The sequence below is a fragment of the Callospermophilus lateralis genome, chromosome 7 (genome assembly GCF_048772815.1).
Source record: "Callospermophilus lateralis isolate mCalLat2 chromosome 7, mCalLat2.hap1, whole genome shotgun sequence".
Taxonomy (NCBI): domain Eukaryota; kingdom Metazoa; phylum Chordata; class Mammalia; order Rodentia; family Sciuridae; genus Callospermophilus; species Callospermophilus lateralis.
Window position 1 is genome coordinate 133,063,546 of NC_135311.1, and position 130,112 is coordinate 133,193,657.

Genomic DNA, 130,112 nt, shown 5'->3' on the forward strand with positions numbered 1-130,112 from the left:
CAGACTTCGCAGGGCACTTCAGAGATCAGAGGAGGTGCTTTACAAACTGTGAAGTGCTGTGCATGAGCACTCAAAAATATCTTCCAATACCCAAGGGAACAGTCGAGCAGCCCCTGTGCAGGTGGGGGTCATTTTCGAGGGGGTGGTGATAAGAAACCCCGAAGGCTACCATGGATGGCCTGGCTACTAGACTAGGGACTAGGTGTAGAGCACTAGGGACTGCGAAGCCGTCCAGATCAAGATGGAGTCGCTTTGGTTGGGCGCTGACCAGAAATTCAATACAGCCCGGAGGCTCTAAAGGAGGGGATCTGGCGCCCGATGACAGGCGCCCCTCACAAGACTGCCAAGCCACCACCTCACCCAGAGGCCACTGCACCTTACACCAAAAGCACTTCCGCAGGAGGCCTCCCCACACTGCCCGCTTAATCCCGGGCCGACACGATGTCGTCTACTGATCCTTGCCGTCAAGAATTGTTATTTCAAAATACTTTTGGACTCCTTCCCATTTTTGCCTTTAAAGCATCCTCCTGGGCTGGGGACGCAGCTCAGTGGCGGAGCCCTTGCCTGGAACATGGGAGGCCCTGGGTTTGACCCCAGCACTACAAGACAATAAACCAGAGCCCAGGACTTCCCTGCCCGTCTGTCCACCCCTGTGGATCTGAGTACCTTTGGGTACCATTGATTCCATTTGACAGGTAAGAAAACTGAGGCTCAGAGCCGGGGGCCTGTGAGTTCTCGCCCTGGTGGGCCCACAGAGCCTTGCCCCTGGTCATCTTTCTAGGTGTGCTCACACCAGCTCCTTGTGCCCCGGGGCGTTGGCCCAGTTATCAGGGTCTCCCCAGGATCTTGGGGTCTCCCTCCTTCTTGTTATTCTGGCCTCATCTCCAAGCCGCCTCCCTGGAGACCCTTCCCAGTCACCTGGCCAAGGGTCACTCCACCACCCTCTGGCCACTCCAGGACTCCTTGTCCGTTCATCTGTGGGCTGGCTCACGGTCGTGGACTATGCCATCCTTGAGGGCAGGGACGTTGGTGTCTTCCTGGTGCCATGGACTGGGTGCGAGATGCGTCACCAGGCACAGAGGAGGACTCAGCAAACATGTGTGGAGGGTGGCAGAGCCGCTGCCAACCCAGTTCCCAGACTGTGAGCACCACTGTGCGATGAGGCAGGGTGGACTTGTCGGGCTGCCCGGGGCACCAGGAGGAGACCAGCTCGGCTGCTCTTGCCACCCTGACCTGGACTTGAACTTGGGTTCGGCTCTCACTTCCTGCCCCTGAGTGCAGCTTTCCAGTCCCAGGGTCCCTCTCTGTGGTGTCAAGTGTCCTCCTCACATGGTAACTCTGACACTACTGGAACAAAAGGAGATGGGCGGAAACTGCAGCAGGAAGGACTGTGGTTAGACACTAGAGTCTGCCACTATGGGAACCCTCACAAACACCTGGGCGGGAAGAGGAAGCAGGTTATGGAATCTCCTCCCCTGAGCAGCATGAAGAACAGGATGAACAGTCATCTGCCTGGGTGGGGTGCAGAGGGATGGACAGGATGACCTTTGGAAGCCACTTGCAAGCTCTGGGCTCATGAGTGGGCTGGGGAGCTGGCCAGGAGGGAAGGGGTCAGCTGCTGGGCTTGGCATTTCAGGTGCTGCCATGGAATGGGAGGAGGAAGGGACTCTGACAGGGACGGGAGCTGGGCCTGCAGAAGGATGCAGGCACCCTCAGGAGCTTCAGAGTGCGGAGCAAGGTGGGGCTGGAATCAGGTTCTGGCCTTCAGTCCTGCCTTAGCACTTACAAGCTGTGAGGCTGCAGGCAAGTTACTTCCCTTCTCTGGGCCTCGGTTGCCTAATCTGTTAAGTGGGGGTCACCATATGGATTAAAGGAGGAGACACCTTGAAAAAGCGCTCCACAGAGGGGAGCGGTCTCACAGACCAGGCAAGTGTCACTAGGTGACGATGCCTATGTTATTGTCCCCAGCTCAACCTCTGTGTCAGGCAGTGGGTCCCTTAATCCTCATAACAACCTTGTTTTTGTCACCCCGTTCTACAAAGAAGAGGAGTCTGAGGCTCAGGGAGGTGATTCGCACAAGGTCACCAAACCTGTTGGCCCAGGACTTAAAATCCCCCTCTGATTTCCGCCCAGAACCCTGTCCCCTGCTCTGTGGTGCCCATGCTCGGCGGGGAGCTTCTCCGCAAACTCAAAGTGATGAACAGCAGAAGCAGAACTGCAGCCTCTGGGGTTTGGGTGTTTGCTTGTTTTATTTTATTTATTTATTTATTTGGTGCTGGGGATTGGACCCAGGGGTGCTGGACCACTGAGCCACATCCCCAGCCCCTGCTTTTTAGTTTGAAACAAGGTCTTGATAAGTTGTCCAGGCTGGCCTCAAACTTGCCATCCTCCTGCCTCAGCCTCCTGGTAGCTGGATTACAGGCTGCACTACTGCGCTGGTGCATCATCATCATCATCATCATCATCATCAATTTATTTTTAATGGTAATTGCCATTTGGTTCCCCCAGTGGGAGCAGCGTTTTTCTCAGGACAGCCACCAGGGGGCAGCAAAGCCCAGGGTAGGTGTGGAGGGGACCTGGGAGCCGGGCTGTGTGTTCCCTGGGTCCCAGGGTTGAGCCTTCCTGTTGCTTAGCTGCGCCTGGGGCAAAGGAACAAGGCAGTGGGCTGCGCGGGGCACAGGTCATAGGAGATAGGAGCTCATGCCGTCCCCGTCTCAGCTCTGAGGGTTCCTAAGACTGGAAGGTGCTTATTTCCAGAAACTCTGGGGACCAGCAGCTTGTGCTGTCTCAGTCCTTCATGCCAAGTTCTTGGCTGAATAGTTGGACCATAAAAACCACCAACACCTAGTGCCACATGTCACCAGTTCATCGTCTCTGAGTACCTCCTTTAATTCCTGTCACAACCATAAGAGTAGGTTCTATTCATATCATCCAAATTTTACAGAGGGGAAAAACAAGGCTCAGAGAAGGGATGTGACTTGCCTGAGGTCACACCTGACCCGTGGTTAAGGACCATGCCACAGCTCCCAGCTGGCCGAGTGCATGTCCTTCAGCTCCACAGTTCTCACGACAGCTCGGGAGGCAGGCAGGCAGGCAGGCAGGCGGGGATGGGGAGGTGTGCCAGGGAATCTCCGCCCTGCACAGAACCGGTTGTTAATGTTTACCAGCACACCACTGTACCAACAGGGGACCCTGACATTGAGCCCTCGGAGGACCCTCCCCCTTCGCCCTCCAGGCCTCAGCCCTCTGCCTGGCCCTCCAGATGCCTCTGCCCAGCTCTCTCCGCAATCGCACTGCCTGGGTGTGGGGATGATGCAATTGGTGGCCGCCAAGCCCCTGATCGCATTACCCCTCTAGGGCGTGACAAATGCTGTGACGGGCCTGCCAGGCTCCCAAGGAACGCAGGTGCTCCTGCACCCAGCCCCTGTTCTTGACCCCAGCTGGGCAGTGGACGCCTTGGTCCTGATGTCACGGGGTTCTTATGTTTCCCTAAAGATGCTCCTCACGGCAGAGCAGCACCAAAGTCCCCAAGTAAGAGTGGCACCTAATGGTGTCACACAGATGTCCATCCACGCCTGTCCCCTTCAGGATGGGGCAAAGCAAGTCTCTGCGGAAGGCGAGTGGGGACATGCCCAGCCAGGCTGTGCTGCTTGGCTGAGGTGGTCACTTAGGGCCTTACTGGCACCCTTGTCCCAGCCCCACGGCCAGCTCTGGCCCTTGGATCCAGGAGCCCTAGGTCTGGGCACACGGCAGGGGGCTCCTGAGGCACCTGGAGGGGGATCCTTGAGGACCGGCTGAGGCAGGAGCTGCGGGCAGAAAGGGGTGCCCACACCCCCTTCCCAAACCGGAGCCTCCCTCCCTGACTCCCTCTGTGTCTGCCGTTTTCCAGGAAAAGGCCCTCACAATGGCTGAGTCAGCGGGTTGAGGTGGCATCACCCAGTGGCTCCATGGGATGAGCCTGCTGCTTCCAGGGCCCGGCGGGGCTGGCCCAAGGGCCCCAGCCTGGCCAGGCTCCCGTTACCCGCCCTGCTGTGTGGCTGCCTGGCACCTGCCTGGGCCTCTCACTCTCCTCACCCGCCCCACCCTCTAGCCCAAACAGCACCTCATGCCCAGCCCAGCCTCTCTCCAGTTCCATAGGTGCCAACCTTCCTGGCCCTGGGTGTGAGTGGGGGTGGCCAGAAGACGTGAATTGGAATCCCAGGACCACACTTTTTGGCTGTGTGGCCTGGGGTGAGTCCTCTTCCTTCTCTGAGCCTCACTTTCCTTGTCTGTGAGATGCAAGTCAGCATCCCCACCAGACCATGCTGTTGAAAGTATCAGGTGCCAGGTGCAGGGGCCGCACCTGTAATCCTAGTGACTTGGGAGGCCGAGACAGGATCACAGCTTGAGGCCAGTCTGTGCAATTTAGTGAGCAATTTAGTTTTTTTGGGGGGTGTGGGTACCGGGGATTGAACTCAGGGGCACTCGACCACTGAGCCACATCCTCAGCCCTATTTTGTATTTTATTTAGAGACAGGGACTCACTGAGTTGCTTAGCCCCTCACTTTTGCTGAGGCTGGCATTGAACTTGAGATCCTCCTGCCTCAGCTTCCTGAGCTGCCGGGAAATCCTATTTTAAAAATAAAAAGGGCTGAGGATGTAGCTCTGTGGCAGAGCACCCCTGGGTCCATCCAGTACTGAAAAGAAAAAAGAAAAGATATTAAAAGCCCAGCTCAGAGCCTGGCCTAAGAAGGAATTTGGGAAACAGCTCTCACAGGATCCTGGTAGGTAGGTTCCTGCCCAGCAAACCTGTTTTCCGGGGCCCATGGGGAAGGAGGAAGCCAGCGGAGGATCTTCGGCTCAGCTGTCTACCATTAATCAGCATGCAATTATTATGCACCGCACGCAACTCTGCTTGTTCACTGGGGAAATGGAGCTCACTGAAGCCGGCCCTGGCCGCTGGCTTGGGTACCAGGTCCGGGGTCCTGGCATTCATGAAGCCTGAGGTGTGAGTGCTTGAGGTCCGGGATAATCTAGCTGTCAAAGAGGCAGGGTGGGTGAGGCCCCGCTGGGAAGGACATTGACGTGCCACCTGCAGGCTGGGAGGCCCGACCCTCTTCGGGCAGTGCCAGGTGCTGGCTCCGGGCCAAGGAGCCCATCCTAGGGGCTTAGCGTCCACACCCAGGTCTGGTCTTAGCACGTCACCCCTGCTCCAGACGGCCCTTCTCGTTTGTTTTGGGCTGAGAGGAATTAAGGAAATTGTTGCAGTCATTAGCAGCTCAGCTAGCACCGTCCAGGACTGGCAAGGGGCTGGGAGGCAGGACCGGCAGGCCTGCCCAGCAGATGCCTGGCAAAGAGGGAGGAGGGTGAGTGGGGCACCGAATCAGGGAGTGAATCGGTGAGTAAGTCAGTGGATTAGCGAATGTGTACACTGTCACCTCCGTCACCCATGGGCACACACAGGCCTGCCATCATTCCCAGCCATTTACTTGTGTGGATTCACCAAACCCCACGAAGGAGGCGATATTATTTTCTCCATCTCACAGAGAAGGGACAGGAGGCACAGAGAATTTAAGTCGTGTGTCCAAAGCCACACAGCTGGGGAGCGACTTGAGTTGGGAGGGAAACTCAGGCCAGCTGGCTCCAGAGTCTCTGGGTCCCAACTGGGATCATAGCTTCAGCTCCAGGAGGAGGAGACATGGAGGAGGGGACAGGAAGAGGGGCTCCTCTGTTGCCCTTGAGCCTGGACCCTTCAGACTGCACAGTGATCATCTGCCTGTTCTGCATATCCGCACACTCGCGGGCTCATCCACGCTTGGGGTGCTGCCTTCAGGGTTGGGGAGGGCTGGGATTAAGAAGATTCTATCCTGGCCTACCAGAGTTCACCCTTCAGGGCTGGGTCCAGGTGCTGCCTCCTCCAGGAAGCCTGCCCTGACTTTCTCTGCAGGGAGCCCCTAGCTCAGCCCTGCTCCCCGCAGCCAGATGGTGCTTCTGTCTTGGAGCACTGTGGGTGCTCAGCAAGTGCTTGATGAGCATCTCTTTCTGCTGCGCCTCCTCCTGGTTCTCTGGCCCATCCTCTCCTCGCCCCTCTGGCCTCCTGATCCCACCTATGGAATGGAAACTCCCAGGCACTGGTTCCAGCCAGGAGCCACAGTCAGCAGGGCTGGGATTCACCCCTGCCCCTGCTGAGGGAAGGAGGGAACTGGGCCCGCCCCAGCTCAGCCGCCAGAAGCAGCCTCTTCCTTCCCTGGCTAAATGTTTGTTTTCAAATTCCTGAGGCCCGAGTCACCCCTCCCCGTGTGTCCGCTGGCCCTGAGCTGCCTCCACTTCCTTCCTTCCTTGCTTGACCAGGCTGGTCTGCCTTGAGGCACCAGGCCAGGCCTCTGCTCCCCACTCCCCACCCGCTGGGGCCAGAGCCTGGGGCTGATGGGTGGGGAGCCCCAGAGATTGGTGAAACACAGGACTGGGCACCACGGGAGCCCTCCACCCCTCTGGATGCAGCATGGAAGAGCCCCCATGTTGGCTCTTCAGCGAGAAGCACAGGCTCCCAGGAGCCCCAGGCTGCTAACCAGAACTAGTTATCTTCAGGTTTGGGTTAGCTGGGTTCGGGGAGCCCTAAGGGGTGCCCACCCTGAGCAGGCCTGGTCCTCACAGGTCAGACCTGATGCAAACTCTTCTTAGCTGGGAGTCTTGAACAAGAAGGGTGGTGGGTTCAGACTTGACCTTGTGCATCAGAATCACCTGGAGAGTCTGATAAAAACACAGACTCCTGAGCCCATTTTCTGAGATGCTGATTCCGTGGATCCGAGTGAAACCTGGATTTTAGCATGCTTCCCTGGAGACTCTGATGCAAGAGGTCTGACCTGCTTCAAGACAGTACCTGGAAGCCTGACTAAGACAAGGCCAGGGGAGATGAACGGGGTTCTGAACGGCGCACACATGACTCACTGGAACTGCACGGTCCAGTTTGGTAGGCATCAACCACCTGCGGCTGATGAATTTAAATTAATTAAAATGAAATAAAATTAAAGTCAGTTCCTCATTTGCATTAGCTACAGTTCAAGGGCTTAATAGCCCCGTGTAGCTAAGGGCCACCCTATTGTGCGGAGCAGATCCAGAACGGGCCACCCATCTGTCACTCCATTCACAGAAAGTTCTCCGGACAGCACTGTTCTAGAATGTTAGCTCCACAAAGGAAGAGATATTTGCTTTGTTCCTCTCTGTGTCCACAGTATCTGGCACAGTGTCCAAAACACAGTTGGGGATCGATACGTTTTGTTTCTTTGTTTTATTGTGGTAAACTATACACAGCATAAACAAAGACAAAAGTCCAAATCAGCACACCTGGCCTACGCATTGCCGCTGTAACCCTCTGAAAGCTTCAGTTCTGAGACTTTAAGTAGATTCATGCTGAGGTGCAGCCTTCAAGCCACCTATGGGGAACTTTTTCACCTTCCCTAACTGAGACCCTGACCCGTTGAACACTCCCCGTCCCTAACTGAGACCCTGATGGTTGGTGAAAGTCAATATTTTTCAAGTAAATAAACTACTTCAGTCAGGTCTCTGTTCTTCTCTGGGCCTCAGCTTCCTCATCTGCAAAATGGGTATCATTCCAGTTTCCACCTCACCAGGGTCCGGGTATCTCCCCCACTTCATGCAGTGAGTGCCCCCAGGGAAGTCTCCTGGGGCTCCCTCCAGGGTCCCACACCTCTCTGTTCTCTGATCTCTGCAGTGACCATGATCCAAGTCCATGGAAAGAGACCCCTGCTGACCGGAATCACACAGATGTGCGTGGGGCCTGGGCTCTGAACCACAGCTGACCCCTGTGTCCAGCCAGGCGGGTTGCCCTCTCCTGGGACTCTGATTGCCCCAGATGGGAGGGAAGCAGAGGCCATGGTCCAGATGGGAGGCTGAGGCCCAGTAACACAGGGAGCCCACAGCTGAGCCAGGACTCAAAGCAGAAATCCTGATCTCACTGTTTCCAGACATCACCTGGCACACACGGGAGACACCAGGCCACGGAAGGTGAACGAATGGATGGGTCTTGCCATGAGCCCACCATGCCGAGGAGGAAATGGGCTCAGGGGGGTAAGCGAGGCTCTTGGTCGATGTTTATGGTGCAGTGTCAGGGGGCAGGGTGTGCTGGGCGGCAGCTGTGAACTTGCAGGACTTTTAATTTCTGCCCCAAAGGGACAGTCAGAACAGTTTCTTACCCTGGACAGGAAGTTGTCATGACGGAGTAGAAAGAAAGAGAAGCCACCTCCTGACATCACCGGGGAGGAAGGAATTTCTTTGGCTTTGGATTCAGACAGGCTCAGATCTGTCTCCGGACCTGAGACAAAGCCTGGATCTCACTAAGCTATTGTTCCTTCTAAGCCAGGGACCCCTCTGAGACACTGTAAGAGCTGTGGGCTCCTGTCAGTGTGAGCTGGTAAATGTTTAACAACCCCCTTATGAAAGGAAAAAGAAGAAAGAAAGGAAAAGCAAGGCAGGCTGGGGCTGTGTCGTCTGCTGCAGAGCTGATTTCAAGGAACCCGGGACACCTGGTCACAAAATCCATGCAAATGTAGCAGTCTTCTCTGCCTGAGCAGCAAAAGCCAGCCCGGGCACAGGGCTTGGTGCCAGCTGAGTCCCAGGAGAGGGCAACCCGCCTGGCTGGACCCAGGGGTCAGCTGTGGTTCAGAGCCCAGGCCCCTCGCACACCTGCGTGATTCGGGTCCGCAGGGGTCTCTTTCCATGGACTTGGATCATGGTCATTGCAGAGTTCAGAGAACAGGGAGGTGTGGGACCCTGGAGGGAGCCCCGGGAGACTTCCCTGGGGGACACTCGCTTGGTGCAGTGAGCTCAGGGCGCCTCTCCCCTCCCGCTGCCTTGCCTTCCCCATCTGGCCAGTGGGTGCTGACGGTTCCTGCCAGCAGGCAGTGGCCAGGGTGGAATGAGTCACTTCCACGCTCCAAGGCAGAGACGAAGGGACGGGGACACAGGTGGGGACCTAGGAAGGTCTTGAGGTCATACTTCCCACCCTAACTGGGGCATCTTGGGGGCCCCAAGGGGCAGAAAGGAGCATCGGCTGTTGGGGGAGCCTCATCCCTCCCCTGACCTTGGGCTCCTGGTCAGCTCATCCTCTGCTGACCAGCAGAGGTGCCATGGAGCCCTTGCCCTTCCCTCTTGGCCACGTTTGGAAGCCAAGCAGGGGTGGGTGGAGTGGCCAGGCGCTGGGACTGTCTGCCCAGGCCTGCCTTGCCCCCGCCTTGTTGATCCCCCCCACACCCCGTTTACCTGCGCTTGGCAACTGGCGCTGTGGGCCGGGAAGGGATTCCCCTCTGCCAGCAGACCCCACCGCCCTGTCCCCACCTGAGCCCTGGCGTGACCTGCATATGCACGGGGGTACAGCTTTGGCTGCAGGGTGCCAGGTTATGTGCCTCTCCTCGGCCGTGGGCCTCAGACACAGGGCACCAAGGGCCTGGTCTCAGGAGGTGGGGGTCGCCTTGAGGAGGTTCCTTCTCACTCAGGGAGGGGAACCTGCATTCCGGCCAAAGGTTCTAGAATTTCTTCCAAAGGAGGCAAGAACTCAGTGAAGGATTACAGCAGGAAGGCCCTCAGTGGCCAAGGCAAGCCTTCAGTTACAAAGACAGGGACACTAGGGCCTAGGAGGGCAAAGGTCATGTTCACAGTCACTGGAGGACCCAGAGCTGGGACTTGGACCCCGCCCCTAACATTGCGGCCAAGGAGCTGGAGGTGGGAGACGGGCAAGAACATGGCTGTGCGGGGGCCGGAGGTGACCGACCCGCCAGGGTCTGCCTTTCCCTGGGGCTGCCTCATGCCATGCCGGGTGACCATCTCAGGGAAGGGGTCACTACTCCCTGATGAAGCAGACCTCCCTGCTACACCCAGGGGACCCCCATCTGCTCAGCTTTGTCCCTAATTCCCTTGTCAGGCTGTGGTCCCCTTGGACCTGTCTCTGGTTGCAGGATGAGTGATTTGGATCGGACCAATGTTCGGTTTTGGATTTTGCCCACCCCTCCTTTTAATATTTATTCTTAAGTTTTAGGTGGACACAATGTGTTTATTTTACATATGTGGTGCTGAGGATGGAACCCGGTGCTTCCTGCAAGCTAGGCACGCTCCCCGACTGAGCCACAACCCCAGCCCCACCACCCCCCACCCCTGCACACACTTTTTAAGCTTTTTTTTTTTTTTTTGCAATGCTGGGGATCAAACCCAGGGCCCTGAATAGTGAAGCAGGTGGTGGACCACTGAGATTCGTCCTTAGCCCGGGCCGTCTCTTAAAACTTATTTTAAGGTGAAGAGCTTTAGTATCTGAGATGCCTAGTACAGAAAACAGACCCAGAGGGCAGAGGAGCACGGCCCTGGAGCTGCGCAGACCCCAGGCCCCCAGGAGCAGGCTGGTGGCAGGGGTCCAGGCCATGTCCTCAGCCTCCCACCTCTGCAGACTCCTGCCAGCCGGGAGGAGATGGGGAGAGTGACAGATAAATCAAGAAAGAGGGAGGGGAGGAAAGGGAGGCGCCAAAGAGAACATGGGAGGGTGAGATGGAGAAGGACTGGGGGGAGGACACATGTTTCCACTCAGAGTTCTTTTTTGTTTAAAATAAAACCGACCCAACCATTTCTGCTGCTGACGCTTGGCCAGAGCCCAGGCCTCAGGAGGAGCATGACCGCGACCTTCTGGCCCCCTGCCTGGAAACTCAAGTCATCGCTGAGTGGACAGCTCTTGGCCACACTTCTGACAAGGCGCCTTGTCCCTTTCTGAGGGTCCCAGCAGAGAGCCCTGAGCGGGCAGGGCCCCTGTGGCCACTCCCACATGCCTGGGGGGGGGGCTGCCCAAGCCACAGCGCTTTGGCCCTTCCAGGCTGGAGGCCAGGGGTTGGGGGCCAGGCAGGGGACTGAAGCCAGGAGGAAGCCCTAGGTGGGACAGGCTGAGGCTCGGCTTTAACTTAGGGTCTCATCAGCAGCCACCCACATCCAGACTGCCCTAGACCTGCAGCCCTAGGCCCTGTGCTGAGAGTGAGACACACTGTCCTGGGGACTTTGCAGGTGTCAGGGGAGGATGCTCTGGCAGGTGGCAGGGTGGGCCATGTCTCTGGCTTTCTCCGAGACCCTCACCTGCACACACTAGCCCTGGCCTAGGCCCCAGGCTCATAGGCAAGACCAAGTGAGTCAGAGCGACTGCCATCTGTGTGTCTGTCCGTCTGTCCCATGTACACTGGGCCTGTGCTGCCACAGGCCTCCTCTCATGGATCCTCAAACCCGCTAGGCAGGAGCCATCACCAGTCCCATGACGGATGGTGACACTGAGGCTCAAGGTTAGAACACCTGCCTGATCCCACAACAACCAGGATATGGGATGGACCCCAGGTTTGCTCACCTACTCACCTACAGCTGCTCACACCCAGGGTGGTGGGGAGCTCCCAGGGTTTGTCCCCCACCCCACCCTCGCATCCCAGGGCCCTGGAGGGAACAGAGCTCATCCCTCAGGCCCAGACTGCCATCCCTTCCTGCCATCCCTTCCGGAGCAGAGAGGGGCAGGGCAGAGAACAGCTGATCCCCGGGTTTTGTTCTTGGTACAAAGGCGCCGGATCCAGGCTTAGCGATGAATGGCCTGGGGGCCCACAGCCCCCTCCCTCGCAGGCCCCACAGGCCCAGCCCCTGCTTGCTTCCCACAGCCCTGAGCTCCCTGCTTCCTATTCAGACCCCAGCTCAGCTGCCCACAGGGGAATTCAAGGCAGGCAGATCTGAGGGGATTAAAGAGGCTGTAAGGGGCTGGGGGCAGGTTGATGTGGGGTGGGGGCAAGCACCTGGGACTCTCATTTTCCAAGGAGCAACTCTGTTGGGCACATGATGATCAAATATGCAGTACAGGTGATCCGACTTGAGCTCCCTAATCCAAAAATCCCAAATCTGAAATTTTTGAGTGCCAACATATGCTCAATTGATTTCAAATTCTGGAGCACTCTGGATTTTGAGATTAGGGATGTTCAACTGGTGAAGTCTGTGCAAATGTTCCCAAATTGGAACTATTTCTGATTCTGAGCATTTCAGACAAGGGATACTACCTACTTGTGATGGGAAATGGAAGACCAGAGAGGGCAAGGGACTACACAGCAAGTCAGAGACAGAACAAGTCCAGGTGGCCCAGCTCCACCTGCTTCAGACACCCAGTCCTATGGCCTCTTTCCCAGGGAGAAAGAGAAAAGGCACACAAAGGAAGGAGAGACACCAGAGAGAGGGTTCCTGGGGCAAGAGCCTCTCCTGGCCTGTTGAGGGGCAGGGGGCAGGGACACAGGAATGACACAAGCTCTGCCCTTGGCCAATGCCTGTCTGCTGGCAGGGGTCCCCAAGGGAACAGAACTCCTGAAAGAGGAAAGACAGAAGCCCAGGTTTCCCCACCCAGAGCCTCCAAGCCAGTGTAAGGAGAGGGGCCCCCGGTCCCCACTGACCTGAGGCTCTGGGTGCTTGTAGAGGACAGAGGGCAGCATGATGGGAGCCGGCCCTACTGGGCCTTAAGGAGGTGTGAAGCCTTCTCTGGGCCTCATCCCCCCTCCAGTGCCCCAGAGCCTGAGGGTCCCCCATTTCTTCAGGGGACCCTCACTGAACGGCTCCTCAGGTCAGCCGGGCTGGTCCAAGAGAGGCCTTGTCCAAGGTCACACAGCTTGTACAGGTCACAGAACCGCATGACTCTCTGTGGCTCTCTTCTCTCAGGTCACCAGATCCAGACTCTGGGCTGGGACTCTGAAGGCCAGGCCAGAGCAGGCAGCTGCGGAACCCTGGGCCCTGGTGAGGGGGCTCCCTCCTGCCTGATGCCAAGGTGGCAGAGCTAGGAAGGTGCCTACCTGCCCCCCCCCCAGTCCCAGGCACAGTGCCACAGCACCCCCAGGAATGCCGCTGCATTCCTGTGGCAGGGGTGTGGCTGCCCATGGCTCTGTTTGCCTGGGGCCTGGCCTGTTGCTAAGCAAAGCCTAGCTCCGGGCGCTGAGTCAGCAGGTTGGGTGCCCGTCACTCCCAGCCAGCCGACCATCACCAGGAAGGTGGTAGCAGGAACTAGAGAGGAAGCTCCATTTCCCTTGGAGGAGGAAGGAGCACCTGGGGTTTAAACCTGGGGGCAGAGCCTAGGAGTAGCAGGGAAGGCTGGCCCCGAAGTCTGGGTGGGAGGGAAGACATCCGGCCTTGAGGGGGTGGGGGTAGCGTATTCCAGGGTCAGGGTGCAGGGCTGGGGGAGAAGCAGGTGCCCTGTACCACCTGTGTGCCAGGCGCCGTGCTGGCTGCTGCAGCCCGAGCTCTTATCTCAGATAATAAAACTGACTCACTCCTTATCCTCGATTTCACAAATGGAGAAACTGAGGTGCAGTCGGTGGGTAAAGGGCAGACGGCCTGTGACCATGCTAGGACTCCTGCCTCAACCCATCAGGCCCAGGGACAGGAGCCTGGCCAATCCCCTCCTTTCTTGGGCCTCGCTTCCCACCCTGGCTGGGGTCAACCCAGGTCTCTCCAAACCCTGTGAAATCCAGAGGGGAAGTCCCAAGATCTCCTTCTTAGTGGGGTTTGCTCAAGTGGCTTCCCCTAGATGGCTTCTGCCCTCAGGTCGCCTTTGATCTCCCCGCAGAGCCTCAGCCTCAGGATCCCTTTATCTTTTATGGACAGTGCCCAGGCCTGCCACCCCAGACTGGCGTCTGGACAGTAAATAGCGGCACACCCAGGAGAAACAGTATGGGGCCGAGGGCCAGGGAACTGGGACTTTGGGGTGTGGGATGTTGGCTCCCTGAGGCGGGTTCTGCTCCCTTGGGGGCCGCCTTGGGACAGAATTGGCAGGATGTGGGTGCTGGGTGCCTGGGTGCGGCAGACGGGTGGGACAGGGGAGGGCGCGCCAGTCAAGAGGCTGGGAGTTTCGATGGCTGGTTTTGGTGGTTTTGATAAGAGAACCAAGGGGTGGGCAGAGTCCATGGGAGACAGGGTGGCCGGGGCGGGCGGGGCAGTGGGTGTCACTCCCAGGCCACTGAGCCCTTTGTGTTCGACTGTCCAGGCCAGGGCAGAGGCCCTGCTGCCCTCTCAGGACAGATGGGATTGATTTGGGGGGAGTCAGGGATGAAAACAGATGCCCTATCCTGAAATGCCCACCTGGGAGCTGGCAGGCTGGGGTGGTCCAATGTGGAAGCTGGCTTCCGCCCTGGGATGTCCCTGGTGCAGGAGTCACAGCCCTCAACCAGGGTGGCTCCAATCTGTCCAGGGCATATGCTCCATTCCTGGAAGATTCCTTTCCTCTGGGGGAGGAACTGTCACCCTTTCCTCTAGGGGAGCTCCCAGTCTGAGGGCGGAGGCTAGCATGGAGGTAAGGAGGCAGGACTGGCCCAGATCCTCACCCTCCAGGATCAGCCTGGAGTCAGGCCTTGGGACATGGTCAGCTGCCCTGGCTGGGGTGAGGGTCTCCCTTAGACTGGCCTGAGGCACATTTTCAGACTGTGACAGGAGGCTGCAAAACAGTCATTACCTGCACCCCTGCAGCCCCTGCACCCCTGCAGCCCGGGGAGTCGGGAGGGTGGATTACAGGGCTGGAGGGCAGGAGGCCCTCCCTCCTCCCCACCCTGCCCACCGCACACACCCAGACCCAGACACACACCTGTGCACACACGCCCACCAGCAGACAAGCAAACTTCTTCACCACCATGCGCCTCAGTTTCTTCATCTGTAAACAAGGATTATAATAGTATGCACGAGGGCTGGGGGTGGGGTGGCTCAGTGGCAGAGCATCTGCCCATCACGCTCATGGCTCTGGGTTCCATTCCCAGCATAGCAAAAAAAAAAAAAAAAAAGCATGCACAGTACACAGTGTCTGCATATACCAGCGCCTCCTCCACACCCTGTTCCGTTGCACTGGGACACTCAGGCATGAACACATATGTGACCTCACAACTCACCTGGGCTCGAACATGACCATGTGGCCCTCCTCAGGGCACCCCGTACTTACAGGCAGTATGCATACATAAAGTTGAAGGCCAGACCCAGAGGGAGCCCCAACTGACTCTGCCAGCCACACCCCATCTCTGGAGTGGACCCCTAGGTAAGACAGGCCTCTCTGCAGGCTCAGGGACCCTCATGCCAGCTCTCCCAGGTAAAGGCCAATCTGGCTCAGGGAGAATGAGTGTGAACCACACAGATGAAGCTTCAAATGCAGTCTGGGGCTGGGTGAAGCTTACCACGCAGGTGTGAGGTCCTGGGAAAGAAAGAAAAGAAATAAGAGAAAGAAAAAGAAAGAAAGAAAGAAAGAAAGACAACACTGAATCAGCTTCCTCGTTTGTAAAATCAGGGAAATGAAGGTAGGCGTTGTGACGCACTTCTGTAATCCCAGAGACTTGGCTAAGGCAGGAAGATCAAAAGTTTGCGGACAGCCTCAGCAACTAAGTGAGATCCTGTCTTAACACAGAAAAATAAAAAGGGCTGGGATGTACTTGGTGGGAAAGCACCGCTGGGATCAATTCCTGGTACTAAAAGAAAAAAAAAGGAAATGAATTTTTTTTTTAAATACCTTCATTTTATCTATTTAGTTTTATGTGGTGCTAAGGATCGAATGCTGAGTGATGGTCTTTATCAAGTGCGATTTGTGTTAAATGTGTGGAATGTAGTACATGCTTAATACATGCTGAGTGGATTGGCTTGAGTAGGCAAAAACCTATCTGGAATGTGGAAGGAGAGATAATTATCAGGTGCATTCAACAAACCTGTTATGTTCCAGACCCTGAGCTAGGCATTGGAGCCCAAGATTAAAAACAAAGAAAAAACAAACCAAACCAAACCCTGTTCTCTCCCTTCCCTGAAGGTGCTCACCCCACACAGGAGAGGTGTCAACAGCCAGTTTCCAGGCCTTATGAGGAGCTTGGTTGACACAGGACACAGGGGAAGGAGAGAGGGGCCACTTGCCAGGGGTGATGGTAGTCAAGTGACTTTCCCTCTTTGATTTGGTTTCCTTAAAATGAGCATGAAATATCCACCTCATTGGACTGTCCTCCACGTTCAGAGGCTCAAGCATGCTAAGCAGGAGGGATTAAGATTCTGGCATGGCTGCTCCCTGGGAGGTGGTCTCTGGGCTCTTTTCTCCCTTTCTGAGCCTGTGTGGAGAAGGGTCTCAGGGTCTGGGGCAAGGCTCTGTTTTCCATGGCAGAGTCTGCCAGGAACCTAGTCCTTGCCAGGCAAGGTGGTGCACGCCTGTAATCCCAGTGGCTTGGGAGCTGGGACAGGAGGATTGCAAATTCAGAGCCAGACTCAGCAAAAGTGAGGTGCTAAGCAACTCAGTGAGACCCTGTCTCTAAATAACATACAAAATAGGGCAGGGGATGTGGCTCAGGGGTCGAGTGCCCCTGGATTCAATCCCCAGTACCTGCCTCCCCCCACCAAAAAAAAAAAAAAAAAAAAAGAAAAGAAAAGAAAAGAATCTATCTCTGTAGATGACATCAGATCTCAGGAGCAAGGTGAGGAACCATAAAGGAGCCCTGGGATGCTTTTGTCCTGGGAGGGACACGGCCAACCATGTCCAGCTTGGATTTGGGCATTTCTAGTGTCCACAGGCTTGGGGAAGTAGCAGAGATGTACGGACTCTTAGCAGCGCCTAGTCTGATTAGAGAGGAAAACCCCCTGCCCCAGGGAGCATCGGTTATGGGTGAGGCACTAAGGCAAGTCACCTGCATGGCCTAAGTCTTCAGAACGTCGGAGCTGGGAGGCCCCTTAGAGATGTCTCTTGAGCGGCCATCAGCCTGACCCGGAAAGAACCACCGAGCATCACAGGTGAAACTGTCCCCGGATAGGAGGTGATTTTTAGCTGCAAGGCCCTCTGCCAGCCTAGTTTTCTCCCTTGTAAATAGGGACAAAAGTGACCAGTCCCCACAGGGTTGGTATGAAGACAAAATATGATGGACGTGAAGCGTGCAGCCCCTGCTCGGCCGGGAAGAAGCCAGGTCCACGATAAATTATTTTTGCCCCGAAGCGCCAGCGGGGCCGCCAGGCGCGGTGGCAGGTGCTGAAGGCTTTCTGGAGGAAGTGACTTTAAAGGGTGGGTGATGGATCCGGGGAGGTGGGACAGAGAGAGGCGGGCCTGCCGGGTGGTCGCGACCGCGGGGAGGAGCGTGCCAAGATAGGCAAGGTGCGCAGCTGGAGCGACCTGCGCCCTGCAGCGCCCGCCCGCCCGCCGTCGCCGCCCCCGGGGCTGCCCCGGTTTCCATGGTGACGGGGGCCGCCGCTCCGCAGGCCCCGACCCCTTTTACGAGGCGCCGAGGCGGTTCCCCGCCGCGGGAAGGAGGCTCGGGCCCCGCCGTAAACCGCACGCGGCGACCTTCAAAGGCGGCACCTGCAGGGTCGGAAGCCGGGGCTGCCCGGGTGCGAGACGGGGCGGGCAGCGGGGGAGGGCAGGGCGGGGGAGGGGCGCTTCCGGCCCGCCCACCCTGGGCTCGGCGCGACCTGCGGCCGGGGCAGGTGGGCCGCCCCGCGGGGGACCGGAGTTCCGATCCCTGCTCCCTCCCCCGGCCGGGTGTCCCTCCCCAGGTCTCCTCCGGCCCGCTCCATTGTCCTGCCTGCCTTTCCCTGTCCTTCCTCCGGGTCCCGCCGCTTCTCCACGTGGCCCGGGCTCCCTCCTGGGCCCATCTGGGTTCTCCAGCATTCCCCTTCCCTGGGTGTGTGCGTCTCGCTCGCTCGCTCGGCCGTTGTCGCTCTCTGCCTGTCTCTTGTCTCTCAGCGGCAGGAAGAGCAGAGGGGCGGTGGTGGGGAGAGTATGCCCTTGGGGGAGGGGACTGGTGGCTCTAGGCAGGGGCTTCCAGGGCGGCCGCCTGGGCCCCCAGCCGTCCTGGGCGTTGGCTAGGTCCCTCTTAAGGAATCAGGAAATAAGAATGGGAGCTGGACATCATCTCAAATTATGTCTGTATTTTTGAACAGGTCAATGATGAATATGGGGGAAAGTGCAAACAGGGGCATAGGAAGACAGGACAGTAAAATAGTCCACACCCATCTGCCAGCAGGAAAGCCCCCAGTTTCCCCCACACTGGCCCATACAAGGTCCTTAGAGCAGCAGGACTGTGTCCAGGTTTTCCTGCCCTCTTTCAAGGATGCAGCACAATGGATGCTGGAGGTCACAGAGAACTCTAATATGGGTTCCTGTACACACAGATACACACACCTACCCAGGCCTGCGGAGGTGACCTTAGGGGGCCTGACCAGGAAACATGTGAATGGCGGCAAGACTGGACACGTGGTTTGCAGCATGATGGATGGGCTGGTGGACAGATGGATGGATGGGCTGGTGGACAGACAAACAGAGCAGCCAGGAGGTGACTACCTGGCAGGGCAGGGCTGTCTGGGAAGTGATGGATGGGCCCAGGGGGAAGGAAGGAAGTATGGATGGATAGATGGACAGACTGACAGATGAGGGAGACAGATGAGAGGTTGGGGGATGGATGGGTGGGGGTCTGGTTGAGTGATGAGAGACCCTGCTGAGAAAGGGGACAGGGGCTTGCTGGGATGTGACAGAGATGAAGGGTCAGGGATAAGGATAGACTGCTCACCACTGGGCTGGCCCAGGCAGATCACATACAGCTGGACTTGTGCAGGGTTCCCCAGGGATGGGCTGATGGAGAGAGATGGACAGATAGAAACAGGACAGGAAGGAGGAGCAGGGTGGGGGTGGGGTGGGAGGAGAGAGTCCTAGATCTGTCCCCAAATGATCCCTGAGATCTGGTCATTAGGAAAGTGCATGTTTCAGGATTGTTGCTTGTGGACACAGGAGTGAGTGTGCATGGGCAGATGTGTGTGCACATGCATGGGTGTGTGCCCAGGCATATGAGGGAGCTTCTGTGGCTGGGTTCACAGCACTTCCCAGAGGGTTGTGTAGGCTTGGAGCGTGCAGGCCTGGTGATTGGGCCCTGGCGTGTGGGGACCTTCCCATCCATCTGGGCTGGATGTGGTCCTGGTGGGTTTCTCCAGGAAGCCTAGCAGGAAGGGGACCTGGGACAGATTTCCTGGTGTATGGGGCCTTTCTAGTGCTCTATAGGGGCAGGTTTGGGGGGGTTCTCAGAGGAAGGGCAGCTTCCTTCCGCCTTCCGCCTTCCTTTCAACCTCTACCTAGGCTTGCAGCAGAACTGTCCGGACTCAGGAAGCGGGTGGCACCTGGCAGGTACTGTGCCAGCCTGAGGCCCCCTAGTATGATGTCAGTGATAAAAATAATCACAGCTCACATTTAGGGAGGACTTGCTATGGTGTCCCACGACATGCCAAGTTTCTCATGCTTCCATGTCTCCCCAACAAGGTGGGCATTGGATTACTTTCACCCGCACTTGCTAGAGGAAAAAACAAACTCAGAACTTTTTTTTTTTTTTTGGTACCAGGATTGAACTCAGGGGCACTCAACCACTGAGCCCCATCCCCATCCCTATTTTGTATTTGATTTAGAGACAGGGTCTCACCAAATTGCTTAGTGCCTCACTTTTGCTGAGACAGGCTTTGAACTCTCGATCCTCCTGTCTCAGCCTCCTGAACCTCTGGGATTACAGTGAGCCACCATGCCCAGCCCAAACTCAGAACTTTGAAGTGCATCACCAGAGTCTCACAGCAAGTGGTGGCCCTGGGAAGCCAGAGATGTGTCCTTGGTCCTTGGCCAACCAGGGCTCAGTCTTCATCCCCACATTTGCTCAGGGGACCCCAGGTGTTAGGGAGGGGACCAGGGTAGACAGAAGATGGCAGTGAGCTCAGGAGGCCGTGATTGTGACAATGGGAGCCAGGGGAGCTGTTAAACTGGTTTTAGAACCTGGCTTTGCCACCTATTTGTGCAACCTTGAGCAGGTTACCTCACCGGGGTAAGCCTCAGTTTCCCTGTCTGTGCTACTCACAGGGGGTGTCCTGAGGATGAGATAAGATAATGTAGGGTAAGTAGGGGGCATATCACATCAGAAGGCCCCACAGCCACAATGGGAAGAGTGGAGGATTCTGGGACTTGGGAAAGGCCACTTTTGGAGCTTCCTCCACCCCCCCCACCTTCCACCCCATTGTTGGCCCCGCATTTGCAGCAGTGGGAATACCCCACTAGTTATTCTCCCCAGAGTTTATCCAGGGCCTCTAGACAGGATGTCAAGCTTTGTACTTGGAATATGGTAAACCATGCAGACTTCACACCTCTTTAAAATGGTGAGCTACTGATCAGGAAGTAAGGCAGGCAGGGAGCACAGGGTGGGGGAGGGGTCCTGTGTCCTGTTGCTGTTTTAAATAGGGTGGTCAGGAAAAGTGTCACAGATGGGCTAAACCTCTAACAGGGCTCTGAAAGAGGAGAGGGAGTCAGCCCTCCCCCTTGGGGTGGGGGTGAAGGCAGGGTAAAGGCAGAGAGACAGTCATTGCAAGAGGTGGGGGGGTCAGGATTGCTCTATTTCTGTGTTACAAATTTCCTTATTCCCAAGATTGTGGGGAAGCACCTTCCAGAGAGCTGACAGCCTTTAAGGGCTGCAGTGGGGACAGAGAAATAAATAACTGAGAAGGTGAGCGGAACAGAGGCCAGGTTTCTAGTGTTCACATTAGCTCTTTCACCTCCAGCAAATCCCTTCTCCAGAACTTGGATTGACTTCATCTCCTAAGGTTCTGAATATAGTCAGGTGGAGGTGAGGCATGAAGAATCCAATCGGCTTCAGAGCCAAGTGTATTTTTTTTCTGGGGGGGTGTGGAATTGAATACTCAGGAGCAGTTGACCACTGAGCCACATCCCCAGCCCTACTTTGTATTTTATTTAGAGTCAGGGTCTCACTTGGTTGCCTAGCACCTTGCTGTTGTTGCTGAGGCTGGTTTTGAACCCTCCCCAGCCACTGGGATTATAGGAGTCTGCCCAGTGGCTGTTTGTTTATTTATTTATTTTGGGGGCCAGGGGTTGAACCCAGGGCATTGTGCATGTGAGGCAAGCGCTCTACCAACTAAGCTATATCCCTGGCCCTGTTTTATTTTGTAGTTGTAGGTGGACACAATACCTTTATTTTACATTTATGTGGTGCTGTGGATTGAACCCAGGGTCTCACTCACGCAACCTAGGTGAGCGAGCACTCTTCCTCTGAGCCACAACCCCAGTCCCCAAAACCAGATTTTGAAGATACTTTTGCCCTTTCAGTTTCCTGACCTTGAGCTCCCAACTTCTCAGAACTTCAGTGGTTTCATCTGTAGTTCCAATGGGGGGCAGAGTCGTCCTCCCACTCCCAGCACTTGTGCGCATGGATGAGGTGAGGCTGAAGTACCCTGGGCCCAGAGCCTGGCACCTAGTCAGGCTCAACAAGTGGCCACTGCTTTTGCTCTGATTTTTTAAAACACCTGGCTGCAGACCAGACACTCAGAGGCTGGGGAAAGGCCTGGGGTCCGGGTGGAAGGGAGGGAGTGGAAGCCTAAGCTGAGTTGGAAGGGGAGGGGGATGTGGCTGGATGGGGAAAGGGAGGCCAAGCGGAATGAGGGGCGCTGGCCAGGAGCCTGGACTGGAGGAGGGGACGAAGAAGCCCGGCGGGGGCTGGGGCTGTAGCTCCGCGGCGGAGCGCTCACCTAGCATGTGTGAGGCACTGGGTTCGGTCCAACACCACGTAAAAACAAATAAATAAGGGCATCCTGTCCATCTACGACTACAAAAAAGAAAAGTGCCCGTCAAGAGGTGGGCAGCCGGCGCCCCAGAAACCCTGGGGGTGGTGCCTGGCCGCGGGTCCGGCGGAGGCCCCGCCCCTCCCGGAGGCCCCGCCCACTCAGGCCCCGCGGGCAGGATTTGCCCAGAACCCACTTCAAAGGGGCCCAGGAAGCGCTAGCGAGCCTCAGAGGAAGCGGCGGAGCCTCTAATCCAGCACAGGGGTGGGGGAAGCCCCGCAATTACCGAGGGGTTTCCTCCCGCGCCCCCCCCCAATCCTGGAACATTTAAAGTTCCCTCCATCCTCACCTCATACCGCCTCCTTTCTGGGAGTGGGGACTCCACGGTGCTGAGCAAAGCTTTTATTCAGTAAAACCTCACCTGGAAAGTGGAGCAACCAGTGCCCACCTCTTGGGGGGGGTTCATGAGAAAAGGGGTTCAGCGCAGAACCGTCGTGAGCACTTCCCAAGTGTTGGCTGCAGTGACAGCATTTTGCTGCTGCAATTGCAGAATGTGTTCTTTTGAACACAAAAGTCGCCGCGTGTGCGTGCAAACTGCAAACGTTTGCTGAGTACCTAACCGTGTGTCAGGCACCACTGGGGCTGGCAAGATGGAGGAAAGGGAGCCCAGTTGGCTTTTCAGAAGTGACTTTTGATTGTAAAAGCAGCAATAGCTAAGATTTAATGCAATCACTAAGTGCCAGACACTGTGCTAACTAAGCGCATTAGCTACATGATCTCCTGTAATCCTAGCCGCATCCCTGGAGGGTGGAACCATTTTTATCTTGCCCATTTTACAGACTATGCAGCTGAGGTCACACAATTGGTTACATGGTAGAATTCAGGTCTGCTGGACCCTCCACCCATCCGTCCATCTGTCCACTTGCCAAGACTAACTTGGGTGCACAATATAGACCAGGCACTCTCCTACACTTTGGGGCTCCATCCTCCTGTGCTCCACCAAAGCAGGTCTGGAAGAATGAGTGGGAGCTGTTCAGATGGAAAGAGGATCCGGGGAGAGGGTACAGCTTGGACAATGGCATTCAAGCATGAAAGCACATGGTGTGTTCAAAAGGACCAAGCAGACCTGGCTCTGGGGCAAGACACACTTAACCCTCTAGTGCCATCTCTGTGGTGTATGAGTCATGTAACTTCAAGTGAGTTGGTTCTCTTCTCTGAGCCCCACTTTTTCCAAAATGGGGTCAATATTAGGTTTTCCTCTAGGGCTGCTGGGAGGATTAAATGAGTTCCCATAGATGGAGTGGCTTGGCATACAGCAGACCTTCAAGAAACATGGATTGAAGTAAGTGGAGGAAACTGATTCAAAGTGTCATCATCAAAGGTGAGCATCTACCCAGTGAGGCACTATTCTGACTAGTGCCAGGAATGCAGAGGGCTGGGAGATTCATCCCCTGCCTCCAGGGATCTTCACAGTTGAGTCAGGGATAAGGTTCTGTTCAGAGGCTCGAGAAGACAAAGAAAAATTCACTTGGCTGAGATTAGAGTCCTGACTGGCATGTAGCCTGTGGCTCAGGGGCAGGCATGATCCCTGGGGTTTCTCTGAAGAGGTGGTCCCTAGACTGTAGAGTGGGTAGGGGGCGGCCATTTGGGTTCTGTGGAATTCAGAGACAGAGGACAAAAGAGGTGTGTGCTGGATCCATACTAGAATCCCAGCTACAACTTTCACCAGCAAGGTTGCTTCTTGGCAAAACCAATACAGTAACAGTGCCCACCTCTTAGGGGTAATGAGAACCAAGGGGTTCAGTGTGGGAGAAGTGCTAAGAACCAGGCCTGCTGCACAGTAAGCACTTTATAAGTTTTGGCTGCAGTCATCTTTTCTGATAGTGGCTGGCTCTTGGCCAAAGGCAGGCGCAGATCAAAGGTGGGGTGGGTGAAACCAAGGCTCCAGCGTTCAGCCTGCTAATCTGTTTGTGCCCAGCCAAGTCCTAGCAGAGGTGAGCACCGGCAGGGGCAGATGAGGCAGGCGTGCACTCTTCTCTCCTTCTCTGTCTCTCTCTTTCGCACAAATATACGCTCAGATTCTACCTGCCTGTACCAGAGCTTTGCCCGCTGCAGTGGCTCTTAGGCCCTGAGGGCTCTTTGGGGCCTTTATAGGTAATTCCATCTCCATTAGAGCTGATTATGTCACAGTAAATACCACATTTCCATGCCGCTTTATAAGACTCACTCACTGGAGAACTTTCCTCCTTAGCATCCAGTCACCCAGAGCCAGAGACTGACTTGGGACAGGAAAAGAAGAAGGCTGAGTTAACAAGTGGGTGATTAAGGGCCAGGGAGCTTCCCCCACCCCACACCCTCCTGCCACCTCACATATCTTCCTTCCCACAGGCTCATGTCACAGGCTGTTAAGTGAGCACCGTTCAGTGCCAACACATACTGCTGGACACACAAGCCACAGCCATGGGGACCTGCCTGACACCAGCATGGGTGGGTCCAGGCTTTGGGGGGCTGGACACATCCAACACATAGAACCTGCAAATGGCATGTAACACGTGTACAAGCAGGGTCTTTTTTTTTTTTTTTTTTTTTTAATGTGGTGCTGGGGATCGAACCCTGTGCCTCACACATGCTAGGTGATTGCTCTACCTCTGAGCTATAACCCCAGCCCATACAAGCAAGATCTTACAAACAACTCCTATAAGTCTTCCATAAGCCAGTGTCCCAGCCCAGTAAACATGCAGAACACTCACCATACCACATATTACGCACACGCACGTGCCCATGCACATACCCTGTGCACACCACATGAACCACCCTCTCCAGTGGGACTTCCTTTTGCTGAACCACATGTACCAGTAATGACAGCTGAGATTGAACTGGCGCTTTCTGACATCCCGCCTGTGTGGCTTACACACATGACCTTATCTGATCTTCACAGTCACTCTCCCAGATAGGCTTCCCAAGAGCAGACTGAGGCTCAGAGAGCAGAGATAGCCTTTCCAATCACAGTTCTCAACCACTGTGTGCGCGGCACACTCACACAACACACTTAGAACAAACCCTCTCACACGCGTACGTACATCAGCACCCATATCCACATGCACACCCGCAGTCAAACACAACTTTACACACTCACACACACATACAGTTCCTCTCATGACCACATACTCTCACACACACACTTATAAATCTACACTTGTGTCTACACTTACAAATGCATACACGCCAACACGTCTCCACACACACATATCAGTACTTATACCTATACACATCCACACTCAAACACAATCGCTCGCACACATGGACTCCCTCTCATGGACACTCACACACACACTCTCGGAAGCCCAAGGCTCCCCTCTCATCATCCTGATCAAAGGCTTTAATTAATCCCAACACCTGTAATTAACCTTCCTTTCCCCCTCCAGAGGAGATGTCCAGACCCGCTTCGCAAGGGCAGAGGCCAAGACCAAGCTGTCCACATCTGGCAGGAGGACCTGGGTACCTGAGTAGCCCAGCATGGCTGCTGGGTGAGGGGTCCGTGGGAGTTGAGGAGAGGCTGGGGTCAGAGAGGAGGTGAGCAGAGGGCAGCTTGGGAAACCAGGCCAGCTGCAGCTGTTCCTTTCACACTGGCCAAATGGTGACAAGGCAATAGACATCTGGGGGTGGCTGGGTGGGTGGCCACTGGCTGGGCAGTCAGTTGAGAGGACATTTCCCATTTGTTCCTCAGCCACTTCCATCAAGGGGGGAGGTTGTGAACTCACGTCTGGGGATCTTTGAGGAGAGGCCCCTGGAAGGGACAGGCAGGAGGCAGGTGTCCTCCACAGTGTCAGAATATACCAGCTTTATCATGCCAGGGTCAGGGAATGAAGGGTGTTAAGCTCAGCCACCCTCCCAGAATGCAGAGGGGTTAAAGCGGAGGCCACCAAATCCAAACTTTGCTTCTACTACCTGTGAGTTATGTAATCTTCGGGCATGGGGTACAAACTCTTGTAGCCTAAAAATTGTGGACAATGACGGCTGCTTCCTAGATGAGAATTAAATCAGGGCATGTCTGACCTGTTCCCCGAAGAGGGTTGCTCCTAGATCCCAGTAAGCATAGAGGCTCCTGAACAAAGGAACTCTCTCCTTGTCCTTCCAGGGTCTGGTGCACCCTTCAGAGGTCCCAAGATAGAAGGCATCCGGTTTATTTCAGGCCCCTTCTCCCAGGACTGATGCTAAGGAGGCAACTGCTTCTTGGACATCCGGCCCATTTCTGCCTAGACTGAGGCCAACATTGAGTTCAGTCACAAAAGGCAAAGGACGAGCGGGGACGGCTCAGCGCAGGTTTGGGCCGAACATCCTGGATGATCCCTGGGGACTAGCGCGTGGGGGCGCTGATGCTTTGAGACACGCAAACTCTGGAGCGCCTGGGGGGCGCCGGTGAGTCCAGAGGGCCCCAAAGTCTTACCCAAACCCCTCTGGACTTTCCCTCCCTCCCCTCGGGATGCCAGCCCGGCCCCTTTAAAGACATTCCTGAGGGCGTGGCTTGGGTGACGTCAGCGCGGGGCATGAATGAACAGGAGCGGGTTCTCACCCAACTTCCATTAAGGACTCAGGGCAGGAGGGGCAGAAGTTGCGCACCGGCGGGCGGGCGAGCGGGCGGGCGCGAGCCGGACTCCGAGGCCTGCGTACGCGCGTGCGGGCGTGCGGGAGCCGGGCGCCGGGGATCTGTCCCGGAGCGAGGAGCGCAGCATGGAGCACCGGACAGTCGGCGCCTGCCTCGCCCTGCTGTGGGGCTGCGCGTTGGTAGCCGCGGCGGCTCAGGGCAAGGAAGGTGAGCGTGTGAGGCCAGACCCTGCCCGGCGCCGGGACCCCTAGACCCCTGCTCCTCCTGGAGCCGCGCGTACTCTAATGCGCACAACTTTGGAAACCGACCAGGTGCTGCCCAGTCTCGGCGCGCTGGCGTCCGGAGGGCGCGCGAGCTGCGATCGGGACGAGCCTGGGGCTCCTCACCGGGACTATAGGGGCTATGGAGACTAAGGGGTTTCGTCTTCGGCTCGCGGGACTTGGAGGCCTCGGAGAAAGGGACGCAGTGCCGGCCACGCGGTTGCAACCGGCTTCAGGAACGCGTCCCGGCGGGGGGCGCGGGGGTCCCATGGAGAAGCGGGTGTCTAGGGGGCCTTTCCGTGGGATCGACTTCTTAGTGGCTTGAATTCACTTAACTCACTTGTCCCGATTTTGCGGAGAGGGCATCTGTGGAGGCCCGGTTTTGGGGGAGGGGGCTCCTCCACGGGACGGGGGGGCCCTAGCCGTAGGTCCTGCTTCTTGAGATTTTCTGTATGCTCCGTTTTGCCTCCAGTCCCAGCAGTGAGCCCGGGGAGAGGCTGGGGTCACTCCTGACCACGCACACCCTTCTCTCCTTTCCCAAACCGCACTCGGAACTCCAGGACAGGTCAGGGGAGCTGGGAGAGAAGACAGGAAGTCCCAAAGTCAAGTGTTCTGAGTAAGGGGTGACTCAGAACGAGGAAATGCGGCAGGTGGGGGCGCGGTCTCCCAAGGTGTGGAACCGTCACCCCAGAGCCACCAGGGAACCTGGACACACGGGGGTGGGGGATTGAATCACCCACCTCCGCCCCAGCGTTTGTGAGCCGCGCTGGGTGAGGGGCCCAGACTTTGTCCTGGGCGGGGCAGGTGTGCGGATGGGGGCGTTGCCTCTCAGTTAGGGTCGCTGAAAGGATGGGGGCTCCTGCCCTTGACCGAGGACCTTCCTGTCCACCCAGCCGCGATCGGCTGCCGTTCCCCGCAGAGAAAACAAGTTTTCCTCGCCTGCCAAGGCTGAGCGCGGCTCCCCCAGGCTCCACCAGGGGAAGCCCCGGAGGAAATCCTGGGCCGGTGAGAAGTTGCCTTGAGCCCTGCGGTCGCTCCCCCTCCAAACTGGAGGTTTTGCTCTTCCACGTTGGGAGGATAAAGAGGACCGAACAGCGCTCTAGGGGGCGGGGGTTGGTATTTGGGGGGTCACATCCCGTTCTAGTCCCTAGGGCAGACATGAACTCTGGTCGCAGCTCAGAGCTCTAGCGGAGTGCTTGGCAGGGATTTCTACACCCTCAATACGCCCTCTCTTGTGATCTTCCCCCTTCCAGGGGGACTGTGGTTGGAGGGAAGGGGAGAGACAGCTGGAATCAGTACTGGCCTCTCTCCAGGCTGCCAGCGGGTGGGGGGATTAAACGGTTGTTTTGGGCCCCAACCCCCAGCCACCCCTGGGGGAGCTTGGAACTCCCTTCCTTGCCCTCTGCCTCTGTATATATCTCTCCCTGCCTATGCCACTAGCCCAGAGCCCCATTACCACCCCACATAAGGCAGAGGGGAAAGGACAGCATACTGTACTGGGGTGGGGGGACATGAGAGCAGCTTCCTGGGGTGCTGTGCCTATGTGGGATGGAGTGGGGGTCAACACCCGCCTGGCAGCTGCTGGTTTTGGTTTCCTTTTTTTCTTTTTTCTTTTTGGTGCTGGGGATTGGATCCATGGCCTTGTGCATGCGAGGCAAGTGCTCTACCATTAAGCTGGGTCCCCAGCCCTGGATTCATTTGTTTGGATTCACTCTGGATGCACTGTGTCTGCCCTGGGGAGGTTTGGAGAGTAGATAGGAGGCCACCTGGGCCTGTCCACCCATGCTGCTCTGATTCTCTTTCTTTCTTGCCCCCACCCTTGCATTTGGAGGCCCAGGTGGAGCCTGCTAGGGCCTCTCTTCCACATCCATTGAGTTGACCCTCCTTTACAGATGGGGAAACTGAGGGAGGCCTGATGCTTGCCAACCAGGGCCCTCTGCACAGAGGGTCAGACCCCAGCACCTGGGCAAGAATCTCTCACCTTGCTCTTGGGTGGATTTTGCTGGAAAGCTAGCATAACCCAGGATCCTGGTGGCCAGGGTTGTTGACCTGGAGTGTTGCCCATAGGAAGGGGGCCAAGCAATGCCCAGGGCCTGGGGAGTCCTGGGCTTCTTAATTCTATTGGGGCCGTGTCTGCTCTTTGTCTACCCTTTGACTCCCTCCCTGTTTTTCTTCCAGGACCCTAGCCTCCTGCTTTCTTAGGCTTTAGGGGTGAGCAGGGAGAGGGCAATGGGGGAGTGGGTGTTAAGTACTGCATTTGTGGGAAAATAAGTAAAGCAATATGGACCCAGGGTGGCATTGATAGAGGAACTTCAGGTAGAGGAAGGCGGTTCTTCCTGGGGGTGTTAGTGGCGGGATAGAGGGTAAATGGGTAAGGCCCCAACTGGGCCAACCTCTCAGTGAAACTCTAGGGGGCTAAAGAGCTCCTAGTCTCCCCACTAGAAGCCCAGCTTATGGCCTGGGGGAGCTCAGGGAACCCAGCCAGCTCCAAACTATGGGCTGGGCTCCCCTTGTTCCTGGTGGTTGGTTCTAGGGAATTTCCTGGGAGGGGGCTGGGGCTGGAAGCCTCTGGGGAGGCTCCTTCCTGGTGAAGGCTTCTTTTCTTCTCAGATTGATCCCTGAGATACTTCTAGAGCCCGACCCAGGTTGGAAGGGGCGGGGCTTCTGTGCCAGGTTAACCCTTCAGAGCCATGATCTCACTCCCTGGGGTGCAGACTGCAGGTTCCTGCCCACTGAGTGTGTGTGTGTGCGCGCCCCAGGAGCTCCCACCTTGTCTTCCTACCTACCCAGTTGGAGTCAGATGCCCCCAGATTCCTTCCTGTATAGCTAGGACATTCCACTTGCTAGTGGAGTCACTGACTTTCCAAACCTGGGCCCTGGACATGTCTGAACAAATCCCTGTCCCTCCCCCTGCCCCCGCCTGTGCCATGGGGCTTGGTGCCACATGGATTTCCTCCTCCCTGTCTGTACTGCTGGACCCTTCCTAGAGAGATTTGAACAAGGTCAGCGGTCAGGGTGTCAGGGCCTCATACCAAGCTTCCAGCCTGTAGGACAGAGGGGGCAGGCTAACCTCAGAGGTTGCTATTTATTTATTATAACATCATTATTTTTTGTGGGTATTGGGGATTGAATTCAGGGGTGCTTTACCACTGAGTTATATCCTCAGCTCCTTTTTTTTTTTATTTTAAAATTTGAGACAGGATCTTACTAAGTTCCCCAGGCTTGGCTCAAACTTGCCATCCTCCTGCCTCAGCCTCCTGAGTGGCTGGAATTACAAGGTGCACTCACAATGCCTGGTGGCCTTTTTAATTTTATATTGTCATCCTTTCACTACCTCTGGGGATAGAACCCAGGGCCTTGCACTGTGCTTTACTGCTCAGCTACTCCCAGCCCAAGGAAGAGGTTTTCAGCTGCCCTCAGGGCCTCCAGGCGTTCAACTCACCTCTCATCTTCCCAAACAGGTGACCTGGCTCGCAGCCTGCCTGGTCTCCCAGGCTCAGGGCTGGAGGAGGCCAGATCCTCAGGATTCCCGGCTGCAAGTGTCCTTGGTCCCTTCCCCTCCACCTTAGGCCTTACCTTCCAGTACATGGCACATGTATGGGTTCTAAGCCTCAATTTCCCCAATCTCCTTGCCCTCTATTGAGGGTGGCCCTTGGTGACACTACCTGGACTTTATTTAGAAATAGAGAAGGGACAGTGCCTTGGGTCTTGACTTCAGCCACTGACTCTGGTGCAGAACCAGGGGATGCTACCGGGAGGTGCTCCTGGGCAGGGCCGGCTCTAGGGAAGCCCCTGACAATGGGTCCCTCTGCCTGGCCCTGGCACCTGGTCCCTCTGGGCCTGGAAGTCCCCCACCAGGGTTCTCCTCCGGGCACTCCTGGCCTTGGCAACAGGAGCAACTTTCCCAGGGCGGGGACCTCAGCAGCTGTGTGTACCTTGGGGCCCCTCCTAGAGGCCCCTGTGGGCTCAGGGCTTTACCCCGCCTGCACTGTGGCTTTTGTGGTGGGAAGATCCATTTCCAGCCCCTCCCCTCCCCCAGAGCAGTTTCCACCTGTTAACAGCGCTCTCTTGGGGCGCCAGGAGACACGTGTGTTCATGCATGTGTGCTTGTGTGTGCTGTGTGGCCTGGGCTGGGTCTGGGAATTTTATGCTGGGAGATGTCATAGAAGCAGACACCAGTGTCCCCAAGGCCCACGTGTGTGAAGTGCTGCCTGGGGGCCTTGTTCAAGGAAGCAGAGGGGCTGGCCGGGTGTTACTTAATACCCCTGCCCACCCCTGGCTCTGCCCAGCTGCTGCTCTCCCGCTGGGTTGAGTCCCTGTCTGCCTGAGAGGACAGCGGGGCTTCCAGCCCTGGCCTGGGAGAAAGGAGGCCCAGTCCTGACCCCGGCCTGCTGTGTGACCTCCACAGCCCTGTCCCTTCTCAGGTCAAGGCCCCTTTGGGTTCCTGAGAGGCCTCTCCCTTTTCTGCCATGGTCTTTCTCTCCCCTGGAGACGCCCCGTGCTCACGGCTCCCTCCCCTCTCTCCTGCAGTTGTCCTGTTGGATTTTGAGGCTGCAAAAGGAGAACTTGGCTGGCTCACACATCCCTATGGCAAAGGGGTAAGTCAGCCAGCGGGGCTGGGCCCGGGGTGAGAGCTGGGCTCTGGGTCCCTGGGATCAGCGAGGATGGGGCCTGGCTGGACTCAGCAGCTGGGCCAGGCTTCAAACTCGTCTTGCTTCTTGCATCCGACTGAGTTGCCCTCCCAGCTCAAAGCTGGCTGGGGTGGGAAGGCAGGGCAGGGGCCGGGAGGTGGGGGCTCTGGGGAGACGCCGAGGGGCTAGCAGAGCAGGACCCTTGGATGCCTCAGAAGGGCTGATGACTTGAGGGAATGTTTGGCTTCCTCCATCTGCCTCTGGGGAGGGAAAGAGTTGACAACTCCCCCATCTTGAAGATTGCAGATGAGAATGTGAGGGGTGAAGGAGGAGGGCTCCCCACAACTCCCGGGACAGGGAGCAATTCGCCTTCTGCCTGTCCTGCCTCTCTGCTGCTCCTCTTTGACCAAGATTGATGGCCCAGAGGCTAGGGTCCCTTCCCCAGTTTTGCTTGTGACTTTCCTGTGATATATTTTGGGGGTACCAGGGATTGAACTCAGGGGCACTCAACCACTGAACCACATCCCCAGCCAAATTTTGAATTTTTATTAGAGACAGGGTCTTGCTAAGTTGCTTAGCGCCTTGCTGTTGCTGAGGCTGGCTCAATGATCCTCCTCTCTCAGCCTCCCGAGCTAGTGGGATTACAGGTGTGTGCTGCTGTGCCCAGCTGCCCTGTGATCTTGGGGCAGATGCTGGTGCTGCTCTTGAGGGCCCCATTTCCTCCTCTGTACAGTGGATTCCTGCTGTATTTGTCCTGGGGCCCTGAGTGGGCAGGGGGATTCAGGGGGCTCCTCGGCACAGTTCCTACAGCTGGTTTCATCTGTGACCTGGGTGCCTGTCCAAGGCATAGCTCCAGCAAGTCCTGGGGTGTAGCTCTGAGTGGATTTCTAGGGTCCTGGGGTGTAGCTCTGAGTGGATTTCTAAGGTCCTGGAGTGTCCATCCGGGAGGCAGAGCCTCTAAGCCAGCCCAGTCCTAACAGAATGGGAACCAGCCTAAGGGCCTCGGGGCCGTGGCCAGTGCCACCCAGTGCTGGCCCGGCCTCTGTTCTCGTCAGCTCTGCTTTTATTCATTTACTCACTCAGTCACTCAGACTTCCCTGAGCACCTGCTCTGTGCCACAGAGGCCCTGGGGATAGAGATGAATTAGATGCAGTCCCTGCTCCAAGGAGCTCAGAATCTAGCTTGGAGCTAGGGTGGGCGTCACCGTGTGCCAGGTGCCATGACAAAGGAGACATGGAGACTGTGGGAACCAGAGACAGGGGCTTGGCCCAGCCTGGGAGGTCTTCCTGGAAAAGGCTGCGCTCTGTTCTGAGGAGGGAGGAATGCATGTTGATCTGTTCCAGGGCTGAGATCAGGATGAGGGAGCTCACCCACTGCCTGATCCCACCCTCCCCCTGCCACTCACACACATGGACCCCCCCTCCCAGTGACCAGTGACAAATAGCAGTGATCAGGCAATGAAGGCTACCATGCCAAGTGCCGTGTTGGGCATTTTGTAGACATTCTGTCATTTATCCTCACAGCAGTCCTGTGAGTTTTGGGGTCTTGCACCCCATTATATAGATGGGGACATTGAGTCTCAGAGAGCTTAAATGACGTGCCTGAAGTCACACAGAGCCCCATATTCCACCCTGGGCTCATGATCTCAGGTTCAGCACCCTGACATTAGGGTCAGAAAGGCCAAGGGTGAGACCCTGGCCTCAGGGTCTCTTGGGTGCTGCTCTCCAGGCCACAATACCACCTCCCCCACCCTGCTCTGCCACCTGGGCCTCAGTTTCCCGCTGGTGCCACCCACACTGACCTGTTGACCCCCCACAGTGGGACCTGATGCAGAGCATAATGGACGACAAGCCCATCTACATGTACTCCGTGTGCAACGTGGTGGCCGGCGACCAGGACAACTGGCTACGCACCAACTGGGTGTACCGCGGAGAGGCGGAGCGCATCTTCATCGAGCTCAAGTTCACGGTGCGCGACTGCAACAGCTTCCCGGGTGGCGCCAGCTCCTGCAAGGAGACCTTCAACCTCTACTACGCCGAGTCGGACGTGGACTACGGCACCAACTTCCAGAAGCGCCAGTTCACCAAGATCGACACCATCGCGCCCGATGAGATCACGGTCAGCAGCGACTTCGAGGCGCGCAACGTGAAGCTGAACCTGGAGGAGCGCTCCGTGGGGCCGCTCAGACGCAAGGGCTTCTACCTGGCCTTCCAGGACATCGGTGCCTGCGTGGCTCTGCTGTCTGTCCGCGTCTACTACAAGAAGTGTCCCGAGCTGCTGCAGAGCCTGGCTCGCTTCCCCGAGACCATCGCAGGTTCCGAAGCACCCTCCCTGGCCACCGTGGCCGGCACCTGCGTGGACCACGCTGTGGTGCCGCCAGGGGGCGAAGAGCCCCGCATGCACTGCGCGGTGGATGGCGAGTGGCTGGTGCCCATTGGGCAGTGCCTGTGCCAGGAGGGCTACGAGAAGGTGGAGGACGCCTGTCAGGGTGAGTGGTGGTCCTGGGTGTCAGGGGAGGGGGACGTGCGGGGGTTCTCTTATGGAACTTGGATGGCCTTTGTGAACAGCAGTTTCCTTATTTATGGTTAGGCTGACTTAATGATCAAGAATGAATGAATTGAAGCCAGGCGCGGTGGCATAGGCCTGGAATCCCAGCGGCTTGGGAGGCTGAGGCGGGAGGATCAAAAGTTCAAAGCCAGCCTCAGCAAAAAGTGAGGTGCTAAGCAACTCAGTGAGACCCTGTCTCTAAATAAAATATAAAATAGGGCTGGGGATGGGGCTCAGTGGCCCCTGAATCCAATCTACCCACACCCCTGCCAGTACCCTCCCCCCCCCCAAAAAAAAAAAAAGAATGAATGAATCGAGAAAGGATTCTAGAGAAAGAAAGTCTGGCTTTAAATCCCAGCTTTCCGTTTAGCTTGTGTGACTTCAGGCTGTTTGCTTAACCTGTCTGTGCCTGGGTTTCGTCCTATGTAAAATGGAGATGATTCTAGTATCTCTCTTGTAGGGTGGTTATGATAATCAAATGACTTAATACTCATAAAGTGCTTAGGTCAGTGCCTGACACATACTTTTAAGCATAGCTGTTATTCTTGGCTGTTCCCACGAATAGTTCCTGAGTATCTGCTCTGCATCAGCCCTGTGAAATAGTCCCAGGAATTAGTTCACTTCTGTCGGTTATTCCCTGTGTGTCTTTTAGGCAAGTTACTTAACCTCTCTGGGCCTCAGACTCCTCTGTGGTAATTAGAGGTAATTGAATTGGACCCAGGGTTTGCATTAGACTCACCTGAGGAGTTTTTGACCCAGGCTTGTGTGGAAGGAACAGTGGGGGGGACACAGGGTCTGCCCTTCTCACCTGATCCTGCCCAGGCCACAAACACAGATAAGCCTAGACAAGGGACCAGTTAATTCAGATTCTGGGAACTGGGCTTGTGCATCAGTGAGCTCAGGGAGGCTACGGCTTGGCAGGGCCAGGCCTGTGACAGCGGAAACCTACACCCAGGTGAACTTTCAATGGATGACGCCTTCTGGAAGTAGCTGTGGGGCAGGGCATTTGAGGAATGCGGGTGACCTTTGCAAGGCCCACTCATCCCTCTCTCTCACTGAGATAAGCTAGGTGTTGAGAAATCAGCCTCGTCCTGCACATCCCCGCTAGCACCTCCGGTGAACCTCGTCTCAGCTCCTGCCTTGGGTTTCCCATGAGTTAGATGAAAGACTTCAACATCACCCGCAGAGTGGATGCTTGGTTTCTAGCATGGAACTTGCACCCATGAAAGCAGCTGAAGCGTTGGGGGAACCTCAGAGCCCTTCCTGAGAGGGTCCACACGCTCCTCAAGGCCGAACCTCAGAATCTTGCTTAACCCAGCCTGGAAAGTCCTGGGTGAGAAGTTCCTAGGAGTCTTTCGGGCCATTTGCGTGTGGTGTGTGCGGTCTCTGCTTCGGCCCTTGTCCTCCCAGTTCCCCTCTGCTGAGGGCCCCCTTCCCCAGGCGGCCCCTGTTTAGGTGACCTCAAATGCTCACTCTCAGCTCCAGACAATGACTGTGAGGTGGGGGGGTACCAGTTGGGCGCAGGCTCCTCCCACATGACATCCTCGCACAGGAATGCGGGGGTGGGGGTGAGGGGCAGCTGAAAACTTTCCACAGGCCTGTGATTCAGGCCCCGCAGAGATAAGTGGAAGGGTGGGGGGGTCTCTCCAGGCGCCTCCCCTTCTCTGGAGGTGGGGGTCAGGGTCCTGGCAGGCCTGGTGTGTGAAGAGCTGAGCAGGCCCCTGGTTGGGAGGGCCAGTTCCCTAGAAGGATATTTCGCTTAGTTAGGGGGACCCTCCCCAATTGCCAGCCACCTATTGCCGTGGTTCTTCCTCCTTGTGATCCCTGCCCAAATCGGTTCCTCTGTGGCTGGGAACCCCCAGCCTAGCTCCACACTTAAAGCAGCTGCCTGACCGTGGCGCCGGAAACAGGGATGGTGACAACCAGAGACAAGTGCTTTCTGAGCCCTTTATCTGCACCTCCTCTCTGTGCAGAGGTGGTGTTCTCCGACCCATCAAATGGATGAGCAGCCTGAGGCTCAGAGAGGCCAAGAGGCCCGCCTGGAGTCACAGAGCTAGGAGGTGGCTGCCTCAGGATTTGAATCCTGGCAGCCAGACTGCAGGAGGGTCAGGAAGTGGGGTGGGAAATGGGCAGTTCCTTTGGAATCCCTGATTCAGCTCCTGGCCCCTGGACAGTCCTGGTGCACGGGACTGGGGGCTTGGAAGGGGAAGTGGAGGAGGCGGGGTCTCCCCTCTGCTTGACCCTGTTTGGGCCCGTGGCCCAGATTCTCCCCCTGGGGCTTCTATTGAGGATAAACAAGCCCACTGTGTGCAGGGTCTGGGCCGAGATAATATGAGGTGGGCATGGTGTGCCAAGGCCACCCGGCACCTTGTCCAGGTCACTTGGCCTCTCCCCAGGAAATCGAGAGGATCCTGGAAAGTGTTAAGTGGGCAGTAGCCAGTGGGAGGCACCTCCCAGGTGCCTCTTACGGACAGGTGGGCACACTGCCCAGCCAGCTCCAACAGCTATGTCAGGAATGAGCCACTTCCCTCCAGCACCCCCCCACACCCTGCCCAGGGGACAGTGCAGTCACTCGGCTGGCCGCCATCCCCCGGGGCTTCCTGTGCGGGCATCACTGGTGGGGCCCCGGCTGGCGCCTCAGCCTGGGGAGATCGCCAGCCAGGTGAGCAGGTGGCCAGCAGCCGTGGCCAAAGGTTCAGCCCAGCAGCTGGGAGGCCGGCCCCTTGGGGATGTCTCCTTCCGATTCCAGTTTTACTGTCTCTGAGCTCGTAGGGACACCCCATTCCTCACACCATGCTTAACATTTCACAAGCAAGATTTCCTTCATTCCTCACAACCATCCTGAGAGGGTGAGGACTTGAGCCCCATTTTACAGACAAGGAAACTGAGGCCCAGAGAGGAAACAGGGACCCAGCCTGAGGAGGGCAGTGCACCATGCCCAGTCTTCCCTGGTGTGTGTCCTTCCACCCACAGCAGCGTGGCCTTGGCAAGTCCCCTCTGGGCCCCATTTATAAAATGAGTAGATGGGCCAGGAGCTATGAAGGGACTTGGCCCCTGGAGATCAGAGCCAGCCCTTGTGGCTTTGAGCTGTGGCTCAGTCTGAGCTGTGGACTGTATGACTCACTGTGTGTGGTCAGGAGGGGGGTCCACCACTGGCATCCTGAGTGGCCCAGGCCTAGCCCAGAGTCCACCGTGAAGGGGACAGCTCTGGTGCAGCTGGTCCTTAGGCAGGGTGGCCTTGGACCCTGGCCCAGCTGTTTGCAGGACCCTTGCTTCATCGGGACCTGCCCGATCCTTACCTGGGGGCTCCCAGGCTTGTCCCTGCCCTGGGGAGGGCCGCAGGCCTTATTTCTATGGCCTGCAGAGGCAGCCCCCACCCCACCCCATGTGGCTCTGACCTTGGTGTCCTGGCAGCCGTCCCGGCTCACACTGTGGGGAGCCTGGGTGCTGGCAGCCCCACCGGGCAGGCCTGCCCCTCCCTCCTTCCCCGGAGGTGAGTGGGTCCCCAGAGCGGAAGGAGGCAGGAGGGCAAACAGGAGATAAGAGGCTGAGTAGGGGGAGGAGGAATGTGCCATAGATAGCTCCCTGGGTGTGTGTGACAGGGGCAGGGTGCTGGCAGCAATGGGGCCCTGGGGACGGACCCCCTTCTGCAGGAACAGCGGGGCCTGAAGTTATCAGTGCCCCCGTTTGCTGGGTCAATAACTCACAGGTCACCAATTCACTGCCATCAGGGCGTAGAGACAAAGTCCAGGCTCCACATCCTTGGGCTGAGGTGGTACCTGTGGTCACTCACTGGGCTCTCGTGGGAAGGTGACTAGCCCTAGGCGAATTGCCATGTGACCTCTTAACCCCAGGACCTTGCCACCTGAGGCCTAGGAGGTGGCCAGGCCTGGGGGGAGGGGCTCTGCTGGGGGCTGGGCTTGCGTCAGGCAGAGGGTGGCTGTCCCTGAGTCACCCCACGCTGCCACCTGAGGGGCGGGCATCAGGAACTGGAAAAACCGGGGTACAGCCCTAGGTGCAGCCGCTGTGCCCCAGTTCCCCTGCTCGGAGTGGCTGGGGCCTGCCAGGCAACTGGGGCCAGAGACGCTCCACACAGGTGTGCCAGGGTGTGCCAAAGCCAGGCTCTTGTGCAGGGCAGGTGGGCGTCCAAGCATATGCCCCCCGGGGATCCCCTGGGTGTTAAGACACTGCTCACCTCCGTGGCCCCAGAGCACATGCTCAGCTGCAGCGGTAGGTTTTGCCCTTGATTCATTCATTCACGTCTCCATCCCGCCATCCAAGAGACCCTGGCTGTGATCCTGCCTGTGCCAGACCCTAAATCACGCTCCCAGGAGGGCCGGGGGTGGGGGTCTGCCAGTCTCAAAGAGGATCCTAATATGTGCAGAAATGATTCCAAATGACACATGAAAGCCAGGCTGTGAATTCCCCTGGAAACGAAAGATGTTTATCTGTGTCTTCACGTATCCCAGCACCCAGCTCTGTGCCAGGCTCGTAGGACGCGCTCCTTTCTGTTTGGTAAACATGAGATTGAGTAACACATGCCCTGATGGGGCCTACAGGGGCCAGCAGTGGGGCAGTCTGGGAGGCCGTGTAGGGAAGCTGAAGCTGGGTATTGAAGGGTGCATAGGAGTTTGTTGGTCGCCCAAGGAAAGGCGGGTGGGTGTGATTCTCTCCCCACTCGCCTGCCCAGGATGCCAGGTTGGAGGCTTGCCGGTGTTCTACTCTGGGACCCCCCAAGCACTGGCAAACTCCTGGCAAGCCTGGAGAATCCCGGTCTTTTGGGGTTGGAGGAGGGGCAGCACATTCTCATCAGGCAAGCACATGCCCCGTTGACGCCGCCTCTCCACTGCATTATCTGGCACATCCGCAGCGGAAATCTCTCCAAATTCCCTCTTTCCTGCCGGCAGCAGGCAGGCCACCCCCAGGCTCTGGAGCCAGGGAATGGAACCCATCTCTTCCCCCACTTCCTCCTCTTGGCCTCCGGTGAGGGGCTTGAGAGCACAGGGTGGCCAGTGAGGGCAGGTGGGGGCTTGCAGGTGTCTGGGGCCCTGGGTGGAACTGACCCTGAGCCATGGGGCTTGTGGTGCACTGGCTAGCAGGTGATCCAGGGCTGGGAAGGGTGACTGTGGTTCCGGGGGCTGCCTGGAACCTGACTGCTGCCCCAGGCCCCTACTCTGCTGGACCTGGACCAAGGGCCAGCATTTACCTGGAAGGCAGGTGCCTCAGTGGACAAGTCAGGGCATTTGGGGGAATTGTAACCCCAAGATAAAGACGGCCTGGCTTCTGGGAGTCTCATTTTTTAAACTTGGAAGATTTGGGGGAAGAGAGAACTATTTATATGTGGTGGGGAGGATGGAAAGTACACGTGGATTTCTTAAATCCAACAGGAGACTTTGAAAGACATTTGGGAGGCCACATTAGCTAACCCCCCCAGCCCCCCAGCAGGGAGTCTATGCTCTTCCACAGCAGATGCGCCCAGTTGGAGGGGATCTGAAATGAGTCCTGGATTTTTCTGACTGTCGAAGCAGGTCAGGGCTCGACTCCTCTCTCTTTGGGCTTATTGCAAAGTGTTGATTTTTTTTTCTTTTCTTTTTCCTGAGCTAAATGTTTTGTTTATTTTTTTCTTTCTTTCTTTATTTGTGCATTACAATTCTTAATACACCTTTATACCACAATTGCTCAAATTGGTGTTGATTTTTCTTAACTCCAAGTTGAGGCGTTCCGGGGCAGGGAGGCGGGGAGGAGAGAGGTCAAGGCCAGGCATCCCAGGTTCACATTTGGATTCCGTGTCTTGGTAGCTTGGAGACCTGGGGCAAGTTGTTCTGCCTCTGAACAGCACTTTTCTCACCTGAAGAATGGGGTGCGTGTTGGTGGCCGTGGTAACAGGTGTATTGTGAGGACTGATGGACGCGAGGTGCTTGGCCCAGACCCTGCACACAGTGGGCGCTTCATGAATGCTCACTGTCCTGGGGGTTCCCAGCTTTGCAGAGATCAGGCATCGTTTCTGGGCCTCCACGGCCCGGCTGCATGTCCCCAGCCCCCTGGTGCCCAAGCTCTCAGCCTGGGCTTAGGCAGAGGGGGTAGGAGAGGCTGTTCGTGTGATCCCCAGGCCAAGGTGGCTGTGGCTGGGCTGCCTCAAGGGATGGCCAAGGGCTGGGTGCAGCCCAGTTCCGGTTGCACTTGGAAGTCACGGTCTAAGAACTTACGGAGCTTCTGTCCCCTGCCTCTGTTCCCCTGCCTGTCTCTGCTCACACAGGGTACTGTGCAGAGGGGGCGTGGTTCCACTCTGCAGCCCAAGGGCCAGCTGCCTGGCATGATCAGAGGTGCCCGTAGGCCAAGCCGCCCCATTTCTTTTCTGCAATACTGGGAATTGAACCCAGGGCTTCGCACGTGATAGCCAAGAGCTCGTCACCTCAAGCAGGCCAGGGCGCTTGACCCTGGCTTCCCTGAAGGGTTGTCCTTAGGCTGTTACAGGCCAGGCTGCCCCAGATCTGAGGCAGCCTCTGTCCAAGAATTTCTCCTGACAGCGCAGATCCGACTGTCAATCACTTCCAACATCAGACCTCCAGTGGCTTCCACTTCCCCACTTCTTGGCCTGGCATTCAGGGTTGCTCTTGAGTGCTCTGTAGCCTGCTGCTCATTCCATTTGTGTCCACAGAGCTGCTCGCACCTTCTCTAATGGGCGTGTCCTTTCACACCCTAACTCCCTCCCACAGTATCTCTGTGCTGCGGACTCCTATGCAGCCTCTAAACCCTAGCTGGAGTGTCCCCTCTGAGATTCCTCAGATTCCTGACCTAGGTCATTTCCCTTCTCTGTCCCATTAGCTCACCTCTTTATTATGGACATCGTCACATGCTCCCAGAGCTGGGGGACGGGCTTTGTTTTCATCCCAGGGTCCATGCTCAGCCTGGGGTCAGGCCGCTGGGAGCGCTGGACAGGCGTGGCACTTGGGGGGAGGTGTCTGCGGATAGGCGAAGGGTGGTATTGTAGGGGTGTGGGGGGAGGTCTCCGGGCGACCCCACTCTGGTCCCTTCCGCATCCACCCCAGCCCCTGACAGTGGGCTGTGTCTGAGCTGCTTCCTGCCTGTGGGGTCAGGAAGGGGCTTGGGGCAGGGACAGGAGAGGGCAGTGGGAGGAAGAAGCCCTCGGTCAGGTGCAGGGGCAGGAGCCCCCGGCCAGCTGGGCCAGGATGGAGGCGCCACTGGGGGAGGGAGAGCTGCTTCCTGGCTGCCCTGTGAGCGGTGGAAATGACTCGGCCCTGGAAACAGGTCCAGGGAAACGCCAGGGGCTGGCCTCCCTGCTTCCTGGTGGGCCGCCCCGGAACGGGCAAGGTGGCCGGGCCCCGGGTCGGGGGAGCCCCTGAGGAGTGGCATCCTGAGCCGTGGAGGCCGGCTGGTCAAGCGGGTGGTGGTCACGGTCCGTCAGCAGACACGATGGAGAAGCGGATACAGTTGCTTCCCTGGTCAGCTCAGAGCTGCCTGGTGGCGGGCGGGCGATGACCGTCTGGTTGTGCCTATCAGGGGTGACGAGGCAGGCGGGCAGTGTGCTGCGAGGTGCTGAGCCAGCACATGGCAGGGTTCTTAGGGTGCCGCCACGGACCTTGGATGCCAGCACAGGGTGTGGCACCTCCTGAGTTGGTGGGGACTGTGCCAAGGTCTGGGGACACAGGCCAGGCTCCTGCTAGTGTCCCCCGCGCCGGGTGCTGGCACGTTTCTTCTCATCCAAAGACATTTTGAGAAAACAGGTCCGGGAAGGAGGGGCGGAGGGGGACCTGTGGGGAGGGACACATCCAGCTGATGTCCTTGTGCCCTCTGTCCCTGTGCCATCAGCCTGTTCACCGGGATTCTTCAAGCCCGAGGCCTCCGAGAGACCCTGCTTGCCGTGCCCGGCACACACGCTGCCGTCCCCTGAGGGTGCCAGCTCCTGCGAGTGCGAGGAGGGCTACTTCCGGGCGCCCGAGGACCCGCTGTCCTTGCCCTGCACACGTGAGTCCTCTGGCTGGCTGGGGAGGGCGGGCGGGTCGGGGTGACTGGGGCTGACGCCAGCTGCCCCCTCCGCAGGTCCGCCCTCCGCCCCCCACTACCTCACAGCCGTGGGCATGGGCGCCAACGTGGAGCTGCGGTGGACACCACCCCAGGACAGTGGGGGCCGCGACGACATTGTCTACAGTGTCACCTGTGAACAGTGCTGGCCGGAGTCCGGCCAGTGCGGGCCCTGCGAGGCCAGCGTGCGCTACTCAGAGCCCCCCCACGCGCTGACGCGGACCAGCGTGACGGTCAGCGACCTGGAGCCCCACATGAACTACACCTTTGCCGTCGAGGCCCGCAATGGTGTCTCAGACCTTGTGACCAGCCGCAGCTTCCGCACGGCCAGTGTCAGCATCAACCAGACAGGTGAGTCCCAGGGGTGGTGGCTGTGCCCTGGGGGAGCCTGCCCAGGTGGCAGAGGACAGCCACCCAGGGCTCAGCTGCGTTCCAGAGATAGGCAGCAGAACAAGAAGTTTAAAACACTGTCTCTGGAGCCACTTCCAAGCTCTGTGACCGTGGGCAAGTTACTTAGCCTCTCTGGGCCTCAGTTTTCTCATGTGTGAATTGGGCGTGATAATGACGATTGAAAGGATTGAACAAACTATTATCTTTAAGACTCTTAGAGCAGAGCTTGGGTTCACAGCAATTATTTAATTTTTATTGTTTGTGTACTAAATACTCAGAGGGCACTTCTGTGCCAGTCCCTGGGGTGGGGCCTGGGGCTCTGTGATCTGCTCTGGAGCTTGCCTTTAAGGACTTAGGGTGGGGTCTGGGAGCCTGGGCTTTGGGGGCAGCTGGTCCTGGGCCCGCTGGTTCTCTGTCCCCTGTCCCCCGGTGGCTCCTCACACCCTTCCCCACTCTCTGCCTGCCCAGAGCCCCCCAAGGTGAGGCTGGAGGGCCGCAGCACCACGTCACTCAGCGTCACCTGGAGCATCCCCCCACCACAGCAGAGCCGAGTGTGGAAGTACGAGGTCACCTATCGCAAGAAGGTAACCCACTGAGGATCCGCACTAGGACGGGGTGGGCTGGTCACGTAGATGTCCACACCCACGTCTGGGGTCTCCCAGGGCCGCTCAGCAGAGATGTGTACACATGCTCTAGCTCCTGGAAGCAGCGGTCAGGGAGGGAAGGCAGGGCCTCCGGGATCAGCGGCTGGCCGGGTGTCTTGGGGTGCTGAGCGGAGGTCCTGCGGTGGCCTCACTGCCTGCTCCCTGCCTGCCTGCCACCCACAGGGGGACTCCAACAGCTACAACGTGCGCCGCACTGAGGGCTTCTCTGTGACCCTGGATGACCTGGTTCCTGACACCACCTACCTGGTCCAGGTGCAGGCGCTGACGCAGGAGGGCCAGGGGGCTGGTAGCAAGGTGCACGAGTTCCAGACGCTGTGTGAGTCGGGGGCCCCGGGCACGTGCCAGACCAAGGCTCTGAAACCGAGCCATCGGGACATGGGGTGTGGGGTGGATCCAAGAGGTGAGAAACTCGTGTCTCCTGGTCAGTGGAGCCTGGGACAGCCCTGCATGGTCTGTCCCCCGGTGGGAGAGGGCAAAATTGAGGTTGGGGCGTGGAGGACCAGGGAGGTGCATTCAGGCCGTGGGCTCTGGCGTTGGAGACCTAAGTTCAGATTGTGCACCACGGACGGAGCCAGAGCTGAGTCCCCATGCAGGGGAGTCCCTGCCACGAGGCCCTGGGGAGGCCCCGAGCTGGCTGTCCCTGGGAGGGAAGAACATGTCCTCAAGGGCCTCAGGATTACTCTTGCGGCCAGCACATAGAGACCCCGGGTGTCCTAGGTGCCTGCTGTGGGTCTTGGGTGCAGCAGGGGAGTTTGCATGATTTGGGTGGGGGGGCCCCCTGTCATCAGCTGGTCTTTCCTGCAGCCACAGAAGGTTCTAGCAACATGGCAGTGATCAGCGGTGTGGCTGTTGGCGTCCTCTTGCTTCTGGTGCTGGCAGGAATTGGCTTCTTCATCCACCGCAGGTTGGTCAGAGCCCGCACCCAGGTCCCCGAGGGCTGAGGGAGGACTCGGGGCAGGAACCTCAGTTTCCCCCTCTGAGGAGTGGGGCTGAGGCTAATCCAGTCCAGTGCCGTGCAGTCCCCAGCTCCTGGGTGACGTGACGGTGTGCCGAGCCAGACACGCCAGGCAGGTGCCTGGCACCACGGGGGGGGCTCAGGACACGGTGGGTAGCGCCCTGCAGGAGGCCTGGCAGCCCTAATGAGAGAAGCCCTTGTTATGGCCACTTATGGGGCCATTATGGGGCGTGGATCCCAAAGTGTGAGTCCCCGCTGGCTCATTTCCTCTGGTTCCCCATGCCCAGTGCCCGCAGGGGGCTCCCCCGGCCCGGGCAGGCCTCGCTGACCTTGTGTATCTGGGTCCCTGTGGGTTCTTTCAGGAGGAGGAGTCTGCGCGCTCGCCAGTCCTCAGAGGACGTCTACTTCTCCAAGTCAGGTGAGATGCAGCCCACCCCGTGCCGGCCTGTCCCCTCCCCAGGACACCCCCTCAGCTCTGTGCAGAGCTGAGGGCAGCCAGAACGTCCCAGGGCTCTGGGTGGGCACAGAGGCATCATCCGGCAGCTCTAAGGGCTCCTCCAGAAGGCCTGAGCCCCAGGTCCCTGGTCACGTGGCTTCTCCCTTCTCCTTTAGGGACTTGGCCTCCCGGGCGTTCTGTGACCCCGCCCCTTCTCTCCCCTTCCAGAACAGCTGAAGCCCCTGAAGACGTACGTGGACCCTCACACATATGAAGACCCCAATCAGGCTGTGCTCAAGTTCACCACCGAGATCCACCCGTCCTGTGTCACCCGGCAGAAGGTGATCGGAGCAGGTCAGCTGGCACACCTGTCACCAGGGGAGGCGGGCAATGGGTGATTCGGGTGGGGCCATTTGGCACCCCGGCTGACCAGGAGGTCCCCTACCTTGCCCACCCACAGGAGAGTTTGGGGAGGTGTACAAGGGGACCCTGAAGGCGTCCTCGGGGAAGAAAGAGGTGCCCGTGGCCATCAAGACCCTGAAGGCAGGCTACACAGAGAAGCAGCGCGTGGACTTCCTGAGCGAGGCCAGCATCATGGGCCAGTTCAGCCACCACAACATCATCCGTCTGGAGGGCGTGGTCTCTAAATGTGAGACTTGGGGGACCCTAGGGGCCTGACACCGGGTGGGGGCAGAGGGACTGCCTCAGGGCCACCCGACCCTAGCCGTGCCCACCTGGCCCACACTGTGGCCTGCCTGCCTCTCACCCCTGTGCCCACACCCCGCAGACAAACCCATGATGATCATCACGGAGTACATGGAGAACGGGGCCCTCGACAAGTTCCTCCGGGTAAGGACGTGGGCAGTGGCGGGCGCGGATGCTGAGCCGGGGTGCGGGGGGTGCCCTGGTGGCTCAGGGCCACGTGGGAGCTGAGGGCCTGTGCCTGGGCAGGAGAAGGACGGCGAGTTCAGCGTGCTGCAGCTGGTGGGCATGCTGCGGGGCATCGCGTCGGGCATGAAGTACCTGGCCAACATGAACTACGTCCACCGCGACCTGGCCGCCCGCAACATCTTGGTCAACAGCAACCTGGTCTGCAAGGTGTCCGACTTCGGCCTGTCCCGCGTGCTGGAGGATGACCCCGAGGCCACCTACACCACCAGTGTGAGCTGGGAGAGGGGCCATCACTGTGGGGGCTGGGGGGTGGGGGTGAAGCAGCCTTCATGCTGCCCCAGAGGCCTGGCCAGAGGGACAGCGGTGACTGGGCCTGTCCTCTGCAGGGCGGCAAGATCCCCATCCGGTGGACGGCCCCTGAGGCCATCTCCTACCGCAAGTTCACCTCGGCCAGCGACGTGTGGAGCTACGGCATTGTCATGTGGGAGGTCATGGCCTACGGCGAGCGGCCCTACTGGGAGCTGTCCAACCACGAGGTGGGGGCCCTTCCCAGGCTGAATGGACCCCAACCCTCTGGATGTTCCCAAGTCCTAGGGCCCAGGCAGAGGAGGGAGGCTGGGGCTGTGCCAGGGCTCATGCTGGGCGCCAGGCCCTGGTCCCTGCCTACAGTCCAGTGGGTACAGAGCCGAGGAAGCAGGAAGTGGGTGTGTGTGCACACGTGTGTGTGTGAGAGGGTGCACGTGTGTTTGTGTGTGTGTGTGTGTCCCGGTGCCTGGTTTCTGACCCAGGCATGATGAGGAGGAGCACCCCCTGCCAAGGGAAGTCCAGAGGGAGGCTGGGCCACAGCGGGCACAGTGCGGCTGCCCTATGGGGCCTTGCTGGGGAGCCAGATCTGCGGTTCCTTCCTCCAGGAGCCAGCCCCTGCGCCTGGCCCGTCCCTTCCTATCTGTGTGCCGGGGACGGGGGGCAGGGGGTCTGTGCCCCAGGCTGCTGTGGCTTCCTGCCGTGGCCACCCTGACCCTCCTTTGCCACCCAGGTGATGAAAGCCATCAACGATGGCTTCCGGCTGCCCACGCCCATGGATTGCCCCTCGGCCATCTATCAGCTCATGATGCAGTGTTGGCAGCAGGACCGCGCCCGGCGCCCCAAGTTCGCCGACATTGTCAGCATCCTCGACAAGCTCATCCGCGCCCCCGACTCCCTCAAGACCCTGGCTGACTTCGACCCCCGGTGAGTCCCATGCCCTTTGCCCGTGGTGACCCCCAACTTCACTCTCGGGGACTCCTGAGCCACTTGGGTGTAGTGGGCAGCTGGGGGGAGTCAGGGGCAGCAAGGAGGGCTCAGAAGGTATGCTTGGGCTTCCCTTGGGCTGGACAGGTTGTCTCTGGTGAGTACCAGCCTCCTCGATGCCGTGTGCACCGCTCAGCGCCCAACGTGCTTTACCTCCTGGGGACAGGTCCTGTAATGATCCCCTTTGTGTAGATGAGGAAACTGAGACAGTGATTAAATATCTTTTGTGGCCGGCAAGTGGCCAGGCTGGGGTTCTGACTCCAGGACCCTGAATCTCTGCCCCTTACGCTTTGTGATTTGGGGCTCCTGATGGTGGTCTTGTTGGTAGGATCAGGGGAACCACAGTAGAGACAGCTGTGGACCGACTACTACCGATGTGCCACCGTCTCCTGGAACCCAGCCTGGCTGGGCTTCCCTATTGCCCAGATGAGGAAACCGAGGCTCAGGCGGCTGTGTGAGCTGCCCAGATTAGGGGGCAGCAGGGCTGGGGCCTGGGACAGGCTGGGTGCTGAAGTCTCTCACCTGCCCGCGGGCCGTTCCCCTTCCAGGGTGTCCATCCGGCTGCCCAGCACCAGTGGCTCAGAGGGGGTGCCCTTCCGCACGGTGTCCGAGTGGCTGGAGTCCATCAAGATGCAGCAGTACACAGAGCACTTCATGGCAGCTGGCTACAATGCCATCGAGAAGGTGGTACAGATGACCAGCGAGTGAGTAGCACCCACGGCCCCGCCTCCCTCCTGGAGGCTGCCGGACACCCTGTCCACATCCTCACCCTCCCGCCCGCCTCCCTTGCTGCTTCTGTCTCTCCCTGGGCGGGAGGGGCTGGGCAGGAAGAGCAGAACAGGCTGGCTGCCAGGGGTTCTGGGGTCCACCCTCCGCGCCCACCCTTCCTGCCTCTTTCTCCAGAAAGGGAAAATAACAGTTAATGTCACAATAGCATAGCCACCAGCGGCGGGCTGACTGCAGGCCAGCTCTGGGATGGAGCCCTTGGACCCAATCCTTACTAGGACAGGGCAGTAGGGCCTATCCACATCCCCGCCAGACAGAAGAGACAGGTACAAGAGAGAGTTCCTGCCAGCGGCTCCCGGGCACTGTCCCCATGTGGTGGCTCTCAGCCCTGCAGAGGCTTGCCAGTCCTGGGTCTGCCCTCTGTCTGGCTGCCCCTCCGGACTCTCCTGCCCCCTGCACTCCAGCACCATGACTTCCCAGCACAGCCTTGGCAGGGTCACCTCTTCCGGTCCCTGCAGGGAGAGGACATTATGCTCTTAGCCTTCTGTGCCTCTAAAAATAGTAGTGGGTCCCAACAGCCCTGATTGTGCAGCGTCCAAGGTCTCATCAAGAACAGACCCTGGCCCGAGAGGTTTTGGGAACCACATGGAGGGGATGACCTGGCCTCCCACACTTCTGGATCACAGAAGTTCTGGGACTTGGGTCTCTGCATGAATATTCTCTAGGGCTTCTGGAAGCTGCTCAGTGGGGCTTCCAGCCTGCTGGCTGTGTCCTGCCCCAGGGGAACGGCCTGCAGTGGGAATCAGGCAGGGACAGAGCTAACCAGAGGGAGGTGCAGAGACACGGGAAGGGGACACAGGTCCCTGGGTCTCTCTCACTGCCAGCCAGGGGGCTCTGTGGTCACACCTGGGTTCAAGTCCCATCTCTCCCTCTTCCTAATCACCTTGATCCTATTCAGTCCACTTTGACCTGGGTGGCCATCTCCTGCTGTGGGGCCTGCATGGGTCTGAGGTGGGTGGACCTGCCCAGCACCTAGTGAGGGCTTAGCTGGGGTCTCCTAGTCCACATCTCCCTGGCTTTCTGCCTGTAGACCATGGCCAAATAAATACCCGGGTTCCCGAGCTCTCTCCTCCTCCCTGGGAACCTGGGCCAGGCCCCTTGGCCCCCCCCAGGGGTCCCCCTGGAGGACAGCACAGCTTCTCTCCTGGTGACCAGAGCGGAGGGCGAGAAGTCCTTACAGGAAACACATGTTCTTAGAAATGTCCCGAAATAGCCTGCTCCTGGCCAATTCCTTTCCCACGAGCAGGGACAGGGCTCTCTGGGATGGACAGAGGCCGTGTGCGCACGTGTGTGTGTCTAGTTTGGAAGGACCTGGGTAAAGCAGGGACTCAGCTGCACCCTGTCCTCCCGCCAGCCTGCCGGGGTCCTGGGCCCGCGGGACTCACAGCCGCGCAGACTCCCCAAGGGGATGGGGATTTCTTTTTTTTTTTTTAAGAGAGAGTGAGGGAGTGTCAAGGCGACAGTGAGCAGTGCCCTGTGTGTGGCCAGGGCACAGGCCACAGCCCCGGGACAGGCTCTGCAGGAGGAACAGCACAGGGAGAGTGGCTGAGCTGACTTGCGGGCGCCGGGAGCCATTCCTCGTGTCCCCCTCCTAGACTCAGAGCCACATGCCATAGATGTGCATTGGGTAGGTGGCCTGGGAGTTTCCTGGGGCCAGAGCTGGCATTACGAGTGCTCAGGAGGTGGCCCAGCGAGGTGTCACCTTGCTCCTGTTCAGGAAGCTGGTGGAGAGCTGCCCAGCATCGGGGACCCCCCGCTGGCAGGGCAGACTCAGGGCATCTGCCGTGGGTCCCTAGCTGGTCCCAGTGCCTTGCTGTGTTCGTGGTTAGGAAAGAAAGGGGAGGGTCAGGAACCGCGTGTGAAGGAGGAGGGGCTGGGCTGCTCTCAGGCTCGCTGACCCTCCCTTTTCACATGTAAAGACCCAGGACAGACCCACCTGGGGCTTCTGCCTCCCAAATGGGGTCAGAGACCACTCAGCCCCCGGGAGATGAGCCTGCACTGCTCTGATGGAGGAGAGGAGCCCGAGATGGCCTGGGCAGTGGCTCCACCCTCACAGAAAGCACTCATCTGCTCATTCTGTGCTCAGCAGTCCTCCCTGAGGACCGGGCATGTGCCAGGACCCCTGGAGGGGCGGTATGGGGGTGCCAGCCTCCGCACGGTCTAGGAGCTCACAGACTCTGGTGGTTCTTAGACTGAGTGTCAGTGTCGTCTGGGACCCACATGCAGACTTCAGCACTTTAGCTGCCCAGGATCCTGCCTTTTCTGGGGATGCCACCTCCCCAGGCGTCCTCAATAAGTGCTTTTCCAGCATCCACACTATGACACCTCTAGGGGTGGGAAAGTGCTCCCAGCTATGTAGGTTTAAAGTGTCGTGCAGGTGGTAGGTTTGGAAGTTCTCCTTAAAATCTAACTTCTGGCTTTCTTGCTGCAGCATGAGCAGCCACCTCCCTCTCCTGGGTCTGCCCTTCCCTGCTCAGCACTTCTCAGAGGGTTCCTGGAGCCTGTGGGAAAGTCATGTCTCCGGAATTGCAAATAGGAGCTTGCACCATATAATTAGCTTCGTTTACAGCCAAGAGGTGGCTGTAAAAACCTGGGTGTTTTCATGGGTTTGGGCTGGCGGGTGAGGAGAGCAGGGGAGAAAACTCCCAAAGTTAGCAATAAACGTCCTGTTGCGGGTTGCTGGGAGCCTAAGTGGCTTTACAAGGGGACGGCAGGCGTGACGGAGAGAGGCCAGCACTCCTGGGAACAGCTTCCCACCTGGCACTAAAGCTGCGCCCCCTGCTGTCCCTGGGGTCTCCCGCCTGCCATCGGGCACTGCCATCCGGCACTGCCATCCCCTTTTACAGGGGAAGGAATCAGGGTGCGCACCAGGGAAGACACCGACCTCAGGGGACCTGGTCACTCTGCCCCTCAGAGCTTTAATGCTGACGGTCCTTCAGCAAGTCTTTCTTGAGCCCTTCCTCAGCTGCCGGCGGGGAACTTGAGATGAGGCGATGGACAGATAGGAAGCGATCTTGAGCGGAGGAGGGCTTTGTGCGATAGCCTTCGAGGGTCCCTGGAAACCAGTCACCTGGCAGTGGCCTCCTGCCACCTGGAGAAGGGGCCTCAGCTCCTCAGCGAGTAGGGAGGGGAGGCCTTTGTTCACCACTTGTTAATATCCAGCTCTTTCACCAGAGAGCTGTGTGACCTTGGGCAAGTCACTCCACTTCTCTGAGCTTCAATTCCTAAATTGTCAATAGGGAGCTGAAAAGAGCACCTACCTCAGAGATAATTGTGAAGTTTTGATTAGATTAAAAAACAGGCAGAGTGGGGACTTCAGTCATTTTCCTAACTTTGATGATGATGGCCCATCTTAGGTCCTCTCAGGATCTCCTCAGGCCTCCCTGACGGGAACTGTCTCGCCCACAGGTCCCCTTGTTCTTCTCCTTGCTCCCCTACCCTCCCTGCCCTGTCCACCTCCCTCTGCAGCTCTGGCCCCTAACTCTCCCTCTCTCTCTTCTGCCTGCCCGCAGTGACATTAAGAGGATCGGGGTGCGGCTGCCTGGCCACCAGAAACGCATTGCCTACAGCCTACTGGGACTCAAGGACCAGGTGAACGCCGTGGGGATCCCCATCTGAGCCGCCGCCTGGTGCACCCTCGGCCGAGAGTACTTGAAGGATCCAAACGGCCCCCCTGCCGGATCTGCAGTTGACGACCAGGGAACTTATTTATTTCTAGTTGTTCTTATTGATGCCCCCTGAGGACTCTGCTGGGGGGTCATGGAGGACATCCTGCCCTGAACTGATGAGACCCTCGGGGATGCTGGCCGTGGCCTCGTCCCCAGTGAGGGACACGGCCCAGCACTTAGCAGGCACCATCAAGTTCCCAGCATGCCCCCGGGCAAGCCCCACCAAGACCTCGGACATCCCCGAGGGACATTCCAAACTGACCCCCACTTTGCCTTCTCCCACCTGGTAGAAGCCACCTTGGGAGATGGAGGTCAGCCCTGGCCACGTGAACAGGTGGCCGCCTCAAGCCCCACCCCTCGCTGTACGAGGGCAGACCTTGAACTTGGCTGGGTGAGAGCCACAGTGGTGCTCCGTCCCTCGGGCCTTCTGCAGACCCCAGGCCCTGTCCTCAGCCCTAACAGGCCAATCTCTTGCTCTCCTGGGCCCTTTCGGGACGCTTGGTTGTGTTGAGGTTTTTTAAATCTGTATTTTGTACTTCATGGAGAGAGTGCGCGTGTGGCAGGAGCCCTGCGGGGCTGGGGGCAGAGCGGGCCTGGGCGGACGCGGCCAGGCTGCGGGCGCCAATGCTGCTGGAGGTTCCTGCCGGCCGCCCGTCCACCCTGTCTCCCGCCCTCTAGACGACATTCCCACACTGTCAGTGTTAATGACTTTGTTTTGTTGGATATTTTTTGAAAACTTAATTTATTATTTTTTTTTATATTTATTGTTAGAAAATGACTTATTTCTGCTCTGGAATAAAGTTGCAGATGTTCAAACCGATCTTGGCTTTCGGTCTTGGGACGGGCTGGGGATCGAGAGGCCTCCTGTGTGGGGTGTCGGGCAAGGGCTCCCCACTAACCCCGGGTGTTTAGACAGAGCTTCTTGCGTAAGGCAGGCATGTCGTGTCACTGGGAACAGGGGTGGGTGGGAGGTGGGCAGGGGGCCAGGGAGCAGGCCCCGCCAAGCCCGGCCTCCATGCCAGCAGGCCTCAGTCACCTTTGATCTCCAGGCTTTGGCCGGGCCAGGCAGGCACTAGGCAGGCGCGCAGTGGGGGCAGCTGCCGGCCTCCCTCCCACACGGCTCCACGGAGTTGTTGGAAGAGATCCTTCAGCGGCGCTCGGAGGTTTACAGAAGTTTTTCACAGGTTTTGTCTTGTCGGAGCTTCAGCGACCTGTGACGGGTTTTGTGGGTGGCCCCATTCTACAGAAGAGGCAAACCGAGGCTGAGCCCAGTGAACAGGCTTGCCCCCAGGCCACACAGCAAGTCAGGGGCAGAGGCCAGATGGCAAGCAGAGCTGGGAATCCCCCTGAGATGCTTTTCTCATAGAGGGGACCAAGGGATGCTGGCCGGGGCCTCGTCCCCCACAGAAGACACAGCCAAGTCTTTGGACTTTCCAAACTGACCTCCCCCTTGCCTTCTCCCACCCACTAGAGCCACCCTGGGAGATGGGGGTCAGCCCTGGCCGTGTGAAGAGGGCACCTCCATCCCCTAATCCCAGTCCCAACCTCTCCCCGCTGCACCCGGCTGCTGCCCTGCAGGTCAGAGGCTGTGGGAAGCAGAGCTCGGGAAGGTGTTGAACACAGGCCACCAGGGAAGGGCCAGGCTCACGGAGATGATCTGGAGGAAGGCTTCCTGGAGGAGGCAGCCCCAGGGCTGAGGCTGAGGGACTGGGAGGGATCAGCCAGCAAGGCCTTGGGAGGGGCGAGGCTGGCAGGGCAGGTGCAGGGCGTGCAGCCAGGGTTGTGCAAGGGACTCGCCAGCAGCCTGGCGTTCTGAAGTCGTGACACGGGTTCTGCCGAATTCGCCAAGGTCTTGCAGGGCAGGTCCAGGAGTGGGATTTTGCTTGAGGGTAATAGGGAGCCATTGCAGTCTTCAAGCAGCACGTGACAGGATTACTGTCCCTGGTAGAGGCAGCATCGACTCAGCCTGGAGTCGTGGGGGACAGGACAGATGCTGCTTGCCCTGGGGTGGCAAGGCCTGCACTGCCCAGCTCCCTGCTGGGTGAGACTTTCCTGGGTCAGGTGTGGCTGGGGCTGGGCAGGGTGAGGGAGGTCAGGGCAGCTGGCCTTCCTCCCCTCTCACTAGTGCTGGGCCACCAGGTGGGCTGGCATGGTGCTCAGCAGAACTTCCTGGGGCCTCACCCTTGTCTGGCCTGGTTCAGGTGGCCACTCTACCTCTGGCTGGACAAGGCCACAGAGCTGTTGGTCCAGCAGGGGGTCAACCCGTTCCTGAAGCCACCAGGCCGCCTGAGCCTATCACCACTGGTGAGCAGGCATGGTCGAGGAAGGGCTGGGCCTGGCAGAGGCGAGTCCTGTGCTCCCGTTCCCTCACAGCCCTGCTGGACCTGAGGCCCTCCATGGGGCCTGGGAGCCCGCACAAGCCACAGACGGACCCTGTGCTCAAAGGCCACGGGCAGCTCTCTGTAGTTCCCCAGAGACCCCACAACTGGCTAAAGGGAAAACTTTTAATTTTTAAATTAAAGCAAACCAAGCTGTGTCCCCTAGAAGGCCGGAACGCAGTGACACCCCTCTAACAACATGCACACCCAGCCCCAGACCTGGGCTCCTCCACACGCTTCTCCAACAGACGGAACCAGGCCCCCTGGGAGAGATGGCCGAGCCCGGGGCGAAGTACGCCCCGGGACCTGGGAGGCTGAGACTGGAGCGAGTTCCAGAGCCAGCCTCCAAATAAAAACAAGGAAGGGCTGAGGATGTAGCTCAGTGGTCGGGCGCCCCGGGTTCCATGGCTCAATCCCCAGGACTGCAAAAAAGAAAGTCTGTAAGTACAGCAAGGGTTAAAATAAAAAAATTTAAAAAAATGGAAAAAGTAACTTCACAGCAGCGAAACCCAGCCAGCAGCTCATGACCAAGTGATCCAAGTTCCCGTCACAAGTGAAAAAGCAAACAAGCCACAGAGGGCAGAAGGAGCCTGTGCCCCGGGGCAAGATCGGGCATCAGCAAGCACCTGCCCGGGTCAGCTGCGCCCAAGGGCTGGGCCTAGGTCCTTCCATGACCCTCCAGGGCTGCAGCGGCTAGCCGAGCTTGCCAGGGCCACCAGCCCATGGGCAGCAGGAGGGAGCCCGAGTCAAACCCCGGGGGTGCTGATCCAGCCCTTCACCCCGCGCCACAGAGGCCTGTCATGGGTCCTCGCTAGCGGAGGTATGGGAATCTGTCCTGGGGACACTGAGGCCACATTGCCACAGACCCCAGATACCCGGAGTGTCTGTCCCTCTGTTCCTTCCCTCTGGTCACCTCCTGCTCTGTGTCAGGCCAGGCAGTGGGCCACAGAGACGCATGAAGCCCCTCTCTGTCCACAGGAGTCCGGTGGGGGCCACGGAGGCAGAAGAGGAGCTGGTGGAACAGAAACTGGGGGGTGCACCTGACCCGGTCCGGAGGGTCCAGGCAGCTTCTCTGAGGAAGTTCCATCCCAGACCAAGTGGGAGGCTGTCAGGTGAGGGGACGGGGAATGTCAGGAGGAGGTTGGCCCTCCTCCCCTTCACACCTGGGAGGTGACCTCTGCCTCCACACTGGCTCTAGACCACCAGCCCTGCCACCAGCCGCCTCCGTCTTCCCGGCTGGGAAGTGGGCCTGCAGCCTGCTGCCCTCCTGGGCTCTTGGCAGTCAGGGCCCAGCAAAACCCTGAAAGAGGCAAAGGCAGCAATTAGAGGGCTCTGGGAGGGGACTCGCCCCTCCCTCCAGCCTCCCAGTCTGGGTACAAGTCAAAACAGTTTCGCCAGGAACCAGCCTTCGACTACCCAATTAATTAGCAAATCCTAGAGGAACCAGCCGGCTCTCTGCCCTTCCTCCCCACTCACACCCCCCAGCCCTGGCTGTGGCCCAGGATCTAGGATGGGCCCGGTGAGCCATAAATAGGAGCCGGAGGAGCACCTACCAGGAAAGCGCTTGGATCTGCAGCTCGGGCCTCTGGGCTGCACCCAGGCTGCGCATGATACCCGATCACTCGCTCCCCGATACAGTTGGCCCTGCAATAAATATTTGCTCAATAAACAGACAAATAAAAAGGAAGAAGGACTGGGCTTGACCTGGTGGTGCCCCAGGGAAGATTATTCCACGTCCGACCAGGTTTGGGGAGGGATTACCTGTGGGGCAGGTGGCTCAGCTCCTGCTGGCTGACTGGAACCACAGAAACAGAGAAGCCATCAAACATTTCTGAGACCTACTTTGCGCCAGTCACTGAGCCAGGCCTGAGACGCTTGTTTTTTTGGTACCAGGGTTTGAACCCAGAGGCACTTAACCCTGAGCCACATCCCCAGCCCTTTTTATATATTTTATTTAGAGTCAGGGTCTCACTGAGTTGCTGAGGCTGGCTTTAACCTTGCAGTCCTCTAGTCTCAGCCTCCCAAGCCTCTGGGCTTATCGGTGTGCACCACGGTGCCTGGCTTCATGTTGTCTTATTGAAGGTTTGCAGCCCTGCAAGGCATGGATTTATTCCCATTATTAGATGGGAACACTGAGGCTCAACAAGGTTACAGTTATCAGACAAGGACCAGCTCATCTCACCACCTATCATGAAGGGGCAATTAGAAGCCTTGGGGGTTTAAGATCCAGTGGAAAGAGTCTGAGGCTGAAAAAGAAAGGTTTGTTTTTTTTGTGTGTGTGTGTGTGGTGGGGGTGGGTCCTGAGGGGTTTGAACCCAGGAGCACTGTCCTGCCAGAACTTTTATATATATATATATATATATATATATATATATATATTTTTTTTTTTTTGCATTTTAAGACTGGATCGCACTAAGCTGCTGAGGCTGGCTTCGAACCTGTGGTTCTCCTGCCTCGGCCTCCCCACAGCTGGGATTCCAGGGGTGCACCACCACACCCGGCTCCGATTCTATGGGGCGTCCTCTGTCCCTGGCTATGGGGCCCTGCATGTGCCCAGGCCTCTGTGGTCTCAGCGGGTCCTTCTGTAACATGGCTGGGATAACCACCCGCTGCCGGCTCCCACCCTGGCGCCCTCTCCGGGGCAGCGGGCCCACTCCCGCCATCTGGGTCTGGCTCTCCCTTCCACACCCCATGAGCCAGCCTCCACAGCGGAGCTGGCCGGGCTGCTGGGAAGCGGCCGCCGTACCCCACCCGGCCCAGGACGGCCCCTGGCCCTCGCGGGCCCATTCCAGCAGCCTCATCACATTCCCCAGCGGGAGCTGGGACGGACGGCGCAGTTTCCACACTCGTCTGGCAGCGCCAGGCAGCTTGGGGACGGCTGGGTGAGGGGCCTTCCCCCAGGGTGGGGTCCAGGGGCATCTGAGCAACCCCAGCGTCTGAGCTCAGGTGGTTGCAGCCCTGGAACAGGCCTCCCCTGCATCCACAGCGGCTGTCCCCTCGATTTTACCCCGATTCCCCTTCCCCCTTCCCCATTCTCCATCCCCGGCCCTCCCAGGCCCCCCTCTCCTGTTCCCACCTGTGGAAACCACAGCCACCTGCAGAACCCCTCAGACCCCTTGTCCTCTGAGACCTTTCCAGAAATCTCTGCTACCAGACCCCATACCCAAGCTGTCTGCCTGTCCCCACTGCCCTCTAAGTGAAAGTGTGGGGCTGCAGCCTCTGCCCAGCCTGTCCTTCAGGGCCACTCCCAGGCCTGAGCCACCAAGCATGCAGGTGTCCCGGCCCCGCCCCCACGACCCCATCCCAGCCCTCTGTCCCGCCCCCAGGCTGGGCGTCTGGGAAGGTCCATTGTGACAGCCCCTGACATCACAGTGGGGGGCAGCATGATGTCACAGGGCCCCATTGTGGCTGCGCAGGGGGGGCTCCCTACCAGAGGCCTGGTCTGTCCCCGCCCAATCCTATTAAGCCAGCCAGGCTGCGACAAAGGCAGGGGCTGGGGTCTTCACCGTGTCTGAAGGAGGGGATGGCAGAGGTTGTGCATTCCAGAGCTGGCAGGCCCCCCAGCAGGGCCTCCAGGTCAGAGTGGGGCCCTGCTGCCACCACCAGGGGCCATCTCCAGTCCCCAGCCCTCCTCCCACGTGAGGGGACAACAGAGATAAAGAACTCCCGGCTGAGCTGCCTTCCATGCCGGTCACCCTAGGCCTGAGGAGGAGGCTGCCAGCAGAGCCTGCACCGGGTCCCCCACGTCCCCTGTAGGATGAGGTGGCTACCCCAGGGGACTCCCAGGGTCATTCAGGAGGAGACAAAGTGTCAGTGGAAGCCAGGCAGAGAAGGCAAAGGTGCCCAAAGGATGACCTGGGGGGCCAGCTGAGGGCACATACAGAGGACAGGCACAGAGGGACCTGCCTGGTCACCCAGGATATCAATGAGCACTTATTAGACACCTACTGAGCGCTTCGCCCTTTGATCTTATAAGCCTGGAGAGTGGTGGGGGTACAGACCTGGTGGATGGGCACTCAAATTCCCAAGTTTGGGGACAGATGGGGCAGCTGCTCTTCTCCCAGGTGACCCTGAGTCTCTCTGCAGCTGGGAGGAGGGGGCAGGACTTGCGGAAGCTGGAGCTTTGGGGTCAGGGCTGAGGAAGTCCCTTGGCTGAGCTTCCCTTTCTCAGTGGACCTCCCCCAGGGTTGTCACGAGGCTGACGCCCCGGGCTGTCACCTGTCCTCCCTGCCTTGGCCCCCAGCTTGTCGGGGTATTTCCTCAGTCTGGGCACCGCCACCCCAACCTCCCGCCCTCCCTGGGCTCCAGGCTGAGCCCCGCCCCGCTGCCATCTGTACCCTTGCTGCCCCTATCTAGGCCCTCAGCTGGAGGGCAGCGGGCCGGCAGGGGACACCCAGCTCGAGGCAGGCAGAGGCTTCGACAGAGGCCTGGTGCACCCGTCGCGGGTTTCTGCATCCCTGGCAGAGCGCCCAGGCATACAAGGAGGCTGGGGGTGGCTCAGCTCCTGGCAACAAAGTCCCCTTTCTCCCTGGTCAGAAGAATGTCGTGCACCCCTCCTGCCCCTGCCTCGATTGTATCTGCTCCCCGGACCTGGACCCCAGGCTTTACTCCATAGAACTCAGGCTGTGGCCACGACGCAGCCTGGCTCTTCACTGGGCGGGGTGCCACCCTCGCCCCTCATAGTGCCTCCTCCCCACCTGGATACACACATGCCCCCAGACTGACACAAGCTCAAGGTGGTAGCCCCAATCCATGCAGAATCCAAAGCTGTCTAGGACAAAGGTGTCCCCAGCCAGCTGTGAAGGACAGGCCACTGAGCCCTAGGTGTGCAGCGACGTCTCAACCTCTGCTTCTCCTGTGTCTTTGTGCTTGACATTTTGCTTTGCCCCAACTTGGCAAAGCAAAATGTCACAGCCCACTCAGGCCTGCCGCATAATTTGGATTGGTATCAGTTGTGAAATTCCAGGGTCGAGACCCTCGCTCCACTTGGCCCTTCATCCTTACCAAGGAACGTGCAGAGGCCCAGAGGATGGGGTGCCCAAGGCCACAGAGCCTGGCAGCGCGGGACGAAATGTGGAGTGGGGCTGGTGACGTCACCCAGAGCTCTGGTGGGGGGGTGCCTCACCATCCCCTGAGCCCAGCCAGGGACTGGAGGGGACCTGCACAGATGGTGCTCCCTTTGCACAGATGCTAACACTGAGGCCCAGGGGAGAGGCCCAGGGGACACAGCAAGAGCACAACAGGAATTTAAGCTCCACCCCTGGGGCCCCATGGATGGGAGGGACAGTCAGAGAGGCTGAGCCTCTGGATCTCCTGGCCACCCTGCACCCAGCGCATCCCCAGGCCTCAGCCGCAGGCGGGTGCTCATGCCCAGGCTGCTGCCCTGGTCTTGACCCCTGGGTGGGAGCTGCCTCTCCTGCCACATCCCTGGCCAGACTCTGCCCAGACACCTCAGGAATGCAGGGGGAGGGGTACTCAGTGAAGATGGGGCCTGGGGTCCAGGGAGGAGAGAACAAAGGAGCCACATGTCGGGGCTCCCCATGTCCCTGGGCTGGGCCACAGCTGGCAGAGGGAGGCCAAGAGGCCGCTCAGGCGGGTGCCCTCTCGGTGCTGTGTGACCCTGGGGATGCAGATGCCCATCTCTGAGTTCTTGGGATGCAAAATGGAGTTCCAGAGCCGGGGAGCTGAGGCAGAGGAGCTGCTGGGGCTCTGAGGTTGGGGCTTCTGGCAGAGGTAGGGAGAGGCGGGGGCCGGCAGCGCTCTCCTCGCCTCCTCTGAAGCCTCAGGAATCGCCTTAATTACAGCGTCAGCCTCGCTGCGCTTCCTGCCATAAACCCAGGAATCTAAATTAGAAGGCAGAGGGCCGGCTCCCCGTCCTGCCGACCCCCCAAGTCTGCTGGGAAGCTCTCCTGGAGACAGACCGCCAGTGGGGGGCTAACTGCAGAGGTCCCAGGCCCAGACTCAGGGGGCCCCAGGGGTCAGAGGAGGGCAGGGGGCTGTTTGCAGATTCCCTGTGGCTGTCCTGGGCCAGACGGAGGGCAAGACTCCTGTCCACAGGGGAAACCGAGGCATGCACCTCAGGTCTCCCAGGGCGAGGGGTCTCCAGCTCCCAGCCGGGGTTGGCCACCTTTGCAGAAGGAGGGTGGGGGACAGAGGGCCCATCTGGAGAGAGGGGGCAGGACTCCTGCCCAGGTCAGCCCCTCTGCCCTGAGAGAGACGGGAGCAGGAGGACGGCGAGGGGTCCTCTGCTCCTGGGCAGTGGTCAGGCGGGGTGGGGACAGGGCCTCCTCGATGGAGGGAGCCTCCCTGGGCGCAGGTCTGGTCCACGTGTGCGTGTGTCCCTGGGTTTGTGTAAGCTCACATACGCGGGGCCGTGTGTGCAGGGAGCGTGTGCAAGTGGGAAGTGAGGTCATGCGGGCAGGAGGCGCTGAGCGCGTCCAAACCACTGGAGCCGCTGGGGAGAGACAGCCTGGCCCAGGGAGGGGGACCCGGGCAGAGAGGGGAGCTGGGGACAGGGCGGCCAGCCAGCCAGGGGGGTGGCGCATGCCTGGGTGGGCAGTGGGAAGACCGGAGGGACCCAGAGAACGGAGGTGGGCAGGACGGGCCAGCGCTCTGAGAGGAAGGGGCTGTTCAGTCCCGGGCTCCCCTCCCCCTCCCCTGAGTGGGGGCCGAGGGCAGCTCTCTGTGACCACCCTCCCCTAAGGCAATTTTTGGAGGGCCTCTTGCACATGCCAGGGGGCATCTAGGGAAGGCCCCGTGGGAGGCCAGACCATGGAGAGGAGGGGAGGCAGGGTCCTAGGGACCCCAAGGGGCCTGTGATGGCTGCGGGGAAGGCTGGGCCCACTGGGACCTCCCCCAACACCCGGCTCCTGACAGAGGCCTGAAGGGCCACTGGCCACATTCTCCTTCACCCGGTGATTTTCAGCCAGCAGCAATTTTGGCCTGCCCCCAGGGGACATTTGTCTCTGCCTGGAGACCTTCTTGTCATAATTGGGGGTGGGGATAGAGGCCAAGGTCCTTTGACAAACCAGTGAGCTTGCCTGTCTCCCGTCCCCACGGGTGGCTTCATTCCTGCCTCAGGGCCTTTGCCCTGGCTGTTCCCCTGCCTGGAGTACTCTGTTCACAGATTGTCACACAGCTACCTCCTCATGGGGGCGGGCAGGGGGGTGTCTCTCAACTGTCACCTGCTCAGAGCAGTTTCGACACCCCCACCCCTCCTGCACTCTGTCACAAACCTCAACCCTTTCCTTCCCAGCACTCACCAGGCCATTGAGAGGATCTTGTTTCCCTATTTGGATTCTTATTTGCAGTTTGGCTGTGTGAGCCCCAGGAGGGCTGGGGACTTGTCTGCCACTTGCTCAGAAGACAAGATCGAGAGGTCACTCAGAACAGCCAGAAAATGCTGCTGAGAACACTTTGCAATTAATGCCTTCCTGTTATGCCCATCTCGCCGGTGGAGAAACTGAGGTTCAGAGATGTCAAGTGACTTGCCCAAAGTGACACAGCTAGTGGATGCCTGAGTTAGAATTGAAACTCAGGCAGGTGGGCTCCCCGGGCTCACTCTCCTGACACATGCCCCCCCTCTTTATAAGTGTCAGCTGGATGTGTGCATGACCTGGTCACCAGGAAGCATGTCCCAGCAGCCCAGTCCCCGTTTCTCCCTCTCCCTGAGAAGGCCTCAATCTTCCAGAAAGGAGGAGGGGCCCTTCCACCTCAGGCCAGCAGACACACAGGCCCTTCTTGGCGGGGTCCCTTACTAGGGGGAGCCCCAAGTCTTAGTCACCACGCTGGGGCTGCAGCTGCTGCCCTGAGTCACTGTTGACTGTCCCTGGATGTGCCAGCCCTGCGCCTCCTGCAAACCGGAGCTGAGCAGGAGGGGACACACTTGGGGACAGGAGGAGGTACCCCCTCCCCCTGCTGCCTGGGGCCCTGGGCTGAGTCCGAGGGTTGTGCTGCACTGTGAGCCAGGGACCCAGAGCAGCTAAGGAGGGTCCCACCTGCCCCCCGCTGGTGGCCTAGTGAAGAGCTGAAGGCAGGAGAGCGTCACGGCAGTGGGGTTGTCACAAGGGAGGGGGGAGTTGTCTATGGGTGTGACAGAGGAACTCGGAAATCTGTCTAAGGCTCTTTGCTGCCCAGATTCCCAATCGGGAAGCCCCTGATGGCCCTGGGCCCACCGCCCACTCCTCCTCCTTACCCCGCGCCCCTCCGCCGGGCCACTGTTCACCACTACACCCCCAGCCGCACAGCCCTGCCCCAGGCTCCCCGAAATCCTTTCCCCAGCCTTCTCCTAACTTCTCTGGGGCCAGTCAAGTAACAGCCAAGGCCTGGGGTCTGCCAAGGGTCCTGGCTCATCCATTCAAGAGTGGTGGCTTAGTCTCAGATGCTAGGCCCGTGTGGCTGAGCTAATGGTCACTTCACCACTTACCAGTCGTGTGGCCTTGGGCAGGTTTCGTCACATCTCTGTTTTATCTTTTTTTTTTTTTTTTTTTCGGTGTTGGGAATTGAACCCACGGCCTCACACAAGCTAGGCAAGCACTTTACCTTTAAGCTACACCCCAAGACCTTTTATCAGGTCTCTGAACCCCTAAATTTGCAACAGTTAAAAGAGCAAGATAAACAGGGAATACAGTAAGAAGGGGCTTTGGAAGGTTCACTAGGACCAGGCTCAGAGCGGGCGTGGCACTTTGCCCCCCTCGGGGTGCACAGCAAGTGTTCTTATTCCCTGTGAAAACTTCCCTGAGGTCCCTCCAACACCCAGAGGAAGGACAGGCCTCTAAGGTCTAGGAAATCAAGTCCTGGCCCCTAATAGCAACCCCAGTCCCCAAGCCCCCTGAAGCTGAGGGCCTCCTGGGGAGGGGAGGGGCACGGGGAGGCCCCTGTCCTGGCTCCAGGCCTGGTGGGCGCTGGGTCACATGGGACCTGGGCACATCCTCCCCACTCTCAGGCTCCTCTCCAGACAATGACCAATGATCTCAGAGGAGCAGGACGTGGGGAGACAGCCTGGGTTTGAACCTCGACTCGGCCTCCTGACGGACCTCAGGTAAGCAGCCTCCCTCGGCTCAGTTTTCATCTGAGATTTGGAAAAGTAGCGGCCCCTGCCTGTAGGGATGTGGGGGGACAAGTGCCTCCCCACAAGAAGGTGCTTAGAAGACTCCGGTTGCATGGTTAGCGCTCAACACGCCTTGGCTGGAATTTATTAGCATTATTTCTGAGGGTCTTCACATACATAATCTTTAAATAAAATAATATTAATATTTAATTTTTAAATGTAGGGCTGGGGATGTGATTCAGTGGCAGAGCAGAGCACTGCCTCGCATAGTCTAATTCTAGAATATTCCATCCTCCCAAACTGCATTGTCACCCCTCACCCCTAGCAATCGCTAAGCCACTCTCTGTTGTCCTTAACAGCACCTGTCACTGTCTTTCTTCTTGGTGTAGCCACCTTAGCCATCTTACTGTGGCTTTAATTTATATTTTCCGGATGACTAATGATATTGGCTCATTTGGGGATGCTATAACAAAAGTACCATAGACCTGCGGGCCTGGCACAGAAATCCAGAGAGCATGTCTCATACTTCTGGAGGCTGGAAGTCGGAGATGAGGGTGCCGGCATGACTGGATTCTGATAAGAACTTCCCTCCTGACACAGATGGCTATCTCCTTTCTGTATTCTCAGTAGTAGAGAAAAAAGAGGGAGCTAGGAGTGGGGTAGGGAAAGAGGGAGAAAACTCTGTTGTATCTTATGACAGGAATCTCCTTCCTGAGACCTCCACCCTCGTTTTGAGTTAATGGTGTACTGGGGTATATGGTGTGAGGTAGAGGGATAATTTCATTATTTCACAATGTAAAGGTCCAGTTGTCCCAGCATAATGTGTTGAAAACTCTTCCCCCACACTGACTTCTCTTAGTACCCTTGTCAAAATTCAAATGAGCACAAACACCCAGAGGAAGGACAGGCCTGGGTTTATTTCTGAACTCTAAGTTACATTCTTTTGGTCTATTTGTCTGTCTAAAGGTTGGTCCCGCTCAGTCTTGATTGTTGTAGCTTTGCATTAAGTCTTGGAATCATGGGGGCTGGGGCTGTAGCTCAGTGGCAGAGCACTTGCCTCTCATTGTGAGTCACTGGGTTCGATCCTCAGCACCACAGAAAAACAAATAAATAAAATAATCTATCTGTCTGTCTATATATCTTGGAATCAGGAGCTATGAGCCTCCAAATTTGTTCTTTTCCTGATTGTTTTGGCTATTAGGGGTTCCTTCCATCTCCATGTGAATTTTAGGATCAGCTGGACCACGAGGATCTGTAAGCCTGTGATTCTTATGGTTTTTTTAAACACCTTTCAAAGGCCATAACGTCTATAATTCCTGTATCAGAACTCATCATGGTCAATCTCTGTTGTCTTTTGTTTGTGCCAATTCTTGCTCATGGGGTCTTGTCTCCTTGTACGCCTGGTTATCTTTGTGCTCTGCTCACCACATCTGAAAATAATTTATGAGAATCACATGAGGCCTCAGATGCTATCACCTCCCTTTTAGACAAGTTTTTTGTTCGTGTCTACCAGGCACCTGGGGTCATTACTAATCCAAGGCCCTTTAATTCATGTTCAGGGGCTGAGTTTCTTGAATCACCCATGTGACTGGGCTCAAGGTTTGGTTCACCTTTATTCAAGGACATTTTGATTTAAAGGTGACGTAGAATACTGGATTCCTCATCTTTTCTTCCTTCTTTTTTCCTTTTTCTTTTCTTTTTTGTGGTGCTGGGGGTTGAACCTGGGCCTCATCCATGTTAACCAGGCACTCCTCTGCTGAGCACCCCGGTCCCTGGGTTCACCTTTTACCCTCCTTCTCTCACCCCTGCCCCATGAGGTCATCACAACCACAGGTTGGTTTCAAAGCTGTTTCTTTCGTGTTGGCAAATGCTCCGGGGAAAATGTGGTCTTGCACACTGGACATTTCCCCTGGGTTCTTGCCTTCTGAATTCTGGTTAGAATATTCTTTGCTAGAAAATTGTTTGCTACCTTTTTTTTTTTAATATTTATTTTTTTAGTTATTGGAGACACAATATCTGTATTTTATTTTTATGGGGTGCTGAGGATTGAACCCAGTGCTTCATGCATGCTAGGCAAGCGCTCTACCTCTGAGCCACAACCCCAGCCCTTCTTTGCTACCTTGTTAAGTTTTGTTTTTGCTTTGAGACATGATCTCACTGTGTTGCCCTGCTGGTCTTGAATTCCTGGACTCAAGTGATCCTCTTGCCTCAGCCTCTCAAGTAGCTGGGAACTACACGCGGGCACCACTGTGCCTGGCTTCTTCCTACTGAACTGTTCAGTGGTCTTAAGAAGATGAAATTTTTTTTTTTTTTTCAAAAAATTGATCTAGGGATTGGAGTTGTCCTTAGCAGGATCTAAGTCCCAGCCTTACCTGAAGTAGAACTCTCTCAGAGCCATCATTTCCCATTGGTGTCTCCTCATCTTTGCCAGGCTGTGACTAGACCAGGGCAACCCCCCTCCCTACTTGTCTCAGGCACCCCAATCTCCAAATCTTGCTCAGAGCTTTGCCACCAAAACCTTTCCAACTTAAGGTTCTTTGCTTTCAGCTCTGGCCTCTAAAGTTCTCATCTCCATCACTGTGATCACTCATCATCAAACATTTATGTGGCACCCACTGTATGCCAGGCTCATCCCAGGCAGTGGGGATTCAGGGGTGAACAAGATAGGCTGCTGCTTACCCTGGAGGAAGGTCACAGACAGTGACTTACCACTCAGTGTGTTCAAGTTGGGGAGGGAAGGGCGAAAGAGCCATGGGTACATCCAAGATCCAACCAGGGGAGGCTTCTTGGAGGAAGTGACATTAAGATGAGGCTTGATGGATGGAATCTCCAAGCAAAGGGGATACAGGAGGGGAGGGACTTCCGGGCAGAGGGGAGAGGCGTTTGGGAGGGGGATGTGGAAGGGCCTGGAAGGGTGAATCTGAATAGAGTGTGAGGAGAGGGCACTGAAGGACCCACAGGCTTTCTGGATCCTCTCTTCCCTCCTGAAGATGGGCTGGAGGGAAAGAAAAGGATCCCTCTTTTGAAAGGTCACCTGTTGGCTCACACCTCAGTCCCCGGCTCTGCTTCCTTCCTCTCCTCCCGCCTGGGGCAGAGAGGAGAATGCCACATCCCCTGTCACCAGACAGCAGGATTTAGAGCTGAATGAAGCTACAGAGACCTTCTTCCTCAGCTGCCACCACCTCCTCCCTAGGAGCCCCGAGGCCCTGTGGGCCCTACCTGGGCCACCTCCGGCTCCGTCCTGACCATCCTGTTTGGCTTGGATGTGGTCCCTGATCCAGGGAGCGAGGAGGAACGGGGCTGGAAGGACACAGAGCCTGAGCCCGAACCTTTCCACTGGTCACGAGCAGCACGGCTCCCTACCCAGCCAGGGCTCTAGTGACCGGGGACATAGGGAACCCCCCGGATGCTCACCTGCGCCTCAGGTCAGCCCTGTGTCTATTCTAGAAGGTGAAGACTGGATTAACCCTCAGGGAACCAGGGTAGAGAGCAGGAGACCAGAAGGTTTCTGCCCGGCCTGAACCTGAAGGAAGGGTTCATGGCAAGGGAGTGAGCGGGCCCAGGTGGGGCAAGTCCCTTCAACCCGCCTCGGCCTCACCCACCCATTGTCCTGATGGATAAACTGAGGAGCAGGCTACATGGCAAATGAGAGGCAGAGGCAAGCGTGGGGCCCAGGGCTGCTGGCCCAAGCACTCGTTCCCTTCCTCCGTCTCCTCCTGCAGGTGCCAACGTCCTTCCACAGGGCTGGGGTGGAGGGGACAGCAGACGGGGCCAGCAGGTGCTGCGGGACCATCAAGCAGCAAACATTCTTTCTCCAGCCACGGGGCTGGAAATAGGCCTCCTGGGGACAGAAGGAGTGAAGGCTCCCCTCTGGCCCCGTCGTGCCTCCCGGGGGCTGATACTCTGGGGCTGACTTACTGCTGTGGCTCCAGAGGCATCAATGAAATGGGCTGAACAAACCGAGTCTCGTTCAGTTGTGAGACTTCGTGCAGGGTCCCAGCCAAGGGCCACCAGAGTCACCTGCCTGAGCGCAGTGGGGGTCTATTGGCGGTTGGAAGGGAGGACCGTGCACACCTGGGAAGCTGTGGGCCATCTGCGCACAGGGTCCTAGGAAGGACTGGAAAACGGGGGCTTGTTCTGGGTGCTTCCGGGAGGATGCAAGGAGACGGAGCTTCTGTCTCAGGCGGGTGCTCACAAAGCGGAGGCGATTCTGTGATGGGGGATCTTAGTGGCTCTTATCTGGAAAGGAAGGGAAATGAATGGGTGCTGAAGCTGCTGTGACTCAGGCAACCAAGATAGAGGACATTGGGTCGTGTTTGTGGTTTGGAGCATGTTGATTTTTTGTCCGTATTCAGACATAATGGCAGCGTGCTCTCGATGTTTTGTCTTGATCCATCCTGGTCACAGAGTGGCCCTGTCTGACATCAGTGACTGAAGTCACTTCCGTGTGGCAGGATGACACCCAGTCCGGGCTGGGAGGGCCAGGCTGGGTCCTGGCTGTCAGGGGCTGCTTCTTGCAGCCTCCATTGGAAAGGAAAGGTCGGGGAGCTCTGGGAAGCTGGCCACATGGTGCAGGGTGCCCTCGAGGGCAGACGCCAGCCGTGCCTCTTGGGTGGGTCCCAGGGCTGCAGAGGAGGCTCAGCCGAGGACCCGGAGCCCAAGAACTTCTGACACCAGACCTGGGTTCCAATCCTGGGCTCCTGACCTTGTGCAGGTCACATCGCCCTTCAGCTTCATCCTCTCAACAAATGCCAGGGACGCCAGCTACATGCCTGGGGTCAGGGACCTGGGGCCGGTGACTTAACTCTCTGTGGCTTAGTTTATCCCCCTGGAAAATACGAATACTGGGGCTGGGGACGTGGCTCAAGCGGTGGCGCGCTCACCTGGCATGCGTGCGGCCTGGGTTCGATCCTCAGCACCACGTACAAACAAAGATGTTGTGTCCGCTGAAAACTGAAAATACGAATACTGTTGGTACCTAAGGGACATAAGTGCCCGTCTCCTCGGATTGCTGTGAGAGCAAATGAATAACCAGAGCTGGGCCCCTGCCTTCTGCACCTCCCAGAAGCCTCTGAGCCGCCCTGACCACCTCTGCCTCGTGGGTCCCTTGTTAGGAGAGAAGCAGCAGGTTCTCCTTCCAGGCAAGTTCCCTGCCCTGCTGCCCAGGGACCTGAGCTCCCAGCTGGGTCCCACACAGGCCTGGGTTGCACGAAGCAGGCTCAGGGCTCCTGGTGTCCTGACCCCCCGCCTACAGTTTAAGCTGATCCCTGAGACCAGACCACATGACGCAGCTGGGAGAGGACCCCAGATTTTGGAATGGCCCTGCTGGCAGCCAAACCCCCAGAGTGGGTGCATGCTGCCCACTCCTGGGGCTCCATCCACCCTGTGGGAACCGGGCTTGGGCCTCTGCCGTTGATGCTCTGTGAGTCTCAAACCTTCTCCAGAGCGTCTAGTGTAGCCCTGTGCAGCCGCTGGGGCCCGGGGAGGCAGAAAGGGCAGCAGGGCTGCGGGGGTGGAAGCGGGCATGTGCCATCCTGCCTGCTGCAGCCGTGGAGGAGGGGGTGGTGACAGAGGAGGGTGTGAGACCAGCACAGAAGGAAGTCTGTCTGCTGGAGGTGCGGGGGGGAGCCCCATTACATGGGCTTGAGCAGCGTGAGTGGCCAGGCGCTCCACGGCGGGTGTGCACCCGCATGGGTGTGTATTTGTGTAGGCAGCACTTGGACAGAAGGGTGGGAGCACACTTGTGTGTGCGTGTGTGATGCCCCCACCTCAGTGGGTGGGTCTGAATTTAGGATTCACACTGGCCTGGGGTTGATTCCCAGTTGAGCTCTTTTCTCCCTGTGTGGACTGAACCAGTCACTTGCCCTCTCTGGGCCTCATCCGTCCATTACACAAGTTCACCCTAAGGTATTGCTATGTGCTGGGGCACATAAGGCAGAAGAGGTCCAAGCCCTCCCAACACTGGAGGCCTAGCGTCGGTTTCCCTATCTTTAAGTGGAGGTGCCAGGGCACTGGGGCATGGGGTCAAGAGCTCGGTAGAGATCTGTTTTCCCTTCGGAAACCTTGGGGCTGCAGACCTTCCTTCCCAGGGACACAGTTCTCAGCTGGTGGCAGCAGGGGGCAAAAGCACAATCAGGACGTGATCCAGCTCCACCTGCCCCTGCTCTGCTGGGCTCCAGGGTCCTGGAGGCCTCTATATGTGGAACTGAGATGGGGCTTGGCCTTTCCAAGACCCTGGAGCTTCCCCAGCGCCGGCCAGGAAGAGAAGGGAAGGGCGGGGTCTGGAAGACAAAGATTCTCTGTGGCCCCAGCGGTCACCCCCGCACACGCCCAGCGTGGGCTCAGGTGTGGGATGGCAACTCCTCCGACAAGTTGGGACACCCTCTTCCCCCGGGCGGGGCTCCCGGGGAGGGCGCTGGGGCTGGCCGCGGAGGCGCCTGCCAACTTCCCACTGGGCTGCTGTTTACACCCAAGCGATGAGCTGGCTCTGGGCCTCATGGCCCGCTCACCTGGCCAGGTGTGCTTGGACAGGCTGCCGGCTTCTGCCTGGCTCCAGCCAGTGTTCAAGGCCCTGGCCCTGCTGGGTTGGGCACCAGAACGTGTGGCTGGAGGAGGACAACTCCGGTCCCTCTTGGGAGCCAGCTGACCAGGTCCCACCCGGGCCCCGGCAGCCCCTCTGCGTGGGAGGCCTCAGTTCCCCTCAGGGCAGGCTGGCAGAGTGCCAGGGCACCCGGGGCCAGAGAGGATCCTGCCCTGTTGAGAAGCACTGTGAGCTCTCCTCCCACAGCCCTGGGCAGGATGGGGTACACCAGGGGGACTGCCCTCTGCTGTCCCAGAAGGCAGCTGGACAGGAAGCAGGCTGTGGCTAAGGCAGAAGGGAGTCGGGTTAGACCATGGAGTCCCTGCAGCCCCAGCATGGGTGCTGGCCGGAGAGGGGTCTCCTGGGTACTGGCACCATCCCTCTCAGGGCCTGCCCTTGGTAAGGGGGGGCGGGGGAGGCCAGGAGAGCTGGGAGGAGGGATGGAAGTCCTTTCCCTCAAGCCAAGTGAGGGGCAGGCGGATTCTGCATCCACCACCCACCCCTTTCCTCCCCTACTGGAGACAAAACAGCTTTGGGGGTTAGAACTGCAGGGATCATGAACAAGCCCCTTCACCTCCCCGAACCTCAGTCTCCCCCTTCTGCATGATGGGTGGGCTGTATCTGCCTCCCAGGGCGGGGTCAGAGCAGAGTGACCCGGGCTGCCAGACGTTCTAGATCAGCCCACACAGGGTCTTTCTCTCTCTTTTCCCTGTAGCAATGGGGGTTGAACCCAGGAGCAACCAACCACTGAGATACATCCACAGCTCTTTTTTTTTATATATATATTTATTTTTTAGTTATAGGTGGAACCCATATCTTTATTTTATTTTTATGTGGTGCTGCGGCTCGAACCCAGTGCCTCATGCACGCTAGGCAGCGCTCTACCACTGGGCCACAACCTCAGCCCCGCAGTTTTTCGGGGTTTTTTTTTATTTTTATTTTTTTATTTTTTTTATATTGAGACAGGGTCTCACCAAGTTGCTGAGGCTGGTCTTGAACTTGAGATCCTCCTCCCTCAGCCTCCCAAGTGGCTGGGATTACAGGCGTGCGCCACCTTGCCTGCCTTAGCCGTCTCTTATTCTTGCCACCAGTCCTCTGAGGCAGGACTCTAGAGCCCCTTTTAGAGATGGGACCCGAGGGCCTTGGAGAGTCCGGGAGCCCTGGGTTGGCAGGAACTCTCTGTGTCGTGGACCTTGTCTTTCTCAGAGAGCAGGCAGTTGAGGCAAAATCCCCGGCTGTGGCGGCAGGAGACGGGACAGCTGAGCTCGGGTTGCGGCTGCCGTCGGGGCAGTTCTCGTAATCGAGGCAGGGTGTTCTCTTCTGGTCTTCTTCCCGAGTTTCATTTCCTTAAGCAATGGGTCACAGTGAGCCTCCACTGATAAGGCCGTGGGAACACAGGTGTCCGGGTCCCCAGCTGAGGCTCTGCCCGACACAGCCTGCCCTCTTGTTTCTTTTCCTCTTTCCCTCATCCTCTGGGCCTCCATCCCACCTTCTTCCCCCTCCCGCCTCCCAGACCCCCAGCTGATGTCTAAATGTGGCCTCCTCTCTGGCCAGGTCTTTACCCCCCTAGCTTTGGCCTCGGAGCCTCCAGTCTGGCCCCTTCTGCAGCCTCATCGACCGCCTTCTGCACTGTGCTGCCTCCTTCAACGGCTCCCCTTTGACTCCTGGCTGGTCTGACATTCAGCACCCTCCCTGGGGTCCCTGGCCTAACTGGGACCTGCAGGGCCTTGGCCTCCCAGCCGGTTTCCTGGCCCCAAGTCAGCTCTGGATGCAGAGGGGAGGCCTGAGGGACTCACCTGGCTCCAGGAGGCAGGGCAGCTCCGCAGGGGCTCAGCCTCTTAGCTCTGGGCTTTGGCCCTGCAGGTACCAGCTCCCTGGGAGCCAAGCAGCCCGTGGCCAGGGCTGAGCCCTCCTCCCACCTGAATGCCCGCTGAATCCCCATACGCCTGAGCCAAAGAGTGGCAGGCGTCCCACCTGGATCACCCCAGAGGCCACATGTGCCCACTGGCTTCGCTGCCCACCCAACATGCCCACGGCTCCTCAGAGAGGCCACATGTCAGGGAAGCAGCCAGCCAGCCAGCCAGCCGCCCCCTCAGGCAGGTTTGGGGCACAGGGCCCCGAAGCCTCCTCCCAGCACCATCCGGGGGAAGGCCAGCCCTGGGCCACTTCCCCTTCTCCAGCAGGGCGGCCTCCACCCTCTGCCCACCCCAGCAGGTTGTTTTCCGGGCACTGATCCTGGCTCAGCCTCCAGGGAGGGCCAGTCACGTAGCCAAACTCGTTCCTCTTCTCCGCTGCCCAGGGTGCTGAGCGCAGCGGTTTCCTGCTGGGGAGAGTACAATGGAGCCTGCCCCAAGGGACCCGCCCTGGGGAGGCGCCAGCCCAGCCATCTCAGAGCGCTGTGTGACCCAGAACAGGGCCCACACCCTCTCTGAGCCTGGAGTTTCCCTCATGAGAAGTGAGGGGGACGACAGGTCATGTGAGGCCACCTTCCGATAACAGTAACAGCAAATGTTCCCGAGCACTCAGTGTCCGCCGGGCCCAGCAAACCCACGGCCCCGGCCACTGGGAAGTAGAGATGGTGAGGTTAACTCACTTGGTCACAGCTGAATCTCCCTTTTTGGTCCCAAATCTCTGAGCTTCTTCACAGCCTCCTGCTCAGCAAGCTTCTCTCTCCCTGTCCCACCCAGCGGCCCTGTCCCCCTCTGCAGGACGTGTCCCCAGGTGCATATTAGATTTTAGGGCCTCGGAGCTGCCTTCTGGGGGCACTGAAGAGGTTTTCGGTGAAAACTGGGGGGACAACAAGAAAACATCCTTCTTCTGACTCAGGGGGTCCTAGGGCTGGGGGAAGGGGAAGTGACCACTGTCCCCAGAGCCACACCTCCCTTGCTCTTCATGTTCAGTGTTAACATGGCTCGTGCCCTCCACCCGCAACCCTCCAGGATCAGAGGCTCACCCCTACTCCTGCTCAGCCCTGGCCTCCATCCGGCCCCAGCCAGGCCCAGGAACGTCACCAAAGCTCAAGGTCCCCAGAGTCACCAGCCCCAGGTGAACCCCCATCATCACCCATCCTGAGTGTACCGAGCCGCAGTGGCGAGTTCCACTCTAACGGAACTTGGAATCCCAGCACTCGGCCCCCAGAGCCGCAGACTGCCCAGTGCACCACCGTGTCCCCAGCTGGTGGTGAGGACCAGAGGAGATGCACACGGGCCCTCACCCAGGTGCAGGAACCAGGGAACTTTTAGTCTTAACTGAACCCAGTTCCCCACCCCCATCCTGCTCCTGGGACATCCTGATGCCCACCTGCAGAGGTCCTCCCCACCTGGGTCAGGACTGGCTGGAACCCGCTGCCTCCTGCCTCCTTGGCTCCACCCCGTTGGCTTCTGTCCTTCCAGCAGGCCTCAAAGCCCTGCTGAGGGGGGTCACCACCCGCCAGGGGCGTTCCAGCTCCTCACCAGACGTAGGGGTCAGGACCTTGGGGAGGATTCTGATGGGCTCCCAGGGGCCCCAGTGCCTACTGTCCCCCCTCCAGAAAGGAGCACTCTCCCCTCAGGTGAGTCCTGGGGTCCCTCTGTCAGTGCCCCTGGCCGCCTGGCTGCCCCTCCACACTCCGCTGACCACTGGCCCTGCTATGCTCCCCTCCCACCTGCCTACTCCTGGCCGGGAGGTTGGGCTGGGCAGGGCAGGGCAGGGGAGGCCAGCCGGGCTGTTTGTTTTGGGGGTTTCCTCTTAGACTGATTTCCTAAACAATGGGCCCAGCAGCGGCGGCTGTGGGGACAGAGCCAGCTCCAGCCCCTTGGGGGCCAAGGAGATTTCAGCAGAAGATGGTGGCGGGTATCTAATTCCTTCCAGAACTGGGCTGTCTTAGGGAAGACTGAGGCTCAAAGAGGCCTGAGGCTCAAAGAGGAGACTGAGGCTCAGAGAGGCCCCAGGGCACATGGCAGAGGAGGCTCCTGTAAGTGGAAGGTGACTCTGCAGAAGAGCCAGGTGGGGGACAGCACCAGTGTGTGGCCACCCTCTCCTCCTTCCAACTCCCTTCCCCACTCCAGGACCACCCCTCCTGCCTCCCGCCTGTGCTCCCCTCCCCCAAACCTCTCAGCCTGTGCCCCTCTCTCATCTTTAGGTGGCCTCCTTCCCAGCCCTGTCCTCACCACACTCCCCAAGTGGCACGCCCCTGGTGGCCTCCACTGCCAGCATTTAGACCCCCGACATAAGGAGCTTGCAGGGTCAGGCCCTGTTCTGAGGGGCATTCCCCGGGATCAGCTCTGTAGTCCTCACGACAGTTCTGGGGTTTCTGGGGTACAGACTGTCAGTATTATTCTCATTTTATAGGTGAGGAGAAGCCCAGAGAGGTGAAGTAATTTGCCCAAAAGTGGCAGAGCCAGCATTCGAAGCCAGGCAGTGTGGTCCTGGAGCCCACAGGCCTGACCGCCTGTGTTTCCCTCTGGATTTCCAGTCCAGCCCTCTGGCCTGAGCTTTAGGTGAACCATCTCTCCTCAATTACCTGTGGGCTCCCAGGGCAAGGGGTCACTATGCCTGCCTAGCGCCCACTCTAGTCCCCATCTCACGGAGTTAGGACCTCCCACCACCACCACTTGATAGGGGCACCTTAGCATCCTTGTCCTTCACAACTGTGTCCCCACAGCTTGGGCTGTAGGCTTGGTACCTCGCCCCAGGGCCTCCACAAGGTGTTCCTGGAGGAACCCAGGGGTTCCAGCTCAGGATCTGGCCCAGGCTCCCCCTCATAGTGCCCCCTGCTGGTCAGACAAAACACTGCCAGAGCCTGCCACAGCCCATGCTTGATGGGATCTCCAGGGTAATAACCCCCTGAGTTTATAGGGCTCCTTTTTTTCCACTGAGCTCAAAGCACTTTCCCATCTGTGATCTCCATGGCCTGGGCCCAGCCCCAGGAGTGTGGGAGGACCCAGCATTCATCTCCCCATTTTACAGAGACAAACCAAGGCCTGGAGCAGGGGTGCGGCGAGCCCCAGCCTGCCACTGGCAAATCTCACAGATCTATTTATTCAACCCTCTCAGTTACAGATGGACACACCGAGGCCCAGTGGGCACAGGCTTGCCCACACGAGTCCTGGGCTAGAAACCTGGCGTCCTAAATACCATCGGGGGCTTTCCCATGACAGATCTACCTGCAGAGACATGGAAGAAGGTGGAGCCTGTTCATCAAACATGATGGGCTGTTGTCCTATTTGTAAAAAGATATGTACCTCCTGCTCCTGCCCACCTCCAGGAGGCGGCAGGCTGGGAAGCACTGGTGACCCCCCGGAGGCCAGGTGAAGTGTTGATAGGATGGAGCCTTGGCCCAAACTGTAGATTCCAACAGAACACTTGGCCCTGCCTGGCCTAAACACCACTCGGCCCCACTGGACCTTCAGAGGGGCCACCTGTTGAGTGCTGCCCACACCCTGCCCTGGCTGGCCTGCCGAGGGTATTAAGGGTGGGAGGTGAGAAGAAACCAGTCTCACCCTAGGTCTCCATCCCTGCCCCCAGAGTCCCCCCACCCCCAGCATTTCTCATGATTTGTTAATTTCTCTCTTGTTAATTTCTGTCTCTCTGCCAGATTCCAAGCAAGCATTGGCAAACCTTTTCTGTAAAAGGGGAGAGAGTAAATATTTTCTGCTTTCATGGTCAGACCATGGCTGCCTCAACTCCTGTGTAAGGGGCAGAAGAGCCACAACAAGAGGCAAACAAATGAGCATGGGTGTGTTTAAATAAAACTTTATTTGAAAAACGGTCATTGGGTCATAGCTCACGAACACCAGCTTCAGTCTCCAAGACTGCTGGACCGTAGTACCTGTTGGTCTCGGCTGTCTCCCATTGTTTGGACATGGGGCACCTTGCAGGGTGTCTGCCTTTAGAGAAGGAAGGTGTAGGTGAGGGGCAAGACACACAGACCTCTGTGGGTAGAGCTCACAGCACAGGTGTGTGTGGTGTGGCCTGATGGGGGGAGTGCACGGCTTGTGCAAACATCGAGGGACAGGAATAGGGAGCTGCCACCTGTCAGGCCCACGGTTATCAGGCTTGGACTCACCTGAGCATCCAAGATGGGAAGGACTCTGACCTGACATCTGACTCCAGCTAGAAGCCCCCAATCCCAAGCCCAAAGCCGAGAGTGGGCATGTTACAAGGTCAGCCTGTGACTTTCTCGGCTCAGGGGCCCAAGCCCAGGCCCCTGGGAACCCCAGGAAGGGCCAGGTCTGCAGAAGTAGCCCTTAGCATCTGAGCCTCCAGATTGGAGCAGGGAGTCCCCTGGTTCTGGGGTTCCAGGCCCAGGTCCACGCCTAACATTTGTGCAGTGGGAGGCAGGACCAGGAGGTGTCTAGGTTAAGGGTGCTGTTCACCTATGTGGAGGCTCCGGGCCATTAAGAAAGACCTCCCTCTGGGCGAATGCAGGCTTGAAGTGCCACCTTGCTGCTAAGGAAAAGGGGCTTCTTTCTGGGGTATACACAGCCCTGGGGCATGTTAGAACTCAGGGCTTGGTGACCAGGGCACTGGGAGGGTTTCAGTCCCCTGCCCTTGGCTGAGCCCTGACTGGATCCGAGTTGCCAGCGTGGTACTTTCTGGGTCTGTGGCCTAGGAAGGAAAGTTAAGACAGCTCAGAATGACACTGTCTCAGGCTGCCCCCTGGTGGCCACTCTCTGCATGACACTCACAGCTCTGATGAGCTTGGCTTGGCCTCGGGACCTTGCCTCCTGCCTGCAGGGATCCTGAGGTCCTCTGAGTCCCATCAGGAAGCAGCCGCTGTGAAGCATGGGTATCTCATTGTTTCGGAGCTGAGGATTGAACCCAGGGCCTCATGCTTGCTAGGCAAGTTCTTTACCACTGAGCCTCATCTCCAGCTGTGGACCAGGCATTTGGGGGATGGGTTCAGTGGGCCTCTTTCCTTCAGAGGCTGGAGGCTTCCCCAGGGTGGGCACTGGTCTCCCCACTATCCCAGGGCCCAGCCCAGTGATTGTGTCTTTTCCAACAAACTTGGAGGTCCCTGGAGCCGCTGTCTCCTGCATCACACTAACTTGACTTTCTCTCTGTCCCCCTAGTCCAGCGGGCTTCTGCAGGTGAAGGTGGAGACCATCTGACCTGCAAGTCTGGTTGGCAGGCCTCAGGCCTGAGCTGGGAGCTGACAGCAGGCACACCCTGAGGCCAGCCTGGAACCTTCTTTCTCAGGCCTCCTAGGGAGCAGCTGAACTCTGGCCCCCAGGACCCCCAGGCAGGGCCAGGCCACCAGAAGAACAGAGAAGTCCACCGGGAAACCCCCATAGGCCCCGCCCCCAGAGACAGGTTCACATCATGGGGCTTCCTGGGGCTCTGTGACAGCCACAGCCCGTCCCCAGGTTCCTCCCTCCTCCCACCCCCAGCCACTGCCTGAGCTGGTCTCTGCCTGAGGTCCTGTCCCTGCTGGTCCAAGTCTCGCTCATCCTTCAGCTGTGCACCACCACCCCGGATGCTCCCCACCTGGGAAGGTCAGGGCTTTCCTGTGCTCTCGGGGGCTCTTCCCTGGGCACTTCCAGGGCTGTGGTCTCTGTGCATGCTGGTCATCACGGACCTACGGCAGCCTCCTCTATCAGAACCTTAAACTCCAGGGAGCGGGGCCCTGTGTGCCGCACCCACACGGCTGCCTCAGCACCAGAGGACTCTGCGCGTGATGCTCAGGGAGCTTCTGCTTCTTGAATGAAAGGCTGAGTCAGTCTGGGCCGGAGCCACTGTCCAGATGGGGGCCTGGGCCAGTCTGTCAACCACGCCTCCCGAGCAGCTGCTACGGACTGTCCAGCCTCAGGGTCCAAACCCAGGGGCCAGGCGCCCAGCCATTCTTCCTGCTGGTCAAGCTCTGACTTTCCTAAGGGATCCCTGAGCCCCAGGAAGGCCAGCCCCTGTCCACCGCTTCAGTCTCACCCGCTAGTCCCCCATATATCACCTGTGCCAGTCCCCTGATTGTCCCCAAACATCTCTGCCTCCAAACCTTGGTTTGGAGCTCTCCACCGTCTCTGCCTGGCAACATCCACCCCACCTTTAACATCCTGGTGCTGGGTCACAGTAGCCTTGAAACCGTCCATCCTCAAGGCTTTGGCAGAAGCCACTCACGTACTCAGAGGGAGGTAATAGCACACACACTGACCCCGAGTTATTTACATACATGGTCCCCACACACCCCCAGGACTGCCCGGCAGGTGCTGGTCTGATCTGGTGCTGTGGGGCTCCCACTGGTGCATGTCCCTCTTGTCAAGGCTGCAGCACCTCCTCTTCATGCTCCAGCGCCCAAAGCAGCCGGGGACTCAGGGCTGATGAGCGTCCGCTGATGAACAGGAGCGAGTGGGATGCATGTGGGAGAGGGGGCCTCCCTGGATCCCCAAAACCATGACAGGAGAGTGGGTTGAGGTGTGAAGGGCATGGCCTGGTGGTCCCTCCCAGGAGTGACTGTGGCAAGGAGGGGACTGGGGTGAGCAGTGGACGGTCACAGGGCAGATGGGCCGTGGGCTGAGCTGGGAAGGACAGCCCGCCCCAGGGAGGACAGCACACATCTTGGAACTGTCTGGACTTCGTCCGCTTCAGCAGAATTCCAAGGACTGGGAAGGTGAATGTGAATGCACAAGGAAGAGCTCCCCGCCCCCCACGTGGCCCAGTCTCAGGCTGGCACCTGTGGGGGAGGGGTGCTGACCGGCAGGAGCCCTGGGTTCTAATCCCCATTCTGCCATTGATTTGCTGTGTGACCTTGGGCAAACCCCCGCCCCTCTCTGACAGCCAGTCTGTACAATGAGAGGACTGAGTCAGCAGGGAACTGGCGGGCAGGAAGCTGGACACTAGGGAGCCAGAGGATAACAGGAGCACCCATCCCACCCTGGCAGAGCCTGTGGTGAGCCAGGAACCCTGGGTAGGGTCTCTGCTCACCTTATCCTCCGGTCCCTGTCTCAGACTGAAGGGGGCACAACAGGGACCCCAGGAAGCCCCTCCCCTGTGAGGTACCTGTCCTCTCTGCAGGGGTCCCGCCCTGTCCCCTCTCCCCTAGAGCTGTCAGACTGCCAGCTGGGAGCCTGGGCAGCTGTGTCCAGTGTCCTGCATCATGGTGAGTCAGAGCCGTCCTGCACGCCAGATCCAGTCACTCCGAGACAGGACTAAGAAGGACACTTCGGCGTCCTCAGTCCTGGGACCCAGAGCCTGGCCACAAGCAGAGCCATCTTCCCTCCTCCACACCAGGGCAGAAACACCCATTGCATGTCACCCGGGCATCCAGATGTGACAATACTGTCCCTTCAGAGCCGCCTCGAGGAGGCCAGACTTGAAGGGCAGAGTGTGGGGCGCTCCTGGCACCTGTGCCTGAACAGAGCAACTGCCCATGGAGAGTGCTTGCCTTGCTCACCCTGGCACAGAGTAGGTGCTTTGCACATATCCACTGAATGGAGGAATTCAGGCTGCCGAGGGGATGTGGGAAGGTATGCGAGGTAACGAGGCTTGTGCTGCCATCAGGACTATAGCCCTTCCCGGTCACCCGAGGATACGGGAACCCAAGGATGCTCCAGTACCTTACATAAGGCACGTAGTGTTTGCATGTGTGTGTCCTGCATACACCCTCCATCACATCATCTCCACTTCACTGGCGATACCGGGGACAATACAAACGCTCTGGGAAGAGTTGTTAGACTGTATCTGTTACAGAATAACGACAAGGAAAAAATCTGTTTATAGTACAGAGGAGATTTTTGGTTTTGGATATTTTTTTCAATTTGCTGTTGTTTGAGTCCACAAAGAAGCAGAACCCATGGATTCAAAGGGCTGACTGTATTTATTTTTAGCCTTAAGTACCTACTATATGTCAGTCATTTTGTGGGCATTATCTCACTAGCCCTTAAAGTTATCCTATGAGATGTGGGTTGTTTTTTTTTTTTTTTTTTTTGTGTGTGTGTGTGTATGTCGGGGGGTACTGGGAATTTAACACACACATAATATATATATATATATATATATATATATATATATATATATGTGTGTGTGTGTGTGTGTGTGTGTGTGTGTGTGTATTTTTTTTTTTTTTTTTTACTTCTTTTTTAAAAAGAAATATTTTGGGCTGGGGATGTGGCTCAAGCGGTACCGCACTCGCCTGGCATGAGAGGGGCACTGGATTTGATCTTCAGCACCATATAAAAATTAAATAAAGATGTTGTGCCCACTGAAAACTAAAAAATAAATTAAAAAAATATTTTGTTTTACTTGTAGGTGGACACAATACCTTTGTTTTATTTTTAAATAAAACTGAGGATCAAACTTAGGGCTTGCTAGGTGAGCGCTCTACCGCTGAGTCACAACTCCAGCCCCCCAGTCTTTTATATTTTTTAATTTTTTTAAATTTATTTTTTAGCGGCTGGGGATGTGGCTCAAGAAGTAGCTCGCTCACCTGGCATGCGTGCGGCCTGGGTTTGATCCTCAGCACCACATACAAACAAAGATGTTGTGTCCACCGAGAACTAAAAAATAAATATTAAAAAAAATTATTTTTTAGTTGTAGTTGGACACAATACCTTTATTTTATTTATTTTTACATGGTGCTGAGGATTGAACCAAGGGCCTCACAAGTGCTAGGCAAGTGTTCTACCACTGAGCCACAACCCCAGCCCAATACATTTTTTGATTTTGAGACAAGGTCTCACTAAGTTGCTGAATTTGGGATCCTCCTGCCTCCGGCTCTCAGATTACAGGCATGTGCCACTGTGACCACCATGAAGTGAGATTTTTTGGGGACAGTTACCAGAGATCGAATTCAGGGACACTCAACCACTAAGCCACATGCCCAACCCTATTTTGTACTTCATTTGAAGACAAGGTCTCACTTTAGTTTTTTTTTTTTTTTTTTTTTAATATTTACTTTTTTGGTTGTAGTTGGACACAATACCTCTACTTTATTTACTTATTTTTATGTGGTGCTGAGGATTGAATCCAGGGCCTCATGCGAGCCAGGCTAGCACTCTACCGCTCAGCCCCAGCCCCAGCCCCTCACTTTAGTTGTTTAGTGCCTCACTGTTACTGAGGCTGGCTTTGGACTCACAATCCTTCTACCTCAACCTCCAGAGCCACTGGGATTATAGGCGTGCACCACCTCGCCCCTGCATGAAGTGAGATTTTTAACCTCCAATTAACAGATGAAATACACTAAGGTTCTGGGAGATGGAGTGTCACACTCAGCCTGTGTGAGCTGAGCCCTGAATTCAGAGCCAGATCTGCTAACACCGGCGCCAGGCACAGAACCCAGACTTTACCTGGCAGAGGGAACCCAGCCTAGAGAAAGGGAGCAAGGCCAATGCCCACTCCAATCCCAGCTCAACTGTCCACTACCATGGCAGCCCAGCTTCTGCTCTGCAAGAGACCCTAGTCCCACCCCAGGCCCCTGCCACCAACCTTATCCATCTTGCAGGTCTGTCTTTAGTGACCCCACTGCCTAGCCTGGAAAGCACACAAGGACAGTTCCCTGCCTGGTTTACAGGAAGGTACAGGATGGAGCCCGATGAGTATATGAAGGTGGGTGTCTCAGTCACTGAGGCGCTGATTGCCCTTTGGCTAAGAGATCTGCAGTCACCCTCCCCGGGGGCCAGTGCATGTGTGTGTGTAAATGTGTGTGCAAGTGTGACAGTGCACAAGGACAAGGATGTGTGAGTGGCGGGGACGTACACGTGGAGCGTGTTCTTGCGTAGGGGAGTGTGAATGAAGATGCGTGTGATCGGATCCTACCGCCGCTGCTCCCACAGAGGCCACCCAGGGCGCAGACAAGGACCTGTGCCTCCGGGTACTCTGCCCTAGATAAGCCGGGAGAGGCGGCCCAGCCTTCTTCAGCCAGAGCCCTTGTCCAGCCGCGAGGCCACCAGTGCCCTCTCCCTGCCCTCTGCACCCCCACCCCGGCCCCGCGACCCCCAGATGAGGAGTTGGGGTGAAGAGGCGCAGGTCCTCGAAGCTAGGGGCTCGGGCGAGGCACGTGACTTCTGGCCTCGGGTCTGACCCCGCGAGACGCCAGGAATGGAAAGCGTTCCTGGGCGCAGCTCCGGGAGCCGGTCATTGTCGTTAAATGAGTCTTGTTGACTTGGAGCCCTCGCGCCGGAAGCCTGCCTGCCCCGCGCCCCTTCCCTGACCTTCAGCTGCGGACACCGGGCGGTGCGGCAGGCCCAGGACCAGAGGTCCCCGCTCGGCGGCCCGCGGACCCGGTCCCCCGCGCGGGCGACAGCGGCTGCAGGTGCGCGGTGGGGGCGGGGCCCCCGCGCCGCCCCCGCCTCCCGCGCCCCGCGCTCCGGCCCCCGCCCCGCGCCCCGCGGTGTCGCCGGGCCCTGGCGACAGCGGGCGCGGAGCGGGAGGCGGCGGCGCGAGGCGAGCGGGACACAGCGGCGGCGGCAGCAGCGGGGACAACCCGGCGGGAGCGGAGGCCGAGCCGCGGGGAGCCCGCGCCCCTGTCACCCGCCCGCCGTGCCCCGGCCCCCGCCCCGCGCCAGCGCCGCGCACCCCCGGCCGCGGAGACATGAGCGCCCCGCGGCCCGACGCACCCGAGGCGCAGCGGCCCGGCCCCGAGGCCCCGTGATGGGCTCCTGCGTGTCGCGAGGTGAGGGGCGGCGGCCGGGGGTGGTGGGAGTGGGGACCCGCGCGGAGCCTGGGCCACTCGAGGAACCTGGGACGGGGCCCGCCCTTCACGGACCAGCCGCACCCCCAGCGGACGCGGTGCCCGTAGGGGACAGGATTTGGGAGGGGTGGGGACAGTGCGGAGAGAGCGCGAGGTCACTGCATCCTGGGCCCCCGCTTCGCACCTGGCAGGTGGTGAGAAGCAGGGTCCCCAGCCACGCTTTCCTCCCAGCAGCCACACACCCCCTGCCGCTGCCTGGGAGGGGAGGGAGGCTTCTGACTCCTCTTTCGAGATTTCGGGGCACCAGGAGAACTAGCAGACCCCCTCCCTGTCCCCAGACCCAGGCCTTCTTAGCCCACCCCACTCCAGCTCCTTCCTCCCCTCCTCGGTCCCCTGTCCCTGAACCCATTGGCGGGAAGGGTTAATGGTGAGGAACAGGTTATAAAGGAGGTCCCCTCCCCCACCCCCATCCCTAACTCCTGGTTCCTGCCTCCTTCCTTGGTCAGGGGACAGGAACAGAGGGCAATTGATATTCCTAGTAACTGCTGGGCCTTTCTCTGGTCTCTGGCGTGACACCCCAGTGACCTGCCCTCATCTGGGGGCCACCTGTCCTTGAGGGTTAGGGTCATGCACAGAGGCTAAGGGGGCAGGGTGGGCTTGGGAGTCCCCCTTCCCAACATGCTGCTGAGCAAGGTTGCAGGAAAAGGGACCAGGCGGAGCTCCCTGGCCCCCGGACCCTTCACCCCCACAGTGGGACCAGGGGCAGGGCTGGGAGTGGGGGTGTCTTTGGCCTTGTCTGAAGCTCTACAGGCTGAGGCCACTTTGTCTGACCCCAATCACAAGTTGTTCCAGGGCTACCACCCCACCTGTCACCCCAGTAGCTTCTTCAGGTGCTTGGGGAGGGGCTAAGCAGGCCCTGGAGGGGCCCTCAACATCTGGGGGAGGCTGAGGAAGAAGCACAGTATCCCTTCTCCACCCTCTGGACTCTGAGGGGCTCTGCTCACAAGTTCATGGGACATTCAGGAAAGTGACTCAGGATGTCTCTGGAAGGTGGGATCACAAGTGGGGGAGAGGAAGGAGCAGCTGACTGTGGGGCTCGATCGCCCTTCACCAGGCTGATACCACCTACACCGTGCCAGGCGCAGGGAACCCCAGCGAGGGACCCAGCACAGCACCTGTTCTGTGGGGCCAGCGGCCGGGAGAGAGGAAAAGCGATCATCAGAGCAGAGTTGAAGGTTCTCTAGGAGTCACAGCTCTTAGCATCCCAGACGTCCCCACAGGATCTGACCATCTCCAGTGGGACCAGCTTGGGTGGTAGGGATCTGGGTATTTCCTCAGCGACTGTGTTTGTTCTCCATGACTCGGCCATCTCGTGCCGGGTGCCATGGACACCCAGCCACAGATGAAATCATTTGTGCGCCGAGGACCCACTGAGCAGAGGCCAGGGAGGAAGAGATGCCCGTCAAGGTCAGGCTGAGGCTGAGGCCTGAGTCCCCTGACCCGCACCCGGTGCTCCCCCCACAGCACCCTCTGCCGGGGTTGTGTGAGGTCACACTGGCTGAAGTGACCTTCTGCACCCTCCCTTTTGCATCACGGATTTCCTGAGTGCCACCCCCCATCTAGTTGTATATTCCAACCTTGTCCCCCTCCTGAGGGAGTGAGCCACTTAAGAGTTTTGACACATACCCAGGCAAGTTGGATAGAGGAGGGGAACTAGAGAGACAGAGGGTGACCAGTGTTCCAAAGCCACTGCATGGAGGCCACCCCCTCCAATTGTCACTAATTGGGTGCTTACAGCTAACCAGGTACTAGTCTGAACATTTTAGGGACAAACAGCTAACCTGGGTTACATACTACCATAGTTCCCATTTTATAAACGGGAAAACTGAGGCAGAAGGCGGTTGAATGACTTGCCCAGGGCCAGGTAGCCAGGAAACAGCAAAGCCAGCTCCCTGGCACTCGGACTCCAGAGCCTCGGGGTCCTGAGTCTTGGCCTTGCCCAGCTGTCCCTCGGCTCCTTGCTGGCACCTGTCCTATTCCCCTTGGGCTGCTGGCTGTGGGCCTGAGCCCCCGCAGCGGGTCTCCACACCTGCACCAGTTGCTAAGAACATCTTCTAAGTGCCAAGGTCAGAAGCATAGTCAAGTGGAGGCCAGGGACCATGAACCTTGTACTGATGGCCACAGTGAGTCTTCACACAATTGGCGCTGCTCAGGCCAGGCCCCACCTGAGAGCCATACTGTGCAGCTGTGGCTTCTACATCCCAACCTGCTAGGCTGGAGTCCCTGCCACTCCCTAGCTCTGTGATCCCAGCCAGTGTGTGTGCACCTCAGTGTTCTCATCTCTAAAATGGAAATGCAACAGGGTTGTAGTTATGGATTGCTGGGGGCAGGGAGTGGCTTAATTCATGTAAAACACCGTTGCCAGGACCTGCCACGTGACTGGCGCTCATGAGTATTAGCTATTACGCCCATTTTTAATTTGTCTGAGCAGCTCTGTGTGCACAGCTAGCCCAGACATTCCTGGCTGGACTGGGGAGCCGTAGAGGCAGAGCTCCGGACTTCCTCTGTGGGAAGGAGCAGGGCTGGCCCTAAGGACAGGGTAGAAGTGATTGGGTCCAGTTTAAGGCAACAAACGCAGTTTCCAGGAGCTTCTTTGTGTTCGTTACCTATTTTTAAGCTATCGTTTGTTGGGAGTGTCTCCTGAGCCGCACTGAGCCTTTGCTCTCCTGACCTAGTTAGTTTTCCTTCAACCCTGGGAGGGGGGAGTGGGGCTCAGAGACGTGCAGAGCCTTACCTCGGGTCACCCAGCCGGGGCATGGAGAGACCGATTGGAACCCAGGCTGGGAGGGGCTGGGAGCTGAGTGGGGAGCCCCTGCTTTTTGCTCTCTTGTGTCCCCCCGTAGACAGGTACTCGGTGCTTAAAACCAAAGCTTAAAACCAACCTTCTGGAATAACTCAAATGGCTCACATTTGACTGGGGCTCTGCCACCACTGCCATTATCAAACTGCCCGTCTCATGCCCTTGGCCCAGTAACCTTATCCCTCCTGTCCCTGTCCTCCCCCCCACACCAACTGGTCAGCCTCCTGGCCCCACCCTGGAGGTCACCAGTACACTGGGCACCAAGAGGCTGCAAGAGCAGAAATGGGAGAATGAGGATTTTCTTCTGGAAGGTCAGACATCCATTCTGTCTAAACGGAAGCACAGGCTCTAAGGGGGCCAGGCAGAGCCACCTACAACACCCGCCGTCCCCAATCCCTGTCTGGAAGGTCGTGGCATTGCTGGTGAGCAGCCTGGTATGGGCACCGCGGGGAGAGTGAGGAGAGGGCAGAGGGGACCTTGCCCTTTAGGTGCTCAGAGTGAGGAGCGAGATAGAGCCTTGGCTTTGGAGTAGTGAAATGGGGGAGGCGGGACACACACACACACACAGTGGCGTGAGGGCACTCCCTGGAGATCAGCCCTGCTTAGTGGCTGGAGAACGTGCTTTGGAGTTTCAGACTGGCCTAGGTTTGAGCCCAGCTCTGCCACTTGCCATCTGGTGAACTTGCATTAAGGCTTCTCCGAGCCTCAGTTTCCCCATCTGTGCAGTGGGCATGGTGGTGCCTGCTTTGTAGCATAGTTGTGAAGATTCAATGAGAGGTGACAGGGGAAGGCCTAGGACAGCACTTGGCGCAGTCGGCATGTGATCTACAGTGACCTGCTGTCAGACCTGGCCCTTTAGGGCTGCCGGTGAGGGAGGCACCTGATACAGGAGGCCCAGCTGCCCGGAGGAGGTGAGGCTGGAGCAGGGCGTCCCGAGGCTGGCAGGGAAAGTGGGAAGGAGCGGGGCGTGTGCAAGTCCTTGGTAGGGGGTGGAGAGGGACCCCCCCCCCCAGCGTCTCAGAGCTGTCGTCATGGCTCAGGTGACTTGTAAACAAATGTCCCTGGGAGCGGAGGACACTCAGTCCACTTGAGACCCAGCATCTGCTAAGCTCCGCGACCTGCTCCCTGGGCAGGCGGTAACTCACCAGGCAGAGGCCAGGGACCCCGGGGAAGCTCCACCCTAGGGTAGGACTAGACAAGTGGCTCGTGGTCCAGGAGAAACCGAGGGACAGGGACGGGGCCGCTGCCACGAGAGAGCGCTTGCCGCAGCAGGAGCTCGGCCGCAGCCCCTGGGCCCACGTCTCGTCCCACAGATGAGAAGCCCAGGTGCCCGGGGGCAGCACGTGCCCAGCCCAGGGGCTGGCCTCTGCACCTCTTCTCCTCAGAGCTGAGGACAGAGCTGCCTGTCACAGCTGGTGGCAGGCACCTGCGGTGGGGGCTGGAGGCGTGGCCACGTGCATTTGGCCACAGGTGCCCTGAGGACCTTGGAGGAGAGCCGGTGGCTGGCTGGGGAGTGGCAGCGTGGCTTTGGGCCCAGGTTGCTGTTTGTGCCCTCGCTGGGCTTCTGGGAAAGAGCAGGGCTGAGCGTGGCACCCTGTGCCCTCCCGAGTGCAGAGCCCTGGGAGACTCTGGGAGCAGGTGGCAGCCACGGTGACTAAGGCTGGGACACAGAGCCCCAAAGACCCAGAGTCTGGGTGACTCTGAGGAAGATGCCCGAGGGGTTGGGGCTGTGCTGCAGACTCCCCCAGGGAACAAGCGGAGAAGGCCAGTACCTACGGGAGCGTTGCAGCAAGAGGGGTTTAGGTTAAACATCAGGATGAACTGTCCAGGTGGTGAGACTGGAAATCTGATTGAGGACCTCAAGCAGGAAGGCCGGAAGCATCCTGGCTAAGTCGAGGGGGAGCTCTGGTTGAGGGCAGAGGGATGGAGGAAGCATCTGGATGAGGGGGCTCTCCTTGAAGCATCAAGATGGCCCTCCATGTTGCTGAGGCAACCAGAGGCCTCTCATTCCTGTGGTGGGGGGAGGTGTGAGAGGAAGCAGGTCCCCAACGGGGCCTCAGACCTGGAGGTCAGGGAGAAAGAAAAGGATGACCCCCAAAGCTCCCTGGGGAGGGGAGGTAGTCACAAAAGCAGGAGCCAGTGTCCCTCAGGCTGCCCCAGCCCCCACCCCACATGAAACTCTGTGTTTTTCCAGTTGCTAGTGGCGGTGACGTGGCCGGTCCCAGCTGGGCTAAGAGCAGCCTGTGATTTCACCCTAGGCTGGTTCATTACCTGACGTCTCCATGGCAACCAGCCGTGACATCACAGGCCAAAGTCCTCTGGGGGAGAAAGTGACTTTTGCAGAGGCACCTGCACCCCAACTGAGGTGGGGGTGCGCAGGCTAGGGGGCTGGGAGCCGGAATCCCAAGGCCACCACCCACCATGGCACAGGCATGACCTTGTTCGAGTCATGTTTCTGCCAGGCCCAGCGTCACCTCCAACCTGCTCTGAGCTGGCTCCCCTCTCCACCAGCTGCACCCCTGCTCCGCAGCTAGAGGACAGCTTCAGGGGACAGCCAGGGGCCCTAGACACATCCCAGCACTCTCCAAGTTCCCAGGGACAGCCCGTAGCTGGGGCCACCCTGTCCACAGCCTGGCAGAACCCCAACTTGCAATAACACGCAGCATCTCTGCACCCACCCTTACATGTGGCTGATTTCAGACTTCTGACTGGACTCATCAGAATAACTCTTTTGCTTTTTTTTTTTTTTTTTGGTACCAGAGATTGAACCCAGGGGGGCTTAGCCACTAAACCACATCCCAGCCCTTTTTTGAATTTTATTTAGAGACAGGGTCTCACTGAGTTGCTGAGTGCCTTGCTGATCTGCTGAGGCTGGCTTTGAACTCTCAATCCTCCTGCCTCAGCCTCCCAAGTTGCTGGGATTATAGGCACGTGCCACCACACCCAGCTATCTTTTGCATTTTGACCCAGGGTGCCCACCATGAAGATTCTCGCTTCATGAGTGTGCAGACACAGACACGTATCCGTGTGATTCAAACAAAAACTTCAAGAAATAAGACTTAAGCCATCTCTGCCCTTGGCTCTGTTAGTCTCTGCTCTATTCAATTCTGCTGTATTTGTTTTAAAAATAGACCTAGTTTGCAGGGCGCGGTGGCACACGCCTGTAATCCCCGCAGCTCGGGAGGCTGAGGCAGGAGGATCATAAATTCAAGGGCAGCCTGGATGACGTAGCAACAATGTCTCAAAATAAAAATATTAAAAAAAAATTAAAAAGGGCTGGGGATGTTGTTCAGTGGCAGATCAACCCTGGGTCCAATCCCCAGGACTGGAAAAAAAATATTATATATATATAAAATCAGTGACGTGTATGACCTACTGAAAGATGCCTCCCCGCCCTCCAGAACACTATCTTTGTAGAGATGGAGACTCTGAAGCCCATCTAGCTCAGGGTCACACAGTCAGGACTAGGGACAAGAGCAAGCTGAGCTGGGTGCTGCGGTGCGCAGGCACATGGCTCAGCCCACAGGATCCGGTGTGTCCTCCCTGCCCTGCCCTCCTTCTGCCTCAGTCATGGGAAGTGGGGGCAGTTAGCCATGACCCTACCCTACCTTCCCTTTTCAGCCCCAGCCCCTGCCGGCCTCTCCCCAGCCTCTCCCCAGCCTCTCGGCGGCCCTTCACAGCCCTGGGCTGGCCTCGGCACCCGCTAGTCCCCTCTGCGTACTAAACCGATGCAGCATGGGTGAAAGCAGGTGTCACTTCTGTGCTCACCTCCCCCCCCACCCCCGCCGGGGCCGGCCACACTCTCTCCTCTGGGATCCCTTCCTCCACTAACACGCTGGGGTCTGGCCCGAGGGATTGGAGACCAGGACGACTGGGTTGACCGGGGCTCTAGTGGCCTTTCTTGATGAACGCTGGCTGGCTGTCGAGGCCCTGCGTGGCAGGCATCCAAATATTCCTGCCTTCCTCCTGGAAATAGATATTTATTGAGTACCTGTTGTATGCCGGGCCCTATGGCAGGTGCTGAGGCTGTCATGGTGAATGAGATGGACAGAGTCCAGAGGAGCAAGACACGCTGAAGGGATGGAAGGGCAGGTGTCGTGTCCAATAAGATGGTTTTGGCAGGGGATATTACTGAGGTCACAGCTTTTGAGCAAAGACCCAGATGGAACAAGAGAGTGAACCTGCGATCATCTGGGAGGAGAGATCCAGATGGAAGGAGGGAAGAGCCAGTGCAAAGGCCCTGAGGCAGCAGCGTGCTGGGCCTGTCTCAGGAAGGTGCAGGATCGTCAGCAGAATGGTCAGCGTGGCCAGAGTGGAGAAGGTTGCATGGGTGATTTCTTCAGGAGACATTGGAAGCAGGGGCTTCCTCTCCACAGGGCCCTGTCGTAGCAGATCTGCTCTGGTTAGACCTCCTTCATTCCCACCAACTCCCCCATCCTCCTAAAGTCTCTAGCCTCTGATCTCTTGGCCTGGGGTCCCCTGCACTGCAAGCAGCCCCCTTAGGGGATTCCAGCGAGACCCATACATGACATCTTCCTTGTTGTCTCCTGACCCTGGAAAAACTCCCAGTCCTGGCCATGGTGGGGAGGGAGGGCCGCTGAATGCTCCCCTGCCTGCCCTGCCCCAGTCTCTGGTGGTCAGACATCTAGTGGGGTGTCTCCTCTGCAGGCGTCTCACATTTCTGAGTGATTCTCTGGGACCCCCTCTTCTGGTATGTGGGTGAAATGGGCAGTCAGGGCCAGAGGAGTGGTGAGTGGCTGGGGCAGCAGAGTCTGCTGACCCCTCAGAGGGAGGCTGTCCTCAAAACACGGGGTCCCCAGGGCCTCTCTGTGTCCAGTTTTGGATGCTAATAGACAATTCCTGAAGAACAAGAACAGGCTCCCTCGACTGCCCACTTTACAGATCAGGAAGCAGAGACCAGGGAGGTAAAGTCACGGAGTAGTCCCATCAGTAGCGAAAGGCAGGTTGGGTTGACAGATGTTTGGGGCAATTCCTCAGAATGGGACCCTGACATGAGAATTTGGGTGCAGCTGATATATGAAGGGCTGGAGCAGGAGGGCGAGGTGTCAGGCCGTCCTGCAGGGGGCGCTGGAGAGTCAGTAAAGTGGAATTTCCCATCCCAGAGGAAGGAGCTGGGGTCCGGCCACTGATAGTCAATGGCTGAGGCCACACAGGAGTTGTCATGTGCTGCAGCAAGATCTTTGGATCAAAGACAGATGGCATATATATTGGTGGTCCCAGAAGATGATAACAAAGCTGAAAAATTCCTATCACCTTGTGATATCAGAACATCATCCATCTTGGCCCAACACATTGCCCCCTGTGTGAGTGGGCATGTGAACTAACGGATACATAATAGCAATACAGTAACTATGTGTAGCGCATAATATTTCTTATTTTTTTGAGTTATAGATGGACACAATATCTGTATTTTATTGATTTATTTTTATGTGGTGCCAAGGATTGAACCCAGTGCCTCAAGCATGTGAGGGGAGTGCTCTACCACTGAGCTACAGCCCCAGCCCAGCACATAATACTTGATAATAATAATAAATGATGCTGTCACTCTCCTACGTATTTACTAGACTAACTTTTTATCTTTTGGGGGAGAATTCAGCCCAGGACTTGGCACTGTACTGCTGAGCTCCACCCCCAGCCCATATCCGTGTTTCAGAGTGTATTCTACTTTTTCTTTTCTTCTTTTTTAAGTGGTGCTGGGGATGGAACCCAGGACTCTGCTCAGCTGGGCAGCCCTGTCTCCCTGCACATCCCAGCCCAGCAGATGCCTGCTTATTAAAGGAGAGTCAACTGGTCCTTTGGTCCATCCAGAAGATGGCAGCTCTTTGCATGTTAGTCCCTGAAGACTCCTTAGTGGGATAAGATGATCCTGACCCTGGGCTCACGTGTATGTTTGTGTCTTAGGCTTGTTTGTGTAATTACAGTGCTGGGGACAAAACCCAGGACCTGAGCATGCTAAACACACAGTCTACCACTGACTTGCTCCCCCAGCCCTATGTCTTAGTTTTTAAGAAAAGTTTTTAAAAACTTTGATAAATTTTAAAATAGAAGAAAACTTATAGAATAAGAACATAAGCCCCGCCCCCCCCACACACACATATTTTGCAGTGCTAGGGATTGAACCCAGGGTCGTGCACATGCCAGGCAAGGGTTCTACCACAGAGCTACATCCCAAGCCCCTTTTTATTGTTTTATTTTGAGACTGGGTCTCACTAACTTGCTGAGGCTGGCCTGGAACTTGCCATCCTCCTTCCTCCTGAGTGGCAGGGATTACGTTGATGAGTGCAGCTGAGTGTGCTCGGGACATAAAGGCTACACAGTAGTGCCCAGCAGCATCCTTGACCTTCACGAGCGCTTCCTGACTCCTGGCAGCTGCCGGTCCTGCAAGCCCCACCCATGGCGAGTGGCAACGCAGGTGTACAGTTTTTACCTTTTATCCTGTATTCTTGCCGCACCTTTTCTGTGCTTAGATATGTTTAGGTAGAGGACACTTGGCACTGTGTCACCGTTGCCTACAGCGTTAGGTACAGTAACACGCCGTGCAGGTGTGCACCTAGAGCGTTGGGGGTGTGTAGCTGCACCACTGAGGTTGGTGCAAGTACATTAATGTGTCCACAGGACGACAAAATCACTTAGCAACACCTTTCTCAGAACACCACTAGCCCAAGGGCAGCCTTCCCAGAGAGCCAGAGAAAGTGCCCACTGGGAGGAAAGTGCATGGGGGCAAGGGAGCACAAAGGGGGAAGGGACCCAGAGACACCCACAGAGTGGGACATCCACATTGTCCCCAACCCCAGCGACCTGCCTGGCCTGGGCTGTAACTTCCCTGTGCTTCTGGGTGGAGGGAGGACTGTCAACCCAGAAGCCACAGTGAGGATGAGGATGGATGAATCTGGAACACACTGGCCAGAGAACCCAGAGGAGTTCACAACGACTGCGTGATGTGGAGGGAGGAAAGGCAGGACAGAAAATCCCTCAGAAGGTTGGAAATTCAGACCAGAGTCCAAAGGAGGAGTCGGAGCTGGGACATGAGTATAGGCATCATTAGGAGTGGTTTTTTCTACTTCTGTGAAGAATGTTATTGGTATTTTAATAGAATTGAATCTGTAGATTGCTTTGGGGAGTATGGACATTTTAAACATATTAATGCTCTCAGTCCATGAACGTGGGATGTCTTTCCACTTGTTGTGTGTCCTCTTTGATGTTTTTCCACCAGTTTCTTGTAATTTTCATTGCAGAGATCATTCACTTCTTACTGAAATTTATTCTTAGGTATTTTATTTATTATTTTTGCAGCTGCTGTGAATGAGATGATTTCTTTCTCAGCAATTCTGTTATTGGTGTATAAAAAAGCTACTAATTTTTATGTGTGGATTTTACATCCTGCAGCCTTACTAAGTTTGTTTATCGTTTCAATCAATTTTTTTGGTAGAGTTTTTAGATTTTTCTCTGTATGAAATCATGCCATCTGCGAGCAGAGATAATTTGACTTCCTCCTTTCCCACTGAGATGCCCTTTATTTCTTGCTTCTGCCTGATTTATTGCTCTATCTAGGGCTGTGCTTTTCTAAGTGTCTCCTTCTTATTTCCAGATCTGTTCACAAGTGCCCACAAAGACTGCCCCATGCCCCAGGGCACGGAGCCCGGGAACCCAGACCTGCCCTCCAGCCACCCACCCACCATTGTTCCAGACCATGTCACTGGCAAGGTAAGCGGTCACTCATCATCCCCCGCATCTGCCTGTTCCCTGGTTCCTAGACTGACCCCCTACAGATCCCCACAGAGAGTGAAAACCATTCCAAGCTCCTTCCTTCCCTGCCCAACTCAGCTTCTTCCTGTGGCATTGAGCCCCTGACCTTGAGGTTTGTTGTTCAGCCCAGGGGGGGTCTGGATTGACCTGGGCATCCAGAGACTAGGCCATCCCTCTTTAGAAAAGACAACCGAAGGTCCTCCCACCCAGATTAACTCAGCTTTGCAGACAGTAGGGCCGCTACCCGCCTGTGACCCCTTCACAACCTGTACCACCTCTCAAGAATACAAGAGTGGAATTCTCAGTGCAGGTAGATGAGGAAGATGTGGTGAGGGAACCCAGATCTGGTGCATAATTTCCACCCCGCCCCCCAGATTGGGGCCTGAACTCCCAGTTGGACACAGCTGCTTTTTTTCTTGAGCACCTACTGCATGAAGAGCAAGGTGCTGGGCACTTAGTGTCATGTCACTTATGCTTCACCACAATCTTGGGGATGAGTTTAGATTGCCACCTTCCACAGAAGAGCAGAGGTTCTGAAGGTCAGGTCCCTAGTCCACAGATACCTGGCTAGAAATGACAAAGTGGAGAGCCACACCTGGGTCTGATCTATGGCCTATACCCGCCGTCTCTCCTCCCAGTGCCACTGTGGCTCTCCTCCTCTCTCTGCTGCCAGGTGACACCAGGGCATGACCCATGAGTGCAGACTCCACCTCATGGAGCACCAGAGGCCCACCCCCACCTCCCCTGGGGAGCTCGGCCATCTGCTGGCAGGGTGTGCCGGGCCCTGCCTGACCCTCTTTCTCCTCTTGCTTTAGGACAAACAGATGGATTTCTGTTGGGATCCTTGGCAGGTCAGTGCACTTGCTATCCCCAGTCTAGCCAGCGCAGCTGATACCATCTACACCTGCTGTGCCCAGCCCAGGCCCACATCCTGCCAGCCCTGGGTGGGGGGATAGGCCCTCCCTGGCTGTACCTGCCCTCTCCCGGCCCACCACCCAAGGGCCTGGGGTGGGCTGCGTGACGCGGGGGTGTGGGGACACCCTCTGGCAGCCTGCCCTCATGCTGACTCCTCCCTGCTTCCTCCAGAGGTGCTTCCAGACCACCAACGGCTACCTGTCCGACTCCAGGGCCTGCTCCGGCAACTACGGCGTGGCGGCCCTGGCCACCTCGTCCCTTGTGGGTAGGTTCAGCCGCCCGCTCCTGCCCTTGGAGCTGGCATGCTCCACCTCGTACGTGAACTTGGGAAGGCAAAGCTGAACTGCCGCTGGAGGACGGCGGCCCTTTGGATTCCTTGCTTTCCAAGCGCGGGGCTCCATGCTGGGCTCCGGGTGACCGGAGGGTTCCTGCTGCCAGGGGTTGAGTTGTTGGCTTGTGAAGATGCTCGGGGTTGGCCCAGATTTTGGGGATGTCTGTCTGGTGTGGTCTCCGTGCCTCTGTGCCACCTGCGTCTAGCGGAGCCTGGAATAGGATCCTGCCCTGAGCCGTCACCCTCCAGCCCGAAGGAGTGTGGGAGGCGGCCGGGGCTGCCGGGGTGCTCAGCCTGGATCCGCTTCTGGGAGTCTCCTGCCAGCCCCCCGGGAGCTTGCAGCACCAGGTGCCCCTATGAATTGGCAGCATTTGAGGCAAGGGGGCTGGCTTTATGTCCCCCACTGGCCAGTCCTGCGTGGCCCTGGGAGGACTCTGCCACCTCGTGGCCTCTCAGGTGGGGCAGCCCCAAGCCTCGGCGGCTCTCCAGAGAGGGTGCAGGTGTGAACCAAGACAGCGCACCGGAGGCGCCGGGGTGGGCACGCAGCCTGGGGTGGGTGGGCTGCGCTGCTCCCGGGACGCTGCTCCGGGCGGCACTGACCAGCCTTCCGGGCCGGCCCACCTGTCAGCCAGCTTCGACCCCCCCACGCCTCGGGCCCCCTTTGCATGAGATCCCTCACGGCTCCCCGGAGCACCCTGCTGCCCACGCTCCCTGGAAACAGCTTCCCCTGGTACCTGTGAACCCCACTCCCCTGCATCCTGCCACCCGGGGACTCAGCTCTCCCGCTCTGCCTCGCCTGGGCCTGTCCTGCCGCCCCAGGTCCCCATTTGCTTTGTGGCCACCTCTGTGGCTTCAGGAACCCTGTGAACCCCAGGTCTGTGTTCTCGGCCGCGGGTCACAGAGACGCAGAGCCACCCCACCAGCCCTGCCCCTCCATCCACGCCTGAGAACCCCCTCCTCCCACCATTCCTGTGGCCTTTACTTTTTCTGGGTCCCTGCAGTGACCCCCCGAGGTGCCCTTGCCTTCACCCTTGAACCCTGATCCTCCAATCAGGAAGCTGGTCCTAAATAGCAGGGCCAACCTGTCCTTCTCCTGCTGCGGCTCTCTAGGCCCAGCCTGGCCCCTGGGAGCTCCCATCTCCTACTGTCCTGGTCCTGCAGTCATCCCCGTGTCTCCCCTTGGGGCTGGAGTCATACCAGGCGCTTCCCGCCTCTCATCTCTGAAATAGCCCCAGCCTGGCCTCCACCTGCCCAGTCCCAACCTGCCTCCAAACTGCGGGCCATTCCTCCAGGAAGCCCTCCCTGCTCAACCACCCAGGCCTCGCTGTCAGCAGAGCTGAGAGCAGAGATGCTCCCAGGAGCTGTCCCTGGGTGGGCAGGGTTGGGGGACCCTGGGTCAGAAAGGAAGCGAGGTAGTGGCCACCTAAGAAAGAAGCGCTCAGTGGCCCACGTGTTCACTGGGAGGAGGACACTGGAGGGGCAGGCATGTGAGTGGGTGGGGTCATGTGAGGTGGGGTCCAGCTTGGGAGGGCACAGGGCAGGCATGGGGCAGTGTGTGAGGCATGGGCTGGGCATGGGGAAGGCACAGGTGCAGCCACTGGGTTGTGTCTGGCATCGGGCTCGGGGGATGTGTGGCTGTGGGGTCCAGACCCTGGGGTGGGCCAAGGGTATTGGGGGTCCGGAGCTGGGCCTTGTGGGACAGCCATCGATTGCCCTCAATGACCCAGGGGTGGTGCAGAGCATCAAGGACCACATCACCAAGCCCACGGCCATGGCACGGGGCCGGGTGGCCCACCTCATCGAGTGGAAGGGCTGGAGTGCCCAGCAGTCGGGCTGGGAGCTGTCCCCAGCCGAGGACGAGCATTACTGCTGCCTCCCGGATGAGCTGCGAGAGGCTCGATTTGCTGCAGGTCAGCAGGGGACAGGGAGGAGACAGAGGTCACCACCAGGTGGCCACTGTCTGGGCAGGGAAAGTAGAGGCCTGGGGTGGGCAGGGCATGAAGTGGGCGTCCTTGGTCCCCTGGGCACGGCTGGCCAGCTCACAGGCCTGCTCTGGCTGGGAGGCCCTGCCCGCCCCGCCTGTGTCCCCAGCGAACCGGCCTCACTGTCCCCCAGGCGTTGCTGAGCAGTTTGCCATCACCGAGGCCACTCTGAGCGCCTGGTCTTCGCTGGATGATGAGGAGCTGCACCCCGACAGCAGCCCCCAGGACGCTGTCCAGCTCCAGGGTACAGCCCGCAGGGGCCGGGCGGGGCGGGAGGAGCAGAGCACAGGCCGTCCCCTGCCCTGGCACCAGCTGCAGCGGGCGTGGCCTCCCCTTCCTTCCCTCAGCCTCGGTTTGTGCTATAGAATGGGACAGGGGGTCCTCGCTCTGCATTGGCCACGGCGTGCCCGGAGCAGAGGCACAGCCACTGTGATGTAAGAATCAGGCGTCTGCCACACTAGGCACTTCCTTAGTCTCCACCGCAGCCCTGGGGAGCAAATCTCATTGTCCCCACCCCAGAATAAGGAAACCGAGGCGCTACGAGGTCCAGAGGCTCACCCGAGAGCCACAGCTAGGAGTGTCCGAGCCAGGATCTGGAGCCGACCCCCAGGCACCCCCAAACACCTTTCTAGAACTCCGAGCGACTAGGGAGGGGTCAGCGAACCTGGGTCCTGCATTAAGTCACCTCATCTGATCCTTCCTCTGACCCGGAGGGGAGCACTGGTTGTCCCAGTTCTCTGAGCCTGCTCTTAACTAGGCACTGGGCTCGGGGGTTCCGAGCTGTGAGACCAGTGGGTCTCGTGCTCTGGACTCCCTCTCACGCCCAGAGAGGGCGAGCAGGACGCAGGCCTCGGCCACCCCACCCCCGTTTGGTTTTCCAGACCTGGAGAGCATCTACCTGCAGGACAGCCTTCTGAGCGTTCCCTCGCAGGACGACAGTCTTCTGGCCTTCTCTTCCCCCGGCCTCTCCACGGATGGCTGGCCCTCGCCCCAAGAGCCCCCAGTCACAGCGGCCACTCCACAGTCCCCCAGCTCTGAACAGCAGTGTCAACAGCAGCTGCTGGGGTGCCTGGGGCCCGAGGGCGGGGCCCACCTGCAGGACTCCCTGCCCTCCGTGAACAGCGGCTCCCTCTCTGAGGACGAGGTGTTCTACAACTGAGGCTGACCCCTCTGCTCCAGCGTCTGCTCAGACCTCCACCTTGCCTGGCGGGCAGCCCAGGATCGCCGGGACGGTGGGGTCCGAGCTGGGCGTCTCTTGACCCTCAGGGCAGGCACGGGAGGTGCAGCAGGGATGAGGCCAGCACTCCTGTGGACCACTCTGTGCCTCTGCGGACCTGCCCAGCAGGGGAAGCCAGGGTCTCCCTCTGTCTTCTGAACTTGGTCAGGTGGGCACCTTCCCTGCAGGCCTTCTGCCCTCAGTGAGCTCCAGGACTCTCAGCAGATGCCAGGGCAGCTGGCCCCAGGGAGACCACCATGAGAGGAACTGCATCACCATATGGAGCCTGGGACCCCACCTGGAGCCTGGCTCAGCTCCTCCCTACTCCCTCTGTGCATCTGTCCCTGTCAAAGATGGGGTGGTCTCTACTGGTAGCTCAGCGCCCACTCCTCCGCTGTCTCCGGAAGGTCTGTTCCTTGCCCTCTGAGCCTGCTTCCTTGGTGTCCCCCTCCTCACCCCGCCCCATCCCCCTCAACGTTCTCTGGTGACACTAAAGTGGTGGATTCACCCTGGATGGGCTTGGCTTGGTCTCTGCTCCTGTCGGCATGTCCTCGGGCCCTGTCTAGAGGAAGTAGGGAAGGAAACGTACCGCTGGTTGACCACAGCCTTCCACATGGGAGAGGCCCCGTGCAGAATGCCCCAGGCTCATGGACTCCCCAAGGAGCAAACCTGGGGGACCCCACTTGATCAGCCATGGCTCAGCCAAGGGAACTAGGGCTGGAGTGACAGTAATTGTGCAGAGTCCTGTTTATTCATGAGGACAAGCATCATAGGACCTGGGCGGGGGGGGGGGGCTCTCTCCCCAGCATCTCCCTGCTGGGGAGTGGGGCACGAGGAGAAGACCAGGGATCCAGGCCTGCAAAACCCAGGCGGCCATCAGCAGCCTCAAGGGCTCACTCTGGGCTAGCACAGGGGAGCCAAGGGGACAGCCCTGGGAGCAGGTTGGATGGCCGCTCAGGAGCACCTCTATTTTTCTCGGGAGCGTCTGGTTGGGAACAGTCAACCCCCAGCAAGCACAGGTGCCATCCCTTCACTCCTGAGCTTCATGATCACTCGCTGGGCACCCTGTGCCCCTCACGCTCGCCGCCCCGTCCAGGGTGGGGTTTGTCCTTCAAGCAATAACTGCTGTTGGCCCCGGGATGGAACCTAGCGGATGCAGGGCCTCTTCAGGGCTCCGTAGCGCTGCCTGCTCCACAAGGCACTGAGCTGGGCTGGAGGGGTGGGTGGGTTGTGGTGGGGAAGAGAGGCAGGTCTCTGCCCAGCCTGGCATGGGGTAGCTGGGTGGGCTCACTTCGGGGCAGGTGGATTTGTCAGGTTGGAAATCGCTTTCTTCAACTACAACAGAGGAAACGGGGTTTGGGGAGAAAGCACGTGGAGGAGGCTGAGAGTAGGGCCCTGGCGTGGTGACTCCCCTAGTGGTGGGTTCTTGGGCCAGCGTCTGAGCTACGGCCTCGTGGTTGTGCAGAGGGGTCCCTGCAGCCCAGAGTGGCAAGCCGGCTGTTAGGGGCAGCCAAGGCCCAGTGGCCTCACTGGTTCAAGGATGGGGCTTATCAAAGTCTTTCTAGGCCCCCAAACCTTGAATGGAAGGATGTTGGTGCCCCCCACCCCACATCGCCCTGCCCTTGAGACCCTGGTACCTCCACCCAGGACACGAAGCCCACAGCTCTGCCCCGCGATGTCACGAAGAGGGACTGAAGGTTCAACAGCTCAAAGAGGTTGTGCGTCTGGAGGGGAGGTTGGTAGGAAATGTTGGAGGGCAGGGGACCCTATGCCAGGACCTGAGATGGGGGGCGGGCAGGCTGGGGAAGGAGGGACCTGGCCTGCAATATCCAAGGTGACCACCAGGGGTCACCAGAGTCCATGCAAGGAGCAGGGCAAGGCTCTGGTGGAAAGGTGGCCTTTACCAGCAGGGTCCCCCCCAGACCCCTGGTCTGCTCTGCTCTTCCCCTCCCCAGGCTCTGTCCTGAGTGGATACTACACAGGGAGCATGCGCTGGACCTAAAATTAAAAGCCACCAGGCCCCATGTGACACTTAACCCCTCTCTCTACCCAGAGGCCTCTGCCCTGGCGGTGAGGGGCAGGCGGGCGGCACCTGCAGAGGAGGAACAGGCCCCGGGAGCAGAGAGCAGCCCAGCACAAGGGAGGGGCTGCCAACTCTCCCTGGGTGCCCACCCCGAAGCCCGAGTCTGCCCGCATTCTCTAATGCTCCCCCATACCTGGTGCAGGGAGGTCTCTGGGGACAGCCGCAGGGTCACTGGTTCCAGGGGGCAGCCCCCAGCCAAGATGTCCTGGAGACACCGCTGGAGGTGGAGGACACACAGTGGGGGGTCTGGGCCAGCCTCCCTCCCCAGGCTGCCACTCTCAGGCCACCTCTCGGGCAGGTCAGCTGGCCCCTCCCGCCACTACCCGCTGACCTCCCGACTCATCCCTCCAGAGGACCTACCTGTTGTCCTGGAGCCCAGGATGGGGGGTCGGTCTGAAGGGCCTGCACCAGCGGGGCCCTGGGCACAACGCCCACCAGGATCTGAGACTCTAGCAAGCGGAGAGAGAGTCACAGAGAAGGAATTCTCCTTTACCAAGAACCTACAAGGTCAAGGACAGTGCCGTGACCCGTGTCTCTGGGGCAGCCTAGGTCTGCGATGACCCTGATTATAAACCCTCATTTTACAAAAGAGGAAACTGAGGCTTCGAGGCACAGAGGACCTCTTGTCCTGCCCAAGGTCACCCAGCTTCTGGCGTGGAGGTGCAGCAGCTCAGGTGGCTGGGGAAGGCTGCCGGGGGCCAGGAGGGTAGCAGACTGGGCTTCCTCCTGGGTTTCCCACAGGAGGTTCCACAGCCAGCTCAGCCAGAGTAGGAGTGAACCCAGGGGCCGCCATGTTCTGTGATCCTACTGTGTGCTGGGGGCTCAGCAAGCCTCTCTCTAGCCCTGGGTTATCATGGGAGTTTGCAGGCGCATAAGCACTCTGCCCCCTATAATCAACAGAGCTGTTTCCTGGGTGGGCGGTGATTCTACCGCCTGGTCCCCTCTGCTTGGGACCTCCTTGCTTCCTGTGACTCAGTAGAAGAGATCTTTCAGGTCAATTCTTTGTTTAGGAGGAAAGCCTCTTGGCAGGGTCAGCCATGTGCAGCATCTTTAAATGGGATTCAGGCCTGTTCTGGAAGGAAGTGCCGAGGGTTTCCTTAGGGTTCGGAGGAGTGCCTGATATTTGGGTGATGACCTCTAGCAACCTTCTACCATAATGATCCCCTTTTTCCAGGCAAGGGCACTGACTTATGCAGCCACAGTTCTTGAGCTCATAAGTGGCCTCTTGAGGCGGCACACGGGGGACCCACATGGTTGTGCAGGTTGCTCACTGCTCCAGATGCAACCCAAAGGGCAATTAGGGACTAAATCCAGCTATGTCATGTGCACCTTGTCTCACTACACAGAGGGGATGTGTGGCTGGTAGTAGCCCTGATGGAGCAGGGCCACCCCTCCCCAACTTATCTTCGCTTAGATACTCGACTTTCAAACAGGAAAGATGTCTGGTTCACTCCTTCCCTGAGATTCAGTTTCCGTGGAAGAGCCACCATTCATTTGTCTTTACAAACATGCTTTGTCACTGGGAGAGGGCACTCAGGTAGGGAATTCTGCAGGGAAGCCCGGAGGGAAGCTTCTGGAAGACCCTAACAGTGGCCCATCAGCCTTCCCCAACCCACAGGCCACCAGGCCAGGCTCCTGCAACGAGTCCCAAAGCTGCTCATGGGGTACCTTACAACACCCCTCTTTTATCCCTCAAACATGTGGTTGTGGTTTTATGTCCATTTTACTGATGAAGAAACTGAAGCTCAGAGAGGTGAAGGGACTTGCCCAACGTCACACAGCTGCTAAGCTGCAGAGCCTGGATCCGGTTGGGATCTACAACCTGGCTGCCTTTTCTGGTCCTGATCCTTGGAGGCCCTAGGGGAAGGCAGAGGGAAGCCCCCGCCCCAGCCCTTCCCTGGGCACCTGTGCTCTCTACCAGGGGGTACTCGGCCACGTCTGTGGAGGTCACGACCTTGACCACCTCCTGGAGCGGCGTGTCCTTGGCCAGCGTGGCGAGAGTGCGGTTCATGAAGTGCTCCACAGTCACGGGGTGGGAGCTGCGGGCAGGGGGATGCTCCCTTTAGGTCCTGGAGTGAGGACATCAGACCCCAGGATGGGGCAGGGGCCCCTAGGGGGGTGGGACAGGACCCATGGTCCTCCAGTGCCTCGCGGGACCCTACGGTGGACAGGAACCTGGGGCCATGTCACTGAGGCCCTGCGTCCCCGGCCAGCTCTGCTGGGCTCTTCTATTCGGCAGCCTTCCTGGAGAATCTCATTGGAGGGAAAGTTAGATGGGAGGAAAAAAGACTTTAAAATTTGGAAGCCCCTGGAGTAGCCACCCATGCCTTGCAGCGGGCAGCTGAGGCCTGGAGCAACCTAGCAGTTTGCATCCGTGGGACGATGAACCTCAACCCAGGGGCCCTGAGTCTCAGAGTCCCGCTTCCCTGGGGACAGGAGCCGCGCGGGTCCTCCCTGGGGGAGCGAGGGCCTCGAAGCCCACTCCATGTCCACCTCCAACGACCAGCAAGGACCACAGAGAAAGAGCCAGGAGGACAGAGGGGACCTCAGATCTGGCGCTGGCCCTCAGGACCTGGCGCAAGACAGCACCTGAGCCCCAGCTTCAGGCAGCCAATGCGGCCCCGGGGAGGCTGAGGCCAGGGGCCCCGAGTGTCGGCCCCTCCCACCCCTGTCCCACATGGCTGCCGAGGGGCTTCTTTGGGCTCCCCCACACTGTCACCGGGCCTGAGCCGCCTGCTCACCCGATTTTGCGGCCCCGAATCCACGGCAGGTAGGGCAGCTTCTTGACAATGATGGTGCCGTCGTAGAAGGATGGCTGGCAGCTCTGGGCGATGGCGTTGGCCGCCAGCACCGCCATCAGCACGGGCAGCGCGTGCACGATCTGACCCGTCAGCTCGAAGGCCAGCAGTGCCGTGGAGATGGTGTGTGTCACCGCCCCGGAGAAGGCCGCAGCCCCTGCGGGGCAGAGCCGGGATGGGTGGCTCAGGTGGGGGGCCAGCCTCAGGGGCGAGGTGGGCAGGGCCACGAAGGTGGCCAGGGTGGGAGGTGGACAGGGTAGGAGGTATCCGGGAGGCCCCTGGCAGCCACCACTGGGTGCACCCCAGAGCCTGGGCATGGCCAGAGGAGAGGGATGGGGGGATGTGACACCGGGACAGGACAAGAACTAAGAAGGAGTCAGGAGGTGGACAGGCCTCCGTGGGAGTGGGGGTCAGATTGAGGGTCTCAGGAACCACTCATGTGCCCTGCAGTGCCACCAGCAGATCCAGGGCCCCCATGAGGTTTGTGCCCAAGCCGGGCCCTGACCACTCACCTGCCAGAGCATAGCCCCCCGGCAAGATGGGGTTGACCACTCCTCCAGACACGATGCCCTCAGGGAAGGCCACTGAGAGAGCCTCCCCCAGGAGGCGGCCGATGGCAGCTCCTGGACACAGGAGGGTGACAGGGTGAAGGGGACAGCCCTCTGTCCCTGGGACCATCCTCAGTACTCCCCCCGGGAGGGAGGAGAGGAGCCAGGAGCCATGGCCCTGCCCCTATACCCCTGGGCCTCCCAGGCCCTCGGGACCCCAGACTCACCATAAACAAATATGGGCAAGAAGTAGCCAGCGGGGATGGGGATGGTGGTGGCCAGGATCAGCATCCAGAACTGGGGGTGGGACCCAGAGCCCGGAATTAGAGGACTTGGAACCAAGTACAGGGCAAGGGAGGGACAGGACAGAGAGAGTTCCTAGGAAGGGGCTGCTATCAGGGATGGCGCTGCAGGGGACGGTGCCGACAAAGGGCCCACTGTGTGCCTGGCACCTGCCAGGTACTTTCCTTTCTTCCCTCTCAGCCTTCCCTGGAGGCAGAAGCAAGAGCAATCCCATTTAGGGACAAGAGACTGAGGGTCAGAGGGCCGAAGCTACTTGCCCTGGGCACCCAGTGAGCAGGGATCAGATCGGGGACCCTGGGTGGAAGGACTCCATGCCGCCTGAGGCAGCCCCAGCCCGCCCAGAGCTGGCCTCGGCTCTGGGCACACCTGGGGGCCCACCTTCATGACGAGGAAGAAGGCGAGGGTCCCGAAGATGGTGAAGCGCGGGTGGCACCATTCGAACCACAGGTTCTGGGGGTCAAGCTCCGTGGGCCAGGGAGGGGACGAGTTCCGGCTCATCAGTGCCCAGGAGTTGTTGTCGAACAGGGAGTCCAACAGCTCTCTCATGGACAGCTGCAGCAGGGTGGGGGGTGGCAGTTCTGCATGTCCCCAGCGCCCTCACTGCCTGACCCTGCACCCCAGATCCCACTCTGCCACTTCCCAGTGGGGACCCTGGGGACAGCTAGCTTCCTCACCTATAAAATGTCACACAAGCGTCTCCCTTGGAGGGTGTTCTGGGGACTGACTGATAATGCTCACAGAAGGGGCATGAATGGAGTCCCCCACTTCCGCCACCCGCCGCCCCTTACCCTGGAAGCCAGGAAGCGGCCCACGCCAGGCGGATAGGTGATGGAGGCCAGGATCAGGGCGGCCAGGGCCGAGTACAGAGGCTTGCTGGGTTGAGAGGATCGGCTCCAGTGGGGGCCTCCTCTCCCCAAGAAGGGGACAGGGGGCTCACCCAAGCAGGGGCTGCTCCCACCACCCCGGGGCTGACCCCAAGGCAAAACTAGGGTGGAGGGAGGCCAGAGCAGGGGTGTGGGTCAGACACCCCAGGGGAAGAAGCAGGTGGGCTCAGCCCTCAGGACCTGGGCTGAAGGGCCAGGGCAGGGCAGGGCAGGGCAGGGCTGGCCTAGGGCAGGGAAGACAGGTCTGGGAGGGAGTTGGGGAGCAGTGGTGTAAGGACTCAAGGAGGGGGCTGGGGCTAATGCAGGGGCTGGCTGTGGGGACTTGCACCGGTGTCTGTAAGGGAGTAGGGTCTCCCTAAGTGGAGTGTGGGCTGGGGGTTGTTTGATGGTAGGATAGGGGCTCAGTTAGGGGTGCGAGGCTGAAGCTGGGGACTCCCTGAGTGGTCCCCAGCCTCAGCCCACAGCCCACCTGGTGGCCAGCAGTTTGGAGGTGAAACGATTGGTCTTGACGAAGCCTAGGAAAATCCGCTGGCAGAAGAGGTAGGCGCAGCTCAGGATGCCGCAGATGGCCCTGCGGGCGACAGGAGGTGAGTCCAGGGCCCCTGCCCACTTGGGCTGGAGGAGGCCCCCAGCTGGCTCTCAGGGACCAAGCCCCGGCTCACCCCAGTGCCACAAAAAAGAAGATCTCTGGCAGGTCGAAGGGCACGTCCACGCGGAAGCTGGTCTTGTAGAGGGAGGTGATGGTCTCTGGGGCAGGAGGGCAGTGGGGGTCTCAGGTGGCACAACAGGTCGGGGAGGAGGTGGAAGCAAAATCGCCCCTCCCTCAAGGCCCCACCAGCCTCCCTCTCCAGCTCCAGGCCACCCCAGGGCCCACCCCAGGGCCTTCCCCCTCCTCCTGCACCCCAACACCCTGAGGAGCTGGACAGGCGCCGAGTGGGCACCGCAGCCCCCGGGCTCACCCTGCTCGCTGTTGAAGACGGCCAGCAGCCGGAACATGAAGGCCCCGCAGGTAGAGGCGAAGAAGCCCCTCCAGTAATCCCAGACGGAGAAGTGGGAGGACATGACCTCGATGCTGAACAGGACGCCTGGGGCCACACTGAGCTCAGGACACCTGCCCGCCCCCATCCACCCTGCGGGAGCCCCTGCCACCCGCTCCCTGACCCTTTTCTGATCTGCTCTGCAGCCTGCACAGCCAGGGCCACCCATCTCCCTGGAGTGGGGGAGGTCAGGGCTTGAGCCCTGGGTAGAGAGGACCCGGGAGCACCAGCCAGCTGTGGGATGTCTGCTCGTGCCCTTCTTTCTCCTCACCTGCCACGCAGGGACTGCTTTGATCCCCATTTGACTGCTAAGGAAACCCAGCTCAGAGAGGTGAACTCACTGGCAGGGGTCACACAGCGGGAGCTGGGCTTCAAACCCACGTCTGTCTAAGGTAACCCTGAAGCCACTGAACACCTGCCAACCTCCTGGGGGTGGGGGTCGTGCCCACAGCAGGACGGCAGTGAGAACTAGAATTCAGCCCAACTCCTCCTCCTGACCCGGGGCGGGAGCCAGCTGATCAATGTGGCGGAGCAAGCGGACGACAGGGGCGCGTGGGAACCCGAGCGCAGGGGCAGGGGCGGGAGGGAGGGTCTCACCGCTGAAGGGGGCTGCGAAGACGGTGGCCACGCCCACTGCCGCTGCCGCCACCAGCATCTCGTTTTGCTTGCTCTTGTTCTGGGGGGTGGAGTCCTGGGCTCGAGCCAACCTCCTCCCCACGCGCCCTCCCATTCCTCCGAGGGGCCTCCCCGGCCGCCCACCTGGGGCTCCCCGATGGTCCTGGTGCGCACGCGTCCCAGGTAGGCGGCAATCATCACACTCAGGTGCACGAAGGGACCCTGCCAAGGCGAGGCATGGGTGCAGGGCCTGGGAGCCGGGGCCCACCCTCGCTGCTGGCGGAGCCTCCCCAGGGGCAACAGGTTCCCCTCTTACATCTTCCTCCAAACCCCAGGCCCATTCTGATAGGACTCTGCCCCATCTGGGGACCTGGCTTGTCTGTCCCCCAGAACTGAGCTCAAAGGCAGGACTGGCTGTGGTGGGGGAAGGGCAGAGGGGCGGGAAGGCGGGTGGGTGCCCCACACTGCCCGTACCACTTTGCCCAGGAAGATGGTGCTGCCGGTGGCCAGGGTGCAGGAGAGGCCCACCACCTTGGCCCCGAAGTTCTTGATGTCCAGGTAGTCCTCCAGGACCACGCCCGACAAGATGGTCTTCAGCTCTGGGATTCCAGAACCTTGGCGGGGAGGGCAGGGTGAGAGTCAGTATTAGAGCTCTTAACCCTCTGCCCTGGGCACAGGGTTTTCAGGTCACCCTCAGGTCCCAGCCTCATACACCCACGCCGTTCGGATTCAGAGCCTCACTTTGCAGAGGAGGAGACTGAGGGTCAGAGATGTGGGTTGTTTTCTGCTCAGGTCTGGCAGACCTCAGGGTAAGGGGTCCCAGGGTGGAATGACAGGCCACACTGGAGACCTGAGAACCCCCACTCTCTGGAGGCTGCATTAGAGCCTGGGGAAGCTGGCTGCCTCCACCAGCGGCTCCTTGGTCTGGCCTTGGCCAGCCTGTCAGGGGAGCCTGCCATCACCTGTCCTGTTCCCCCCAACCCCCGGAGCCCCATGGGACTTCAAAAGGCTTGGGCCGGTGAGGGCTGCAGTGCAGGACCTCCGAGAGACTGGCATGGTGCCCACGAACTCACCGCCAGAGAAGGGCGTGATGCTCTGGGAGAAGCCGGAGGAGAAGGAGAGGAGGGCCACTGGGTACACGGTCCAGGAGAGGTACCGGAGCAGGTGGCTGTCCCCGATCTCCCGGTACAGCCACTTGTGCGCTGAGGATGGCCAGGTGTCAGGGGGCCACCCACAGCCTCTGCAGCCCTCAGGCCTGATGCTGTGGGGGACACTTGCTCACCAGGAAACGGAGATTCACAGCCACCCAGTGAGTGGCCGACCCCCAAGAAGTGGCAGGAGTAGGACCTGGGTCCCCACATCCAGTTTTGCTACTTCCTAGCTGAGTGACCTTGGGCAAGTGACTCAACCTCTCTGGGCCTTTGTTTTCCCATCTGCCAAACGGACCAGTATGGATGCCTCCCTCTCAGGGTCACCAAAGACTACGGGAGACCTGTCAAGGCCTGAATGAGACCCGGTGTGAGGCCCCTCGGGTGACAGGTCCTCATTAAGGCAGTGGGTTCTCCAGTGAAAGTTCTTAGACCTCTCCTGCCCCATGCCTCCTCCTCCAGGGAGGCCTCAGGGTGGAGGCCAGCTGAGGGACAGGGACAGAAAGCCATATGCCTGGAGTCCAGGGTAACTGAGCTGAGAGCAGGGAGCGAGGCTGGAGGAGGAACAGGAGGCCCCCGTGCTCAGCTGGGAAGGGATCTGGGAGCAGCTGTCTCCCTCACTGTCCAGATGAAGTGACTGCCCAGAGAGGGCCAGGAGCTATCCCAGGGCCATACAGCAAGTGACCAGCAAACCCAGGGTCAGCCCCAGGCCTCGTCCCCAGGGCCCTGCCCACCCTGCTGCGCTTGGCAGTCCATGTGGCATCCCCAGTGTGTGCCCGGAAGACCAGGTCCAGAGCGGGCGTGCCAGGGAGGGGCTACCTCGGACCACTCGTGCGATGGCGAAGTTCATGGCGTAGCTGATCAGGGCCATGAGCACCCCGAGGATCATCAGGAAGTACCAGTCCTCGCCCACGCGGAACAGCTTCTGCTTCAGCCACTCCAGGCCCCCTGGGCAGAGCACTGGGGTCACCTCCTGGGGGGCCAGCAGGGACGGCCCTCCCTGGAGGACTGCTGGGCAGGGCCAGGGGAACCGGAGGCGGCTCTGCCTCCTGAGGGCCCAGAGGATTGGGGGCAGGTAAAGCCAGTCCGGTGGTCCCCACCAGGGAGCCTTTGACTGTCCACCCTCCCCCACATACTGGGAGTCCTGTGGAAAGTGGTCAGGGGGTGGCCCGGAGTGGGTGGCAGTTACAGCCCTCGCCGGCGACTCGGCTGGGCCTGGGGTGCAGAGAGCACGCAGTCAGCAGGACCTGCGTTGTCCCAGGGCCTGTGGGCCATCGAGCCTTGGGCCCCAGGCAGCGCCCCTCCATGGTGGCCAAAGGCAGAGGGCAGACCCTGGCACGGCTGGCCCACAGACAGAGGGGCAGGCAGGCCCCTGCGCTCCCTGCCACCCAAGAGAGCCCAGGCAGCGCGGCCCAGGGCTGAGGGAAGGGAGGGGCTGGGGTGGGCTGGGGCTGCAGGTGACGTCCTGAGGGGTCACTGGTGGGGGGTGGAAGGGACCCAGCTCTCACCTCGGATGCCTCGGCGAAGGCGGGGACACGGGCCCCACAGCTCCTGCAGAGTCACGGGGCTCCCCGAGGAGCCCTCACGCAGCCCTACCAGCTCCTCCATGGGGCCCTGAAGAGCAGACAGACAGACAGACCCTGGGTGAGCAGCCTCAGCCTCACCTGCCTCCAGCCTCTCCAGGTCTCAGTCTCCTGAGTGGAAAGGCAGGTCCCGTGTGCCTGTGTAGCTGGTGCATGTGAATGTGCACTCAGGCACTTATCAGGAGGGGACACAGGTCCTGGTCACAGAGGCTCTGTCCCCGAGGGGTGGAGGGCGTGTCTGATGGGCAGGTGGGGGTTCCTAGGCCTCCCCCATGTCCAGCCCAGACCCCTGGCCGGAGCCTCCTCTCTCCCTGGCCCTGCACTGCTCTCCTGGGACCCTAGGCTGCTTCCACCACCCAGGGATGTCACTGTCTCACTGCAGGGTCCCCCTGGTGACTCTGACTCCCCACGCCCATCCCGGAGCAGCTGTGACCCTCCACTCAGGCCGCAGGAGGCAGGAAAATCCCAGGCCCAGAAGGAGACCCCTTGAGCATCCACATGAGGCGCTGGCTCCTGCCCCAACCTCTTCCTGCCTTGCCTGCCCCGGCCCCAGCAGGTCCCAACCATGTCCCTGTGCTGCTCCGGCAGCTCCTCACCGGTCAGTCCTTCCTGCCCTGCTGTCCTGCTGTCCTGCTGTGGCCCCGACCGGCCTCTTCTAACAGCCTCTTTGCGTCCAGGTCTAGTGCACCTGGACAGGTGTGCGCTCCACCAATCAACACCCTCCCCGCCCCCGCCCGGCCCAGGTTCACTGTGGCATTGAGAACGTCCTTGACAAACCAGCCAGAACTGCCTGAGTCCACTGAGCCTGCCAGAGCAGGGCTGCCCACGGCGGGGAGGGAGCGGAGTGTCCCCTCCACACCAGAGCTGGCAGAGTGGAGCTGACTTCACAGCAGCACCGTCGGGGCTCCTGGGGGCCGGCCCAGGAGGGGGACACCAGTGCTCCTGCAGGACGGGGAGAGGTCCTCTGCTGAGGCCGAGGGTTAGGCTTGGGGCTCTGGGTTCTCAGGGTGGACATGGGAGCGGGAGAGCGGGGCGTGGAGCAGGGGAGCACACTGGCAGCGGGTGGGGAGCATGGCTGTGCCCTGCCAGCACCCTCCGAAGAATGACTGAGTGCTCACAGAAACCCAGCGAGGTGGCAGTGACATCCTGTTTTTTTGTTTTTGTTTTGTTTTGGTACCAGGGATTGAAACCACTGAGCCACATCCCTAGCCCTTTTTATTTTTTTATTTTGAGACAGGGTGTCACTAAGTTGCTTAGGGCCTCCCTAAATTGCTGAGGCTGACCTCCAACTTGATCCTCCTGCCTCAGCCTCCCGAGCTGCTGGGGTTACCTGCGTGCATCACTGTGCCTGGCAGTGTCATCCTGTTTTAAAGAAATGCCATCGCAGAGAGGTAAGCTTCCTTGCCAGAGATGAGAGAGGCAGGCCGGGTGTGGTGGCACACCTACAGTCCCAGCTGCTTGGGAGGCTGAGCCATGAGGATCGCGTGAGCCCAGGAGTTCAAGTCCAGCCTGGGCAACGTTGCAAGTCCCCAAGACCCCATCTCAAGACACCGCCGTAACAACAGAAAACACCAGACGTGGTTCTGCCTCGATGGCCCCGTCTTGTTCAGGGGCAGGAGGAGCCCAAGGACAGTGGCCTGGGGTGACTGAACCCTCAGAGCCTGCTGAGGAACTTGACCTTGATCTTTGTGTCTGGACCCTCAAGTCCCAGAAAGCTGCCTGTCAAACCCACAGCGTCCCAGGGCACCGGCTCTGGCCTGGGGTCTCTAGGTAAATGCCCCAGACCTGGTCTCACCTCAGCAGAAGCTAGGAACACAGGCATCAGGGGGAGGGTAAGGGGGCAAGCAAGCTTTGTGTGCCAGCCACTGGCTCCACATCTGCAATTCAGCTCATCCTCCCCACACCCTTGGGAGTCAGCGGTATCATCACCACTTTGCAGATGATAAATGGAAGACCAGAGAGGTGCAGTCACTCACCCGAGATCACACAGCAGAGGCTGCACTCAGACCTGACTGTGCAGCTCTTCCCCTACTGGGAGTTCCTCCAGCCATGATCTGGGCACAAAGCTGAGGGTTTCTATTGCCACTTTTACAAGATTTGGGCAAGGGATATGGAACAATTGCTGACCACCCCAAAGCCAACACCGGAAAATCGCAATGGTCCTTCATTGATTTGCTCAGTTCTGGGACCCTGGGCTGCCTCTGCCTTGGACGCCAGGCCAAGGCCATTCAAGTAGGAGCTGGAGTGTTGTTGGTGATGTCAGGGTTTGAGGGTTTGTGCTCTGCGTGGACTGGGCATGCCCTTACCTCAGCCTCTCTGACTGTCCACCATGGTCTGTCACGGGATTGGGTAGGGACTGCACTGTTGACACCTCAAACCCCAGTCTCTGGTCTCGGGCAGCTGCCACCACAATCCCCCGGCCAAACCACGCCCACATCCTTGATCCCTGGTCCTTCGAGCACCAGGAAACTGGGAAGAGGGCAGCAAGAAGACACAGTCCCTGGGGCAAGTCCCTCCCAAAGTCACTGTCCCCAAGCCAGCCCCCAGTTTCTCCAAGTGCCTGGCAGACGTACAGATGGCTCCGTAGGTTCTGAGCAGGTTTGAAGCCAGTTCTGCCAGCCATCCCTCTCCCCACTTAGAGTCTCGGTTTCCTCTTCTGCCCAATGAGGATGGCCTGGGACAGTGTGTGCCTGTGCCTGTGACGGCCGGTGCCCCCCACGTCCAAGTGCCCCAGCCTAGAGCAGTGCCCGGCACGTGGGGAGGTGTTCCACCCCAGGTTCCAGAACACTGGCCTCAGGGCTGGCTGCAGCGGAGCTGAGAACAGGTCTCGGTTCCTCCCAAACCCCAAATCAGAATCTTGGGGAGTGACTTTCGCCCCAGTACCGAGGACAGAACCCAGGAGCACTTTACCACTGAGTCACGTCCGCAGCCCTCCTACTCTCACTGGGACACCGGGTCTTGGCTAAGTTGCCCAGTCTGGCCTTGAACTTGCGGCCCTCCTGCCTCGGCCTCCTGAGTGGCTGGCATCACAGGCCTGTGCCCGGCTGGCTTGGGGGAGCTGTGTTTGTGAAAAGCCTCCAGGTGGGTGGGGCCACCTCTGGACTCCAGGGACTGGATCCTCCTTGAAGCTCCTCCTGTCCCTGGGATCCCCAGGAGGAGGCCATGGCCACTGAACCATTCAGTATTTATGTGCATGACGCCCGCCCGGGGATGGGGGAAGGGAGGAGGGCTGGTGGGCGGGGTGGGTAAAGGGATCCGACGTCCAGGGGCCATGACTCAGGCCCTGGGCACCATGACTGAGTATCTGCATTTAGCCCTGGCTCCTGTCACCCCGGCGGGCGGCGGGCTCCTGGGCCCCCCATCCTGCCCCCACCTCACTCAGTGCTGGTCACTTCCCTGGGCGCTGCCAGAACCCCCTCGGTCAGTTATGTGACTAGCCAACGCAGGCAGGCATCTCATCTCCACGGGAACAACAAACTTCTCTTGCTGCAGTGCCACCCTGGCCCCTGTGCCCTGCCTGCCCCTGTGTCACACACCAGTAGCCCCAGTGATGGCAGGAGTTCCCGAAGGCGAAGCTCCAGGCTGGGCTTCATGGGAGCCCAGAGGAGAGGCCATCCCTCTGCAGGGACCCCCTGTCCACAGGGAGACCAGAGAACCCTGCCCGGGAGATGCCCTGGCAGATGTGGGGGGGGATGCTGCACAGAAGTCTTAGATCAAGGAAGGCCATGGCACAGGGACAGGGACCGGTGTCATGGGCACCTGGACGGGGCTCTGGGTGGACTGGAGCACTCAGAGGCCTCCATGGGGGAGGGAGGGGTTAGAGAGGAGAGTGGAGGTCCCTGACCGCTCCTGGACAGAGCAGGCCACCCAGAAGGGCCTTCCCCTGGCTTCCACCTCCTGGCCCAGCCCCTCAGTCGTAGCTCTCTGAGCAGGGGGTGGACAGACGGGGCTTCTCAGGGCTTCGGGTCCAGCCTGTTGCCATAAGCGCATGTTCAGGAAGGGTCTGGATCTGACACCTCCGGGTTCCCGACCCTTGCTCTGAGGTTCCATTTCTCAGTCTTTAAAATGGGCACATTTCTCCTCCTTGTGAGCTGTGGGGGCCAAGGGGGCCTACTGGAGAGCCCACAGTGGGGCTCTGAGCCCAGAAGGCAGGACTGGAATACTGCATCCAGAATTCTCGTCAACTCAGATCCTCCGACTGCCGCCCGGGATCTCCTGAGCTGGAGGTCAGGCTGGCAGTTGCTGGGAACTTGACCTCCTGGATCTTTAGGGACAGTTTCCAAATTATCTGCCCCACCCCCCACCCCCTTGTGGGCCCACCCCCAGCTCTGCCTGGCGCTGACAGCTTTCTCCTCTCTGGGTCCCTAAATGTTCCGAGAAGGGGGTGAGGGACATGGAATCCAGGCCCCATTCCCGTGGGAGTGGCAGGATCATAGCCCACACTCTACCCGCCCCCAGGGCTGTCTCAGCCTAAGCCGGGCTGTAAACAGAGCCGCGTGCATCTGAGGACCTCAAGGGGTTTGATGGGGGAAGCACAGTCCCTAGAGAGTCCCCAAGCTGCTGGGGGAATCACCAAACGCACACGGTCCTGGGGCAGCACAGGACTCCGTGCCCAGGGCCCAGGGCCCACCCCTGCCCTGTGGGCGCGGAGGCCCTGGCTGGAGCGAGGCCTGGAATGCCAGGGTGAGCTCAGCCCGCGGCCTGCGTGCGTCCGGCTGTCAGCAGCGCCGATTCTCCGGAGAAGACTTCCAGCCCCCTCTGGGCCGTGGAGAGGCCTAAATTTAGCTGGTAGACAAGGGGGCTGGCCCCGAGCCCAGCGACCGTCGGGCCTTATAAAGCGCTGGCAGTCCGGGCCAGGCACGCTCCCCTGGAGGCCTGCGCCACATCCTTCTCCTGTCTTCCCCTGGCCGCCTGGACAGGGCCGGTGTCGCCCGTGGATGAGCCACCGAACCTCCTCCTTCAGAGCGGAGAGAAGCTTCCACTCCTCCTCCTCCTCCTCCTCCTCCTCCTCATCTTCCTCCTCCTCGGCCTCCCGGGCCCTCCCAGCCCAGGACCCCCCCATGGAGAAGGCCTTGAGCATGTTTTCTGAGGATTTTGGCAGCTTCATGCGACCCCACTCGGAGCCCCTGGCCTTCCCAGGCAAGTGCTGGGGGCTCTGGTGGCGGGGAGGTGCTCAGGTTGGGGACTCCCACGGTGGCTGCCACCTGCCAGGACAGAGGTGGTCCTGAAAACAGGTGGGCCTCCAAGGAGCAGTGGTGGCCCTGGGGTGAGATATGGCTTCGGTGACCATGCACCTGTGACAAGGCTCTGGCTGGGACCCTGGAGGGCTGGAGGGGACAGAGATGTGGCAGGCAGCCCGAGCCTCCTGGACTGGGTGGGGCTGCCGCAGACTGTGTCACTCAAGTGCACGCGCACACACTGTCTGGAGGGAGGCCGGCCCGCCACAGAAGCTGGGCTAGGACGGCGAGGAGGGGCCCCCCAAGCACCATGGAGGGGCGGTCACCTGGGACAGCCACCTGCTTCCCCAGAGGAGGACAGAGGGCAGGTTCTGGACACGACCCCTGCCCATGCCCAGCTCACAGCTGCCCTCCCCACAGCCCGCCCCGGGGGGGCCGGCAACATCAAGACCCTGGGAGACGCCTATGAGTTTGCAGTGGATGTGAGGGACTTCTCCCCCGAAGACATCATCGTCACCACCTCCAACAACCACATCGAGGTGCGGGCCGAGAAGGTGAGCCTGGCCTCCCCCTGCACCTCCCTTCTGCACCCCCTGCCTAGTCCTGCCCTCGGTGTCCCCTACTCCCACCTCCCATCCTGAGACCTCAGACCCTTGCCAGTGTCCCCTGCCCACCCAACTCGCCCAGGGCACACTGGAGATCTTGTCCCTGCAGCTCCTGGATCAGGGGTCCTCCCACCCTCGGAAAGCTGCCAGATTCAGCCTTCAGGAGCCGGGGCAGCTGAGTGGCCTAGGGGTGGGCGGGAGGGGGGGATGTAGACTGAGGGGACGCCAGGGGGTGAGTCACAAGGATGTGACAGGAGATGGATGGAATGGTGGCATGAGGACTGCAGTTCTGGCAACAGAGGGCGGGGTGTCCCCACTACCACACCTCCATCCCTCTTCCACCCAGAGCCAGAGGCCCAGGCCTCACCTTGGGGCCCCCAGCTGGGCCCGAGACCCGGCAGAGGCCCTGCAGTTCAGGGTCACACACTCCAGACCACACATTCCTCCACCCACAGGCTCAGGGTCACTGGGTCACTAGGGTCCCTGAGTCTGAGCTCCCAGGAGACACTGGGGCCTTCACCCCAGAGAGGGGCGGGGCCGAGCCTGCAAGGAAGCAGCCCCAGACCACTGTGGCCAGTTGCCTGTCAGAGATCTGCACAGGATTCACCGTCCCCAGCGGCCTCCTCCCCTGTACACAGGGAGCTGGTCCCGAGAACCCCGGCCACCGGTGCTGAGGACCAGGGCCAGGGGCAGCACGTGCCAGCCCTGTCACCCTGACGGTGACTCAGCCGGCCAGACTCCTCTGGACACTATGTGCTGGCTGAGCTCTGGGGGAGGGCGGTGGCCTGGTCCTGGTGGGCGGACCCAGGGTGTCTGGGTATCCAAGAGGGCACTGCTAAGGAGCCCCAGAGTCCTAATGTCTGTCACGGAGGCTCACCCTCGCTGCGGTCACCCGGGCACCAAGCCCCTCTTCCCCCCTTGGGACCACTGGAGTCCTTCCATGCACCTCTGCACCCGTCCCTGCAGAGCCCATGGCCGTGGCCGCCCTGGCCGCCCTGCTGCCCCTCCACATGTGACAGCAGAACCCTCAGCACTCGGAGCCCGGCTGGGATCAGAGTAGGGAGGAGGGCTTGTGGCTTGAGATGAAAGGACAGGGCGGAGGGGCAGCCTGCCCTGACCTGTCACTCTCCCCAGCTGGCGGCAGATGGCACCGTCATGAACACCTTTGCTCACAAGTGCCAGCTGCCGGAGGATGTGGACCCGACCTCGGTGACTTCAGCCCTGCGGGAGGATGGCAGCCTCACCATCCGGGCGCGGCGTCACCCGCACACAGAGCACGTCCAGCAGACCTTCCGGACGGAGATCAAAATCTGAGGGCCTCCCCCACCCGCCCTCCCAGCCCCTCCCAGCCCCTCCCAGCCCACCTCCCCTTGCCTGCCAGACAAGTCTCCCTGTCCCTCCACGACGGCCCGCAGGACATCACAGCCCCCCGCAGCCCCAGGCCCCAGGCGGGCCATCCCTTCCAACCAGGGCCCTCCCCTCTGCCCAGGCAGGCCAGGGACCTCCTTGGCCCACCCATGGACCCCAGATTCCAGATATGGTCTCCTTTACTTAATTCAGAATACAGGGGTTGGGAGGGGCAGGGAGGTCCCAAAGAACCTATTTTGGGAAACCAGGATGGGGACAGGCAGGGCTTCTGGGCGCATCATCTGCAGGACAGACAGGCAGACAAATCCTTTGATCTGTGGAGTCTCTGCAAGGCAGGGGCAGGGTCTAAGGATGGGAACTGCCCTGGCCAAGCGGGCAGAACAGGGAAGGCCAGACAGAGGTGGTCACCTGGATGGAACTGCAGGAGGGCCCACAGAGGCCAAGAGTCGGCCATCCCGGAAACCTCCCTCTGCTGCCCTCCAAGCCCCAAACCAGATGGCAGGCTGCCCGCTGCCCTGTGCCCCAGCCAGCCAGCTGTGCCAGGGCTGGGCACTCTGTGTCTGTGCACAGATGGGTTTTTCCAATACAGCTGGTTGGTGGTAAACAGTGTGAAACTCCTGCTGCCCCTACCTGCTGCTGCCTCCAGGTGAGGCTGGGCCCAAATGAGGCTGTTGCTACAGCAGACAGGACCCCAGGGTGGGAGTGAGAGCGGGGATGGCCTCTTGCAGCCCTCCCTCTCCTTAATCTAGGAATCTAGAGGTTGGTGTGTGTAGCGCACACATGCACACGTCTCATCACTGTCCTTCAAATACTGGGCATTAACCTTGGTGGGGGCTGGATTCAGAGCGTATAAAATCAGCTCGAGCCTGGGAACTGCGGCAGAAACTGGTAATCCCAGCAACTCAGGAGGCTGAGGCCGAAAAATCGGAAGTTGGAGGCCAGCCTGGGCAATTTAGCAAGACTCTGTCTCAAAAATGAAAATAAAAAGGGCCGAAATGTGGTTCAGTGGTGGAGATCTCCTGGGGTCAATCCCCAGTACCAACAAAAAAAAAAAAAGAAAAAAAAATCAGACTTAGTGTTAGTGTTTCCATTTTCATCAATGGGAAAGCCCTGGCTCTGAGCTGTTGAGTGTCGGGCTTTGTCGCTGAAGGTTGGATCTGAACCCAGGACATCTCAGCTGCTGGCTGCCCCCGCCTCGGTCTCCTTCCATCCAGTTGGGGAAGGAATCACAGGAAGATCTTCCTTCCAGGTCCCTCCTGGTCCCTGAGCCAGGGTAGGGACCCCATCAACTTTGACCCTGGTGAATCTCAGCCACCCCCAAGACCCTGACTCAGTCTCCCACATACAGAAAGGTGAGGGGGGTGATGGCTCAGTCTTTGGGGGCCCCAGGTCAGGTGGAGCCCCCCAGTCCCGCCCTCACGCTGTAGAGAGCCATTCTGGGATCCTGGGGGGAATCGGGGGTGGAGGCCATGGGAGGGTCCGGGCGCTGTAATCTGCACACACAATAAACACAGTGTCGCAGTCTGCTGTAGGGCCACAGCCTGAGATTCTCAAACCTGGGGTTGGGCAGGAAGCAGCCAGGCAAGGGAACCCAGGATAAACAGACAATTTAAAGTTTCAGCTCTCAGGGAAATGTGGGTGCCCCCAGCCTCCCTTGGCTCCCCAAACCCACCTGCAGAAACCCCAGGATTATTTCAATGAAAGTCCTGTATTCCCTGTCCCCCAGCTGCCTACGCCCCCCCCTTTAGATTCATTCATTATTGCAAGAGACATTTATTGTTTGTGACTATGTACCAAGAACTACGCCCCAAACTGTCACAGGTGCAAGGGACACACGACTGGGCAGGCTGCACAAGATCCCCTGACTTTTGAAGCCCTTCTACCAGATGGAAGCTCTGAGGTCCAGAGTGACTGAGTGACTAGCCCAAGGTCACACAGCTCCAGAGCTCAGCCGGCTGGAACCTGGGGACAGGGTGGGGTGCTGACTAGTTCAGGAAGCCTGGGGGGGGGGCTCTCTGGAGGAACCCCCACCCTGCACACCCCCAGGCACTACTGAAATCGGAGTACCAGGCTGCGGTCAGAGGACTGGAGGGGAGAAGGGGTGCGGTATTTCCAGCCTCCGTGACTCACTGATTCCACTGGGCTATTTGCAGACCCAACATTCATCCGCGCGGGGCTGGGGGATGGGGACTGACCCAACTGGCTTTGCGTTTTCGCCCCCCCCCCCCAAGGTCAAGTTCGCCTGGGCGCCGCGACGCCAGCCTGGCGGCTCTCTCGGGCTGGAAAAGGGGGCGACTTCCCGGTGGGATCGCAGTGGCGATCGGCCGCTGGGGGACAGGGCTGGTCCGGTCTCAGGGAGCCCTTGGCCGGCGCTCCAGCCAAGGTGACCCTGCCGCAGGCTCAGGCGGGGACGTGGGGGCGCCGCCCATCTTTCCTCGGCTCCTCCCCCTGGGCGCCCGCAGGGCCGCTTTGTCTGCGGCGCCCCCACCCTTCCCAGGCTAAACATAGGCCGGCTGCCCCCGCCCCAGGAGTAATTATAGCTGCCCATTCATTGAGTGCCTAGTGTGTGCCAGGCGCCCTGCTCACCCCCACAGCAGTCCCGCAAGGTGGGTACTAATTATAATCCTACGTGAAGGGTATGGAGGTTCAGAGAGGTCAAGCAACTGGCCCAAGGTCATCCAGCTGGGTCAGCCCAGCTCAATTCACCCATAGGGCCACTTCCACCCAAACAGGAAGCCGTGGACGCCACCACCCACCCGCAGCTCTTTCAGGGAAAGGGCACTGGCTTGTCGTGGAAGTGGAAAAGATGTAACCCTCTATCTATCCTGGTGACCTGTGGGACAGTCTAGGCCAGGTGGTGCCACAGACTCTGAGAGTTATAGAGGACCATGAGTGGTGGGAACATGAGGTTAGGGAATAATTCTACAAACTAGGGCCACTGTGCTGACCACCCCCACCCCACACACTTTCACTTTTAAAAAGCAATTTACCCGCCACCCTGTCTGGCTTAAGAGCACAGGTAGGTCACATTCCTCAGCAAACTACCTGTTCTCTGAAGGCAACCTGCAGGCCCCAGAGACAAGAACAACAGGGTACCCTGCCGCGGGGACCTCTGTGACCCTTTCACAGACCAGAGCCCAGAACTCAGGGAGATAAAGGTAATTCCTCCTAATCATAGAATCCGTAAGAACAGATTCCAATTAGAACCAATCAGCATGGGCCAAAGTGACCCAGAGTTGTCACGCACAGTGGGGACTTGAAAGTCTGATGTCATCCTGCTGTCAGTCCAGAGTCAAGAGCTGGACCTGGGAAGGACCCTCTGGAAACCTCCCTGGAGCCCATGACAGTGGGCGCAGAGAGGCACCTGCCCCTCCTCTCCGAGAGAACCCGCTCTGTCCTCCGAGAGGTCCCGTTCTTCTTTCTTATCCCTTCCAATAAACTCATGCCCGTGACTCTGAGTGACATGTCTGAAATCTTTCTGGGGTTGGAAAGGGGGCCTCTGTTGCCGCAGTCTGGCTGGGCACAAAATAACCGTGCCGCCACAAAGCCTTGTAGGTTCAAACAGCAACTCTTTATCCCCGAACTCTCACGGGCACTCCACACACGCTTCCCCGGAACACAGCCCCTCCACCGGGCTCTGGGCACCCATTCTCTGGGGAGAACTCCATGGAACTCCAAAGTAGTGGGCGCCCGAGGCAGCAGGATCCGCCCCAATCCTGGAGCAGGGTCACCTTTCAACTAGTCCCTCTGGCAAAAATGCCAGGCATCATTCCCACTAAACCGTGGCTCTCAACACTCTGTGCTGCCTCAGCTTCACAGAAGGTCCCAGCCCTGTAGCAAGAAGACAGAAGATGTTCCCCTTTTGAAGGTCCAAGCCCTCTTCCCCCAGAAAGCCCTTCAGAGACACCAGCCCAGACACCAAGCCCAAGGAGCCTCAGGCCTGACTGATTCCGGTCTTCTTCCCAAACCTGTCTTCAAAAGGATCCCACTGGTATGAAAGTCGTGTGTGCCCTCGGGGACGGCGGGCAGAGCCTCACCTCCCGCTTGGTTGGCCAGGGACACCTCTCAGGGAGCCAGCCAAAACTCATGATATGATGGGGCGCCCTAGGCTCAGAGAGGCTAGGCCTTTCCCAGGGTCACACAGCAAGGTATGGTGGAGGTGAAATGAAGATCTCAGGGCCCCACCCTCCGTGGATGCCCCCTCCCTCCGCCTGCTCCCAGTCAGTCCTGGATACTGTTCCCCAGGCTGGACAGGGCTTATTCTGCCCTCTTGCTCCAAAGTCTGGATGGAAAAGGAACAAAGTCAATGTTTATTGGACTAAAATATAAGCAAACAAGCCTCAGTAAAGAGGGGAGGGGGTCAGTCAAAGACCCTGGAGCCAGACCACCTGGGAGCGGATCTAGACCCTGCTCCTTCTGAGCCCCGCGATTTCGAGCAGGTAACTTAACCCCTGGGATTCAGTGGGCTTTCCGTAAAGTGGCACAGATGGTCTCTGCTGCCAGGGTTGCTTGTGCATTTGGTGAGTCAATGTGTGAAGTGCTTGGTACACAGTAGGTGACGGCTACTCACCTGCGCCACACTCTGAGGACCAGGAAGGCTCAGCTGCTGTGGTCTCGTTTAGATTTGGTCCCACTATCCCCACTGACCCTGGGGACAGTTTCATCGAGACTGGAACTTAAAGCCCCTGCTCCTCTTGGGACAGCGATGGAAGGGAAGCCCTGGGAGGCCTGCTCCTCTGGCATCTCCAAGGTGGGCACAGTGCCCTCCCAGGGCGGCTCTGAGGAGCCAGCCAGCTGGGGTTTAGTGTAAATTCAGGAAATGCCAAGCTTTTGTGAGATGGTGGCCGTGGCTTTCTGGGCAAGACAAAGTCTCACTGCTCCAGGCTCTGCCCCAAACAAGAGAGGGTCCTTAGGGGCAGGGGCTAGAACCTGCTGGCCTGTGGCCGAGCCAGGGGCTCTGGGGAGGGTACTGTTCACAGCACAGCCAGGCCAGCCCTCAGCCTGGACCCCAGGTGTCCTCTGTCCCCAGCCATCAGGGACCAGTCCTAAGCCATGGGGCTTTCTGTGGGAGTCTAGAGGCTACAGGAGGGGGTGAGGGTCCTCTGGGTGCTCCCTGCAGGGCACAGAGCCAGGCTGCTGGCCCCAGGGAACTGAGAGGAGAAGGCAGGGTGCTTGACTACCTACATACCAGGGGCTGGGGACAGGGTCCTGAGAGGCATGGCAGCCAACCTAGAGCACCAAACTTGATCCCCCCTGGTTCAGTGAAGTCTTCCACTTATTGATCGATGGAGTCAATCCGTAAGCACCTGTAACTTTAGTTGGTAGGGAAAAAACCTAAGGTCAAGTCACCTCTGTTTGAATGCCATATGGACACACACTGTGGTTTGTCTGTCCATTCGTCAGTCAATGGTTACTTGGGTTGTTCTCACCTCTAGGCTTTTGTGATTCATATTGCTGACGTGCGGGGTGTGAGCGTGTCATCCTGTGTCCGTGGGCGTGTGCCCGGGAGTGGAGCTGCTGGGTCATATGGTAGCTCTGTGCTTGTTTGAGGAAACCCCAGGCTGGTTTTCCACTTGACATTGTCACTGAAGATTTTACAGCCTCGGTCTGGGGTGGAGCTCAGGGGTAGACCGCTTGCCTGGTGTGTGCAAGGCCCTGGGTTCCATGTTCCATCCCCAGCACACCCCTCTCTCTCTCTCTCTCTCACACACACACACACACACACAGGTTTTACTCGCCTCTCAGTTAAGGAGGGAACCAGTAAGATGTAGTGACCAGTTCCGGGGGAATCCGAGGACAGACAGAGCTGTAGATCGGGGAATATTGGAGTGAATGAGCTTCTTCCGTGGTGGGGGTGTGGATCCCAGGCCCCATCCACAGGGCAGGACAGAACCTGTTTATCTGTAGACACACCTGAGCGGCATGCCTGTGTGTTATTACAATACACAGAGTTGTGAAATGGCTCAAAGGCAAGTAAAGCAGTTCGGCCCCCAGAGAATGAGACAGCATTGGAGACACCCGGGGATTTTTTTTTTTTTTTTTTTTTTGCTTATTCCAAAAAAAAAAAAAAAAGAATTTATTTGTTTATTTAGGCAGTGCTTGGGGTGGATCCCAGGGCCCTGCATGCTAGGCAAGCACTTTGCCACGGAGCCATACAGGCCCCTAGCCCAGCCCAAACTGTCTTACGCGCCCTTAACCTTGGGCCTGTTGGCGGCCTCCTCCAAACCTTCTCTGAGTGGCTGTAGTCACCCACCTCCATGCTGATGGCTCTCCTGACACCAGCCTGGCCCCTGACCTGAGCTGCAGTGGGAGAGGGAGCGGGACATGCCCCACCTCCCAACGTGTCCCAGGGTCTCCTACATGCGGGTGCCCTCCTGAAGCCATCGTCTTCCCATGTTTTCCCCATGTTCCTGCTCGCTCCTCCACCATGTGGAGGGCCAGTCACCCACTCAGTCACCAAACGCTCCCGTGCACACCAGGCCCTGCCCTGGGTCCGTGGGAAGTGTTCACTCCTCCTCACTTACACATTCATCAAGGTGCACTGAGCGCTAAAGCACCCTCTGCTTCCACGCCAGGCTTGGACCTGGGCTCTCCCTCTTTCTGATTAGTGACCATGAGCAGAGTATTGAACTTCTCTGTGCCTCCATTTCCTCATCTGTAAATGGCAATGAAAATCATACCCACTCCCGAGACTGGAGCTGGTGAAGTCAACTGGTGTTGCATGCGGTACCTAAGAACTGTCGCGCCTGTAGGCACGCCTGTAGGCACGCCTGTAATCTGAGAGAGGCTGAGCAGGAGCATGGCAAGTTCAAGGTCAGCCTGGGCAGCGCAGGGAGGCCTTGTCTCAAAATAAAAAAAGAAATAATAGGGGCTGGGAAGTAGCCCAGAGGTTGGCACTACTGAGTTCAATCCTCAGTACTATAAGGGGAAAAAAATGAATTAAGCCGGGTGTGGTGGCACACACCTGTCATCTCAGCAGCTCGGAGGCTGAGGCAGGAGGATCACAAATTCAAAGTCAGCTTCAGCAACTGAGTGAGGCCCTAAGCAACTTAGAAAGACCCTCAAAATAAAAGTAAAGAAAAGGGCTGGGGATGTGACTCAGTGGTTAAAAGCCCCTGGGTTTAATCCCTGGTACCAAAAGAAGTAAATAATAGAATAAAAATATCTGGACAATAGGAACAGTGACAGCCACTTTTACTGAGCAAGTGATAAATGAATGGTCCCTGTGAATCTTCACCAGACCCCCACTACTAAATTCTGAAATGTCACTATGCCTGGCACAGAATGAACACTTATTATTCAGGATGAAAGGGGCGGTGACTTCTGAAAACAGACCCACCTGTTTTCAGATGCTTCCAGAAGCTCAGTGCCCTCCTGTCTGAGGATAGAGCGACACCTGCTGGTGGGTTGTAGATGTGCAGCCACAGACCACCCTTTCTTCCAATGCCTTGACTTTGGCTGACCTCAAGGTAGAAGGAGGGCAGGGAGCTTTATCAGCTTTCCTAATGGACATATGTACCCAGGTTACTCTTAATATTTTTACACTGCTGGGATCGAACCCAAGGCCCCATGCATGCTAAGTAAGTGCTCTTCCACTGAGTTCCATTGCCAGCCCGTCATCCAGATTATAACTGTCACCTTCCCGCCAGTGGCTCCCCTTTGCTCAGCCTCCAGGGTTTCCAACATTCTGTCCACATTCTTTTCAAAGGTGAGGCTGGGCCTGGGACTGTCTGCTCCCAATTTCCTGTGCCCCATTCCAGAATAAGATCTGAAGGCTTCTAATCTCTTTGATCTCTGATTTGATCTCTGCTCTGTAGATGTGCATAGCTTATGTCCCCAACCAGAGGGCAAGCTCCTTCACGCTGGGCTTTGTCTGTCTTCTTCATTGATCCATTCCAGGGTCTAGCCCAGATCCTGGCCTAGAGTGGTGACTAATAAATACTTGGTGAATGAATCAATGAATGGTCAGACTGAGTGGACCTGATCCTCCTGCCTAAAGCCCCGTGGGTCCCCTCCCATTGTGTACCCAATCTCTAGTCAGATCTGTTTAGCTGTCACTTCCTGCAGGATGCCCTCCCTGACCCCCTGTCCCCAGAGTGAACTGGTCACCTTCCTCTGTGTCCTTGCTGTTAAACTTATGTTTCAAAATTTTATTTTATTCATTTTTATTGTTTGAGTCAGCTTTTTCACTGCTGTGACCAAAAGACCTAAAAAGAATAATTTTAGAGGAGGAAAAGTTTATTCCGGGCTCACAGTCTCAGAGGTCACTGACTGTAGACAGCCAGTTCCATTGCTCTGGGCCCGAGGTGAGGAAGAACTTGGCAGAAGGGTGTGGTGGACGTGGCACCAGGACCTGGCACCTTGTTGAGCTCTACTCAACAAGGAAAAAATAGGGCTGGGGATGTGGCTCAAGCGGTAGCGCGCTCACCTGGCATGCGTGCGGCCCGGGTTCGATCCTCAGCACCACATACAACAAAGATGTTGTGTCCGCCAAGAACTAATAAAAAATAAAAATATAAAAAATTCTTTTTACAAAAAAAAAAAACAAGGAAAAACTATATACCCCAAAGGTGTGCCCCCAGGGACCCACCTCCTGCAGCCACACCTACCTGCCTACAGCCACCACCCAGTTAACCTCATCAGGGGATTAATGCACTGATTAGGTTAAAGCTCTCATAACCTGATTGTTTCACCTCTAAGCTTTCTTGCATTGTCTCACCCATGAGCTTTTGGGGGACACCTCATATCTAAACCATAATAGTTATTATTGTTATTGTTATTACTATGTTACTGGGGATTGAAAGAAGGGAGCTTTACCACAGAGCTTCATACTCTACTTTGGGGCAGGGTTCTACTAAGTTTCCGAGGCTGGTCCTGAACTTGCAGTCCTCCTGCCTCAGCCTCCCGAGTGACTGGGATTACAGGCATGTGCCATGGTACCCCGCACGTGCTGTCATAGCCTTTGGGAACTGGTAACTGCATCCCTTCTTTTCTTGCCCACTGGGCTGCAGGCTGCTACAGTAGAGTTATGTGTAGCCTCTCAGGGTCCCTCTGCCTAGAGGTCAGGTCCTTCCCAAAGGAGGCCCACTGTTAGGAATGAGAACTCGGGCACCAGATTAAACTCAACTGTACCAGCCCGTGGGAGTCCTCAACCTCTCTGGGCCTGGGTTCCAAACCAGTGAAATGGGCACAAAACAGTGCTCCCTTAGACCTGCATTGTGAGGATGTCAATTCCCAGTCAATACCTGTTAATTGTCAGGGTTTGCACAAGCCCTAGTTAAATTGTCACTGAATAAATAAATGAACATTCGGCCGTTTGTACCCAGGCGCTTAAGCCATCAGTGAGCCCGCCTTGCCCTGGAACCTGACTGGCCTGTGAGGACCATGCTCCCTTGCTCCCTCGTTTCCTGTATCCCTAGAGGGCAGCATCAATAAGCCATCTCTCCATTTGTTCAACCGTGCTGCCCATTTCATTTCTGAGCACCTCCACCCCTTCTGGGAAGCCGGGTCCCCCTATTTTCCGTGGTCACATCCCCCCTCACCAGGCTGCCTTCTGGGTTAGTTTCCCGTGGCCACTTCCCTGAGCCTCCCAACCCCCTGCCCCACCCTCCAACGGCCGTCCCAGCCACCTCCAGGCCTGCCTCTGAGCCAAGATGGCCGCAGCCACATGCCGACCCTGACTGTCACGCAGGGGCACCGGCCTCTGCAGTGTCTAGATGCAGCAGGTGCCCTGGAGAGGGTGGATTCCCACAAGCTGGCTCCTTCCCATTTTTCCAATGGTCCTTTAAGTGTCACCTGCTTGACCAGGCCTCTCCCAAGCACCATATCAGGAAAGCTGTCCCCCAGCCATGCCTGGCCCAGCGGCTCGCTCCAGTTCCTGCCTAGCACTCATCACGGTTCAAAATCGTCTTCTTTATTTATTGGCTTGCTTGTTTCACCCTTCTTCCCGCCCCCTGCCCCAAGACTAGAAGCTTTGTGAAAACCAGAACGATGTCCCGGGCCTTGCCCAGGGCCAGCACGTAGAAGATGCTCCTCTAGTATCTGCTGGGTGAACGATGAATCTCTTTCCCCGCAGGGGGGTCCTGGTCGGCCTCTGTTGAAAGGTTGGCAGGGACAGGAAGGATGGAGGAGGCAGGCGTGCACCAGTTGGCTGGTTCTTTTGTCCTTTAGTGGGCCCAGGGAACGGGAGGCTGGCCTGGGAGTCACAGCCCTTGAGCATTGGAACCTGGCATCCCAACCCCTCCTCCCACAGCCCGGCCCTTCACGTTAATCCGGCTGCCCACAGACACAGGAAGAGAGGGCTTTGAGGGAGCCCTTGACTGTCCCCCAGGTTGAAGACCTTGTAGGCCCAGTCTTCAGGGGCCTCACCTTGGCTTTCGGAGCCCCCTGGGGGCAGGGTGGGCTGTCTGGGAGGGAAGCAGGGTCCACAGCCCCTCTGCAGGGTGGGTGGGGTGGCAGGGCATCCTTGGCCTGGGCAAGGCACCCCCCACCCAAGGGGATGTCCAAAGCTGATTGGGGCTGGTTTTCCCCACAGAACACAATATAGGTCTTCATTGGCAGAGTGACAGGTCCCTGGCTGGGGCTGGGGACTTGGGGCAGCACTGGGGGAGCTACTAGGGAGAGCTGTTTCCCATGGACACAGTCAATAACGAAAGTCACATGAGCTGTAGGGATGGCCTTGGGACAGCGGGCCCGCTTCCCACCTAGAAGGAAGGAAAAGACCAAGGTTGGTGTTGGCACAGCCAGGGACGAGGTCTCCCAATGCATTCTTTCATCTGTTCCGTAGGGCTTAAGTGACTCACGTGACAGGACATCTGGGGGTTCAGAATATGGGGTCAGCATGGATTTATTTTTACTCTACGTGTTTTTGGTGGTGCTGGGGGTGGAACCCGGGGCCTTGCACACACTGGGAAAGCACCCTATGGCTCTGTTGCACCCCCAGCCCGAGACCCTGTCTTCATCACCACCTTGGTGCCCCAAGTTCAGCACATCGGGGCTCCTCCATTTTCCTGTGCACGTGGACTGCCAGGGACCTTGTTAGAGTGCAGCTCGTGGGGGTGGGGGCGCTGAGATTCTGCTCTTCTAACAGACTCCCAAGAGAGGCTGAGTCTGTTGGTCCATGGAGCACACTGAGAATAGCAGGGTCCTCAATCAAGAGGAAGGCCGGGGCCACCTCCTAGGGGTGAGGAAACTGAAGCTTAATTCATGTGGGTGTTGGTGGTTCTTGGGGCATACTGTGCTGCTCCACGTACTGCCCCCCCCAAATAATCTTTTCTTATTTTAAACATTTTTTTGTAATATTGGCAATTAAATCCAGGGGTTCATGCATGCTAGGGAAACATTCTTCCACTGAGCTATTATACCCCAGCCCTTTTAATGTTATTTTATTTGTGGTACTGGGGATTGAACTCAGGGACACTTGACCCTGAGCCACATCCCCAGCCCTATTTTGTATTTTATTTAGAGACAGGGTCTCACTGAGTTGCTTAGTGCCTCCCTTTTGCTGAAGCTGGCTTTGAACTCTCTCCTGACTCAGCCTCCCTAGATGCTGGGATTACAGGCATTCGCCACTGTGCCCAGCTCCCCAGCCCTTTAAATTTAATTTTATTTGTGGAATTGGAGATTGAAGCCAGAGGGTGCACTACCAATGAGCTACAGCCCTTTTTAATTTGAGACAGGGTTTTGCTAAGTTTCTGAGACAGGCTTTTAACTTGGGATCCTCTTGCCTCAGCCTCCCAAATCCCTGGGATTGTAGCTATTCACCCTCATACCTGGCTTCTCCCCACATACTTTTGTCCATGGCCTCAGAGAGTCCTATCCATGCCCGTCATCTACCTGGCAATCCCTACTCTAACTGTTGTACCCCACCTTCTCCCTAGCTCAGAGCCTATTAGGTGGTAGAAGAATGAACGAAAAAATCAATTATCGATAAAGCAAGGGTCAGAGCTGGTCTATCTAAAACCACAGTCTGTTCTCTTAAAAAAACTAACTTTTCAGGTGAGCCAAACAACATGCCTGTTCTCTTAATTCTGCACTCTTCACCACGCCATGGACTCAGAAGAAAGCTTATGTTCTGGTCAGCTGGTCAATTCAGGCACTACTTGAAGCCCCCCACTCCACTGTGGGGTGTCTGTCATCAGACCCCCACCTGGCCTGTCCACCTCCCCTTTACCGAGGCTGATCTTTCTCCAGGGCTAAGGTGCCCTGTGCCACCTCTTACCAGAGCTGGTCTCTAGGCCGATGTCTTTGAGGCTGGTTCTGCAGTCCCTGGAGTCCTCTGAGGGAGCCATGCCACTCACAGTGCCTGCCTGGGACTAGCAGAAGTCCTCGCTACCTCTTGCAGGATGTAGCCACCCCACTCCGGGGACCAGATCTTTTATATTTACCAGATCCGGACCGGATCCGCTGAGTGAGCCACAGGAACTGGCCCAGGGCAGTTAGGGGCTTGCTTTGATCAGCAGGGCTCTGTCAACACGGTTGTTGTTAGGTCCAGGGGACAGGCTTCCTGTGAAACGGACACTATGTTTTTCCAACCCTAGCTGCTTCCTGACTTGGGCTGGGTCTCTGAAACCTTCTCAGCAGGCCTCAGTTTCCCAAATCTGCCTTTATCTGCCCGTTTCACCACCTCACTTTGTTGGTTTGTTTCCCATCTAAAACGGGTGCTGCAGATACTCAGGCCAACCACTGAGTTCACCGGAAAAGAGATGGACTTTAGAAGGAAAGTCGACCGAGCTGCAGTAAATGGAAACGGCATCATTTCCATAAAAAAGAGGTAACCCGGCCTGGCCAGCAGGATCATGGTCCACTGGAGGTGTCCCCGCCCCAGGACCTCGGGATGGGTTACCTTCCAAGGCAGAAGGGACTCCGCAGATGTGATTAAGGCTGTGGACTTTGACTTGAGGAGATTATCCTGGATTCTGCGGCTGAGCCCAGTCTCATCACAGGAGTCCTGGGAATCCAACCTTTCCTGGCCAGAGTAGAAAGACCATGGAGGAGGAGGAAGGCCAGGAGCAAGTGAGGCCTGGATGCACCCGTGGCTGGCTTCGGAGATTCTGTCACAGGGGGAAGGAACCAGCTCAATTCAGTTTCTCAGACTACACTGTCTCGGGTGGCGGGTGCCAGCGGGGTGTCCTCTATTTCAACTCGTTTCTGACAGTGTCTACCTGGGGACGACATCAGATCCCAGAGGCTGAGGGCTGAGTCCCCAGGACTGCTCAGTTCAGACACTTGGAGAGCCCCATTCATACGCTTCACCTGGGCTTCCGACCCACCAGCTATGAATTGGGGTTCGATTGATTTGCAAGAGCAGCTCCCAGGACTCCAGGAAACACCCTCTTTAGTCGGTTTATTGCAGGGGATATTACGAAGCAGACAGGTGAAGAGGTGAACGGGGCCAGGCACACGCGAAGTGGGGAAGAGCTTCCATGCCCTCCTGGTGTGCCACCCTCCAGGAACCTCTAGGTGTTCAGCTCCCGGGAAAGCTCTCTGTCATTTTGGGCTTCTATGGAGACTTCAAGGCATGAGCGTGACTAAAGCGTGGGTGACTGGGTAGAGGTGGTCTCCTCTAGTTCTGCTGGACTGAGGGCAGAGCCCAGTGGCACTGTCTGCCTGCACCCCTCCCTCTGGGGCACGGGCAGGACTGCTCCTGCCAGGAGAGGCTTGAGAGCTTCATGGGCTGGGGGGCAGCTCAGGGGTGAGCGCTTGTCTAGCATGTCCAAGGCCCTGGGGTCAATCCTCAGTAACACAGATTTTTTTAAAAGAAAGAAAGAAAGAAAAAAATAGGATCTACTCTCAGGCAATGTTTTCTATGGCCATCTCCGAGGTAGAAAGGTGGGGGAATGTTAGGGGAGGTTTTTCGTCTCTGTGGCCCATCCCAGGGAAGGGAAGCTCTAGTTTCTAAGACCTACCTTGGGGAGAAAAAGGAGCAGGTGAAAGGTGGGGGGGGTCCGGGTAGGAGAGAGACCTTGCTTCCTGAGGCTGAAAGTGCCCCACCTTCCTAACAAAGGGCTCCGCCTTTATGGCCTTGAAGCCTCTTTGGGAACCAAAGACAAAAAGCCAAATACTTCACCCTTATTGTCCTTATCCCTGGAGCTAGGGACCATGGACAAAAAAAATAAATATCATAGTATCCCAGCAACAGAGGAAGAGACGCTGAGCCAAAAAACCCAGGTGCCTCTGGAGGCTGGGAAAAGGCAGGAAAAGGATTCTTCCCTAGCAACTCCCCAGGGGGGCCTTCCTGTGCTCCTTGATTTGGTGGGTGTTGATGATCTGCAGAGAATAAATTTGTGTTACCTTTAGTGACTGTATTGTGGTGACTTGGTTCAGCATCAATAGAAAACGAACATGCTAGGCAAATAACAAAGAAAACTAAAACAAAATGAAATCCTCGCCAAATATTTTTTGCCTGCATTAAATGACTTAAAATGTTACTTTAGCAATATATATTTTAACGCAAATTACAAAAAAAAAATTCTTAACAGCCGTGCCCATGTGATAGTAGGCAGCTCTGATACCATGTGATGAGAAGGGTGTTCACCTCTGCTAGGTCCTTCTCCCAAACCTGTGACCTTGGCTTAGACATGAGACTAACTGGGATTAATCCAGAGAAACTAGGGATTGAACTCAGGGGCACTCAATCACTGAGCCACATCCCCAGCCCTATTTTGTATTTTATTTAGAGACAGGGTCTCGCTGAGTCCCTTAGCACATTGCTTTTGCTGAGGCTGGCTTTGAACTTGCGATCCTCCTGCCTCAGCCTCCCGAAGTGCTGGAATGACAGGTATGTGCCACTGTGCTGGCTAACGTTACTTTTCAGAAAGGAAAAAAACTTCTGTCTTCCTTCTCCTCATTGAACTACATTTCTGGGTAACCATACAGACCTGGTTGTTGGGAGGAATTCTTGTTTACAGAAAAATTCCAGCTGATCCAGGCGCAAGGTACTGATTTTTCCAATCACTAATGAAATCATTGCCTCAGATAAGGAAGGAAGATTCCACTACAAGTGGAAAGTTGATGGGAATTTTCCGGAGGAGAAGGCTGGCTGTCCAGCTCCCCACCCAGAGGCCCCAGGGGACGCTTTCTGAGACTGTGTGCTCTCACCCACAGGCCGGTTTGAGTCTACTCAGGCCTGGGGTTAAGTAATGGGGAACAGGGGGACAAAGTACAGCTTATGGGACAGGATGAGAAGCAGGGAAGTCCAGAGTGTAGGACGTTCTGAGAGACGGGTGACCCATTTCTGCCACAAGGCAACGGAATGAAATGAAGGGAAAACATCAGAACAAAAGTGACTCAAAAAGAGGGTTTGGAACACCACCACCACCACCCAGTGTGGCCGTGACGGGAGGCCCTCTGTGAATCCTGACTTGAACAAAGCAATCACGAAAAGACAGTTGGAGAAAACTAGAAATTTTTGATTATGGTTGGATAGCCAATGACTCCAAAACCATATGTTCTTTTTTTTTTTCCCTTTGTAGTGTGGGGCACTCTACTGTAGAAATTTACACTCAGCCCCTTTTATCATTTGTATTTTTAAATTTCAAGGCAAGGTTTTGC

At 58.2% G+C, this 130,112-nt stretch overlaps 5 protein-coding genes across 8 annotated transcripts; 3 read left to right on the forward strand and 2 right to left on the reverse strand.

Annotated features, from left to right (window-relative positions):
* The first annotated feature begins 26,161 nt into the window (after positions 1-26,161).
* On the forward strand, positions 26,162-51,505 carry Epha2 (EPH receptor A2). Its single transcript, XM_076861198.2, has 17 exons — positions 26,162-26,377; positions 30,961-31,028; positions 32,880-33,549; positions 41,439-41,594; positions 41,670-42,002; positions 42,510-42,625; positions 42,869-43,022; positions 43,511-43,610; positions 44,024-44,079; positions 44,326-44,451; positions 44,558-44,746; positions 44,885-44,946; positions 45,049-45,258; positions 45,375-45,524; positions 46,025-46,218; positions 46,827-46,982; positions 50,577-51,505. Exons 1-17 carry the CDS (start codon positions 26,296-26,298, stop codon positions 50,680-50,682), a joined length of 2,928 nt encoding a protein of 975 aa, XP_076717313.1. The 5' UTR covers positions 26,162-26,295; the 3' UTR covers positions 50,683-51,505.
* A 29,555-nt stretch (positions 51,506-81,060) lies between these two features.
* On the forward strand, positions 81,061-96,923 carry Fam131c (family with sequence similarity 131 member C). 3 transcript variants are annotated; one of them, XM_076863324.2, is made up of 7 exons: positions 81,061-81,322; positions 91,810-91,925; positions 92,783-92,818; positions 93,054-93,147; positions 94,941-95,123; positions 95,329-95,439; positions 96,077-96,923. In XM_076863324.2, the coding sequence occupies exons 1-7, from the start codon at positions 81,301-81,303 to the stop codon at positions 96,352-96,354; spliced, it is 840 nt and encodes a 279-aa protein (XP_076719439.2). In that variant the 5' UTR covers positions 81,061-81,300; the 3' UTR covers positions 96,355-96,923. The 3 variants fall into 3 exon arrangements, with proteins under 3 accessions (XP_076719439.2, XP_076719440.2, XP_076719438.2); XM_076863325.2 differs by lacking the exon at positions 81,061-81,322 and adding an exon at positions 84,475-84,622; XM_076863323.2 differs by lacking the exons at positions 81,061-81,322; positions 91,810-91,925; positions 92,783-92,818; positions 93,054-93,147 and adding an exon at positions 94,316-94,700.
* A 775-nt stretch (positions 96,924-97,698) lies between these two features.
* On the reverse strand, positions 97,699-107,435 carry LOC143405007 (chloride channel protein ClC-Kb). 2 transcript variants are annotated; one of them, XM_076863326.2, is made up of 19 exons: positions 107,336-107,435; positions 106,647-106,775; positions 105,753-105,881; positions 105,154-105,293; positions 104,824-104,901; positions 104,662-104,740; positions 103,987-104,112; positions 103,690-103,774; positions 103,497-103,598; positions 102,932-103,016; positions 102,522-102,695; positions 102,068-102,137; positions 101,805-101,915; positions 101,236-101,449; positions 100,400-100,533; positions 98,855-98,943; positions 98,628-98,711; positions 98,049-98,135; positions 97,699-97,746 (listed from the first exon to the last, which is right to left on the reverse strand). In XM_076863326.2, the coding sequence occupies exons 1-19, from the start codon at positions 107,433-107,435 to the stop codon at positions 97,699-97,701; spliced, it is 2,064 nt and encodes a 687-aa protein (XP_076719441.2). The 2 variants fall into 2 exon arrangements, with proteins under 2 accessions (XP_076719441.2, XP_076719442.2); XM_076863327.2 differs by lacking the exon at positions 105,753-105,881.
* Positions 107,436-112,176: 4,741 nt separating this feature from the next.
* Hspb7 (heat shock protein family B (small) member 7) lies at positions 112,177-116,087 on the forward strand. Its single transcript, XM_076863328.2, has 3 exons — positions 112,177-112,549; positions 113,008-113,141; positions 114,327-116,087. Exons 1-3 carry the CDS (start codon positions 112,348-112,350, stop codon positions 114,504-114,506), a joined length of 516 nt encoding a protein of 171 aa, XP_076719443.2. The 5' UTR covers positions 112,177-112,347; the 3' UTR covers positions 114,507-116,087.
* Positions 116,088-124,660: 8,573 nt separating this feature from the next.
* Srarp (steroid receptor associated and regulated protein) lies at positions 124,661-126,888 on the reverse strand. Its single transcript, XM_076863329.2, has 2 exons — positions 126,781-126,888; positions 124,661-125,263 (listed from the first exon to the last, which is right to left on the reverse strand). The coding sequence occupies exons 1-2, from the start codon at positions 126,848-126,850 to the stop codon at positions 124,827-124,829; spliced, it is 507 nt and encodes a 168-aa protein (XP_076719444.2). The 5' UTR covers positions 126,851-126,888; the 3' UTR covers positions 124,661-124,826.
* Positions 126,889-130,112: the final 3,224 nt, after the last annotated feature.

Coding starts and splice junctions, on each gene's coding strand:
- LOC143405007 (XM_076863326.2), bottom strand. CDS start 107,435: ATGGAGGAGCTGGTAGGGCTGCGTGAGGGCTCCTCGGGGAGCCCCGTG. Junction 101,450..101,804: donor GGGGGGCTATGCTCTGGCAG/GTGAGTGGTCAG, acceptor TCTGCCCCGCAG/GGGCTGCGGCCTTCTCCGGG. Junction 97,747..98,048: donor GCTTCGTGTCCTGGGTGGAG/GTACCAGGGTCT, acceptor CCTCTGTTGTAG/TTGAAGAAAGCGATTTCCAA.
- Epha2 (XM_076861198.2), top strand. CDS start 26,296: ATGGAGCACCGGACAGTCGGCGCCTGCCTCGCCCTGCTGTGGGGCTGC. Junction 42,626..42,868: donor AGGTCACCTATCGCAAGAAG/GTAACCCACTGA, acceptor TGCCACCCACAG/GGGGACTCCAACAGCTACAA. Junction 46,219..46,826: donor CTGGCTGACTTCGACCCCCG/GTGAGTCCCATG, acceptor TTCCCCTTCCAG/GGTGTCCATCCGGCTGCCCA.
- Hspb7 (XM_076863328.2), top strand. CDS start 112,348: ATGAGCCACCGAACCTCCTCCTTCAGAGCGGAGAGAAGCTTCCACTCC. Junction 112,550..113,007: donor GGAGCCCCTGGCCTTCCCAG/GCAAGTGCTGGG, acceptor CCCTCCCCACAG/CCCGCCCCGGGGGGGCCGGC. Junction 113,142..114,326: donor TCGAGGTGCGGGCCGAGAAG/GTGAGCCTGGCC, acceptor CACTCTCCCCAG/CTGGCGGCAGATGGCACCGT.
- Fam131c (XM_076863324.2), top strand. CDS start 81,301: ATGGGCTCCTGCGTGTCGCGAG. Junction 81,323..91,809: donor GGGCTCCTGCGTGTCGCGAG/GTGAGGGGCGGC, acceptor TCTTATTTCCAG/ATCTGTTCACAAGTGCCCAC. Junction 95,440..96,076: donor GGACGCTGTCCAGCTCCAGG/GTACAGCCCGCA, acceptor TTGGTTTTCCAG/ACCTGGAGAGCATCTACCTG.
- Srarp (XM_076863329.2), bottom strand. CDS start 126,850: ATGGCTCCCTCAGAGGACTCCAGGGACTGCAGAACCAGCCTCAAAGAC. Junction 125,264..126,780: donor CGGCCTAGAGACCAGCTCTG/GTAAGAGGTGGC, acceptor CCTTCCTTCTAG/GTGGGAAGCGGGCCCGCTGT.